The sequence below is a fragment of the Furipterus horrens genome, unplaced genomic scaffold (assembly GCF_987537825.1).
Source record: "Furipterus horrens unplaced genomic scaffold, mFurHor1.1.pri manual_scaffold_3, whole genome shotgun sequence".
NCBI lineage: Eukaryota > Metazoa > Chordata > Mammalia > Chiroptera > Furipteridae > Furipterus > Furipterus horrens.
Window position 1 is genome coordinate 15,396,961 of NW_028327173.1, and position 132,584 is coordinate 15,529,544.

At 42.8% G+C, this 132,584-nt stretch overlaps 1 protein-coding gene across 2 annotated transcripts; it reads left to right on the plus strand.

The window, feature by feature from the left end:
* Positions 1–32,575: 32,575 nt before the first annotated feature.
* On the plus strand, positions 32,576–93,183 carry CLIC4 (CLIC family member 4). 2 transcript variants are annotated; one of them, XM_090268807.1, is made up of 6 exons: positions 32,576–32,833; positions 59,464–59,573; positions 73,045–73,170; positions 80,761–80,867; positions 89,810–89,991; positions 90,765–93,183. In XM_090268807.1, the coding sequence occupies exons 1-6, from the start codon at positions 32,762–32,764 to the stop codon at positions 90,927–90,929; spliced, it is 762 nt and encodes a 253-aa protein (XP_090124933.1). In that variant the 5' UTR covers positions 32,576–32,761; the 3' UTR covers positions 90,930–93,183. The 2 variants fall into 2 exon arrangements, with proteins under 2 accessions (XP_090124933.1, XP_090124934.1); XM_090268808.1 differs by lacking the exon at positions 32,576–32,833 and adding an exon at positions 33,341–33,359.
* Positions 93,184–132,584: the final 39,401 nt, after the last annotated feature.

Below are 132,584 nucleotides of genomic sequence, written 5' to 3' on the forward strand. Positions count from 1 at the left end.
GAAGCGGCAGGCTGACCGGGGTGGGCCAAGTGTCCCCAAGTGGCTGTTTCCACCCTTGGCGTACATGAAGTCCTCTGGAAAGGAGGGAAAAGGTCAAAAGGAAAGAACAAGGCCCTGGGTCCTTATCTAGACATTCCTTCGACTCCAAGGCCCTCCAGGGGAAAAGAAACTTGTGGACTGTCACCACTGAGTTCCAAGCATTCCAGAGGGCTCAGTGAAGAGGAAATCTGTCATCACCTGACCCAGCATCAGCCAGGGAGGTCAGGATAGCTTCGCTGTCCTCCCCTTTCAGCCTCTGTCCTTGCCCTGCCCTGATCTTATTGTTTGGACCCAGCCTGAGGCCCAGCCCCCACAGCTGGTCCTCCCAAGAGGAACGCAGATGTTAGCAGTGAAGACCAGCCGTCCAACCCTACTGAGCGACAGCTGGGGAGGGTCACTAGAATTTGGAGTTGGGATGACTGGGCTCTGGTTCTGGTTTCGTCCCTTCCCTCCTCTGGGCCTCCATGTCTCCACTGTGAAATAAGGAACATTAGCCAAAGGGGGTGGGCATCCTGCTTAAGACTTGTCCTTGATTTAAACCATAGCCACCTGCTATAGTTGTCACCAAGTGCTGCCCTCATTCCTTCTTCCTCCTCTGCTGGAGGAACAGTTCCCTCTACTCACACTGCCCTCTTGGTTGGTAGTGTACACTACTCGGGCCCGGGGATTTCACACTCACGCCATCTTTAAAAGTTTGTGTCTGATTCTCTGAATTCTAGGTCTTGCTTGCTCCCAGTTAGGCTGAGAGCTCCCTGCTCCCCCGAGAAGCTTGTCTGAGGAAAATGCAGCACAGGGTAGAACCTCAGACCCGTTTACTGGTTGGGCTGCTGGGCCATCCTTGAGGTCCTTGAACACCCACTTGCCCCCAGCGCCTGTAGGGCAGAGCTCTGGCCACACAGAAAGGAAACCTCATTTCTCTCCCGGCCTCCACTCCACTCAGTCTGTGTGCCGTTAGGCAAAGCCCTTCCCTTTTCTCAGAAACACCTGTGGTTTCTCAAAATGCGCTCAGTGAGGACCAGTCATGCAGTGGCTGTTCCTCAGTGGTGGGAGAGGCCAAAGGCAGGACCCGGTAGTCTGCCACCCAGCGCTGCTCCGTTCTTCCCTTTGACCTTTCACACACTGGGCTTTCACGTGAGATTTTTGCTTGTTTTGTTTTTACAGTTTAACTGAGGGAAAACTGATACACACACACACACACACACACAAACTGATATATTTAAAGTATACAGGTTGATAAGTTTTGATAAAAACTCAAGAAATCGTCAACACAATCAAGACAGTGAACATACGCATCACCCTCAAAGGCTTCCTCATAGCCCTTTTTAATTCTTCCCACTACCCAGGAACCACTGGTCTGCTTTCTTTCGTTATACATGTGTGCATTTGTTAGACTTCTACTTCAATGGAATCATACAGTATGTACTCATTTATTGTCTGGCTTCTTTCACTCAGCACGATTACTTTGATATTCACCTATGTTGACACATGTATCAGTGGTTCATTCCTTTTTAATGCTGAGTCGTGTTACTGCCCCTGTTTGTCCGTTGGTTTGTCAACAGTGTTTAAGTTGTTCCCAGTTTTCAGCTATTACCAATGGAGCTGCCATGAATTTTCCTTTACAGAAGATTTTATCTGAAGAAGTTGCATTCCAAAAGAAAAAGAAAAAGAATAAGTGAACCAAATGATCCCTGAAGTCACAGGTTTTTAAGACCCTAGAGAAGCTGGGGAGTTGAGGGCAAAGGGAACTTCCATTTTCGAGCTCCTCCTGGTGCCAAGCACCTGACAGCATTTGCTCATTTAATCACAGCACGTCTGTGAAGCAGCTGCCATTGTTAGTCCCAGATTACAGACAAAACAGCTGAAATGTAGAGACATCACTGTAGTTGTTTGTGACACATATCTAGGCTGCGGCAGAGCGTGACTCAGACCTGAGGCCTGGCTGCCTCCGAGCCCAGGCTCACAGCCACCACAGCCTGTGGAGAGAAACAGCTCTGGTTCCTGGGCTCCCTGTGTGGCCGGGTTAATATTTGCATCACCTCTCATCATGCTGGGCCCACTGGGGACACCCAGGCAAGCCTGGGATGCATGCTGGGACACTGGAGCCACAGCAGTGGCAGAAAGTGAGTCAGCCACGTGACTGAGAGGCACCTGGTCCTGGGCAGGGCAGAGGAAGACGAGGGGGAGCCCCGTGTGATGCAGAGGCCGCTGGACTTTTCACACATGTTCTCTCCTGTAAGGTCCATAGTTACTGTGAAGTGGGAATGATCTCCATCTTACAGATGAGAAAACTGAGGCTCAGGAGTCTATCGGCATTCTGTCTGCTTCAAGGAACAGAAAAGCCAACTGGTAAAGACATTTATCTGATGAAAATAAAAAATAAAAAACAAGTTCTAGGTTTGGCAAGTTCCAGTTTCTTAATCCAGGGACTCCAGAGGCCTTCAGGGATCCAGGCTCTTCCTCTCTCTGGGTCTCCCTTCTTTGTGCCTTTGTGCCCTCTCACAGTCCTAAAATGGCTGCAATAATTTCGGGGGCCAACCACAGCATCCAGAGGCAAACAGGGAATTCTTTCTTCCCTTGTCACCTCTTTTAAGAGGGAGGAGACTTCCCTCACTTCTCATTGCCAGAATCACCTAACCCACTCATTGGGTGAGACCCCACTGGCCGAGACCTAGCAGGAGCCCATTCCTGGGGCAGGGCTCTCCTGTAGGCATGGGGTGCAGAGGAGAGGGCAAACCACATCGGGGTTTTGCTCCAGAGGAAGAAAGGGTCTGTCTCGGAGAAGAGACTTGCTCAAGGTCATCCAGCTTGTCAGAGGTGGAGCTGAGCCCTAAAACACCCAGAGGTGTTTTGCCTTGCCTGTTAATCTTCCATCTTTATTTTCCTCATTCCATAGAGGCACAAATTGAGGTTCCAATTGTAAATCCCAGGCCGGCTCCATTGTTTCATTAGGAGCCTGTGTGTAATAGAGTAATCCTTTATGTGCCTGCCATATATTGTCCCATCACCTATGAGGTAAGATGCTATTATTATCCCCCATTGTACAAGGAAAACACAAAGAGATACAGAGAGAATAAGAAGTTTGTCTGAAGTCACACAGCCAGAATGTGGTGCTGCTGGTATTTGAACCCTTGCTGGTATTCTTGGATCCTATCACACCAAAAGGTCAAGGGTGGTCAGTAGGGCAGCGCCCAGACCAAATAGGGATGCTGGCTGCTTGAGATGCCCAGTAGCTGGGAATGGAGCTAGGGCCAGGCCAGCTGGCAGACCCAGCCAAGCCTGCAACACGAGTCCAGGAGCCATCACCGCCCACTCACCATGCCTCCCTGGTTCCAGGTCTCCTGCCCAGCCTCCCCCCTGCCCCAGAAGGCTGAGGTACTGGTTCAAGTTTTATGGACAAGAAGCACTCACAGGACAGCTCAATGAAACACAGGCGCTTGCAGCCCAGAGGAACTTCAAGGATTTTTTTGTCCAATGCCCCCTCTCCCCCCATTTTTCCAGATAGGGAAACTGGGTTCAATCTTGCACAAGCAGTTTTATGTGTTTGTTTTTGTCTGTTTTATATACTGCCTCTCCCCCCTTGCCTAGAACACTTGTTAGGCATTCAATAAACATTTATAGAATGAATGACTGACCCATTGAATGAGTTGCTTTCCTGAGGCACTTAGCATTGCAACAGAAAGCTGGCCTTCAAAACCAAGCCCTTCCTTCTGCAAACCCTCAGGTCACAGGTGGGAAGATCCAGTCACAGGAAAGTGGTTTGTCCACAGTCAAGGATGTGGACAAGCCACACAGGCTCTCACGGGCACAACTGAATGCATTTCCCCAACACCCAGACACACAAACACATGCATGCCTCACTTTATTTTTATTATTTTTCAAAGATTTTTCTTTATTTTTAGCTACAAAGACAGAACCCACTCAGCTCGCTTAGAAATAAATGTGTGGGGTGAGGCAGGGCGGGGAGGAGGAGCAGGCACGCAGGATCCTTGTGCAGGAAACTGCAGCCAGAGCTTCCAAGGGGCCAGAGACAAAACCAGAAAATAAAAAGCGAGATTACCCACCACCACGCCTGCCCATCTGATCTCCACGCCCATTTTTTCCTTCCTTCCCTTGCTTTCATTAGCCTTCACAGGGCTTCTGGCCCAGCTACATGAGTCTTCTCAGTTCAGAAACCCACCAGAGACCAGTGTCTAGGTCTCAATCTCTTAAATTCCAGGTCCAGGAACCACTGCCCAAAACCCAGGACCGTGGGACCCGACCCTGAGAATGGGGGTGTGGGTGGCTTCTCTAAGATGAATGTTGGGGAAAGAGGAAGTAATGCCTTCCAGTCCAGTCAGCTGGTCTGGGATCCCTTCCCAGCCCCCACCTTCCCAGACAAGAAGTCTTGACTCTCTCCTGTGATGGAGCCTCATACTACCCACACAGCACAATATCACCCATTGTCCCTGATTACTCATTATTGGTTGAGGACTCTGAAGTCATCCCTTCTTTTGAACTAGCCACTATTCATTTGCTCATGTCTGTGGTTGCAGCATTTGCGCAAGTTCAAGTCAAGGCAACCCAACTGTTCCCTCATTCTGTGGGGCTGGGTTGCTATAAACAATTTTACACCTTGTGAATCCAAACACCATATTCGAGAGGATCTGATTGGTTCTCCCACTTGCCAACTTATTAGGGCTGCCCAGGTTGGCCAGAGCATTCACACCAGTCCCACCCCTCGCCCCACCATTGGTTGCCAGCCAGCCTATAGAATGGCTGTCTGAGGACCAGAGGCCCGCCCATCCCTGGACAGTGAGAGTTGAAGTCATTTTTAGCCTTTGGTTTTCACAAACGTTTTCCCTGCTTCTGATTTTTCTCTGGGCCTGGGCCAGTTCCCTGTGCTCCTATCCCCACCCCAATTATTTGTTTTAATTGTTTATAGAGGCTTATTCTTCTCTTTCCTGGTGTTTCCCCACCTTTTTCCTGCCGATTGCACATTTCTGACACAGCTCTGCTAATTTCAAACATGGCTCGTATATGGCTTTCAGCAAGTCTCTTCCTCTCTTTGAGACTCAGTTTCCCCATGTGTATATCGGGGCAACTACTCATTGGGTTATTGAGAGGAAGATAGGAGTTCACGTATGTGCCAGCTCCTGCTGCAGAGCTGAATACTAAACAAACTCAGTGTCTGTCCTTCCTTTGGCTTCAGTCCCTACTCAAAGCTGACAGAAGACCCGGGGGCAGAGCTGGACTAAGTGGAGAGAAGTGGCCTGAGCTCACGCCTCGGCATCGAGCTTGCTGTGTGACCTGGGGAAAGTTCCTTTCCCTCCCTGGGATCAATCTCCCTATCTGTCAAATGAGAATTGGCACAGAGGAGCATTTCCCAAACTGCACAACAAGGGTTAATTAGCACAACATGAAAAGAGACAGAGATCAAAACTTTGGCCAAACTTGTTGGGAAAAGCCCAACATGTTTAGAAAATTAAAAGATTCTTGGGCTATACTGTCCAATATGGTAGCCACTAGTCTCATGATTATTTAAATTAAAATTAATTATAATCAGTTAAAGCATAAAATTCAGTCTTGCCAGCCACATTTCAAGGGCTCGATAGCTACACGTGGCTAGTGATGCCACACAGCACAGAAATGACTAGAGCATTCCCTGGATTGCAGAAAGTGCTAGTCGGTGTTGCTGTCAGAGGAGGCTTGCTCCACCTGAACCCAGAATTTCCCATACACATTTGATCATGCTACCTCTACAGAACATTTTTGAGCGATGTAGGAAATAATCCTGCTTCCAGGAACATGGTCTGGAAGATGTTGAGCTAGAGGATCTCTCAGGGCCCTTCCAACTTCAGGAGTGGATAAGGGGAACATTCTGGCTACTAAATTCCTCTTAGCAGAGGTACTGCCTGTATTTAGCAGTCCTCTTGGCCAAAAGACATTGTAATTGTGGGAAGAGAGCCTCGTTGATGCAGCTGGGACGCACTTGGAGGGGGAGGAGGCAGAGAACTTCATTGTTGAGGGCAGTAAAGGCAGCGGAATTGGAAAGGGTGATGAAAGAGGAGATGAGTGAACTGAAGGCTGAAGAGGGTCCGGCAATCTGGGGGGATGATGCTGCCGAAGCAAGAGGGAGACCAGGGGCCAGGATGGCCGAAGGACTCTTGAGAGCAGAGACTCTGATGCTCAGTTTTAAGTCATCCGTACACAGCTGTGTACAGTGCAACTCCCCTCACCCACCACCCACAAGTTAGTTAAAATCTACCACACTTTGCCCTGGTCAGCTAGCTCAGTTGGTTAGCGTGTCATCATGATACGCCAACATTGCGGGTTCCATCTCCTGTCAGGGCACACACAAGAATCAACCAGTGAATGCATCAGTAAGTGGAACAACAAACGATGTTTTTATCTCTTTCTCCGCCCCCCTCACCTTTCTCTTTCTCTAACATCAATAAATAAAATTTAAAAACAAACAAACAAAAAAAATAACTACTACATTTTGACACATAATCTTGGGAAAAATCAAGAAAAAGGGGCCATGTTCACCTTCAGGCTGCCAGTGGAATGGAAATTACCTCTAAGGGAATTGAGAGCTGAAGGAGATTGAGAATTCAGCAAAAGCAGGTTCTGTGGAAAAAGGAATTGAAATTGACTTGGAGAAATGGAGTTCCCCAAGAGATCAGGAGGTGTGATGGCTCTAAAACATGTCCACCACATGCTTTGACACTCCTCCCATTGTAATGTGAGGTTTTGCATGTCCTTGCCTTGACCATGGGTCTGTGACTGCTGGAGCAATAGAATATGGTGGAAGTGACCCAACTCTTGAGAGACTGGTAGGTTTCACTTCCTATTTCTATAGACACTTATTCCTGGAATCCAGCTACCATGCTGTACCCAGGGTACATTAAGAGACCATGTGGGCCCTGGCTGGTGTAGCTCAATGGATTGAGCACCAGCCTGCGCACCAAAGGGTTGCAGGTTCGATTCCCAGATGGGGCACATGCCTGGGTTGTGGGCCAGGTCCCTCAGTTGGGGGTGTGTGAGAGGCAACCACACATTGATGTTTCTTTCCTTCTCTTTCTCCCTCCCTTCCCCTCTGTCTAAAAATAAATAAATAAATAAATAAATCTTTAAAAAAAAAAAAAGAAAGGGAGGCCACGTGGAGGGGTTCTGGCCAATGGTCCCAGCTGACATCCTGGCTGACAACCAGTGTCAACTGCCAGACATGTGAATGAGGAAGCCTCCAGACCACTCCAGTTCCATTCACCATGACTGCAACTACACAAAACACCAAGAGAGAATGTACTACCTGAGTCCAGTTAACACATAGAACTGTGAGAAATGATAATGAAATGATCTTGCTTTAAGCTACAAAGTTTTGACTGATTCATTCTGTAGCACTGGTTTAAGTGGAAGGCCAGATAAGCCATGAAGCCCATCACAGTGGGATGGGATAGGAGAGCCAATTTTTCATGAAATCTGAAAGCATATGGCGGGGGCGGGGGGGAGGCAGGTCTCAGCCAGCTGTCACACTTGGAGGATGACAGGAGTGACATCTGGATAAACTTGGGATGAGGTAATGTTTCTGCTGTGACCTTGAGGTGCTGGCCCAGACGCTGTCTAGGTGAGAGAGAGGAAGGTGTGAGCAATGACTCGGAAGTTTCAATTGTCCTCAGTGACAGCTTGAGCTGAAATTCAGCGGAGAGGAAGAGGAGGAACAGGTTTGCAGGAAGATGATGAGCCCAGTTTTGGACACACTGTTACACTAGCAAGGAGATATTCTTGCTGGAAGTTTCAGCTTATGTTTCCAAAGCAAAGATTTGAGAAATCTGAACCCCGAACCTTATTTATATGTACCCACATTCATTTTTCACTCATTTAGTCAACCAATCAGGCAGGTATAGTCATGCTTACGAGCACCTACCCCAGACCCTGGCTGCCTGGGTTCAAAGCTCAGCTCTGCCTCTGGATAGCTGTATGCCCTTGCAGATGACCTCATCGCTCTGTGCCTCAGTTTCTTTTTTTAAAAAAAGATTTTATTTATTTATTTTTAGAGAGAGGGGAAAAGAGGGAGAAAGAGAGGGACAGAAACATCAATGTGTGAGAGAAACGTCAACTGGTTGCCTCTCACATGCGCCCCAACCTGGGACCAGGCCCACAACCCAGGCATTTGCCCCAACCAGGAATTGAACCGATGACCTCTTTCACTTTGCAGAACAATGCTCAACCAATTGAGCCATGCCAGTCAGGGCTGTGCCTCGGTTTCTTTATCTTTAGATGGGGATGGTAATAACAGTACCTGCATTCTCGTAAAGATTGAAAGAGTACATACACAGAAAACTCTTAAAGCAGTGATTGAAACATAAGTCCATATTACATGTTAGCTAGTAATATTCAACAATTTTTGAGCACCTACTATGTGCTGGACACCATGCTGCACTGAAAATACAGTCATGACAAGCCCGACACAGGCCCCACCTCATGAAGCTGACATTCTAGTCCTTGAGCTTTTCTTTCATATGTACTGTCCCATTTGATCCTCAGAAGGGCTTCATAGTGTTGGCACAACCGTGACCTTACCCCTGTTTGACAGAGGTAGAAACTGAGGTCCAGAGAGAACTATTGATGTCTTCCTTGCACAGTACGTCAGTCTGCTGTCACAGATCTCTGTGTCCCTTCAACAAAGTCACTGTGACTTGAGTGGCCCAGAGGCTCCATGTCTCCTGTTGGCTGGCTGTGCTTCCTCAGCCTGAAACCCCTCTAGCAAATGAAATCACAAAGGCAAACATGACCAACCTCCTGCCACTGAGCGCTCTCATGACAGAGGTTCTGGAGGCATGAGGTCAGCACTCCGTGTATGTGCCACCCCTCTCCCTCCTGGTCTCTTAGGTAAGATGCATGTGATCCCACTTGTGACCAATAAAACCCCACCCAGTCTCATCTTCATGGATGCCTGAAATTCTGCTATTTATAATTCATTCTTGCAGGGTGAGCAGTTGCCCCAGGGACTTCTTTTCATCTCTAAAATTCCTCCGGGATGGCTTACTAACACCTTAGTGAGCTAAGAATTGGCTTTAATGATGATCACTTTTCTTCTCTAGATAAAGATGATTGTTCTCAAGGAAAAGCAACTTTCCCGAGGACATGTACCCAGTCAGCTGCAAAAAGCCAGGACAAGCTGGCCCATTCACACTGCTTCCTGCCCTGGATAGGAGGGGCAGAGGGACACGCAATGTGCCCATGTATCTTGTGCAGCCTGCAAGGAGCTTCCCCACCAGACCTCACTTGACTCACACCTTTCCTACAAGCAGGCAGCCTGACGTGGACACGGTTGACTTGGGCTGCCTCAACCGTTCCCTCGCCTCATGACAGAGCCAGCTTTATTATTTACTATAAGTAGCCTAAGCGTACTGTTCACTGCTCTGCAGCTGGATCCTTGGGGTGGCCCCAATTTCAGGCCTTTTCAAGGCCCAGGTTAGCTCCCCTCCTCCCCATATCTGGTGAGCCCCAGAGCCTTTGCTCTTTCAGTAAGCCGAAGATGGTTTCTGTTGCTTGCTTCTAATGAACTCTAACTGACAGACCCACTTTACAGATGAGGAGAGGGAGGTATGTAGGGGAAATGTAAATAAGAAGAGAGGGAGCCGGGGCCGCAACCCAGGTGCCCCGTCTCCTAGCCCGGGCGCTGGCCTCACACCACACTGCTGACTCTGAGCAGCTGGGTCTGGAGGAAAGAAGGCAGAGAGGGATGTGAGCGGACAGGCCTGAACACAGAGAGCAAAGCGGTCCACTGAGTGGTGCTGGAGTCAGACAGACCTGGGTATAAATCCCAGACCTGTCCCTTACTAGTCCTGGGGCCTTGGAGAAGTCATATCATCTCCTCAGGGCTTCCTTTCATCAGCCAGAACACAGGAGAAGAGGACCTTTGTACAGACACAGATCTGCAGGAACACAGCTGGTGAGCAGGACACAGGGTGGATTTTAGCCTCACATACCTTCTCCGGCCACATCTCCTCGGACAGTGAACAACCTGGACAACTGTACATGACAGCTGTGCAGAAACATTACACTGGCCCTAGTGGTTAAGTGAGATACTGTATGGTAAGGTTTCGGCACCATGCCCAGCATTTAGAAAGTATTCAATAAATAGTAGCTAAGTATTGTTGGCACCATCACCATAGACTTAGTCTGGCAGGTCTCCGGCCGTCTGTGGTTACACTGCAGATCCTAAGCTCCTCCTACCCCCAAACCTCATAACCTTTCCCTGGATGGCCTCAGTGGCTTCACCCTCCAGGGCTCTGCAGCTTTGGCTGGGCTGCCGGGAAACAGGGTTCTGGCCTTGTCTCATGCACCACAGCTTTCAGTTTGGCAAGGGCTCCGGATAAGTCAGAGCCCAGCTAACAAGTCCTTCTTGCTCCAAGATTCCGAAGGTTCTGGTAGCCAGCTCTGCCCTCCAGCCTCCTCCCTCAGACCTGACGCCCATGGGAATCAGAAAGTAGCCTGTCCTCGGGGCCCAGCTGCTACAGGCCCAGAAGCCCCCTCTCCCCCGGCCATAGCAGCCCCAGCCCTCGAACGCCTCCGCCTTCCTCTCTGGGCAGGCCCAAGCAGCCAGAAACAGGAATGGCTGGACCCTCTGGGAGAGCCACGTGTGCTAGCCCAGTGCCTGCCAGCTCTCAGCGGATCTCACAATGGCCCCTTTCACCAGGGAGAGAGGAGCTGGCCCATCTGGAGCCCACGGGGTGATGTCCCAGGCCCCCGGGGCAAGGAGTGAGAGGGAGACTAAGGAAGAGGTTGCTAAGGCTGGGAGAGTCAAAGGTGCTCAGCACTCCCTCCCCCTGCCCCCTCACCACCTGATGTCAAGGAGACTACCCCACGGGAGGGACCATGGGAGATCAGATTCCCTGGGGCCCAGGGGGTGGGGCGTGTTGGAGTGGAGGGGAGTAGTTGGATGTAAGTGTGGGAGCAGATAAAGGGAAAGAGTTAATCATGGGGTTCCGGGGGGGAAGGAGCCTGGGCCCTCAGCCCACGTTCTCGCTGACATCTGCAGGCCCATAGCAAGAGGGTGACGTGGTCTCGGTCCTTGAAACGGCCCTTTAAGTAACAGCTGGGGCATCCCAGCCAAGCATCTTTTGCCTCTCCCCCTCCTCTCCATTCCTTTTGCCCCAGACCTCCAGAATCTCTCTCTCTCTCTCTCTCTTTTTAAAAATAATTTGTTTGTTTGTTTGTTTGTTTTTAGAGAGAGGGGAAAGGAGAAAGAGAGGGAGAGAAACATCACTGTGTGGTTGCCTCTTACTCACGTCCCCAACTGGGGACCTGATGTGCAACCTAGTCGTGTGCCCTGACTGGGAATCGAACCAGCGACACTTGGTTCGCAGGCCGACACTCAATCCACTGGGCCACAGCAGCCAGGGTCCAGGATCTCTTAAAGGGACTTGCATATTCCTACAAATATCTCTGCCCCCATCCACTCCCCTTTCTCCCCTCCCAAAGCCCCACGTAATCTAAACAGATCAGTTTCTGAATTAAAGCCCTTACAGCCTCCCTGCTGCCAAGGGACCATGACCTCAAGGCCCAGACTGTCATTTTTGTCCACTCAGCACACATTCCTTTTCCTTCTGAACTCTAAATCCCTTTACTCCTGGGAAGCTATACTTCCCCCATTCTCAGTCCATGTGGTTTGGGGTAGGCATGTTACCAAAATGTGTCCAATCAGAGAATTCCCGCAGCCCACATACACAGGGATTGGTTCAAGCATAGTCATGCTCCTCAAACCAGTTGAGGGAATTCAATTCCAGAACTTGTGTTTAAACATTTGGAGAAATGAATCTTTCCTTCCACTGAACTTGGAACTCGGAGGCTATTAGCCTGGAGCTGCCTCCATTTGGAAAGGGTTTGTTTCAGAGTAAAGCCAATACCAGGGAGAAGCAGAGAGATGGGAGACCAGGTCCCGGTGGCATAACTGAACCCCTAGATCCAGCCTTACCTGAAGCAGATAAGCTGAATTTTTCTGTTTTTGAGTCCATAGATTTCCTTTTCACTTAAGCCTCGTGGGATTGTATTGTTTTGTTTCTTGTAAACCAGGAGTTCTGACCAATACAGAGGTCCTGCTGCTCTGGCCTCAAACCACCTCTGCAGTCCTATCTGCCTTGCTCTGGACATATAGGACTTGCCACTCCCCCACACACCCCATGTACCCTGTGACTCCTGCCAGGCTCTATGTCAGGGAGGGAGTCACTTTTCCCCTTTTGCACTTACTCAACTCTTGAGGGTCAGTTCAAATGGCAGTTCCTCCATAGAGCCTTCCCCAGCACCTCCAAGGGAGAATTTGCGCTTTGCTCCTTTCCACTATAGAACCTTCATTCATCTGGATCACAGTGATCTGTTTGTACATCCGTCTCCTCCATTAGATTATTGAGCTTCTTTAGGGCAGAACTGTGATCTCTCTTTCTTTTCTCGGTGCTCAGTACCTGGTCTGGCACATCGGAAGCACTCAGGAAATGCTTGTGGGGTGATCTGAATTGGCATCAGCTGGGAGGTCCTGAGCTGGGTGTTGGTGCTGTGGGGAAGGGGGTCTGACTCTGGCACTACCACGAGGCAGCTCTGTGGCCCACCTCCGAGCAGGTGCTGTTTGCTCAGCCTAAAATGTCTGTCTCCCTTCAATGTAGGAATGCTGCTCATTCATCAAGAGCTCAATGCCCTCAGTGTGTGATGAGAGGGCTGCTTTGGAGCCGAACAGACTTGAGTTCAAGTCCTGACTCTTCCATGTGGCACTTGTGTGATGTGGGCCAAGTCATAGAACTTGAGCTTCGACTCCCTTATAAATGGCAAACACATAGTGCCTCTTATGTGCTGGGTGTTGTTCTAAAGCTTTTTATATGTCCTAGCACCTCTAGTTCTTTAATCCATCCTCTGAAGTGGAAGCACTATTACAATCCTTATTCTAGGAATTAGAAACTCCAAGCCCAGGAAGGTGAAGTGTTTCTTGAGGCCACCACTAGTAAGTGGCAGCGCTGGGGTTGGAACTCAGGCAGGCTGGCTCGAGGCCCAATACTCTTAATACTCCACTATCCTGCCCCTGGTAAAATGAGGACAATACTAGGACCTTCTTCATCAGGTTGTTGTAAAGTTCAGCCTTCACACAAGTGTGTGGACTGAGTCTGGTAGAGTCTAGTCTTCCCAGACAATCCTGGATCCTGGGGTCAGGCGGAGGGGGTCGGGCCATGGCTGGTCCAGCACGGCGTCCGCTTGGCTCTGGCTGCACTATAGGGCTCTCTCCGCTTGGCAGAAGGACTCTGCTCATAATGCTCATTTGTCCAGACTGAGCATGAACTAACATCTTGTGCATTCTCTATGCGCACTTCCCTGGGCCCGGAAGGGATGGAGAGGGCTGGCCCAGGCTGCAGCCAGGCCAGGGAAAGCTGCTGGGAATGAAGAGGTCTAGGGTGGCCTAGTTTCTAGAAACCGCAGCTCTGCCACTGCCTAGTCATGAAAACTTGGGCAAATCGCATAATCTTCTGGGACCTCAGTTCCTTCATCTGTAAAATAGGGACAGTAATGGTGCCTACCTTATCTGTGTGAGGATGAAAGAAGAGGATGTATTTTCTAATATGTGTTGTGGGTACTCAATAAACAACAGGTAAGTATTAGTCTCATTCTGTGTGCTCAGCCAGGCTGCCTGGGCTTCAGTCCCAGCTCTACCATCTCCTCGCAGTGCGGCTTTGAGCAAGTTACTTAATATCTCTGTGCTCAGTTCCTCACTTGGGAACAATGACATAACAATAACAAAACAATTATGTGTCTGGCACATTAAAAGGGCTCCAGGCCCTGGCCGGGTAGCTCAGTGGGTTAGAGCATCATCCCAATACCCCAAAGGTTACAGGTTGGATCCCGGGTCAGGGTACATACAAGAAGCAACCAATGAACGCATCAATAAGTGGAGCAACAAATCGGTGTTTCTCTCTCTCTGTTTCTCTCTCTCTCTTCCTCTCTCTCTCTCAAATCACTAAATAAAAGTAAAAAGAAAATGTTTTTAAGTGCTCCATAAGCGTTAGTGCTTGTTGTTATTATTCTCCAGCTCTAAGACTTTGAGCAACATCCTACCTCTCCCAAGGCCTCAGTTTCCCTATTTGTTTAGTGAAGTTTAGACTTGACTGCACCATTTGCTGACAGATTCTGGGGCTCCACTCCACCGTAATGATTCAGTCCCTGTAGGGAAGAGGCCAGGTGCCGTTTCTATTTTGTCCCCAGCACGTGGCCTGGACCTGGCATATGGCAAGCCCCCACTAAATGTTTCTTGAACTGATGTTTTTCATGAAACAAACACTGACTTGGTGCTTTTTATGTGCCAGGCACTCTTCTGAGTGCTTTACAGATATAAATGCACTTACTCTTTATAATCTTGGGGGGAGGGACAATTATTACGCTCACTTTTTTTTTACATATGAGACAATTGAGGCAGACAGTTAGTGTCACGTGCTCAGGGATTCAAACCCAAGCCCCCCAGCTCCAGAGTTAATCCTCTGACATTCTCTGCTCCTGTGCCCTCTGTTCAGGAGTTGGGGGGCACTGTGTACCTGCCCACCCACCAGCAATTACTCATCTCCTGGGCTGGGAGTCAGTCTCCTTTCCTTAGGGTGAGAGGTGGGGGTGGCCGTGGGATGTGGGGAACTGAGCAACGGGCCCAGCCTCTGGGGGACAGCCTGCCAACATCTGGCACTAAGCCAGGTCCAGAAACAGCCTGGGCGAATCTCACAACCTGTTGTTCATCCGGAGCCCAGGAAGAGAACCGGAAAGGCCAAGAGGCCTGGCTTCACGGTTGACTCATGGAGAGTCGGGGCGAACAGCCAGGATGGGGAGGCAAGGAGTGCGTTAAATTCATCCTTTCTTCTCTGGACACTCACTGGAATAAGGCTGAGCCCCGGAGTGAGGGGCCTGAATCCACCCAACCCAGAACCTCAAGTGCTCAGACTGAGGGGCTAGCGGGGAGAAAAAGCCTGGTCACAGAATCCCTCTAGGGAGACGATGGTCTCTGATTGCCTAAATATGTTGGTGATGGCTGTACCTGTGAAAGGCACATCACCGCCACCCCACCCCTGCCCTTGGCAGAAGCTGGAAGGCTGCAAGGCTTTGGGGAGGCCTCTGGTAAGGAAGGAAGTGGAGACCTGAGACCTGAACGCAGGTGCAGGGGGTGAGAGCAGAGATATGGAGCCTGAAGAAAGAGCAAGCTCTCTGAAGTCCAGAAGTTCCTGGGGTGGAACTGCTCACTGGACTTTTAAGAACAAGGATATTTAATATTCAAATTTCAGTTGTTTAGTGGTGGCTCCCTCCACTGTCACCGCCAACCTCCCAGACTCCCTGCCATACCCAGCCTTGCAGCCGTGGTATATTGGAAAGTGGGAGGGATGTCCTGGAAGGGGCAGTGTGCATAACACACTCTAGAGCTAGAATATGCTAGAATGTGCAGGTTTGACCAGCTTACTATGTGTGCAATCTTAGGTTCCATCAGAGACCTTGGGAGCCTTGGTTCCATCTGTAAAATGGGAATCATAATATAAAGACTAATTTTTTTCAGCATCTACTATGTGCTAGGCACTGATAAAGGTACCTCATGTGGATTATCCTATTTAATACTTACTAAAACCCTATGAAGTAGGTGCTATTTTCAGATGAGGAGACTGAAGCAAAACAGCTAAGTCTACAGAATAAGTAGAAGGAGGTCTCATTCCAGAAAATGTGCCATTAACTATGACACAGATCACATCTGTTTATTAAGGTAGTTGTGAGTGTTAAATGAATTTATGCATGTAAAGCTCTCAGACTGGTGCCTGGCACATAGTAAGTGCTCAATAAATTGAATAGGATCTCTTGTGCTATGATCAGTGGAGATGTGAACATCCAACTCAAATGGCTTAAGCATTAAGGGAACTTATCATTTCACCACCAAATAGTCTCAAGGCATTCCTGGACTCATGATCAATTGATTCAATGATGACAAAAGGACTTGGGAGCTTTTTGCCTCCTACTCAGCACATTGGCTTCAGTCCAAGGGTAGCTAGACTACTGGTGGCAAGACAGCTTCCACCAACTCCTGGAGTACCACACATCTTTATTCTTCCCCAGCAACAGAAAGAGGCTGTGCCCCTAACCAGACATGTAAGGCCTTCCCTTCAGTCCAACCAGGCAAGGTATAGGGTACTGGAGAACTAGTGACCCTTGCCGGCTGGAGGACCTGGGGGACCCCTGGGTTACACAAATAACTTCAATACAATGTGCTCATCTAGTGTCCGGTGGTGCCGGACTCAGAGGAGGAAGAGGTTTATTTGGACTGAGGGTGGAGGTGTGTTTGTGGGAGGATCCCTGGAGGCTTTGCCTCTGAATCCTGAAATATGAGCAAGATTTCCTCAGCCAGGAAAGGAAGAAGGTCAGCAAAGATCTGCAGGCCTCCAGGGAAGCTGGGGCATGAGCGCAGGGGAGGCAGAGCGGGTGGGGGAGGGTGGAGACAAAGCCCTCAGAACACAGAACTGATCCTCCACACATCATCCCGGGTCTGGGAGGACCAGGATAACAGCACCTAGCCACACTGAGTGCTTACTACCTTCAGGCAGTCCAAGGGCGTTTAATCCTCATGACAACTCTATGAGGAAGTGTTGGACTCTCATTTTACAGCTAGAGAAAGTGAGATGTGCAGAGATTAAGTAATTTGCCAAAAGTCACACCGCTGGCAAGGGCAGAGCTGGGCTGTGAATCCAGGCAGCCTGACCTCAAAGCCAGTGCTTTAAACATGCCCTGAACCTCCCTGGCCAATCCCTCATCCTAGCAGGGAGAGGGCAGCAGGGAGGAGTGAGTGAAGACCCGTCAGGCCCTGAGTCACTGCCATGGGTGGGTGGAGGCCTCGGGTGGGTGGTGGCCATAGCAGGGGTGTCTGCAGACCGAATCTGGCAGACCAAGGTGGGAAGCCAGGGCTTTTGTCTGACGGCCAGGAAAGTGGCTCCCTCCTCAGGCCTGAGAAACAGGGAGGAGGTGGAGGGACTGCTGTGTAAAAGGCTCTAGAGCTAAGAGATCTTGCTTCGTAGGACTTGAATTCTCTAAGTCTCCATTTCCCCACTGGAAGTAATAATAATGTTCATTATTTCAAATATCATGCCATTAGGAGGGGGCAGCTGGAACACAGTGAAGAATGCAAAGCTGCTTTTTACCATGTCACTCAAAGGTTAATTGTTTTTCTTATTAAAACAGAAACCAGGGGTTGAAAATGGTATGGGTGATTGCCTTTGCAGCTTAGCTTTTTGTTCTGTTTTTCTATTTTCTGGAATTCCCCCCACCCCCAGCCCAGTATTCTCTACAATAAACATATTTTGCTTTTTAATGGGCTTCTCCACAAAAGAAGAACATTAAAATTCACTCTTAAAATTCCTCCCTGGGATATATCTACATAAACCAATGCATATATGCATAAAATGTGTTTGGAAGGCAACCCAGGAAAATGATCAAGGTCCTGTAGAGGGCAAATGAGAGACTGGAGCTGTGGGAAGGGGGTGCCTTTAGCTCCACAGGATTACTTCAATTATTATTTATTTATCTTACCTTATGCTTGTGTAACCTCTGAAACAAGTGTGTGTGTGTGTGTGTGTGTGTGTGTGTGTGTGTGAAGTCAAGAGGAACAATCAGCCCTGGCTGCTGTGGCTCAGTAGATTGAGTGTCAGCCTGTGAGCCAAGTGTTGCTAGTTCGATTCCCAGTCAGGGCACACGACTAGGTTGCACATCAGGTCCCCAGTTGGGGCCATGAGTGAGAGGCAACCACACAGTGATGTTTCTCTCTCCCTCTCTTTCTCCTTTCCCCTCTCTCTAAAAATAAATAAATAAACAAATTATTAAAAAAAAAAAAAAAAGAGGAACAACCAGGCACCCTGGCCAGGTGTCCCCGATACGCCGGGGTTGTGGGTTCTATCCCCAGTCAGAGACATACAAGAGTCAACAATGAACACATAAATAAGTGGAACAACAAATTAATGACCCTCTAAAATTAATAAATAAAATTTTTTTTTTAAAGAGGAACAACCAGATCCAAGCCCCAAGCCCCCCTGGGTTCCACCATTGTCATCCTTGGGATCCCTCTCTGGGCTCCCCTCTCCCATTCTCTGTTCTGGCTCATCAAGAGCCACTCCTTTGGGAGAGACCCTGGGTCTCACTGGAAGGTTGACTTGCCCGGGGGAGTCTCACAGAAGTGGGCGCCTGGCAGCTAAGAAAGCAAAACTGCAAAGATGCCCCTCTGCCTGCCCCACTTTGCACTCCCTTCCCCCAAAGCATTCATATTAATAAAGTTTCTTCCCTCTGCCAAACTGGAGGACTGATCAGCAGGCAGGCAGCTCCTTCTCACTGGCTCCTTGGGGCACCTCAGCACAAGGAGAGAGGCCACATAGGGTAATACAGGACCCTTCCTGACCTGCCCCACTGGACCGTTACGAGCTTCCTGAACACTGTGGCTGGATCATGTCATCCTGACATTCACTCAGGGTTTGGTACATATTAAATCATTCTCAAAAACCTCTTAATGAATAAGTGAAATAACCCATTCAAATAAGTAAACAGTTCTGAGCATTTGCAAACCATGTGAAGTATTTAACACTCCTTGTCAGACACTAGACTACTAAGTACTTTCTACGCATTATTTCTTTCCTATTTCGGTTTTATTTGTTTATTTTAATAGTTGATTTTAAATGTTTTTCCATTACCATTTATTCCCCTAGTCCCTCTTCCACCTCCACCCAGCCATCCCCACATTATTTCATTCAATCGTTGTGACGAGGGCTTGAGTTAGCTACACGTAGTATGCCCATTTCACAGATGGGTAAATGTTCTACCCCCTTAACCTGTTTTATTTTCTCATAGCCCATCACCTCCTGCCATTTTATGCATTTGTTTGTCTGTGGTAGAGCTGGCTTCCGCACTAGACTGGAAGTTCTCTGAGAAGCAGAAACTATTTTGAGGTGTTGACAGGGACTTGAACAGTGTCCAGCACGTAGCTGGTGCTCAGTTTACATCTGTGCTGAACACCCGTGACTCCAGAAAACCTTCCTTGACTTTCCTGATCTGCAGACGACGGTAGCTGCCGCCACTCTGTGCTTTCATCACGTGTGGAAGTTGTGTGTACTTCCCCTAACCCAGCAGTCCAGCAGTTACCAGGCTCCATTATATTGCTTCTAAAATTGGTGGTTTTCTTGGCCAGCCGGCCAACTCTGGGAGCGCAGGGCCTGTGGTTAATCATAATAGTAACAACGAACATCTGTGGGTTTATTCATTGTGCCAGCTCTGTACGTGAAGCATTTCTTTCGGTGGTTTCAAGGAGCCTGTGAGGTAGGGTGTTGTCCCACTTTCCAGAGGAGGAAACCGAGGCTTGTGGGAGTGAAGAGGCTTGCTGCAGGTGAAGGGGCTAGCAAATCGCTTGCTAGCAGTGCCCGACCCAGGTGGTTTGAATATAACTGTGAGGTCCCTAACTGCCTACATTGCCTCTTTGGAAAAGACATTTATACACAAACTGAGCAGGGAGCACTTGAGGAGTGCCTTCAGACCGCCCCCTGACAAGCAGGAAACAGAAAAGGTGGTTTCCGATTCCACTGATTCCTTGCTCCACTCAAGACAATGGGAGGTGGGGTGCTGGGCCGAAGTCTCTGCAGGGGCATAACAGCACTTCTTTCTCCTCATTTCCTCTCAAGTGGGTCCCAGAAACTCAGAAGCCCTTGCCTTTTCACTTTGGAAAGACCAGTGGGTGAGCTGGTACTTTGAGTTTCCGAGCTGGCCTGCCTGGAAGGTTCCACCCTGACTACCAGACTCAGCGGCCCCAGGGAGGATGATCTAAGAGGGCGGGAGTGTTTTCCTGACTATTAGTAAAGGGAAACCAACCAAACCACAGAAAAGTCCTTCAAAAGACAGAAGTCCTAGAATAAGTCTGCCACTACTGTTCACTCAAAGAGTAGGAGGAAAATTCCCAGCTGGGGATCCAGCTTGGGTTCCCTCTGGGCCCCTGTGATGTTTATTTTAATTTAAATAATTCCAAACTAACAGAAAAGTTGTAAAAATAGTACAAAGAGCTCTTAAAGACCCTTTACCTAAATTCACCAGTTTTTGCACTTCGCCGTGATCATTTTCTCTCTCTGTCTCTCTAGATATAGTTGGATAGATGGACAGATAGATAGGTAAATAGGTAGATACAGTTACACATATAATTATGTTATCATTTTTGAACTATTTGAGAATAGATTGCAGACATCACACCCCTCAACACTTCAGTATGTATTTCTGAAGGGTAAAGTTACCTTCATACATAACCCCCGTACAGCTATGAAATTCAGGAAATTTAACATTGATATGATACTTCAATCTACTACCCATATTCCCATTCTGTCAATTGACCCAGTAACTTTTTAAAAAAATTATTATTATTGTCATTTTTTATTTATTTGTTTTTAGAGAGAAGGGAAAGGTGAAAGAGAGGGAAACATCAATGTGTGGTTGCCTCTCATGCGCCCCCAACTGGGGACCTGGCCCCGCAATCAAGGCATGTTCCCTGACTGGGAATTGAACCGGCAACACTTGGTTCGCAGGCCGACACTCAATCCACTGAGCCACAGCAGCCAGGGCTTGACCCAGTAACTTTTTAAAAAACTGATTTGAGAGAGAATGAGAGAGACATCCATTTGTTGTTTCACTTATTTATACATTCATTGATTGCTTCTTGTATGTGTCCTGACTAGAGATCGAACTTGAAGCCTTGGTGTTTGGGACTTTCCCAAACCAACGGAGCTGCCTGACCAGGACAACCCAGGAAAATTTATCATAGAATTTTGTTCCCTGTAGTACAAGATCCAGTCCAAGAGTGAGTACTGCATTTAGTTATCATGTCTTTTTTTTCTTTTTTGGTTTTTGTTTTGTGTTGGCAAATCTTCTTATTTTCCTCTGATCTGGAACAGCAATCTTCCTTTCTTTTCTTTGCCTTTCACGACATTGAATTTTTGAGGAATACAGAGCAGTTATATCAGAGAATGTTGCTCAGTTTGGGTGTGTCTGATGTCTCCTTGTGATTAGGTTCAGGTTATCCATCCTCAGCTGGAATATTACAACACTGATATTGTGTGCTTCTCAAGACGACACGCCTGATGTCTGTCTGCCGGGATAGGGTGAGATTCATTTTGATCATCTTGGTTAAATGATGGTCTCGCTTCTCTACCGTATAAGTTACGATTTCCCCCCTTGCAAGTAACAAGCAATCTGTGGGGACACTTTAAGGTCATGTAAATATCCTGTTCCTGCTGAATCTTGTAGTGTTTATTTCTGACCAGCAGGAAGAGGTGCCCAGCCTCTCTGTTCAGCTTCATTGTCCTTGTTCTCCAGCTCCTCCCTCCCCTGTCCCCTCCCCCCCAACCTGTGGTGCTGGGATGAGGCCACTCTTAGCATACTATATCAGCACTGTGTGGGCCCTGGACATGCTCACCCACCTTGGGAGCTGTGCTAGGTGACTCCAGGGACTCTGGTCTCTGCCTTGTCAGAGTGGATTTAGCAGCTGGAGGGCCTGGGAGGGTTCAGGAGAAAGAAGGACTCCTTCCAGAGCCTCATCTGAAAACAAAGAGGCACACCAGACAGGGTGGGTGGGGAAGAAGGGTTGGGCTCAACCCTCAGGACCTGGCCCTTGTTTGTGATCAGCTCAGGCAAGGCTGTTGTCCTCCTGTCAGGGACTATCCCCCCATGTGCACAGTGTCCACACAAAGACGTGTGGTCCTGGTCCAAATAGGACATCGCAATAAGAAGCGTAGCTCTGTGCAAGGAGATTAACAACTGTTTCATGTGCAAAACAAACAAACAAGCCTCCAAGTATCACCAACCCACCACCAAGTGACAGAGGTGGATGGCCAGGACAGGGGTGCAGCTGGGAAAACATCTCTGCTGAGTCTCCCTTTCTCCGCTTGCAGGTCTCAGGCTGCTGAGACTCGGCACGGTTCAGAGCTGGTGAGCTCATTATTCTTCCGAAGCATGAAGGACACTGCTCAGCTTTGAAAAAGTACAGTTGCCTGCTTGAATTTCAAATAGTTTAATGCCTCCTCTGCTACCTAGGTGCAATCTAAAGGGCCGATTGTTCAGGCCTCAAAGTATCAAATAAATGAACTGTGAACACCCAAGGATGAAGAAGAAATGTCCTTACACAAATCAAACCTTATGGCTGGAGAGGAGCATCCAGTACGCTAAGATGCTAGAGGATTTTTGTTCTGATGTTGCAGGGAAACACCTGGGAAGTGGACCGCCACCCAGGGTTCTCCTAGGGCAACAGCTGGCTGCCCGTGCATCTTTAGGAAGTAGGGAATAGGCACTTTAATCAAGGTCACTGGCTCTGATGGGGATGCTCTGGGATGAAAGCTATTTCTCTAGGTTGAAGGTCAAATCTATAGTCTTAGGTCAAGGGGCAAAGAGCAGAGAAGGCATCTGAAGGAATACTACTGAAGTCAGGGCACTACCCATGGAGTGGCTACAGGTGATGGGAGGGGCAGGACAGTGTAGTACATCGCACCATTGGGAGTCAGAATAGACTTGGGTTCAAATCCCAGCTCTGCCCACTTACTTACCAGGTTTTTCACTTGGGTATGTGATTTAATCTCTCTAAGCCTCAGTTTTCTCCTCTGTAAAGTGGGGAGCAATAATAATACTCAACTTGAGTTGTTCATACATACTAAATGAGATTGTAGAGGCAATGTACTTAATCAGGTACATATTAAGTACTCATATACCTCTAATAATAGTGTAAACTCTAGTAATAATAATAATAATAATAATAATAATAATAATAATAATAATAATAATACTGCTGCTGGGGGAATCCTTATTGTTATTTCTGAGCCTCCAGGCTGCTATGTAAGGTTTGGCTAGGAAGCTGGAGCTGGGGTACCGGTGGGAGTCGGGATGTGGGCCAAGGGAGCAGTGAGTGGCACTGAGCAGAGGCCACCAGGACAGTGCTATCATCCTGACTGTTCGTTCCACTAGTTCCTACATGCATCAGGAGCTCCATTCTCAGCAGAATTCAAACATCTTTTTTGATGAGTGTGTATTATTGCACCATACAGAGGAACTGTTTGACGTAAGCAACCATTTTTAATAGAATATTTAAATGATTGGGTGGATCATGTTTTGCTAGTATCAGAATCAGAACAGGCTTTGAAGATAGAGATCCTCAATCAGTTAGTCAATATTTTTTGAGCATCAGCTTTGAGTCAAGCCCTGTGCTACATGTCGGTCATACAAAGGTAGAGAAGACAGACATGCACCTGCCCTCACAATGCTTATGGTCTAGAGGGGAGACAGACGTATAACTGGACCTGAATTCAAACCCCTGGCTGTGTGATCTTAAACAAGCCACGCCTCTTCCCCAAGCCATAGTGTCCTCATATATGGAATCTCAACGTAGAGGGTTACAAGCACAGCATTCGGCAAACAAACATTAGTTCTCTCTTCTAATGATTAGTGCTTTTAAAGAGTTTTTAAAATTCTTTTGCCTTTATGGATAATGTAGTCATGAATATCCTCTGATATGTCATCTTTTTCTTTTGGGAATGGATTATTTATCATCATGGAACAATTTCTGTTATCCAGCTAAAGAAGTTTTCCTAAATCTTCTGCAACTCTTTAGGGTTCATCAGGCAGAGAAGAGCATAAGAGTCACTGAATTGGTGGTAGGAGGTCTCAGCAAGCAACTTACCAAACTGTCTGGACCTTTGATTTTTCACCTGCCTCTGTATTGTTTCTCCAATATGCCGAGGAAATTGCTACCTCAGTGCCTTTGTACTTGCTGTTCTCTCTGCCTAGACATTATTTGCCCAGGAATTGTCTTCCTTTTATTCAGGTCTTTACTCAAGTGTCATCTTACCAGAGAGGCTCTTCCTACTCTGTGCTCTCAACATCCCTCTCCATTCCCTTATTCTGCTTCCTTTTTCAAAAAATATTTTTTTTATTTATTTTTAGAGAAAGGGGAAGAGAGGGAGAAAGAGAGGGAGAGAAACATCAGTGCGTGGTTGCCTCATGCTTGCCCCCAACTGGGGACCTGGCCTGAAACCCAGGCATGTGCCTTGACTGGGAATCAAACCGGCGACCCTGTGGTTCACAGTCCAGCACTCAATCCACTGAGCCACACCAGCCAGGGCTTTTTTTCTTTGTAGCTCTAATTATCTCCTGACATAGGCATATGGGCCTGGGTGTTGGCTTATTACATGACTTCTCAAATAAATGTATTCTTTGTGAAAGTCAAGATGCTGTCTGACTTGGGTTTGGAACAGTGTCTGGCACATAGTAGGCACCCTATGAAAGTCTGTGGCATGAATGAATAAAGAGATCAAATGAGACCACTCACAATACTCATAGTATTTCCTACTGTCTGGAAACAGTAAAAAGCTGTTCAAATGGAAGGAAGAATAGTAATAATTGGAAACTCAATACAGTACCTTATTTGGGTAGTAGGCCATTGAAGATCTTGGCTGGGGTGTGTGTGAGTGGGGACTAGGGTAGGGGAGCAAGTATTTCCTCTCTGCCAAGCTGCAGCAAGAGGCTAATGGCCTCTGCAGGGATCCAATCTAATTAAGGCCTTGGCTCCGAGTCAACTCGGGTTCCCTTCCCGGCCGCAGCAGCTTCCAAGTGACAAAATGAAACCTGTAACTTTCCCAAGATGAGACAGTCTCCAGGCAAGCAGGGCAGAAAGGGGCTGAGGGTAGGGTTTCTGCCCCCAGGGGAACAGATGTGCATTGCGCCCAAATGGTTTTAATAGTGCCTGTGAGTGTGTGTGAGAAGGGGGGGTGGAGAACGGTGGGGGGGCGGGGGGGATAGGAAAGAAAGAGAGAACAGTCACAGAGCAGAGGCTGGATCACCATCCTCAAGACCTCTCTTCGCAGGGAAGCAGCTGGCTGCAGTGGAAAGGAGTGAGACGCAAAGCAAGAGGACATGAGTTCCTCTGTTCCAATTGGGTAACAGGGGCGGGAAGCCAGGGTGGCATGGAGGATGAGCCTTGCCCGAGGTCACATAGCTCCCTACTGCAGAACTGGAAAGGTGACTGCCTACAAGTTTAGACTTCATTGTACTCAGAATGCTTTCAAGTGCTTTTTTTTTCTTTTTAAAATCAATTTTTGGGGTCAGTAATACATACACATGGAACAAAACTGTAGAGTTATGGAACAAAACAGTATACCAAACAAATGTATACCTCTGTTCCCAGAGACAAGTTCCCTCTTTTGAGGGTAAATATTGTTACCAATTGCTTGTGTATCCTTCCAGAGAGAAATGCATATGTGATATACCGTTACAGAAAGATGATATACAGGCATGCAAAGATGATATAAGAATATCACAATAAATTTTAGATTAATATAGAAACACCAAATATCATGATGATTTTGAGTCTCCTTATCCTAAGAATAGATTATGCTTCTTGATTTATCAAAGCACTTTCTCTTTCTTCCTTCCTTTTTTTCTCTCTTTCTTTCTCTCTTTCTTTCTTTCTTTCTTTCTTTCTTTCTTTCTTTCTTTCTTTCTTTCTTTCTTTCTTTCTTTCTTTCTTTCTTTCTTTCTTTCTTTCTTTCTTTCTTCCTTCCTTCCTCTCTCTCTCTCTCTCTCTCTCTCTCTCTCTCTCTTTCTTTATTTCTTCTAGTCCCATGTTGCACACTTCTTTTTTTCTTCCTCCAATCTGTTTTATTTAGGTTTAAAATTTTTTACTTAATTGTTTTACTTTAAAATTTTGCATTACCTTTATTTATTCATTTATTCTAAATTAAATTGATTGGGGTGCACTGGTTAAAACATATACATTTTAGGTGTACAACTAAACAGTAAAACAACTGTTATAATACAACATCTGTATGCTCCATTGTATTCTCACCACCTGAAGTCTAGTCTCCTTCCATCACCTTGTATTTGACCTTCTTTACTCTCTTCATCCTTCCCCCACCCCCTATTCCTCCTGGTAACCACCATTCTGTTGTCTATGCGTTTATTTCTTTTGCTCGTTGCTTTTTGCTTTATATTCAAAAATGAGTAAAATCATATGGTTCTTGTCCTTTTCTGACTAGTTTTTCAACATCCATTCATGTTTTTCAAATGGCAAGATTTCATTTTCTTATGGCTGAGTAGTATTCTATTGTACAGGGGTGGGCAAGGGTAGGTTTATAGTTGTAATACAAATAATACAATAGTACATAATAATAAAAGAATAAACTCTGTGTTTCACAGACTCACAACTCTAAACCTACTTTGCCCACTTCTGTATATGTGCATCACATCTTTTTTATCCAATTATCCACCAAAGGCCACTCAGGTGGTTTCCGTGTCTTGGTCACTGTGAATAATGCTGCAATGAACACAGGGTACATATATCTTTACAAATAAGTGGAAAGGTACAAATACCCAGAAGAGGGATTGCTGGATCATATGGTAGCTCTATTCTTAAAATTTGGGGGAGACCTCTTTCCTATAGTGGCTGCACCAGTTTACATTCCCGTCCACAGTGTGCAAGGGTTCCTTTTCTCCACAACCTCTCCAACACTTGTTATTTCTGGTCTCACTGATAATAGCCATTCTGACAGCTGTGAGGTGTTATTTCATTGTGGTTTTGATTTGCATTTCCCTTCTAACTAGTGATGTTGAGTATCTTTCCATTTTTCTGTTGACCTTCTTTGTGTCTTCCTTGGAAAAGTGTCTATGTAGGCCCTCTGCCCATTTTTTGAATTGAATTGTTTGTTTCTTTGTTTTTAAGTTCTATAAGGTTCTTTATATATTTTTGATATTAGCCCTTATTGGAGGTATCTTTTGCAAATATCTTCTTCTATTCCATAGATTATCTTTTTGTTTTGTTGATGTTTTTTGTTTGTTGGTTTATTTTTGCTGTGTAGAAGCTTTTTAGTTTGATGCAGTCCCATTCATTTACTTTTTAGAAAAGACTGTATTTTTTTAGTTTTAGAGAGAGGGGAAGGGAGGGAGAGAGAGAGGAAGAGAAACTTCAATGTATGAGAGATAGAGAGATACATCAATCAGTTGCCTCTCACATGCCCCTAAAGAGGGACCTGGCCCACAACCCAGGCATATGCCCAGATTGGGAATCAGACCAGCGACCTTCAGTTCACAAGCCAGCATGAATCCACTGAGTCAAACCTGCCAGGGCTATTTATTTATTTATGTACTTACTTTGCCTTTATCAAAGTTATCTTCAACATTTTTTTGTGAATACATACTTATATACATATATTTCTCAAAAGCATTAAATTTTTTTAAGTGAAAATTGCTATCTTATTAAGATGCTTTCCTATTTCTCAGATATTTTTATGTTTTTGGTTGCTTTTAATAAATGAGATCTTTTCTTTTATTACAATTTCTAACTAATGGGGCTTTTATATAGGAAGGCACTTATTTCTAATAAACATTAACTTTAGCCACTTTCATGAGGTTTCTGATAATTGGTCATAGATTTCCAGTTGTTTTTCTTTGGAACTATTGTTGAAGATAGCCAACCCAGTAGTTCTGTGTCAATGGACACTCTGTTAATAAATTTTAAAAATATGAATAATAATCTCTCATATCTATATAAACTTTCTCTTCTTTCCCTGACTCAACAGAAGCCACTAATATAGACATTATTTCTCCACTTGACAGAAAAAGCTGAGGCTCGGTAAGGTGAAATTATCTGCCTAAAATAGCAAGTGGCAGAGTTGGAATTTTAACCGAGGTCTGTTATGCAAAGATCTTTTGACTTTGGGATGTGAGGCATAGGAGGAAAAGAGCTGGGAAGGAGTTTGTACAGAAACAGAAGGTGACTTTTTTTTGAATGCTTACAGTGTGCCAAAAGCTTTATGTACTATCTTTTTAAACACTCAAAAGGACTCTCCGAGGCAGCATTATGAGCAGATGGCTGGCAGGACATGAGCAACAAGTACAAAGTTATTTGGGTTTGATTATTGGCTCTGTCACTTTTTAGCTGTGTGACCCTACACAAACTGCTTAACATCTCTGAGCCTCAATTTTCTCCACTGTGTCCTTGTTGCAAATGGTATAGCTGGACGGTCCTCCTCTCAATGTAGGTCCATCTACTGGGGCTTGTGGCCAAGAAGAACGACTCAATCCTTGGAGCCATGGCCTGGAGCTCTGTTCCAAGAGCCTAGAAAGGCTGAACCGGAATGTGTTTCCAGCTCCTGTGTTTGTTGAGTGACTTTGCTTCCCCTAGGGGAGCCCGGATCTACAGGGAGGCAGGAAAGGTCGGTGCTTCTGTGAACACAACATTCAGGTTAGACTTTAGCCAAAATTATGAGTAAGTCACAATTAGCAAGGTTTCATATTCACATCATGGGAGCACAGTTGAAGTTCAAAGCTGCATTAGGATTTTCCACACTTAGGTTGACCAACGTCACCAAAGATTAATTGAGCACCTATTATAAAAACGCAGTAATAAAAACAACAATATATAATTTAGAAGGTAGGAGGTTAAAAGGCAATATTTGAAATTAAAAAAATTTGTTCATTCACTTAATCTGACTGTTATTATCTTATTATGCTACGAACACTTATTTAGGCATAGGGGAACATAAACAATAACTAATGCTTATTGAGCACTCAGTATATGCCAGGCAATGTGCTAAGTGCTTTACATTTATTAACCTGCTCAATCTCCATAACAACCCTATGAGGTAGGTAATTACCATAGTTTTATATGCGGAAACTGAGGTATAGAGAAGGCGACTTGCTAAAAAATCACACAGCTGAAAAGTTAAATATTTTGCTCAAGTAAAGGTGGATATAACAAGGTTCATTGCACTCCAAGAATCTCATAGTATACCATGGAAGAAGATGTTGAATAGTAATAATAGTAACAATAGCTAATATTTATTGAATGCTTTACATGGACGACCTCATTTAACCTTTATGAGTTAGGGTCTGTTATATTCTATCACAGCGGTGAGGAAACTTGCTTGAGGTAGAAACCTGCCCAAATGGAATTCGAAATGAGGCAGATTGCTAGGGAGGGCTACATTGGCAACGGCAACACCACTCTGAGTGCTTTGGTGGGTGATGTAGAATCCAGACTAATGCACTGGCACAAGGAAACTCCTTGGAGCAGGGGGATATTCAACTTAGACCTTGAAAATGGGCAGAAAATTACCTTTTCCCACACCCCATTTAGTATACAGTGTAGTGAAGAGACAGTCGTGGGTTTGAATTTCAGCTCCACCATCTTCCCAGCTGAATAACTTGTGTGTATCTTCTCTTACTCTCAATATCCTTAATTGTTTTTTCTTTAAAGGAACTTCTTTAATCCATAAAGGGTATCTTTAAAAAAAAAAAGATTTTATTTATTTTTAGAGAGAGGGGAAGGGAAGGAGAGAGGAAGAGAAACATTGATATGAGAGAGAAACATTGATCAGTTGCCTCCATAGGGTGTAGGGGGTGGGGCAGTGAGAAGGAACTGAACCCACAACCCAGGCGTGTGCCCTGACAGGGAATCAAACCCGCAACCTTTCACTTTGCGGAATAACGCTCAACCAGCTGAGCCACACTGGCCAGGGCCTCCTTAATGGTTAAATGGGAACAATGAAAACTTTTTCTGAAACACCATGAGGAATGAATGTGATTGGTTATAAAAACACCCAGCTAGGTGTCTGACAGGCAGCATGGGAGCTCAGTGGTTGATTGTGGACAGATGGATAAAATAGCAATAGCTAGTCCCTACAGAGCACTTACCACATGCCAGGCACCATTCCAAGCACTTAACATAGATTTACTTATCAAGGATCCTCTTAAACAGGTACTATTTTTAGACCCATTTTACAGAGGAGAAACTAAAGCACAGAGTGGTTAAACAAGTTATCTGAGCTAGCAAATGACAGACGCAGGTTAGGAACCCAGGCAGTCTGACCCCAGAGTCCTCTGTACATAGCACTTGACTCTACTGCTTTAATTGCAGAAGGTGGGGTTGAGACAGTCATCCAGCAGCACTATAGAATCAGGAGTGGGAGGAGGGAAATGTGTCATCAGGAGAGGCTTTCTGGAGGGTCCATGAAGGTGACATTTGAGCAAAGACATGAAGGAGGCAAAGGAGTGGGAATTGCAGGAATTCTGGGAAAAGAATGTTCTGTGGAGGGAAAAGAGCAAATTCAAAGGCCCCGAGGCAAATGTGTGTTTGGCATGTTCAAGGAATAGCAAGGAGGCTATTTGCTTGGGGTGGAGAGCAAAAGGGAGAGTAGTAAGAGATAAGGTCAGAGGGTGTGTGGGGTGCAGAGGGAGGACACATCTCCACCCATCTTCAAGATTAGTGTGTGCGTTATAAAATAAAAAACGAGACTCTAGAATGCAAAATATACATGCTTTTCAAAGTTCGAAGATGAGACTTGAGGCAGTGCGCTTATGGACCCTCCTCTGCATAAACATTCTCTCCTTCTGTCACCTTTCCCAGGCCAGCTTTGCGCATCCATGTGAATGAGCCATACAGGGGTGGACACTGGGAAATGTTGGTGTGAGTGGCTGTGACCACGATTCTAAGCAGAGCCTCTGGGTCTGAGCCTAGGAGAGCATCAGTGTCTCAGGGCTCTGTGAACAATGCCACTGGCTTCCTCCCAGCTAAGATCTGAGTTTAGTCAAGGAGACGCGAAATCCCTGGTCTGCTCAGCCTTCCAGGCCCTGGTCATCTTCATATCCTGGTCATCATCACAGCAAATGTTTATGGATTCAAAGTGAATTTGACAAACCCTCTGACACATCTCTGAAACCAGCCTTGAAAATAGTCCTTTGCCTGGGGGACAGCCTGGGGCCTTCTCTGAGGTTCCATTTGATCTTCTACATCTGGATCTTCTTGGATCTGCCTAGAACTAATTCACCATTTTGGTTCCTTTTCAGGCAGGGGGGAGGAGGAAGACTGGAAGGAACTTTGGTATAGCTCATGGTTCCGTGAGAAACTAACACTGGATTCAGTTCAGAGCCAGGCGCTCAGTTTGTTTTTGGATCATATTCCCATTTAGGGGGCAGCCTCCTGGTGCTTTTTTTTTTTCAACAAATAAGCTAGTCATAGAGGGAGTTGAATATGATGCTGGCTTGTAGGTATGAACAGGGACAATAGAAGGCTCAAATGCAATGATAACAGCCATCACTCACTGAACAGGACATAAGGACTAGTAATTGTCCTTGCTTTAGGAGTAATCAAACTGAGGCTTAGGGGTGGGTTTAGGGACCTTTAAGTTTCAGGACAGTCTGACTCCAGAGCATGTTGTGCTTCTAACCTCTGGAGTCCACTGCCTCTTAATCAGAGTCCCTACAAGAATATGTGAGCAACTTGCTTTGGTCTGGAAGAGGAAGAAGTTGCAGGTTTCACTGTATTTTTATGCATACACCTAGTTTGTTCAAACATTAAATCATCTGTGAAACTTACTGCTATGCACTAAGGATGTGGAGACAAACCTGTTTGGCCTTTCCGGGACTCATCATTCAACCCAGCCAGGGAAGTGGGGAGGAGTAGCTGTGAGTCAAATATTACAGAGAATCAGAAGAGGGAACAAGTAACTGTTTCCAGAGGGAGTGACATTTGCCCAGCAGCAAACCTGGGCTGGGTGCTACGGACAGGCTCAAAGGATCCCAGCCCCTGTCCTCAGTGCAATTTTTCTGGTTTGAGGACACTTCCATCAAAATTGTCCAGGTGCTTGTTAAGATGTGGATTTCTCCCTTCTCTGGAGAATCAGAGAATTGGATAATGCAGGTCTGGGAGCAGCACCTAGGTGGAGTGGATGCACGCTCAAGTTTGCCAGAGGGAAGAAATCAGTCCAGGCAGGAGGAAAAAGCATGGACAATAGTTTGGGGGTCCTTTGTGGCTTGCAGACACTGGGGCTGCAGTTGAAGACTAAGTTCTGGGAGCAGAGGGATGCTTTCCCTATATTTATCACCGGGACCTGGAACATAGTTGAGCCTCCTAAATATTTCGGATATATTCACCTGGCAAACTTGAGTGTTCATCAGATTCACCTGGGTGTTAGGCTGGCTCCCAACAGAGAAGTAACAAGAGAGTCAAAGGGAAAAACCGAGACGTCGGAGGAGGAAAGGAAATGTGTTTCTAAGGGGATGAAAACTTTCCAAGAAGTTGACCTGGAAAAGGCAGCTCCATTTCTAACAAGGAGTTGGGAAAGTGGCCACTTTGGGAAAGGGCAATGCATCCTGATGCGGGCCGAAGGTGTGAGGTCACAGGGCGCAGCGCCAGCAGCAGCTGTGTGGCCGCGCCCGCGCTGCGGCGGGAGGCGGTGTCAGGCGCCGGCCCGCGGGGGATCTTCCTGCCCGCCCCCTCGGGAGAAGTGGCTCGGAGTCCAGCTTTCTGCCAACGTATAGTCCACGCCCCCGAGCCTGGGTCACTCCCCCTCAGCAGTCTCCGGGCGCCGGGGCGGTGGTCTGTCTCCTTCCCAGCTCGAGGCCACGCCCCCAAGGTCCGGCCGTCCCACTTCCTCTGGCGAGTTGAGCTCCGGGCCTTGGCCCCGCCCCCCCGAGGCCCCGCCCCCGGGTCCCGCCCGGTGGTTTGAAGCAGCTCCGGCTGGGGCAGCCCCTGAGTCGCGCTCGAGGCGTGGGCTGGTGCTGAGGTCCCAGAGTGAGGCGAGCTGTACGCCGGCACTGTCCTGGAAGGCGCAGCGCGGCGGGAGGCCACTCCAGAGCAACCCGGGACCAGAAGCAGCCGCCGCTACCAGTGTCCGCGGAGACCACCGAGCCGGCCATGGCGTTGTCGATGCCGCTGAACGGGCTGAAGGAGGAAGACAAAGAGCCCACCATTGAGCTCTTCGTCAAGGTGAGCGCTCGCACGCTGTCCGGCTCCGCTGAGTCCCTGGCGCCAACCCGGCTGCGGGGGGCGGCGTCCCTGGGCGAGGGACGCTCATCAGCCCCCGCGCCCCCGCAGCGCCCCCGCGCGGCGCCGGGCATTAAGGGCTGAGGAAAGCGCTGCTCCAGCGCCCCCGGCCCATTGTCTCGGGCCCACCCGCGTCTTCCCGCCTCCAGGTTGGTCCAGGGAGCCGGGGTGGGACCACGACTCCCGAAAGCTAGCACTCCGGGGCTGTCCTCACCACCCTCAGCCGCGCGGGCTCCGGCTGGCACCAGATGGTAGTCCCGCGTCCATGTGGGACTGGTTGCTCCCCCTAGGGTCCCGGAGTTCCTGTCACCCCTCCACCCCGGGCGCTGGGCTCCCGAGCCCCCCACCCCCCCCATCCCACTTCTCAGCCCTTCAATTCCACCCCCAGCCGGGGAGACGAAACCTCGAACCAGTGGTGAGATGAACTGAACTTTGGACGCTTTCTGAAAGAACATTTTTCTCCCCGCTGGTATGACACCGTAACTTTTATTTTCCATGCAATCTTAATTTTTTCTGTTTTTAAAAAGAGCAGACATTCCTGGGCTTCCGGAAAAGCCCGAGATCCCCAACTTGGGTTTTCCTGTTTTAGGTATTTTACCACCATCTGGTTTTCTTGTTTCTCAGACGCGGAATGTTTTGTATGATGCAACATTTTGGCTGCTCCCCTCGGTGTGGCTGCCTCGGGAAAGATTGTGTGTGCTCTTTTGTTGTGAAAGAAAAGCTGATGCGGGAGGGAAAGAATTCATAACTAGCTTGGGCTTTAAAGGGTAGATTTACCCCTCTGGTCTCTTCAACCTTTATGTCCTGGCACTACCTTATTTGCTTAAAAATTCTATCCCTGCCCTTTTCTCTTTTCCTTCCTTCCTTCCTCCCTTCCTCCCTTCCTTCCTTCCTTCCTTCCTTCCTCCCTTCTTTCCTTCCTTCCTTCCTTCCTTCCTTCCTTCCTTCCTTCCTTCCTTTCTTTCTTTTTTCTTTTTCCTTCCTTCCTTCCTTCCTTCCTTCCTTCCTTCCTTCCTTCCTTTCTCTGTCTTTCTCTCTTTCTTTCTTTCATATTTTTCATTGGAGCAAAGGAGAGAGTAGAAGTTAAGAACATCTGGATCCAACTGCCTCCCTCAAAACTTCTTTAAAATCTTCTAGATTCGTTTAGTTCCTTACTTCGGCCGACTCATTCAGAGCCAGGCTCTGAGGGAAAGTCAACAAACACAGAACAATTTTGTTCGTTTTCGTAAGTTTTTATTTTAACGAAGGAAAGACATTGAAGTTTGCTTTTGAGGCATGGAGAGAAGAACTGATGTGCAAGTGATCAAAACAGTGATGATTTTAGGATTTTCTTGAAGTTATCAGTTTTAGAAACATTTGGGTCTGGGAAACTGAAACAGGAGATAGGTATAGAAACCCCAGAATATCTTAAAAGAGTCTCAGTTACCTTGGGTGGCAGGTAGAAGGAAGCTGAAATAAGAGAAAGAGGAGTGGAAGGCAGCATGGAGAATGGCGAAGGGTGCGCCAGAAATTAGTGTTAAAGTTTTTTCGCTGACCTAGGAATAGGAAGGAATTTCCATAAACTCAAAAACAGTGTAACTACTAAAAATGAACAAAAGGCATGATACTCAATAGTGCAACTTCAAAAGTAGCATTGCATTTAGAATCTGATAAGGATACTTTCAGTAATGATTTCAGTACTGTACTGGAGGTCCTAGCCAATACAATAGGACAAGAAAAAAAAAAATGAAGATGAATTAGAGAGGAAGAGATAAATGCTTAATGCCCTGCTTACTATTAATTTAACCCTTAAATTAGAAGAAGGACATGGTGCATTTGTTTCCCAAAATTGAGTCACGTGTGTTCCCCTTCCCACTTTTCCATCTTTGTGTTAGATCAATAGTATTATTTACTTAGGTCAGTAATAGTATTTACTAAGTACAATTTGCTTTTCAAAAACCGTAGCATGGCCTTAAGTAACAATACCTGTGAAACTGGATTAGGTGTGGGTTTTTTTTAAGAATAATGATAAAAAAATATTTGTGAACCAGCTAAATGCATCCTGTTTACCACTGGCTGTAAGCCTTTCTCACGGGCCTTGGTGTCGGAGAACCAGGGTCCAAGTCACAGTTATTGACTCGCTGGCTTGGTTACCTCGGGCGAGAGTGGCTTTTCCTCTCTTGAGACTTATTTTCCTTGTTTGTGAAGTAAGAGGTGTACTGTTTTTGGTTGCCCTGTGATTCAGCATAGGCCAGGGTAGTTGTTTCAAAGGGAGACAGAGAGGGGGGCAGATAAATTGTGGTAGAGTACTTTTCATTTCTTCTCAACACTTATATGCAGGAAATGCAAATGGGGGGAAATACCCTTGTAAATGTAGTTATTTTGAAAGCAGTGAGAGGGCAGAGGCCGTGGTTGTCCAGTGTTGTATTTTTAAAGTGTTAATTATTCTGCCAAAAGGTTTCTGTAGCAGAAAACTATTATCTACACTTAAAGCACATGAGTGAAAAACATTGAGTCTACCTGCTTAGGTAGCTTTAAATTTAAGAGAAATAGGCTAGGACCCTCCCAACTAGTGTGACTGGACTCAAAGTTACATTTCCCTTTTCTTTGAGTATCATTTTTGAAATTATTTGCACATGAGCCAGGGACTCCCCATTACCTGTGTAACAGCAGTTGTCCATTTTAGGAAAGGAACCTTCACAGTAGCGCAGAGGCTGAGGAAAACAGTCATCCTCCACAGTGAGAATACTCACTTCCGCCACCCGGAGGGACCTGGTAGGTGTGTATTTTGATAACACCAGCCCCAGTTGGGAACCACCAACCAATCGGGTGAAGTTCAAACCTTTTAGCAAGGGCCTAAGGTCTTATCTGACTACTCCTTGAGTTTCTAACCCAATTTGTTCACTTACTAATTGTATTTCCAGACATGTTGCTTAAACCTTTCTGTGCCTCATCTGCACAATTGGGATATTAATAGACCAACCTCATGGGATTAAATTGGTTAATTTATGTGGCATAGAACAGTGACTAGTACACAGTAAGCAAGTAAATACTGTGTGTCATTTTGTATGTACATATTTAGATGCAGACCCCCTTACTAGTCAGTAAGAAATTGGGGTGGTGGTTGTAAAAAAAAAATTCTTGTGCAGAGTGGCTTAACACATAAGAATAGCTGTTTCTTTTGAGATATTTGGCAGGGTTTCTAATATGCTTGGACCCCGGAACAAGAGTGCTTGGCTTAGATCTGGCTTCCAGTAGTGTCAGGCAGATTTTGTAAGTTCTCAGTACCTTAATTTCCTGACCTCTAATATCAGGATGATGATAATAACAATTTTATAGGTTTGCTGAGGGGATTAACTGGTAATCTGTGTGTATTAATTAGCGTTGTCTAAGATGCCATAATAAATAATCCATGCCAAACAATGGATCAAATAAGATAGAAGTTTATTTTTTTTCTCGCCTATCAGTTCAGTTAGGATGTCTTAGATGTTGAAGTGGCTTTCCTACTTACAGCTGTATAGGGATTAAGGCTCTTCCCAGTTTGTTTTTCCACCAATCCCCAGAGCATTGTCCTCTGAGTAGTCAAAGCTGGTGGCTTAGAAGTCCTGGCTGCAGCCAGTAGGAGGTGGAGAATATGGAGGAGGCACGTTTCTCTTAAGGGCCCCAACCCAGAAGTTCTACCTGTCACTTCCTTTCATATTCCATTGGGGAGAACTTAATTGCATGGTTTCATCTAACTGCAAGGAATGCTGGAAAATGTGATCTAGTCATATACCAAGCTTTAGAAATAGTGCTTGGCACACAATAAACACCTATTTTTGTTTTGATAGTCTATTATTCCTTTTTTTTTTTTTTTTTTTTTTTTTAAAGAGAGAAGGGAAGGGAGGGAGAAAGAGAGGGAGAGAAACATCAATGTGCTGTTGCCTCTTGCACACCCCCAATGGTGGAACCTGGTTCTCAACCCAGGCATGTGCCCTGACTGGGAATCTAACCAGAGACCTTTGGTTCACACACTGGCACTCAATCTGCTGAGCCACACCAGCCAGGGTGGTAGTATGTATATTATTGTTAAATGTGGACTTCATTAAAGGATTCAGGGATTCTGTAAATCCTTGAAATTACATGAAAGATTCTATGTGAGTTTTTCCCCTGTAGATTCCTAACCCAAGGGTTAAGAACCATTTTTCTAAAAAAGTAAATGGTGACTTTCTTTTTGATTTAATCTTTATTGTATTTTTTTTTCTATTAACCATTTAGTCCCTTATACTCCCCCATCCCCCAACCCTCTGCCAGTGACATTCTGATTGTCAAGCATAATTTTTATAAACAAGGTATTGAAAAAGGATTTAGGCTAGATGATTATCTGTGACTTACTGGCTTGAACTAAGTGCCTAATACTGAGTTAAGTACTGTGGGAGATATAAGAAATGATTGAATATTTCCCATCTTTAAGTATATAAGTTTTATTGGAAAGAAAACAGTACAAAATGGTACATGCTTAACGAGTCAAGTGTGGTTCACATTAAGTTGGACTAGGAGCTGGGGAAAGATGAAAGTAGGTTTGAACTTGACCTTGAAAAAACAAGTGAAGTAGGTGGACAAAGAATAGCAAAGAATGGGAATGTTAGTTCATTCCTTATGCAGGAACCAATAGGTAGATTGATAATTTTGAAAGGAGAAGGAACCAGGAATGATTTAAATCCATAGTGCCAGGGAGACAAGTCATTTAAAAGTCAAGGGTGAGATTTTTAAAACCTAACTTAAGTTTTTGCTAATACATACAATTTTCCTAGTCTTGCTGGTTCTCACAACACTTCCCTGTGTTTTGGATTGCTGTGTATTCAGCAACTTCCCAGTGGGCTTGGGAAGGTGCGAATGGATCATACAGGTGGGCCAACTCTTAGCTGTTCTGCCAGTATAAAATAGGAGTTCTCAATGTTTTGTTTCAAGGGCAGGCTTCAACCTCCTCTTTTTAAAAAACACACAAGTGAAATAAATTTTCTATAGGAAATGGTGCTGAGAACTTTGTTCTCATAATTGAACAAAGACTATTCAGCATCAATATAGTGTTTCCTTGGATGTAATTGGTTTGCTGTTCATTTGAGGTTTTCAGAGGGGAAAATTCAGGAGATAGAAATGAATGTAAAAATGTGAAGTTAATGGGAACTCTGCTTTCGCTGAGCTTTGCCTGAGCTGTTATTGAAGATCTAACAATGCTACTGTTAACACAGATCGTTTTGGTTAAATGTAAAGATCTGAGAGAAAGGGATGCAAACTGGAAAAAATAACAGGAGACCTCTGAGCCAAGGGGACTGAACACATGAGAATCCTAATACAGTATGATAATAATAGAAAAGAGGCAATGTGGAGGACCTGGTTGTCATGAAAGGTCACTTTTGGTTTGGAAGGGTGCTTACAGAGAAGCCTGGAAGGCAGTTAAAGGATGATGAGCAAGACTTTCCCTCTTCCTGTTTCATTAGAGCTGTGGAGACTCCTGGTGTCTCCTGAATAGGGGATTAGTGAGTCCATAAAAGGGAAACGTGTGAGGCAGGATGGCAAGTGTGATTAAGACAGGAATTCAGATTTCGTTGGGTTTGCCTATTTTTAAGGCTGTTGTAGAGAATGGAAAGGGAGTTTCTGAAGGAAAAAGAACATTTAGGTCATGATTACAAACCATTCAAGTATGATTTAACAGGAATCTAAATTTAATTCGGGACATCAGTTTGTGAATTTTCTTGGGACTTAATCCTGTTGTCTTTTTTTGAGGCTTGGCTTTTATCCCGTAGTGCTCAGTAGCAAGTATTGGTACAAGGGATGTCAAGTAGCCTTATTTGGTTTGTTATTTTCCTTTATTTAAAATATAAAACTAGAAAACTTTATTAGTCTAAATTTATGAAAATAGCAATTTAATGTAGATAAATAAGACTATATCTGATGCTTATGCCAAAGATGGATTAAGAGCATCTTAAATTTTAACAGTAATATTTTGAAGAAGTAACGGTATTAGAGCCAGGGCCAAGTTCTTCATGCATATATTTAGTTTCATGGATTTATTTGTTTTTTATTTTCTTGAAGCTGAATACAGTGTGATTATAAGCAAGGAGTATAACAGCCCCACCCCCTTGGTAATAAAATGATTACTTCTAATTATACATGTAAAATAATTCCTTCTTATGACAAGGATCTAGTTTTTGTAATAGAATTGTAAAAATGTCAGTCAACTGTAATAATTTAAGTATTGAAATTTACCACCATGCTGCATAGCTGTTTATTGGTTTTTGTGAGAGAAGACAAAAAGAATCTGAACAAAGGTCAATAAAAACTAAGAAAAAAAAAGAATCTGAACAAATGTTAGAGAATACAATATCAAACCATTTGTTGAAAGCTGAGGTAATTACTTATAAAGCTACGTGAATGCTATGCTTGTTTTCCTCCTTTAACAAGTTATTTTGGACATGAAAACCAGTTGGTTGATTACTAGGGTAAAGGTTCATTAAAAACTAAAGACAACCAAATTAGTCTGTTGTGCTACTCGGGAAAATGGAAGAGTGGTAGCTATGAGACCAGACTGAATAGACTAATCAAGAGAAAAAGGTGGTTAATTAAGTGAAATTTTGGCTTTGAATATACATATGCCCAAGACTGACTTGAAACATTTTCAAAGACATGAACTTATGAAGAGTGTAAAGTTTTATATTACTTGATGTTCTAGGTTACAGCATATTTTAGTGGACACAGGAATTTAAAAATTTTTTACAAGATCTTATTTATTTATTTTTAGAAAGGGGAAGGGAGGGAGAGAAACATCCATGTGAGAGAGAAACAATTGATTGCCTCTCGCATGCCCCCAGCTGGGGATCTGGCCCATAACCCAGGTATGTGCCCTGGTCAGGAATTGAACCAGTGACCTTTTGGTATACAGGCTGCCACTCAATCCACTGAGCCACACCAACCAGGGCTGAACAGAGGAATTTAAATTTTTGGTTTAAAAATTAGGGCTCGTTGAATCTTTAAATCATGTAAAAACTGTTGATAATCCTTAATAACATTGACTTCATTTACATTTTGTAATTGTCAGCAAGAGCCGCGGTTGCAAATATACTTTAAAATAAAATTGCTTAGCCCTGGCTGGTGTGGTTCAAGTGGATTGAGCTCTGGCCTGGGAACCAAAGGGTCGCCAGTTCAATTCCTGGATTGCAGGCCAGGTCCCTAATTGGGGGCACGCGAGAGGCAACCGATCGTTTCTCTCTCTCACGGATGTTTCTCTTCCTCCCTTGCCCTCTCTCTAAAAATAAATAAATAAAATCTTTTTAAAAAGATGACTTAGTTGCCCTGCCTGGTGTTCTTGCTCTCCTTCCTGCCCCCCCCTCCAAAGCAATGAAAAAAATGTCCTCAGGTGAGGATAAAAAAAAATGGCTTAGCATAAGTAGTAGCTAATCTTTGTATGTTTTAGTTTAATGTTGGTTCTAAATTTGAAAAATAATTTAATTTTCTTTGTGCTTCCTAGGATATTCTTTGGTATGCATTATGTTTAAAAAAATTTTTTTAAATTATAAACACTACATGTTTACTGTAGACATCTTAGAAAACACAAAAATGCACAAATGAAAAATCACAAACCTTCTAGAAGTGGCTGCTGTTACTATTTTGTTATATGTCCTCATCTTTTTTATAACCTTGCTTGAATTATTGAAGAGAGTTTATATATAATGTTTTGACGTTCCTCATAACAGCAGAATGCTTGGATGAATGAAATATGAAGCCCAAGTGCAATCTAACATGTAACATGTTTTGAGTGGAGTTGGTTTAAAGAGAATTTACTTTATTTAGGTTTTATCAAGTAAACTCAGATTGTATCTGTATTTATCTTCCTAAATAGCATTAAAGGAACACTTATCCTGTTTGATTTTTGCTGGAAGAAAGCAAGTTTTTTAATGTTGTCTTATCTGTTAGCACTTAGAATTGCTCATATTATAGATATTGATTAAATGGTTTGAAGATACACCCTCCCTTTGTGCTCTGTTTTGAAAATCCAAATTATTTTTTAGTATTAATTTTCCCCTTCAATATCTATGTAGTAGGTAAGAAATGCTCATTTTATAGTTGGAGGATATAAGAACAGTTGATTGCAGTATAGGGATCATAATAGAAGCAAACATTAATTGAATAATTAATTGACACAGAAATGAGTAAAATGTTTACATTGTGTGCTAACAGATGAATGGTAGTTTGTATTACTGAATCTACTAAGGATGATGTATTATCAGTTATTTAAAGAAACTTTTATCTTTTTCCTCAATAATTAGTTTTATGCCATATTCTGTAATTTTAATCTATCTAAAATAAAATACTTCTTGCCTCAAATCTTAAATGGATCCTACTGTCTCTAGTTGTTTATTGATTTAGATACAAACTTGTTTATCTGGCATTCAGTCTTTCAGATTATGATCCCAATTTGCACAACAGCTACAGATTTACCTCATATTCTAGCTAGTTGAATCCCGAACATGCTATGCACTTGTCTGCCTTCATGGAAGATCTTTGCTGATGTTCCCTTTATTTGAAATATTTTTGGCTTCATCAAGCTCTCCCCCCCAATTCCCATTTCTGGCTGCAGAATAATGTGTTCTTTTTTCATGCAATCATTTAACAGAAATTGAGGCACTGTTCTAGTGGCTTGGGCATATCAATGAACATTATGGCGTTCATATTCAATTGTGGGATGCAAACAATAAATCTATGTCTACAAGTGATAAGGGCTGTGAAGAAAAATGAAGTACGATAAAGAGTATAAAGAATGATAGGGGATGCAGTTTTCTATTTAACAGGACATTCTGGTAGCCTTGCTGAGAACAGCACATAGGGCAAGAGCAGAAGAGAGACTAATTAGAAGGTCATTAACTCAGGTGGGAAGGCTGGGGAGAACTACTGTAGTTCTGACGGGGCGATCAGAAATTTAGTTTTTGACTTGTTAGAACATATATGTATATATTTTAAATTTTTATTCTTTTTTTTTTTTTTTAGAAAGAGGGGAAGGGAGGAAGAAAGAGAGGAAGAGAAATATCTATCAGTTGCCTCTCACATGCCCCCCAATAGGGGATCTGTCCTGCAACCCAGGCATGCACCCTAACTGGAATTGAACCAACGACCTTTCGCTTTGCTGGACAATGCTCAACCAACTGACCTGCACCAGTCAGGGCAAAATTAAAATAAATTAAGAACTCATGGAACCTATTGTTTATTAGTAGAAGAAGCTTATGTCAAGGAAATACACAAATACAGTATATAATTATATTAAAGACAAAAACAGGGCATCTTGAGCAAAAAAATGACAGGAAATTCAATTTAGATGGAAGCTTAATGGGGGCTTCTCTGAGAAACTACACGAAGAATGAATAGTATTAGAAGAAAGAGGGGTTGAGCATTCTAGGCTGGAGGAATGGGCATACATAAAGGCTGGTGATAAATTCAACAAATTGAGAGTGTGCCTGGAATAGAGAGGACAAAAGCAAGGTGTAGAGTGTGAGTGACAGACGTGCTTCATCATGGGGGTTCTTGTATGTCATGTGAATTTTATTCTTAGTGTCAAGAGCATTTCTTAACAGGATTTAAGCAAGGGAGTGTCATGGTCTGATGTGCATTTTAAGACGAGTAGTCTGGTCACTGTGGAAAATGAATTGAAGAGAGGCAAGAGTGGAAGCAAGGAAACTAGTTGGAGGCCATTGCAATCAAGCAAGATGATTGTGGCTTGGATTAGGGTGATGATGGGGAGAAGAGAATGGACTTGAGATAAATTTTGAAGGTGCAGCCACTGGGAAGATAATTAAAGGAGTTGTGTGTGATAGAGAGGTGTGAGAAATGACTTAGGTTTCTAATTGGTGTCACTGGTTGATAACTGTGCCTTTTATTGATATCCTCAGATGACAATTTTAAAAAATGACTTTTTATTTTAGATTGAAATGAACAGATTTACTTTTTTTTCCCCCTTGCAAAATAAAAAAGATCCAAGGGAGAGTTCACAGCTGTGTTCTGGCCCTGAGTATGTGTCTTGACAGCCACTCTGGTGAAGAGTTGCGGTCTTTGTCCTGAAGACTCAGCAGGGTCCCCTGTGTTAATTATAGTGTTGCCTTGCTATTGCTTGTAAAGGTTTTTTTCTGTCCGTTGTAATATTTGAGATCCAAGATTCCAAAGTCAGAACCAGGGGATGATTTTTGGCTTGAAGGATCATTTCTGTTTCCCATGTAAGGCACTGAATAGCCTATTTCAGACTTGATGATGGTTAGATACACTACTTCAAGTAGGCCGTTGAGTTGTCATTTGGAGCTTGTCATGTTGTCCTAGCGTAGTAGTTAAGAGCATGGTCTCTGGAGCCATGTAGACAGTGTTTCAATTCTGGTTCTACGTTTCACGGGCTGCCTTAGGGTCTCCGCTGGGGTAATAAATAGTATCTACCTCTTAGGCTTTTGTAAAGATTAAAAGAGTTAATATAAGAGAAGTACTTAGCGTTTGACACATAGTAAGCATTGTTTTCTTCTTCTTATTCCATGGGCCTTTTGGAATGCTGAGTTAAGACTGTATTGGCTCATTGTTACTTTATGTATTCAATATATGTGGTTTTAATCTCCAGGATGTTACTAAGAGAAGCATCTACCAGGCTGTCCCTAAGTGAGAAACTTTCCATTATTTATCAGAAGAGCAGGTTTAGTACAAAAAAAGCCCAAGATGAGACTTGAATTTATCCCTGAACTAACTTCAGTGAACCGTGATCCAGTTGACACTAAGTAACTAAAGAACATTCAGATTGGACTCTGCCATCTTAGACCATCTGCCTCAGCAGCTCTTTTTGGACTTGTAGCTACAGCTGAGAGTCTGTTATTAGTAGGGATGTTTTTCTTGTTTCTCTTTTCTTACCAACTCCTCTCCCTCCCTCTCCTGCCTTTTTTTGTGAGAGCACCAAAGAAGTAAAGAAGAATCTATGGCATATAGAATCTAGTAGTTCCGCAGAAGTTCTTTTGAATTATGGATTTTACATAAATATTTCACTTAGCTGACTGTGCTAATACCTTTCACTATTCCTTGGTTTTTGTGGTGTTCACTTATAAAGTTGAACTGGTCACATTCTCTGGCATTTATCTAAGGATTTCTTTAGGGAAAATGCAGGAGAGAGTAGGTTCTTTCTATTTGATTTGTAGCAGAAGAAATAGAACTAGTATAGGTTTATAGGTTTTATCTTAGTAATTTTTGAGGGATAAGGGTAGAAAGAGTTGAAGTCGCCTAATTCCTAATTTATTTGTAGACCCTAAGATTTAAAAAATATATATATTTTTTCACCCATCCCACAATGGAATGATGATAAAACTTTAGAAATTTAGCATGGCTATAATTGATAGATAATGTAAGGGTCAGAAAGTGACTTTAATATCCTTTCTTGTATAATGTTAAAAGCTTCTTGAAACAATTTATTTCTGTATAAGATAGAGTACACTGACACATGAAAATGAACAGTAGGTTTTTGCTTTTCTCTTACAGCCAGAATAATAGTCATAAGAAAATAGGTAGTATTGAGTGTTCCTTATGGTCCAGGCACCAAAACAGATGTGCCAAGCCTTTTACATGTAAGCTAATTTAATCCTCGTATGAACTCTGAAATAGGTGCTATCGATACTATTTCACACGTGAAGCTTGGTGAGGTCATTGCTTGTGTGTGGCCGCAGGGCTGGTAAGGAGCAGTATTGAGATTTGTTCAGAGCCTAACTCTTAACCACTAAGAGTTTTAAAATTTGCTTGTATTTTTCTCTATTTGAAACTTGACTTTTTACCTACCAGAGTTTTGTTTTTAGTATTTGTTGTTTTCAGTCACCCTGAAAAATTAAAAGATAAAAAATTCTGAGACTGTTTAAATATATATCTAAAATATACTAACAACCAGCGAGCCTGGATGCTTTGTTAGATGAGTTTGGTTGCTTTCAGTTCTTTTGGTTAAATTTGAAAGGAAACTAAAATTTCCATTACCTCACCTCTGTGCATTTTTGGAGCCTGGTTAATTAGTATTTTATAAAGTAAAGGGGTTATTTATGAACTTGTTAAGGAACTTGACCGTCACATATTTGATTTTAGAATTATTTTTCAATTTATGTGTTAAAGCAGTCCAAATTTTTTAAAAAATATAGTAAGTTAATATTTGTGTGTGTGTGTGTTTGTGTGTGTTAAACCTCTCCTTTCAGAGGAGCGTACACCAGTCCTTGCATTGTTGATAGGAAAAAAGCAAGGAAGTTTCTTTCTGTGGATAGAGGAAATGGCTGTTAGCTCGGGACTTTATCCATATTAGGTATAAACTAAATATAGACATGTAATCCAAGAGTGAAGTCACATCTATAAAGTTTCTTAAGCAGAGTTAATGAGATCAGCCAGTGCTTTGGGATCTGGGATTTTTTTGTTTATTTCTCTCTTCTTCTTCTTTTTTTTTTTTTTTTTTTACTTTTGGCTCATTTAAACAGTTACCTAACTCTTCAGTCCAATGGTCTGCCTTCCTTTGTCCCTTAAAAAAAACTCAAGCCGTTTACAAGAATTCTTTCTTTAAAACACAATTAAAAATAAGAAGATTCTGCTTTGTGTATAAAGAATAGTTGCTTATGCCTCTTTTTCTTTCTTTTTTCACTGTCAGTCTGCTCCTTGTTTCCATGCCTCTGGTTCTATTTTGCTCATTTGTTTGTTTGGTTCATTAGGTTCCTGTGTTAGGTGAGATCATATAGTATTTGTCTTTCTCTGCCTGGCTTATTTCACTCAGCATAATATTTATGCCTCTTTTTGAGTCAGGTTGTCAGTATGTTCGCTTCTTTAGTTTTCTGACTGTGTTATTTTCCTATCGCCAGTTCTTTCGCTTTCCCTCTTTAGTTGTTTTTATCTGTTAAGTCTTTTTCACATATATTTTTACTGTGAGGCTAGATTCTGTTGCCTAGTGTAAGACCCATGTTTTACTTAGTATTTTCTTATTCAGGTTTTAAGTCAAATTTCACTCTGTGGTAACAGGATTCTTCTTCTTTTTTTTTTTTTTTACGATTTTATTTATTTTTAGAGAGAGGGGAAGGGAGGTAGAAAGGGAGAAAAACATAAGTGTGTGGTTGCCTTTCGCGCACCCCCAACTGAGGACCTGGCCCACAACCCAGGCGTGTGCCCTGACTGGGAACCGAACCAGCAGCCTTCCAGTTCTCAGGCCGACACTCAATCCACTGAGCCACACCAGCCAGGGCTTTTTAGCATTTTAATTATAATAAACCTACATGTGACTTTCTTTATACTCCTATTTGATGTTCTTGAAACCTCTTGAATCTGTACATTTGTCTTTATTTGGGAAAAGTTTGGCCGTTATTTCTTGAAAATTTTTTTTGCCTTATTCTCTCTCCTTTCCTGAGACTCTAATTAAAAATAAAAAACTTCTGACATTTTCCCATTTGTCTTTGAGGCTCTGTTGATTTTTTTCACTTGTTTTTTTTTTCCTATTCTTCAGATTTGAGTAATTTATTTGGATCTATCTTCACATTTATAGATCCTTTTTCTCTTCTCTATTCTACTGTTAAAACCATTTAGTTATTTTTAAAAGTTTCAGATAGTGTATTTTTTTTAGTTTTAGGATTTGCTGCTGCTTTTTGTGAACTCTTTCTCTCTACTGAAATTTCCTGTCTTTATCTTGAACATATTTTCTCACTTTATATTATTAAGCATGGTTTATAATAACTACCTTAAACCTTGTCTGCAAGTTGCGGCGTCTGGATCAGTTTGGGGTGTGTTTGATTATATTTTCTCTTAAGAATGGGTGATGTTTTTCTGTTTCTTCCTATGGGGAATAATTTGATTGTATTCTGGATATTGCAAATGTTATGTTCTGCTCACCTTTGAGCAATATTGGTTTTGTTTCTTTTCTTTTCCTTTTTTTTAAAGAGAGAGGGCAAGGGAGGGAGGGAGGAAGAGAGGGAGAGAAACATCAATACCCGGGCTGAACCTGCAACCTAAGCATGTGCTCTGACTGGGAATCAAGCCGGTGAATCTTTTGCTTTGTGAGATGATGCCCAACCAACTGAGCCACACTGGTTAGTGCGTCTTTTATTTATTTATTTATTTATTTTTAAAGCAGATAGTTAACACAGCTGAATGCAAAATGCATTCTCTTAGTCTCTTTTTTTATGGTGGTCTACCTTATTTTCCAGTGGTGATGGTGGCTCTGAGCTCTGTCCTTTGGTTCTTCAAGCCAGCAGCGCTGAATTTTCCATTGGAGTTTTAGCTGCCCTGCATGGCACGAAGTTAAAAGATAAAAATTGGGGAAACCTGTCCACTCTTGTTTCCCTCTTCCAAGTGTCCACGCCCCTCCCACATCCACCTGCTCTTGTTCATTCTCCAGTGCTGTCAAATGGCTCTTTGGTCCGGAAGTTGTCGTTATAATGGGGCAGAGGGTTGATCCTATGGTATCTACTTGGTCTTACTAGAAGCCTCAAATTGATTTTTAAAAATTAACTCTAACTTTAGAATTGTTTTAGATTTATAGAAAAGTTGTAAAAATAGTACAGAGTTCTCAAATTGATTTTAAAAGAAAATATTTCAAAAAACTTTTCTAAAATATATGAATGTTTCCTTGACTTCTTAAAATGCTGATTTAACTGCCAATTAATGTCAGCATTCTGAATACAAATTCAGTAATGTAGTGGTGGCCTCAGGAATTGGTGAGCTGTGTAAGACTATTTTTGCCTCTCTGCTAAATGGCCTCAGCTGTTCTGCTTTTTGAACCTAGATCTCCTTTGGGTGTGCCCATGCATGGGTGCGTGTATGTTTATGTGTGTGTGTTTTCTGTTTTTTCCTTTGCCAACTTAGCTCTATTGATGCAGCCCATTTCCTTTAATTTTCTATTGTGATCTGTTGTGGTTTGCTAAGCCAGATAAGCAAACTTGTTAAAATTGTTTAAATAAGAATAAATAATTTCTGAGAGCTTGAATGTTGAGTTGATTAGTTGGGTACATGACCTTTTTGGCATGTGGTCTTGGTGACACTGGTGTTGGTTGTTCAGAGGCTTTTTCCTGTGTTTCGTATGGTAGCCACCACCACTAGGCATATGCGGCTGTTGAGTGCTTGAAATGTGTCTAGTTTGAATCGGGATATACTATAAGTATAAAATATACACCAGATTTCACAGATCTGGTGCAAGAAAAAGAATGTAATAACTTTTTGTTTATTGCATGTTGAGATGATATTTTAGATATATTGAATTAAATAAAGTATTATTAAAATTTATTTCACCTGTTTCTTTTAAAAAAATATAGCTACTAGAAAATTTAAAATATCATTTGTGGATTACACTATAATGATTGTGGTTCAGGTAATTTCTTTTACTTGGTAGGTGATGTCCATATGAGTGAGATGGTGGTTGTACCATATAAATCATGAGACTAATCCAGCATCTCCTTACCTTGGAGTAAGAAACTGTAAAATAGTGTGGACCTCAGAATGCAGACTTCACTTTTTTTTTTTTTAAGTGATTTATTTGTTTATTTGTTTGTTTATTTTTAGAGGGGAAAGGAGAAAGAGAGGGAGAGAAACATCACTGTGGTTGCCTCTCGCGCCCCTAACTGGGGACCTGACGTGCAACCTAGTCATGTGCTCTGACTGGGAATCGAACCAGCGACACTTGGCTCGCAGGCCGATGCTCAATCCACTGAGCCACAGCAGCCAGGGCTTAGACTTCACTTCTGCCGCTCCTCAGCTGTATGACCTGTGGCAAGTTACTTAGTTTCTCTAAATCTGTTTCCTTATCTGAACTATGAGGAAAACAATAACCGAACTTCATATGGTTATTGTGAGGATTAATATATATTAATAACTTTCATATAGTACATATCAAGTGAGAAATAAACTGCTAAGTTACACAGTAGCTATTAACTTGTTTTCGGGCAATTTTGGTGACTTTTCATTTACTGTAGTTGATTCTTACAGGGAGTAGATTCAAGGTTGATCCAGACAGGAAAAAGGTCATATACCTCTGGCCATCTTTTTTTTTTCCCCTTGTCATTCAGTGTTTTTAATTATATGGCTTATAATGTGCTCTGAAGAGTCTTGGCTCCTATTATTTTAAGGCTTTTGAGGAGTGAATGTAAACATTCCAGCAGAACATGTTTTTATTATGGTTCTGTTGTACTTAGATGGAAAGTCTGGTGGTTGTATATCTGACGCTTTGTTTTAACAAAGTGTTCTGGCTGAGATCGGATTTGATTTTAGTACAGATTAGAGCCATTGTTTTCATTTTCAGTATATGCTTCGGTGTGTACCAGAACAGAAGTGTTCAGTAGAATCTTTCTCATCTGTCAGTGTTATTTCAGTTAGTAGTTTTTGAACTACTTTGCATTTAGCATTTTTAAAAGCAATCTGAAGGAAAAAGCAGTTTTGTAGTATTTAGGAAGTTTAATATTTTGGCAGTGGTTTGGGACAAGAGGGTTATCATGTGTAAACATTTGGAATATTTTCTTTTAAAATTTTATTTCTGAAAAAGAAGACAAGACAAACAGCACAGAGGTGTGTAAGGTTAATATCCCTGTCCCTTCCTCTCCCCAAATATGTCCTGCAGTGTTAACAACGTTAATTTTTGTTTGTAGCCTTCCACACCTGAGAAATATTTTCAAGCCAAGGCTACATGTTATTACCGCTTGAAGGGATTTTCCTTTTTATCCCAGGCAGGCGCTCAATCCACTTGGCCATGCTCACCTGCTGGGATTTTCCTTTTTATCTTCTAACAAAGGGTAGGTACACTCACCCCCATCTTGAGGTTTTCCTCTACCCAGTTGCTCAAATCAGAAATCTAAGAGTTATTTGATTTCTTTCTTTCCTTCATTTCCCACACCCAAACTATCCACAAATCTTTAGGATTGTACCTTCCCCATTCAGTTGAATCCATGCATTTTTCATCTCCATTGCCTCTACCTAATCCAGGCCACATTCCACTGGAACTGCTGCAGTAAATGTCCCAGCTTCCTTCCAGTCTTCACCAGCTCCGTGCCCCCAGCCTGGTTTCCGTGTGGTAGCAAGTATGATTTATTGTCTGCAAGTAGAAACTGGATTTTGTGCTCTTATGTCCCCATACACCAAAACCCTCAGTGGTATCCCATTACCTCATTCTCTGGCACCCCCTTCCCCCAAAGTTCCATGAAGTCAGGAATATGTTCTGTACTTGGCATTTAATACTTTATTACTGAGCACTTTCCACATGCTGGGCAATATTTTAAGATATTTTCATAATAACTCCTTTAATGTAATAATAATATTATTACTTCCCATTTTACATGTAAGGAAACTGAGTCCCAGAGAGGTTAAGTATTGTAACATGCCCAATATCATACAAGTGGTTAAGTAGAAGAACCCATGTATTAAACCAGGCACTCTGCTTCCAGAGTCCTTGCCATTAATCATTGTGTTAAATTATTTCTTTCTACATAGTAAGTACTTGGTAAGCATTTGTTAAATAAATGAATAAATTGTTCCCTCTGTAAGCATCAAATTCAAACTCCTTAATTTGGTCTAGAAAATCTTCGTGATCTGGCCCCTGCCAATCCCACTTCTCTCTCATACTGATTAGCCACGTTAGCTCTTGGCACGGCTCCTTCTCATTCTTTAGGTCTAAGAGAGCTTCTCTGACCATCTATCTAATCTAAAGTAGGTACACCTTCTCCTCTCTCTCTGTACTTCGTGTCCCTTTAGGCACTTGCTACAGTTTATAATTTTTAACTAGATATATTTATTATCTGTTTCTTCCACAGAAATCTTTTATGAGGTCAGGTCGGTCTGTCTCATTCATAGCTGTTTCCACAGTGCCAACTCCCAGTGCTCGGGAGATAGTAAATATGTGTTGCATGTTAAATAGATATCTCTGGGTCCTAGGCAAGGAGGTGTTCTGTAAGATGTTCTGTGAATGAGGAGAGAGCCCATAGCTTGAACTTCAGTGGCCTGTGCTATTCAGATCACTAAAATCCTAGATCAAAGTCTAAATGACAGCCTATGGAAAGTAGAATTAGTTGTAACAAACCAGAGCCCTGGAATGGCTATATCTCCTTTAACTTATATTGAGAGTTTTCTTTTTTTATTCCTTAGCACACTCAAGTATTTTCATTCTTCCATCTAGTCTTTTTTTTTAATACTCACCAGAGAATATGTTTATATATATATATATATGTATATATATATGTATTTTTTTTTTTTTTTGGCGAGAGGACATCAGTGAGAGAGAGAGAGAAAGAGAGAGAAAGAAAGAAAGAAACAAGCATCGATCAGTTGCCTACCTACCGTATGCTCCCCAACTGGAGATTCAGCTGGCAACCTCTGTGTGCGTTGACCGGGGACCAAACCTGCAGCGTTTGGTGTACAGGACGATGCTCCAACCAGCTGCACCACCTGGTCATCTTAATTAGAAATAAATGGTGATACTGGTTTGGATGCTTATGGTTATGAGTTACAGAAAACAACCTCAAATTGTCTAACCATTAAGGAAATGTATCCAGTGAAAGAAGTGTAGTAGGAGAACTGCTCTATGAGTAGTATGCCGGGGTCAGGCTCCCTTTGCTGGGATTCTCTTGGCCTTGTCCTCTTGTTGTATTGGTTGCAGCCTCAGGCTACTGTCAGGTTGGCCGCAGCAGCCATAGCTTTCACATCCAAGGGTTTTCTCTTCAGGTGTTTTTGTCTTACAGCAAGAAACTTTTCTTCAGGAGACTCTGCCTCGTCAATGAATTGGGTCCCATGATTATGCCTAAGTCACTGGCAAGAGGAATGGAATTATCACGACTGGCCTAGAATCAATCAGGATTTACCCCTAAAATTGGGAATTGGGCAGCATCTCCTGTGTCCTTTGGGGGAAGGAGGAATGGATGCCTGATCAAAAATAGGAGTTATATCAGAAAGAAATAAGTGAGAAAATGGATGTTGGGCAGACAGTGATCAGAGTTTGCTATAGTGGCTTCAAGGGATTCAGAGACCTAATTTAAGTTTTTGAGAAAAAATTATTAATTAGGAAGATTTGTCGTAAGTTTTTTTCTGTACTGTTAACCTGGAACACATTCTTTGTAACTCAAAGGCTTTAATTGCTAACAATCAGTAGAAAGCTAATGAATAGTAAAGCAACTACAACAGAGGTTATCCTATGAAAAGATTTTTTGAAAGTATGACATCACAATGAATTTACAGTCTAGCTCAGGAGATTACAGTGCAGAGGTAAGACTAGTAAAGTAATAACACACAGTAACAGTTTAAGAAATCACAAGGCAAGTCATGATTGTTAAATAAGCGGCATAGGCTTGCTATTCCCTGGGAATTGGTAAGAAATGCAGAATCTTGGGCCCCACTCCAGGTCTACTAAATCAGAAGCAGCCTTCTAACAAGGTCCTCTCATGGTTTTTGTTGACATAGAGTTTGAGTAGCTGGAATCGAAGTAGACAGGTCATTGACTTGGGCTACAGTGATCTAGAAAGGTTTCTTGAAGGTGAGACTGGAGCTTAATTTGAAGGACAGGTATAGCCATGTCGTTGTCCAGATTTATGTTGCCTTATTGTGCAGAATGAATGGAGGGCGTAATGGAATAGTGGTGTGGCTCCTGAAGAATGCTGCGGAGGGAGTCATCCTAGGAAAGGAGGAGAGAGGACTTTTGTATAACCTCATTTGTGAAGGCTGTTGTACATGAGGACAGGCTTTCTTGAAAAAAATTAAACTGTTGGTTACATTAAACAGAAACAGATAACCTTTGAAACTACTGGAAGGTGAATTATCTCTTCCATTCAACAGATTTAACTATGGATAGTTCTGGGTAGAAGAATGTGCTTAAAAAGGTTATTATTCACCCTGGCTGGTGTGGCTCAGTGGATTGAGCCTCAGCCTGCGAATTGAAAAATCACAGGTTCAATTCCCAGTCAGGGCACATGCCTAGGTTGCAGGGCAGGTTCCCCACATTGGGGGCATCTGAGAGGCAACTGATTGATGTTTCTCTTGTACATGGATGTTTCTCTCCCTCTCTTTCTCCCTCCCTTCCTCTCTCTCTCAAAAAAATAAAATCTTTAAAAAAATTATTACTAAACCATTATATTTGGCTAAAAAAGAATTGGTTAAATTGTGCATTTTAGCTGTTTCCTTCAACAGCATCCTAGTAACTGAATCTTGATGACTTTAGCAATGACTAGATTTTAGTAGGTTATTTCAGATAGATAAGTACTTGAGTTCCATGCATGAATATCTTTAAAGCTAGGTAACGTTTACTAAACTCTTACCATGTACCAGAAGCAGTGTGTGTACCCTAACTGATTTGATGCCCGTAATAAAAAGTGTGTAAAGCCAAGTTTCACAGATATTAAGTAACTTACTGAAGATTACACAGCTAATGAGTAGTTAAGTCAGGATTCAAAACCAGGTTTGTCTGATTCTAAGCCTTGTTATTTCCCACATACTCTGCAGACGCTGTAGAAGGATAACAGCTTATTAAACAAACCTTTAGACTCTAGACTTTGGTTCTAGCATGTGTGTAGCAAAAACCAAAGAAGTAGGTAATAGAAGCCAAGTGACTGCCCATTTATCATGTTGTTTTGTTTTGTGACTTTTAGGTTAATGTAGAACAAAGCAAGCTATTTTGTGTATTTAGACAGCTAATTTAGATAGATGCCACACTAAAGGTTAAATGAGATCTTAAAGTTTTTGCATTCGTTCTTTTGGCAGCACATTGCCTTCTTCATTCTCTAGAAAATGTGTTAAGGGACATGATTCACTGGTCAGAAGCCCATTCTTCCCTTAAGAGGAAGCCTCTCTCTTTCCCCCAGTCATCATCACCCCTCACCCCTCGTCCCATAAACACATGGAAATAGAATGCCACGAAGCTGAAGCCCGTCCTTGGGATTTTAAGACCTAACTTTCTATAACCTGATTAAGCTAGGTTTTCTAAGTGAGCAGTTCCTTAACCTCTACCTAGTAAAACATTAAAATATTTATGGCATCTACCACTGACCCTTTTTCTGCAATGTAGGAGTTAATCCAGCCATTTCTGATTAAATACTGGTATTAGGCAATTCAAGAATTACAACAGAGGTCCTGAGGGAGGAGGGTGAGGGATGTTTAGTGTGTGAGTGGAGCCCCAGAGAGCAATTTAAACAAAACTACCCCCGTTATAAGAACAAAACCCAAATGAATGCTACCTTGTCCTTTATCTGGAAATTGGTGGTTATTTCTGCGTCAGTGGGACTATTCAAGTTTTTGCTTTGATTATTTGGGTTTTCTCATTTTTAAGAAAACATTATAGACTTGTCTTTTTTGCAATATGAAATCATAATTTTCAAACTATGTATTCTAAATTAAAATCCTGTCCAGTATGTGGATATTTGTAATCTGTCTATATATTTTTGAATCAGTTTTATTAAGATATAATTCATATACCATACAATGAACTCACTTAAAATGTACAATTCAGTGGTTTTTAGTCTGTTCACAGAGTTGCTCAACCACCTCCACAGTCTAATTTTAGAACATTTTTACCATTCCAAAAAGAAACCTTGTGTCTGTTAGCAGTTACTCTTTAATAGTTGTCCCCCGCAACCAAGCCCTAGGCAACCACTGATTTGCTTTTTGTCTCTATGGATTTGCTTATTTTGGACTTTTCATATAAGTGGAGTTGTGTACTGTGTCATCTCTTGTAACTGGTTCCTTTTATTTGGCATAATTTTTCAAAGTTCATCCAAGTTATAGCATGTATCAATACTTCATTGATTTTTATTGTCAAATAATAATCCATTGTATGGATATACCACATATTATACATTTTTAATTTTGCTTTTTAAATTCAATACTTATGCTTTTGCCAAGGTGGTGAGTTTCCTTGTCTGTTTGTTTTTGCCTCATACATCAGAGATCTGGAGCTATAGACACTGGCAACCTAGAGACACCAACAAGCTCAAACCTGGACAAAAGTCTGTTCTCCAGCCAGAGAACCAGGAAAGGGGCAGCCTAAGCAAGGCAGTAAACTTACAGACAATAGCTGCTCTACTCCAGACACCAGAGGAAAAAAAACTGGCCCTACCCCAAGCCATGCCAGCAAAGGCTAAATGGCTGGTCCAGACCTCCACTCTCAGGAGGTGGTCTCTGACTTAGACCCTTACTGAGAGGCACTGGGTGGTCTCCAGTGTTTGATGTTAACAGGGCTTCAGTGTTCCTCCCTCTTACTTATCTTTGGGCGTCTGTGTTAGGGTTTCTACAGAATAAGTTCTAGATGTGAAAATGTTGGGTTAGTAGCATACAATGAAGCCTTCAAAAATGATTGTTAGATGGATGGCATCGAAATGTGGAAATACATAGGAAGCTTTACATTTTCATGGACTTTTTCTCTATTTTTCAGATTGGGTAATTTCAATAGTTCAGTCTTCTAGTTCCATGATTGTTTCCTCTGTCACCTCCATTTGGCCGTTGGGCCAATCCTCTGAACTTTTACTTTCATTTATTGTATTTTTCAGTTCTAAAATTTCCATTTGATTCTTGTTTACATCTTCTATTTCTTTCCTGAGGCTTTCCATTTTTTCATTTATCTCAAGCTCTTCATATTTGCTAATGGAAGCACTTTTTTTTTTTTTTAAATCATGGCTGCTTTAAAATCTTTTTCCAATAATTCTAACGTCTTAGTCATCTTTTTTTTCCCCTTCCTCACTGGAGGACATTTTTAATTGCTTTTAGAGAAAGAGGAAGGGGGAATGGGGCAGGAAGGGATCGGAGAGAAGAGACAGAGAGATAAAGAGAGAAACACTGATGTGAGAGAGAAACATTAATCGATTACCCTCTCATATGCGCCCTGGCTGGGAATTGAACCCATGACCTTTTGGTCTATGGGACAATGCTCCAACCAACTGAACCACACCGGCCAGGGTTAACATCTTTGTCATCTTGATGCTAACATCTGTTGATTACCTTTTTTCATTGTAATACAAGTGGTTTTCAGTTGAAACCTGGATGTTTTTATATGATAAGACTCTGGGTCTTTTATTTATTTAATAAAAAAATTCTTTTTTCAGGATTCAGCCATATATATTTTTAAAGGTTTTATTTACTTCTAGAGAAAGGAGAAGGGGGGAAGAAAGAGAGGGAGAGAAACACCAGTGTGAGAGAGATGCAATCAGTTGCCTCTTGCACACCCCCAACTGGGGACCTTGCCCACAACCCAGGCATGTGCCCTGATGGGGAACCAAACCAGTGACCTTTTGTTTCGCAGGCAGGCGCTCAATCCACTGAGCCACACCAGCCAGAGAAGACCCTGGGTCTGTTTAAACCTTCTGTTCAAACTTCTGACACTCACATAAAACTTCTCTGACACTGCTCTTGATGGGCTTGGAGGGCAGAAGTATAGTGGCACTGCTTTGTCACAGCGAGGCGGAGATTACAACCCTGGCGTCCCTGCTGGCCTCCACTGATACCCAGGGTGTGAGGGCTCCTTGTTACGGCTGGGTGGGGCTGCTTTTTTTGTTTTTAAAGTAATGACTGTTTAATGCTGTTAGAGGTAGTAAAAAACAGAAAAATTTTAAGGGGAAACTTTTCTTGGATGCTGTTGTTAGATATACCTATATGTTAATTTTATTGTTGTTGATGAAAAACTGGGTATAGAATAAAAGCATCCCGATTTCTTGAGTAATGCTTTACACTATACCATAATATCCTCCTAAGTTTATTGTAACAATAGGTTTTATTCAGTGTAGAGCATACTGAAGAGAGCAATTTTTATCTTTTAACTTGAAAAAGATTTTATTGAAATGTTGAAATGGAATTTTATTGGTACAACATGAACTAAAGGAGGAAGTTTTTGACTTGTGACACCCAGAAGTCCAGAGTTTCCCAGCTTCACTGTACTTTACAAAAACATCATCTGTCTGGTAGCTCTCAATTTTCTAATTCTGTTAAAACTTTGGAAAGGCTTGTATGTCCAAATTTATTTGAATTTTTGTGAGTTTTTGGAGTAGTTGATAAAAAGGCACTTTTTCAGTTCGGTCTTGAAGATTATGCATGCTTTTATTTTTGAGTGCATAAAGGAAAGTAGTTTATAAGGATAATGAGGTGTAATGGCTTATGATTGATACACCTGTAACAGAATTGGTAAAATTTTTTAGACAATTATAGACAGAAGGGAGGTGAAAGCAAAGAAGCATTTGTCTCCTGACCAGGTCTTCAGGAGGAGGGGACGTACTCAGATCCTTCTGTCCTACTCTATAGTTCACGCTGTAGACCACCGCAGGACATTATGATATAGTTTTTTTCTGGCCTGTTGCTTTTCATAATGTGTTTTTCAGTGCCTACATGTAACATCTTTATTACATCTTCTTTACCAATGTAATTATTTTAACAGTTCTATGACAGGCAGTTTGGGGATAGTTAATTTTACAGATTAAGTAAATGGAAAAGGATGAACACTTTGAGTCAGACTTGTTCTTTGTCTACTAAACTTACTTGTTTTTCAGTAAGTCTCAAATTTGGTATCCTTGTTGTATTTATACTTCTGCTGCTAAGCATGTTAAAACTGGGAGGGGAATAATGCAAAACAATGATAATAAAATCTGGGTATCTAAAGCCGCCACAACCTTGTGTGAAAATATTAATCGTCAAGCTACATAGAAAAGTAACATGTTAACTTTTTCTTATCTGTAATACACTCACTTGTATATTATCAGTTCCATGTGTGTGGATGGCGGACATCTTCAAAAAAGCAACTTGGAGTATCAGTTTGTTAATAGCAGGATGACTTAGTCCTAGGAACTGACTTATGCTCTGAAGAAGTATCGTCTGAGCCTTCTCACACCAGGGCTTCTCAGTGTGTCCAGCAGAGGCCTAACTTTGCAGTCTCCTTAGGTGCCTCTAACCAAATGTGATTCCTGGGCCTCACCCAGGAATTCTTCTGAATTAGAATCTCTGGATGTAAGTTCCATAAATCTTCATTTTAAAGTGGTTTCTTTAGGTATTCTTACACTAAAGTTCAAGAACTAGGACTTCTTTAGGAAATAAATTTTGTTTAAGTTGCAGTATTAGAAATTAATAAAATTCATCCGGCTATAATTCTGTGTATGTTTTGTTTCTGATAAAGAAAGATCATTTTTTTCCCCCCTCAAGCTCAGTTGTAACTATCCCATGCTGTCTGATTAGGGTAGGGTTCTGGGATCCTTTATGCCCATGTGTTTTGCTGGTTATATTATGTGTAACCAGGTAACTTTGTTTTTTGCCCATCCCCCATTTCACATTAGTTAGGAATTAATGACTTAACTGGATATGGCATTTTACTGAAATGGCTTCTGAGCTTTTTCGGAGTTCCTTTAGGATAATAAACAGTTCTTTTACCAGCATCTTTGAATGACTTGTTGAAAGTTATTTCTGGCTTTCTTCACAGACTTCATGGTGAGGCCCAGAGGGCTGTGTTGGGCCTTAGCAAGTGTCAGTATGTTCTCTTCCAGCTGCTGGCTCCCCCAGCCCCCATATCCCTTCCCCTCCTCCCTCCTTTTTAAACTCGGGGCATACATGATGAAATTAAAGATTTGTTCCACTGTGACTTTTGGGAAAATTTTACCTCATTGTTGAACTCGGGGAAGTCAACTGCTGTATTCATTAAGTGGATTACAAATAGCTTATTATTAAGCTATGTTATTTTCTTTCTCCCTGAAGGAATGTGTAAAATAGGATATGTAATTTTTTTTAATGACTGTTTTTTAGAGTTGGGGGAGGCTGGCAATTATTTTAACTTCGTGGACAACCACACCTACAAGTTTCCCTTTTTATGTTGTCCTATAAAGAATATTATCTCATAGAACAAGAAATGATTTACATTTTATGAAACCCATGATAGCCTTTGTCTTTGCCCTGGGGGGAGGGTATATGTATCCCCTAAGACTTGATTAGACCTCTGCTATCTTATATGATAGCCATTAGCCAAATGTAACTATTTAACATTGAATTCATTAAAAGTGAATAAAATTTTAAAAATTTATTTAAGTTGAACTAGCCACACTTCAAATACTACCTAGCCATATGCCACAAATGATTACCATATTGGACATTGGTAATATAGATAATTTGTATCATTGCAGAAACTTCTCTTGGACATTGCTATACAAGACTGGCCATTTTTATTATTATTATTATTATTTTTTAAATCCTCACCTGAGGATATGTTTATTGATTTGAGAGAAAGGGGAAGGGAAAAGAGAGAGGGAGAGAAATTTCTTAACTATGTCAGAGAGAAATATTGATCAGTTGCCTCCTGTATGTGCTCTGACTGAGGATTGAACTTGCAACCTAGGTATGTGCCCTGACCAGGAACCAAACCTACAATCTTTTGGTCTGTGGGACAATGCTCCAACCAACTGAGCAACTCAACTAGGGCTATATTGGCCATTTTTAAAAAGAAAATGAGGCAAATGAAAGAACAAAATAATAAAGACATGAATTTTCACTCTTTCTTCTACAGTGCAACTTTTCCTGTCTTCCTGTACCCTTGATTAAAATTCAGAAAAAAGTCTATTATTTTGAATATCATCACTTTGACCTTGTTTTTTAATGTTTATTTCTTTTCCCAGGCTGGCAGTGATGGTGAAAGCATAGGAAACTGCCCCTTTTCCCAGAGGCTCTTCATGATTCTTTGGCTCAAAGGAGTTGTATTTAGTGTCACAACTGTTGACCTGAAAAGGTAAGACTTGGTTGCAGTTAGGGGTCAACTTAAGTTGAGTATTTACCTTATTGTTTTCAGTTCGATCCTCTCGCCATCCTTCACTTTGTTTGCATATGTTCTCAAAAGAAAATATATTGTAAAGTTCAACTGAGTATGGACAGATTTAACTTGTATTAAGTATAATGGTAACTCACAATGTCAGTTAATTGCATGTGGCCACTCAGTCTTTTAGGAACTTCCTGTATGTTTACCTTAAATTTCAAGAGCAGCACCGGGAGCTAAGTTTTAGTGTGGATGCAGAGAAATTTTTGACTTTCTAGTATAAACATGGCCCTATGAAGGTCTTTCTAAGGTATCTTGGTCTCAAGTCTCCTAAACACGTGACCTATATAATCTGGATCCTTAAAGACATGAATGGGGTTTTAGGAAGACAGATATTGCTTGGTCTATTTTATGTCATCTGTTTTTCAGGAAAGAGGAATTTTTTAATAATACACTTTTAATCATGTTTGGTTAAATATAATTGTAACATAAGGGCGATTATCCATGGCTGTGATTGATCTCGCTAGTTGAAGAGCTGTTTTTGCCTTCCTTGCCATGGACCACAGTGGAGAGTGTTGAGAGGAGCCCTGATAAGTAGCAAGCTCTTCTTATTCAGGAGCTTCTATGTCCCCTAAGGTGAAGAACAGTCATACTTGAAAAAAGAAAAGGTTTACATCAAGAGTGAAAAGCAGTTATACCAACGGAAAATCTAAGATTCAGTAGCGGAAATGTATTTCTCTTGACAAAAATGCCACAATGTAATTTGCTGCTGCTTTTCTTAAGCATAGCAGGCATGAACTATATTTAAGAAAAAAAAACATTGGCTTGATGGATGGCAGAATTTCTGTATGTTAGCCCTCTGGGCAGCACAGAGTGAGAGTCCTGTGAGAGTTGTAATCTTATTTTCAGTTTTAGGTTAGTGTTCCCTGGGACCTTACAATTTGTTTCTTACTTACTGCTGCTGCACTTATTTGAAATTTTGCAGACTTAGAATTTATTTATTAAAAATAAGCCATGAAGTCTTCCAGGAACCCCATTAGTTATGTGTATGAATGTGGAGATAAGCCTTTGGGGACAGTAAGCATTAAAACTACAGGCTCTTTCAAAGACGTACGTCCCTCATATCAGACAGAGCTGTTACAAGAATGAAATAATTCATGTAGTACCCATTGATTACTGTTTTTTCTTACATGCATTCACAAAGGAAGTTTCCCAATATAACTCCTAAAAATAAACCATGCCGCCAGGCACACGCCCTTGCTGTGTCTTAAAATACATGGTCTCTCCTAGTCCATTTTTGGGTTGGAGCGAGTGAGTTGACTGCCATGCTTCCAAAAATTCTTTGAACAGCTCAATACAGTGCTTGATTTTGGAACATACCAGTTTTAGTCCCATAAACGATGATCATCTAGTTCAGAAAAAGAAGTTAACACATAATCGGTTTCACTTTTGCAAACTTTTTAAAGCATTATTCCTGTAAATTGATTGATATTTGAGCATTTGTATATGTTGAAGCGTAATGTACCCTACATTTCAAAAGTGACACAGGGGAAGTATTGTACAAAGAAAGATCCAGAGCCTCCTATTAGAAAATAAATACTACTACTCAAAGAAAATGTATGTTTATTTCCTAGGGCTTTGTGTAAAATCAACAGAGAACACTAATATGGGAGCCTATAGTTTTTAGTTTTCTCTGGAAATCTTAGGTCTACAGTATATTTAAAAATGATTCTTGCCCTGGCTGGTGAGGCTCAGTGGATTGAGTGCCAGCCTGTGAACCAAAGGGTCGCTAGTTGGATTCCCAGTCAGGACACATGCCTGGGTTGTGGGCCAGGTCCCTGGTTGGGGTGTGCGACAGGTAATCGGTCATGTATCTCTCACACATCGATGTTTCTCTCCCTTTCTTCTTCCCTTCCCATCTGTCTAAAAATAAATAAATAAAATTGTTTTAAAAATTATTTTTAAGGACAGTTAAAAGCACACAAGCAGTACATGATCATGAGTCCCATCCACCCCTAGTCATCAACTTCCTTTTCACAGATATCATTGTATTTAGGTTTGGTCTTTATCTTTCCAATCTTTTTCAATGATTTTACTCACTTTCAGTCTTTAGTTAGATTTCAAAGAGACGGTCCCCGGAGAAAGTGAACAGTAGCTCAAAAAGTGTAAAATAAAGTCGTCACAGATGAACAAAATGTCCTGTAGTGAAGAGTACCTTTCATCATAGGAGAAAATGCCTATCATGCTTATTTTCCTGCTTTTCCAGATAACTGCTTAATTCCTCAGTGAAAAGTACTGATCATGTTAGAAACCGGTGGTGAGCAATAGAACTCTCCTGAGAGCTGTTTAGGAGCTTACTCTATGCTCTGAAAAAATTATCGTTACATGACATTTCATCCGTAAAACACAAGCCATTCCTGGCACCGAGTGACACATTCTCTTTGAATTGCAGTGGTGTTAATGACTGTGCTGGTGGTATTCATGTGCCCCTGTGAAACTTGGAACAATCTCCCATTGCTTGCCTGCCAGTGTTGCCTTACGCTTTAGTGGGACTCATTTCTAAACCTAATTTTCTGTTCATGCTACAACTGCATTATAGAACTCTTAGATTTAAAAAACTGCCTAGGCTTCAAAAGAATTAGGGTTTGATATCAACAATCACCATTTTAACAAAAGCTTCAGATAAATATAAGGAAAATATTAAAATTTGGGGTGCATATTTAAACACGTTATCACATGTCATCCAAGGGGAGCAACCATGCATAGTAGAAAGTATTAGCGGTAGAGACCTTGTTCTGTTTGGAGAGAGCCCTGGGACCATGGGCAAGCTGCCTCATCTGGAGGTCAGGGATCTCATTTTTAAATTCAGAAAAAAGGAAGGGAAAAACATTTTTTAAAGTATATTTTATTGACTATGCTATTACAGTTGCCCCAGTTTTTTCCCCTTTGCCCCTCTGGCCGGTACCTCCCTTCCTCCAGCAATCCCTCCCTCCCTTAGTTCATGTCCATGAGTTGTGCATGTAAGTTCTTTGGCTTCTCCATTTCCTGTACTATTCTTAACGTCCTCATTTATTTTGTACCTACTAGTTATGCTTCTTGATCCCTGCACCTTCTCCCCACTTCTCCCCCACCCCTTTCCCCGCTGACAACCCTTCAGATGATCTCCATACTTGTGGTTCTGTTCCTTTTCTAGTTGTTTGCTTAGGTTTTTTTTTTTAGGATTCATTTGTTGATAGTTATGAGTTGTCATTTTACTGATCATAGTTTTGATCTTCTTTTTCTTAAGTGTGCCCCTTTAACATTTCATATAATAAGGGGCCTGATGATGAACTCCTTTACCTTGTCTGAGAATCACTTTCTCTGCCCTTCCACTCTAAATGATAGCTTTGCTGGATAGAATAATCTTGGTTGTAGGTCCTTGCTTTTCATCACTTTGAATACTTCTTGGGAACTCCTTTGTAGGTAACTCTTCTTTTCTCTTCATGCTTTTAAGATTCTCTCTTTAACCTTTGGCATTTTAATTATGATGTGTCTTGGTGTGGTCCTCTTTGGGTCCAGCTTGTTTGGGACTCTGTGTGCTTCCTGGACTTGAATGTCTATTTCCTTTGCCAAATTAGGGAAGTTTTTCTAATTTTTTTCACATAAGTTTTCAGTTTCTTGCTCTTCCTCTTCTCCTTCTGGTGCCCCTATGATTCAGATGTTCGTACGTTCAAAGTTGTCTTGGAGGTTCCTAAGCCTCTCATTTTTTTCAATTCTTGTTTCTTCGTTCTGTACTGGTTGACTCTTTATTTCTTCCTTATGTTCCAAATTGTTGATTTGAACCCCAGCTTTCTTCCCTTCAACATTGGTTTCATGTGGATTTTTCTTCATTTCACTTAATATAGCGTCCATTCCGCCCCTCCTACCTGTCTGGATGAGTGTTACTTCTTTATATCTTTGTTGGACTTCCATGCAGTTTGATCTTTTGGTAGTTCTGGTTGTTTTTGTTTTGATGTAGATGTAATCCTTATGGTTTTGGAAGGAGGCAAAGCATGTCTGCCTTTACCTCCATCTTGGCCAGAAGAGGAAGGGAAAAATTAACTAACATTTTCAGTGTCTGTTATGTGCTGAACACTGTTCAGGGTACTTTTTACTATTCTTATCAAATCACTTCAGACCTGGTACTGAATAGAATCTTTTTCTTTCTTTTTTTTTTTTTAATCATACTGGTATTATAGGGCTTTTCTGGCTGATAGGTTCCTGGCAGTGATGAAGATCTTTATTTGAAGATTTCTACTGTCTTCATTATGCCCAGAAGTTCCTAAATCAGAGACCAGCAGTTTTAGAACAGAGATAAGCCTGCGAGTAGGCAAGGAAGAGAAAGAAGAAAAGTACGAGAACAAGGAGAGAAAGAGAGAGAAAGAGGAACTGAAATACTGACTTGGATGTAGCTGAGTATAGCCATATTTTGTCACATACTCGCTGGGATAAACCTCTGGTTTTGAGAAATGAGAGTAGAAACGATAACTGTAAAAAATTAATTTTTTTTGTAAAAACCGTGCTATCTGCTGTATTACCAGTGAATAAAATCCACCCTTCCTCCCCCTGCTCCATGGTATTCTTAGAAAAAAAGTAAATTGGAGACCACTTTTTTTAAAGTCTGGGAAAGGTATGTTTCCGTTTTCTCATTCCCACCTTAAACACTGAAACTATCTCCTTCTTTGCACTATGACAACTGATTGTTTTTTGTTTCAAATGTCAGCATACCAATGGTAACATATTGGGTGAGTCAGACCCACAGGTAAGTTTCATAATAATGGCATAAAGTTTTAGAAGATTACAGTAGTTTTACCCTTTAACAATTTTGTTATAGTTTAAGATGTTACAATGAAATGATAAAATTGATATTTCTGCCTATCTTAAAAGGCAGTTAGAAACTCAGAACAAAATCTGATTCCCAAATAGATTTTTCAGATAGTTTGCTTTCATTGTCATGACTCCGTGTTTCCACTCTTCTGAAAATAGCCTTCACGAGTTGAGAGGTCGGTTTGATTTGCAGGTAGATCTCAGAAACAACCGTGTGAATGAGACATACGAGAAACTAAACGGAATGGAACAGGCCAGCCTTTTAGAGAGGTCATCCATTTCCTGCTGCTGGCCAGTCAGGAAAAGTACAATAGAAACGCCATTCTTCCCTCTTGGAAATTTAACTTGAGTCACTTGAAGCCCTGTTAGAACAGTTCTAACAATTCAAGATATATGTCTTGTGAATGCATTCTGAATCATATGTATACTCCACGCATGCATGTGTGTTTGTGTGAAAGAAATACAGAGAGACAGACACATATAGCCAGAGGGGGACAACTTTGCTGCCACATGTCTTTGTGTTCTTTTTCAAGATAATTTCAAAGATAAATTTTTGTGAATATTTTAAAAACCTATTATTAGTATAGACCGTATTTATAAACTTTTAAAAAATATATTTTATTTATTTATTTTTAGAGAAAGGGGAAGAGAGGGAGAAAGAGAGGAAGAGAAACATCAATGTGTGGTTGCCTCACGCTCACCCCCAACTGGGGACCTGGTCTGCAACCCAGGCCTGTGCCCTGACTGGGAATTGAACCAATGACCCTTTGGTTCACAGGCTGGCACCCATCCACTGAGCCACACCAGCCAGGGCTATAAACTGTTTTTAATAAAATCTGTTAAGAATTATAAAAACTGTATTTAAAACAAAACTATTTTGTTTAAAACAATTACTCCACAAATTGACATTAAAGTAAACAAAGATTAGTAATATACCACATTGAATCAAAATAAATAAAATCCTTTAACTGGTTGAACTGGTACAAATAGACAAATACTTAGTAACTAGGATCTGGTATATGTTTTGGTGACTCCACAATTCACTGATTCAGTTGGTGACTTTAGTATTAGAATATAGCAAATCTAGTGAAGAATAATTAATAGGAATAAATCGAAACAAAGGATTTGTGGTGTTACTTTTTTTAAACTTATCTGCTCTACTGTATAGTGTCCAATATTCTCTTGATTTGTGTGAATTGATGTTATGCCTTAAAAGTCAAGGCCTTCAAAAAGGAAGTGGAAATTCTACATAGTATTTTTTTTTTTCCCATTTAATGAGCCAGCTAGTTACAGACAGGTCTTTTTTTCTAATATTTTATTTATTTATTTTCAGAGAAAGGGGAAGGGAGGGAGAAAGAGAGGGAGAGAGACATTGATCATTTGCCTCCCACACACCCTCAAAGGGGGATCCTGCCCTAAACCCAGGCACATGCTGTGACCAGGGAATGGAACCAGTGACCTGTAGGTTCACAGGCTGGCACTCAATCCGCTGAGCCACACTGGCCAGGGCCAGACAGGTCGTCTTTAAGAATTGGCTTCAGTGTGCCATGGATATGCTGTACTCCTTTTATACTAAGCAGCTGGAACTGAGCCACCAGCTTGATGCCAGCCAATTGCTGCAAGTGTATCGAATTAAATTTTAATTGAAGTTAAGCCACTTATGTTGCTTAAAGTATTAGCTCCTATAAGGTTCCTCTTTTTCATTTCTTTCTTTCCTTCTCTGTTTGTTGTTAGTTTGTTTCTCTTTATTTCCTTTTCTTCTGCTGGAAACAAAGTGGGAGAGAACAGAATATATTTTTCATCTAAAAAGCTACTATTAAAAAAAAGGACTACTTTGATAAGTAATGTTAAAAATAAAAAACTCCAAAACATTTAAGTATGCTCATGCTCTTATATCAAGGCATGGATTCTGTGTACGTACTTTGCTTTTTCTAGATACCTATTGCTCAGGGAAACATTTGAATGAGTTTGATTGAATTGTTGAATATTGAAGGCATTGCTTGATATAATACAAAGATGTCTTAAATTTTTTAACCATTGCTGATCAGTTTATTTTCATTTATTTCACACTGAGTTCCTGAAATGTTAAGTTTGTGTAAACCATCCGTAAAATGAGCCTTTGTGGGTCAAACAAAACACTTGAGACCTCAGAGTGCCAGGTGAGAGCTAGAAGTTGAAGAATCTTGGATTCTGTTGGCTTGATGACTTGATATACCTTCTGAGTCACCTCAGTGCTTACAACTTGTCCATTTATTTGAAGTCTACTAATCCATTTAGAGTCATTAAAATTTCTTCTCAACCCTATTTTTGCTTGGAGTAAGGGCCTACCATGATTGTCCTTCATCTTAACAGTTAATTCTGGAAAAATGTTTCATCACTTTTGTTTCTTAAAAATCTATGTAGCCTTTTAGCAGAAACAAGATGGACTGTTCACTAGTCACTAACATTAATGGAAAATTAGTCATCATATGCTTGATTTCACTTCACTTACATGCCTCTATATTAATCAGGTCTCTTATGACCAATCAGTTAATGCTAAATAATCAGTTTTGAACCATCAGACTCAGTTTAAAACTATCAACCTCATCTGCAAAATGCTTTGTTAATGTGATACTGAAAGCTATAATGACTTTCATTTGCATACTTCTGTTTAGTTCGCTTTCACATGCAGTATTTGATCTTTACAGGCAAAGCAGGTCTTAGTTCCATAGTACAGATGAGGAAATCCAGACCCAGAGAGGTTGTGATTGACTTAGTCATTTAGCTGGTGAATGGCAGAACTATCAAATTTGACATTTTAATCAGATTTTTAAAATTTAATCTTTGTTTTTTTTCTTCTCTACCATGCTAATTTTATTTGTCCACTAATAAATATTTTTGTTTGGAGAGCTTAAAAGCTGTCATAATTTATTATAGAAGTAATAGATGCCCTGTTTGGTGTGGCTTAGTGGATTGTGTGCCAGGTTGTGAACTGAAAGGTCACCAGTTCGATTCCCAACCAGGGCACATGCCTAGGTTGCAGGCCAGGTCTTCGGTTGGGGATGTGTGAGAGACAACCGATCAATGTTCCTCCCTCTCTTTGTCTCTTTTATTTCCCCTCTCTCTAAAAAGAAAGAAATAAAATTAAAAAAAAAAAAAAAGAATGCATGTGCTGAGTTTAATGTTCAAAAGACTATATGATGTCACTTAAGTAATAATCAGTATTATGTACATATATCGCAATAAACCCCAACACAAAAGAATGCTTAATATTAAAAAAAGTAATAGTTTAGTTATTTTGCTACCATCACCCCATAACTCTTTCTTCCTCTTTATCCTATACCCCCATTCATGAAAAAAATAATTGTAAAAAACACAGACATATGCCATTACTTTACCCTTAGACATTTAATAATGGACCATATGTTGGGCATAAAATGTTGATGGATATGTTTTATGACTTTGGAATACGAAACATCTTTTCTAGATGATCACAATTTGTATATGACAAGATTAAAGAACATGCAGAATTATCCCTGGCATCATTCGTGGGAGATGTGTATGTTCTCTTTGTCTTGTGTATTTTATACAAATTTTATTACACCTCATTGCTTTGATGAGATACTGTTCTTTTTCTTATCCTTGTGGTACCTTTTTTTTTTTTTTTTTACCTTTAAAATGTTAAGATTTGAAAATAGAGATACAAACCCCTAAATGGTCAGGGTTTCTGGACTCTTCCTGAGTTGAGGAGGCAGTAAATTATAAGTGGGATAAAATGCGAATATAAGTGGGTAACTTGAAGAATAAACATGACTGTGGTCTTGGATATCCTAGACCCTGTAATGATCAAAGAACAGGTGGTCAGGATGATGACAGAAAAGGAAGACCTAAAATAAACTGATGAAATTAATAATAGAAAAGGATTAGTTCTTGTTTGGAGTTGAGTACTTAAAAAGGTTATTGGAATCTGTAGGTGGACCTATTTAAATAGATATGCATCTGGAAGACTTACTTAGGTTTCATGTATCCAGATCATTTTGTGCTGACTTTTTTTTACCTTGTCAGACTAAAGAATGCTCAGTAAAAGAATCAGAGTTGAAAATCAAATCAGATTTTGACTTTTAAAACTCCTTTCTGGACCTTAAGTTCTTACAGAAGTTCATAGAAAACGTCTTATTTTTTTTTGCCTTGGGAAGGAGAAAGACTGTAGGTAAAGGGAGGCTCTGAGTTAGAAAATATGGAATAAGAGAATAATTAAATCTTTGTATCTTTGATAATAATGTCATGGAAAGATGAGACACTTTTTAAACCTAAATTGAGGGACAGGGATGGGATGGACAGGGAAATGAGGAGGAAAAGAAAGTGAAATGGAGAGAATGAAATGAATAAGACTGAGGGAAATTGATAAGCTGGACTGAGCATAGATTTTAGGGTACCGTCTATTTAAAAAATTCTCTTTAATGACAAAGTATTTCACCTTCATGGTACACTTACAGATGTCCTTTATTCTATCCAAATTCTGTGCAGTTGTGGTAAGGAAGGAAGAAAGGAGGGCTTAATAGGAGGGGGAAAAGTTCTCAAAATATGATCATAATGCTTTTTTAAAGTTAATCTTTATAATTGTGAAAGTTTTTAAACATACACAAGAATAGAATAAACTTCCCCATAACCTCAATTCAGTTATCAAGATTTTTGCCCATTTGGTTTTTTCCTTTTCTTCTCCTCCACCGTGACTTCTTCCTTTTCCTGAAATTTATTGATTTTAAAGCAAATCCTGGAAATTATGTCATTTCTCCCCTACTTACTTTAGTGTATGTCTCCAAACAATACAGACATTTTCTTACATAACCACAATACTGTTATGTCTAAGTTTTAGTGTATAATTTGATTTCCTTGGTTATCTCCAAAATATCTTTATTGTTCGCTGGTTTGTTCAAGTAAGGATCCATACAAATTCTCATATGTTTGGTTATGTCTCTTAAACTTTTCTTAATCTACGATATTGCCTTCCAAACTCCCATTTGTGGCTCCACTCCCCTATACCATCAACTGGTAGAAATCCATCAGATGAACTGTAGTCCCAAATTCTGGATTTATCTGATTGTTTCCTTGTGGTATCATTTAACTTTGTCCTCTAATCCCTCATGTTTCCTGTAAATGAACTTTTTGGTCCCAGGACCCCTTTATTCTCTTAAATTATTGAGGCTGTCAAAGAGCTTTCAGTTACATAGGATATATCTGTTGAATTTACTATATTAGAAATTAAAGCTGAAACTTCGAGTCAAGATTGAGATGTAGATAAACACTTCACTTCATGGAACCACAGAAAAAATTACAACTAGACCTCAAAACAGATAATACCCAGAACTGTCAGAAAATCGATGTGTATGGAAGTCCGACAACCAAGGATTTAAAGAAGCCACAGTCATTGACGTGTGTAGGAGGGGTAGAGAAACAGAGTCAGGCAGATAGGCGGTGGCAGAGGAATGGGCGGTCCCATGTTCATGTGTGATGGATAAAAATTGGGAGGGAAACCTTGAGAGTGAAGGATCCCAGGCCCAGGCCAGACCACACAGCCCAGGGTTCCAGCGCCAGGAAGATAAATCCCCATAACTTCTAGTTTTAAAAAGCAGTGGGGGTTGGGTGGCAGAAGAAACTGCTGGATTTTCAGGAGACTTCATTCAGAGGGCCCACATGGACTTAAAATGTATGCAGAATCCCCCCCCCTCGCCCCCCGGGATTCAGCCCCAGGGCGACAGCTGGAAGGGCGCCAGTCTCATAGGGCAAGTTCCAGGCAAACCTCCAGCAGCCAGGCAGTGGCATTGTCCGCTCTCCAAGCCCTCTCCTCGCATAGCCTCAAAGCAGTGAGGCGAGTGGCCCTGGCCTGGTGATTACCTAAGGCTCCGCTCTGCATGATTTACAGGTGCCTTTTCTGCAATAGGCTGCACTACTAAGGGAGTCAAAGCAGCTCTACCTAATACGTGTACACAGAAACAAACACAGGGAGGCTGCCAAATTGTGGAGGCACAGAAATATGGCTCAAATGAAAGAACAGAACAAAACCCCAGAAACAGAACTAAATGAAACAGAAATAACAAAACTATGAGATGCAGAGTTCAAAACACTGTTGATTAGGATGCTCAAAGAACTCAGCAAGTATGGCAACAAAATAAAAAAGACCCAGGAAGAAGCGAAGTTACACTAACTGAAATAAAGAAAAATCTACAGGGAACCAACAGTGGAGGGGATGAAGCTGAGATTCAAATCAACGAATTGGAACATAAGGAATAAACATTCAACTAGAACAAAAAGAAGAAACATTGGAACCTCTGGGACAACTTTAAACATACCGACATCCAAACTTATGTGAAAAAATAATGAAGGAAAACTTCCCTAATTTGGCAAAGGGACTAGACATTCAAGCCCAGGAAGCCCAGAAAGTGCCTACCTAACACGTTGGACCCAGAGAGGACCACACCAAGACACATCATAATTAAAATGCCAAAGGTTATAGATAAAGAGAGAATCTTAAAAGCATCAAGAAGAAAGCAGAGAGTTACCTACGAAGGAGTTCCCGTAAGACTCAGATGACTTCTAAAAAGAAACTTTGCAGGCAAGAAGGGACTGGCAAGAAGTATCCAAAGTGATGAAAAGCAAGGAACTACAACCAAGATTACTCTATCCAGCAAAGCTATCATTTGGAATGGAAGGGCAGATAAAGTGCTTCCCAGACAAGGTAAAACTAAAGGAGTTCATCATCACCAAGCTCTCATTATATGAAATATTAAAGGGGCTTACTTAAGAAAAAGAAGATAAAAAATGAACAATAAATGAACAAAAAGTGGCAACAAATTCACAACTTTAACAACTGAATCTAAAAAAAATAATCCAAGCAAATAGCCAGAACAGAAACAGAATCATAGGTATGGGGATCATTTGGAGGCTTATCAGCGGGAAGAGGGGAAGGAAGAGAATGGGGGAAAAGGTGCAGGGATTAAAGAGCATAATTAGTTGGTACAAAATAGACAGGGGGGAGTTAAGAATAGTATAGGAAAGGGGGAAGCCGAAGAACTTATATGCACAACCTATGGGCATGAACTGAGGGTGGGGATTACTGGAGGGAATGGGGATACCAGGTGGAGGGGGTCAAAGAGGGAAAATTGGGACAGCTGTAATAGCATAATCATTAAAATATATTTAAAAAAATTAAAGCTGAGAAATTAAAAACTTGCCTACCAGTTCATTTAAGTAGAACATGAATTATTGCAAAACATAATAATAATAAAATTTAAGTCAATAATAAAAATTACTATATTTTCTAAAAATTAGTGAGAAGAGTGGCATTGTTTTACACTTTGCATGTCCATCTGCCTTAATAGAAGATATTTATTTTCATATCTTCTCTCTATACTCTACCTTGTGATATCACACACCAAGTAGGCTATAGAAAACTCCACTATAGAAAACTCCTAGTACAGTATTATGAGGATGTTTCTGACCTCATTGGTCCTCCCAGTGAAAGAGTACCCTAGCCTAGATCACACTTTGAGAGACAGCTGCCCTAAGAGGTTTGATTCTAGATTCAGGTCTGCTTTTTAGATAATAATACTTAGTAGGTGGTGATGTGTACTTCATATTCTGTATCATTAAGGTGCGCACCATATCTGGTCATCTATCCTCCAGGATTCATTGGTGAGCTTAGGTGAGCCATTTTGCTTTTTAATAGGGTAGTACCAATGTTCCTTGCTATATTAGTAGTTGTATGCATACCATCTTCACCATCTTTATCAGTGTTCTGTGTATTTTCAATTTTTCCTAAATTAATAGGAAGAAAATGTATACATTATTTAGTTTTGAATTTGATAATTGAGTCTTTTGACATTTTCCGTATATTCATTTATTTTCTGTTACTTACCAGTTTGTTTGTTGTTGTTTTTTTTACCTGTATCTATTTGATTTCTTGATCACTTTTTAAATGGATTTGGACGAAATCTTTATTTAATATATATTTTAAGCCTTTTTTATTCACTGTAGAATTTTTTCCAGTCTGTGTTGCCTCTTAGCTTTGGTTATGCTGTCTTATATATATTGAAGTGATTTTGATTTCAGGTAGTTAAATCTGGTGATCTTTTTCCTTGTTAAGTCTAGACTTTGGAATTTGGACTCTTATAGTTGAAAAGGACTGTAAGAATCAGCTGCTCTTGTCCCTTATTTCCCCCCCCCCCCCCCCCAGGGATGGCCTAGATAAACCATGGTTTACCCATCTTTATACAATGAGTTGGTACCCAAGTTGAGACTAGAGGCTAACATTCCCAAGTTTCCCACCCCCACTTCATTCTACCACTATTTCTAATAAGCACCTCAGTTAAACTTGGAATGACAATGAAGGTCTTTGTTTTTTGGTTAAAATCAAAGACTTCTAATTTTCTTAGAAATTATATGCTTTGTGGAGGTTTGCCTCTTATCAGAGTACTATTGCAGCTGTTATACTTAATGGAAAAAATACTATTACTCATTTTTACATACTTTAACATGCAGAACCACTCTGAGAATTTTAGTTATTGTTGCCTTCTCGGTTAGAGTAAAAAAATGATCCAATTTTGACCACTATTTTGCCTAACAGGAAGCCTGTCGACCTGCAGAACTTGGCTCCCGGGACACACCCACCATTTATAACTTTCAACAATGAAGTCAAAACGGATGTAAATAAGATTGAAGAATTTCTTGAAGAAGCCTTATGCCCTCCCAAGTGAGTATCAGATAAAATATGCATGGAAATATTGCTATCTCTTTAAAGCTTTGTCTTATCTGCCCTTTCTCCTGACGGTAATTGAGTTAAATTCTCACAGTATTAAGTTGGAATGACCAGGACTTCTCTTCATTCATTATAATTAAGGCTACACAGATGTCAGAATTGTTTTATGCCTAGGCCAGTAGCCGTACTAAGGAAGGTAGGAATATGATTAAGCGGAAGAATACATGGTGAAAGTAGGTTTGGGGCATGTGGGATAGATCAGGAAAGACTGGTTATTTGAGGGAAAGAGGATCCTAATCGAGAGAGAAGTGTAAGGAGGAGAAGAAATAGTAAAAGACTAGTTCAAACCGAACCTAGCCAGAATGTCTTAAATAGCTGTAGGTTTCAGGTTGCTGGGGGATTTTCTATCAGGCCACTTTATTTATTTATTTTTAATTATATTTTATTGATTATGCTCTTACAGTTGTCCCAGTTTTCCCCCTTTGCCCCTCTCCACCCAGCACCCCCAACTCCCTCAAGCAGTTCTCACACCATTGTTCATGTCTGTGGGTCATGTATGTAAGTTCTTTGGCTCCTCCATTTCCTATACTGTACATCTCCATGGCTATTCTATAACTACCTGTTGGTGCTTCTTAATCCTATCAGGTCATTCATTTTAAAGGTAACGTTCTGAGGCTGCCACCCAAGGGAATTAACTTTTTAGACTGTGTCCCTGGGATTCATTTTCTATTTATATTTTCTTTGAGGTGTTCTAGATCCCTAGTTCTTACATGGTTAACAATTTTTTAAAAAGATTTTATTCGTTTATTTTTAGAGGGGAAGAGAGGGAGGGAAGCATCGGTGTGTGATTGCCTCTCACACACCCCCAACTGGAAACCTGGTCTGCGACCCAGGCACGTGCTCTGACTGGGAATTAAATCAGCGCCCCTTTGGTTTGCAGGTTGGCGCTCAATCCACTGATCCACACCAGCCAGGGCTGGTTAAGAATTTTAAAGTACTCTAGCCTGTAATGTAAGGTACAGTTGCATCATACTGTAATCTTGGCATAGGTTTAAAGCATTATTGATTTCTTTTAGAATTTTCCAGTTTCATTATCCTGAAAAATGAAATGCTTTTTTCCCCAAGCCTTTCTTGCTACTTAACGTCACTTATCTTCCACATACAGGTAAATTTCCCAGGATTGGGATTATTGGGTCAGAGTGTTCTAAAATAATTACTCACTCAGTATTCATTCATTCATTCATTCTTTGGGCAAACAGTTATTGGGCAACAAAGCCTTGTGGACACAATAGTGAATAAGACACACAGTCAGGTGGTGAAAGACAAATACCATATGATCTCACCTAACACAGGAACCTAATGAACAAAACAAACAGAAGAGCAAAAATAGAACCAGAGGCATGGAAACAAGGAGCAGACTGACAGTGACCAGAGGGGAGGGGGCAAGGAGAGAAGGGGGGCAGAAGGGGAAGAGTCTAGTCAAGGAACTAGTATAAATGACACATGGACATGGATAACTGGGTGGGGATTGACTCTGGGAGAGGGGGGAGGTGGGTGGGGCAGGGGAGAGCAATGGGGGAAAAAATGGGACAACTGTAATAGAACAATAAAAAAAATGAAACAAAACAAAACAAAACACATCTCCTGCAGCGCAGTCAAATATGGATGGCGGTGGTGGTATGGCCAAGTGAGTAGAATTGGGAAAGGCTTTAGAGCAGAGATGATACTTGAATTAAACTTGAATTTTAAAAAAGTAGCATTTGGCAGATGAGCGAAGGAGTGACAATCATTCTGGACAGAACAATCACTTTGAATCACTAGTGTTTCTTTGGGGGACCTGAAGGTATGCCTGGGGGTACACCTCTGTCTGCAAGCCGCCCATCTTCTTTATTTTTATTTTTAAAGATTTTTCTTATTTATGGAGAGATGGGAAGGGAGGTAGAGGGGGAGAGAAACATCAATGTGCAAGAGATATGTTGACTTGCTGCCTCCTGCATGCCCACCCCCAACCAGGGACCTGGCCCGCAACCCAGGCATGTACCCTGGCTGGGAATTGAACCGTTGACCCTTTGGTTCATAGGCAGGTACTCAGTCCACTGAGCCACACCAGCCAGGGCAACCCATCTTTTATTGTGAACAGAATTGCCCTCTGTTTAGCAATCTTGTACTAAGCTTAAAATTTCATTTTCTTAATCTTGTATTATAAAAGCTTATCCTCTGTCTTTTCTGTCTTTCTAGGAGCTTTAAACTTCTTTTATCTCTACTTACGAGGAGTCCAAACCTTCCTTCTATCCCCAGTAAAGTTTCTTCAGACCAACATTAACAAAGCTATATCTTGACCTTTCCTCCAAGCCTTTTATATAAGTAGAATAACAAAAAAATCAAAACTGGGATCTTTGTAAATAGAAATGGAAGGTTTATATGCATCAGTAAGGAACTATTATGAATATGTATTCAACTTAGTAGCAAGAACTTTTGAAAGATGATTGCATCATAGAACCTACTAGATCCCTTTTTATTCTTAAAAGTCTGTCAGCTCTAAGGAAAGTTCCACATTTGCCAACTTGTCCTCAGACAGTAATGAAAGCGATATTCCTCTCATGTAACTAGATCATTGTATCAACATTAAATTATAAACAGAGAAACAGTTTGAATGACTTGCCAGTCTTTATGAAGAAAACTGTATTTTGTTTTAAAGCATTGTCTGAAGTGTTTAATGTGTAAATTCTTTCAAGATATTTAAGTTTTTGAAATCAGTGTGCTAATAACATTATATACTATTTCAATCAAATGGACATTTTCTCATATTCTCTTCTAGCCTTCTTCAACAACAACAAAAATAATTTTTATTATTCCTTCTTATTTTTCTCAGAGGGAATAGACATTAAGATAAATAGAGCTAATGTCAACATACTCTGCAAGACATGATAGCTTTTGAATTGGGCTTTGAAAATAGGCATTTTCACTTTGCTTTTTATATATAGAAATTTCAGTCCCATTTTGTTTGGGCATATTCATAGAGATACTTTAACCAGGGATGGTCTTTCAGTTTAAATAATTTAAAACTTGGAGGGGTTCACAGTGTGCCAAAGTCTCTCTTAAGGGTAATTTTTTATTTTTATGTTGTAAATTATAATCTAAGGAGAGCTTCTAAATAGTTTTATAATTCATTAATTTAGAAGACAGTATTTTTGATGTTGTTAATGCCTCTGCTGTTATTAACATTTAAGTGCTAATTATGTGCTATGTTCTGTGCATTGTGGATTTGTGGATTATCTCCATCCTCTCAGAGACTTTTATGAAGAAACTGAAGATGAGTAATCCAAATAATTTGTCCGAGGTTAATGGTGGCAGAGCCGACATACTTACTTTCAAAGCCAAGTCTATATGACTTCAAAAACCTATGTTTCTCCTACTGCCTTCTTTCTATGTCTCTTTTCATTGAGTTTGACTTTTATAAAAGGCGTAAAATGTGTCTTTAATTGGGATTGTGCTTTAGAGAGTACCAAATTGAAGGCTAGCTCAAGCTTAGGGGAAAGGTAGAAGAAAAAGCCAAAGGAATTTATTTCACTTGATGAGTAAGTTGGACTGAAGGTTGTTGTCAAACTGAATTTTAACAAAATCCTTTTTAAAAAGTAGGTGAGGTTTAACCAGGTTGAGTTTTTGTTCATGTGCATTGCAACAGCACGTTTGGATTGGGAGTGGCTTTTCCACTCAGTGGGCTCTGCAACTCAATGTGAAGTGCTCGTCCAACAGTGTCCTCTCTGTCATGCAGAATTGTGTCTAGAGGGGCAGTGGGAGGGAGAAGTGTTCCTGGGACTATCACATGCAGTCCTTCCCCTTTCCTTTATTGTTCTGTGTTATTCAGGGACCATCCTGGCTCACCGTCTTTTCTCTCTGGGACAGTAGGACTTCAGGTCCTTAACTAGTGTTGATCCTCCTCACACTGTAAGCCTTATTTGTTTCCAGATAGGATGAGGAGAAAATGCAGAATTGTTGTACAAGAATCTAGCATTTCTAATAACATGTTTTTGGCATTTGGTGATACTGAGAACAGAATGTTTTTATGTGAGCACTTCTGATTTAATCATGACAAATATAAATATAGGCAACTGTTCTAGAGTTGTTTTGAATTTAGAGACTAGTGAAAAGCTTAAATCAAGCAAATTTTGCTGGTTAAAGTAACTAGGTTTTAAGAAGTAACTTTCTCTTTCTTTTTCTATGGGGAAAGTATTTATGGGTTTTTTTTTTTTAAGTTCCCCTTGCTTGAATAAAGGAACTACTTTGCCTCCTCTACCCCACCACCATCAAAAACAAAAAAACTTTCAAAAAAGCTGAGACTTGGATTTTTAACTGAAGCAGGCCTATATACTTGGCTAACTTCCTGATAAAAGGATAGAAGAATAGAGAAAGCTAGATAATGTTGGAGAAGAGCCCTCTAAAGTGTTATTAAGCCTTTTTTTAAATGAGAAGTACTGGCAATAAAAATTGAATTTACAAGGATAATTTAATATGCTATATAACCAGACTTAGTTTTATATTAGTACAAGGAAGAAAAAAATGTCTGAGATCTTTCCTAAAAGGATGGAAATATTATTAGCTAGTCAACCATTTAATAGTCTGTGATGTAATACAGAGTACAGGACTAATCTGAAAGTCTCAGTACCCGGGATGCTCATGACCTGTTGTTGACACATAGCCTTTTAGTAATTATTTACCCTTCTTTTCTTAAATGTTAAAATGAATGTCATAATTATTGAAAAGTATTGCTTTATCAAGTTATCTGTTAACAGTGATAATAATGGATAAATTATTAAAATCCAGTGTTGGGGGGGATGCAAAAACAGTTGGCAACTTATTTAGGACCTTCTGGTTTAGAATTGGATTTATATTTAGAGAGAACCTGATTTGTAAAAGAAACAAACAAAAAACACTGCACCTGGGGACAGGAAATCTGGGTTTTAGTTTGGCAATACTTTTAACTAATCCAGTGATTTGGAGCCAATATGTAAATTTTCTGGAATATAATTTCCTTTTAGGCAAAATGAGAGATTGAGGTGAGTGATTTCTTGTAGTATTGTATGTGTTAAATTAATAATACAAATTTAATTGTTTGTCTTAGAAGGGAGGGACAGGGCATGTTTAACCTGCTCTTGAGAACAATGTTTTAAAAAAATTTTAATGGCATCCATTTTTGTATAAATAAGGGTATGCTGATTGACAGTCCTCCTTCATTCTTACCTGTTCATTAAAATAGGTCTCTATTAAGTATGCTTCTATATGCTCATCATTATATCCCCAGCATTTAGTACAGTGCCTGACACATAATAGATACTTAATAATTAGAATAAAAGATACATGTATGAATAATGAACATATAAATGACCTATAATTCAAGCCTGCCTTCCTTTAAGTATTTTGAGGCTTATAAAGTTTACCTCATTAGAAAAAGTTGGTACAACTAAATATTGGTTGGGGAAAAGAAGACTAATTTTGGAAACTTGGCTAGAGAAAGACATAGATGTATTGAAGAGGCACTTATGTTCCCTGCACTATTTTTTGTTGGAATGAATCAATGAAGGTACTGTATTACCAGTGGTGAAAACATTTAAATTGGAGGTTGGTTGTTTTTATAGTCAAGGGAAACCCAGGGATGTTGAAACAGGGATTGGCTGTTACAGCTCAGGCAGAGGGAGAAAAAAAAAGTGTGTGGGGGTAAAGTTTTCTACAGATAGGAGGAAAAATATACGTATATAATTTATATAAACTTATGTGAAATTCGTTTAGTATAGTTGTTCACCGAAAAACTCACTTAAATAATTTTGTTTATAGAGAAATTTTTAAGCTTAAAAATTGAGGTATTAAAAAGAAAGATAACTTGAACATAGAGATGTTCAATAGATATTTTATATTCTTACCCATAAATACTATGTCTAACTTTTAGGAGATATAGCTCTTCTTGAATTCAAAATAATAAAATGTAAACTAAAAAAATGATGATAAAAACTAACCTGAAATTGCACCTTACAACTGAACTAAATTTCTATCTAAAAATAGCTCATCTCATTAAAAAAAAAAATTTATTTTTTAGAGAGAAGGAAAAGGAGGGAGAAAGAGAGGGAGAGAAACATCGATGTGTTGTTGCCTCTCATGCACCGCTCAACTGGGTACCTGGCCCACAACCCAGGCATGTGTCCTGACTGGGAATCAAACTGGCGACCCCTGGTTCTCGGGCCAGCACTCAATCCACTGAGCCACACCAGCCAGGGCAGCTCATCTCTTTTTTAATTGAAAGAAAAGTAGTAAGACAGCACCTTAAAACATATAAATAAATCTAAATTACTAGTTCAATGTAAGATATTTTTCTAGCCCATTTTCCAGTGAAACTTTGGAGGGCCTTTGAGCTGATGAGTCTTTCCTAAAGTGGTTCTATGAGTCCGAATTCCTTTAGCCGTGAGTCCCTGGAGCTGGTTGGTGCAAAGAGGAAGGAGTGAAGTGTTAACCTTTTTTACATGTATTTTCCAATTTGAGGAAGAAATATATGGGTATGTGTGTTTGAAATTGAAATATGTAAAACATGCATTTGTGTGTGTGTTTTTAAACCTGTTGTGTCACTAATGACTTCTCCAAGTAGGAAAAGTTGTAACAACAAAACAGAGCACTTGTTAGCGCAAAATTCTTGACATCTTATTTTTCTGTTGCTAGTGCCACCCTCACAACATTTAGTCTGTGGGACGCTTGGGGAAATCCTGAATGTAGGGTGACCTGCCTCTCGCTGTTTTTGTCCTTCACCTACTGTGGGTGAACAAGATGCCTGGCCAGCTTAGACCTCCCCTGCTGTCGGGGTCTCTGGCACCGCGGCGCAGGCTGGCCCCGTGCGTGGGCACCACGCATCCGCTGAGCATTCCTGCTTCAGAAAGCTCTACAGTTGAAATGTGGCTAGTGCCACTGAGAAAGTGAATTTTTAACCTTATTTAATTTAAATTAATTGTCATTAATTTAAATTCATATTCAAATAGCCATAGGTCACCAGTGGGCTACTGTGTTGGACAATTCGCATATAGAATATTTCTATCATCACAGAAGGTTCTCGTAGTGCCTCTGTAGGGTACTCAGATGCCCACTGGCTCAGCAGAAGTCTCCAAACAAGTAGATGGTTTCCCCAGCATTTTAGTTTATGAAATGGAGGTGGAGTGTGGATGCCTTTGGTTGCCAAGAGTATTATGTGAACAAAAACTGCAGAGCTTTCTTTTCTAAGGAGAAAGCACATCTTTAAAAATATAGGAACCAGTCAGGGCACATGACTAGGTTGCACATCAGTTCCTCAGTTAGGGGCGCGAGTGAGAAACAACCACAGTGATGTTTCTCTCCCTCCCTTTCTCCTTTCCCCTCTCTCTAAATAAATAAACAAATAAGTAAATAAATTTTGGGAAAAAAATATAGGAAACAGATGATGCCATTTTCTAGATTAATAACTGTTAAAAGTTGCCTAGTAACTGCTAGCGCATTGGTTTGTTGATTGAGGGAATTTATACTAATGTATCTTTGGAGGATCTATAATCCATTTTTACTTTTTCCATCTAGGTACTTAAAGCTTTCACCAAAACACCCAGAATCAAATACTGCTGGAATGGACATCTTTGCCAAATTCTCTGCATATATTAAGAATTCAAGGCCAGAGGCTAATGAAGGTAAAAAAAGAGAGAAAAAAAAAGAAATGATTGCCTTACCACTTGGGGAGTGAGGGGGGGCCTACAAAAAAACTCATGACAGTGATTATAAATGAATACTTTGGAATCCAGACATTCCCGTAAGTGTTAAAAACTGGTATTCAGAGTTGATCAGAGATTCGATGATAAGCCAGGATACATCCTTAAATTGCTGTTTTTTCTGTGTTTATAGCTCATGAGACAATACTTAGTGATATAGTAGGCATGTAATAGATAGTGTTTATTGAAAGAATTTGGTCTCATATCCTTCTGAGAAGTTACTGTGAAGTGAGCTACGCAAAGAGTTAGTGATGCATCAAAATCAATGGATTGATATAGTTTAATTTATGTTTATTGTGGGTGCCAGCATTCTAAAATCAATGGATTTTTATACTAATTATGCTTAAAGAGCAATTTTTGGAGTTGCTCTAAGAGAGCCTTTAAACTCACCAGCCTTCCAAATTTTTCTGCATCCAAAATTAGGATTTTAATTTCAAGTCATTTTCATGGTGAGAATTGTTTAGGGAATATGGGTGTGATTTCATTCTTTTATTTATTAAAGGATGCTCTTATAATTTCATTTGCCAAACTTAAATTAGGTATATTAGAGGGCAGCCTCTTTGAAAGAGGTCCCATTTAATGAACACTGTCTTAACCACACCACTCAGTAATTTTCCCTTTTCCTTTTCTTTGGGAAGGTAAGCATTATTCTCTCTGGAGAAAGCTATATAGAGAGAGCATAAATATTTAATTAAGAGTGACAACAATAATAAAAAAATCAGCTCCTAAAGACACTTCAGTCCCTCATCATTTTAGACAGTTGAGTTTTTTTCACATATATTTCCCGTTTGAGGAGAAACAATGACCATGTAATATTTAAATATGTAGACTATGTATTTTGTGTTTCCTTTTTTTTTTACTGTTGACACTGTTATAGACGTCTCCCATTTTCTTCCTCTTTGCTCTGCTTTACCCAGACCCCGCCTCCCCATACATTTGTGTAGATATTTTTTTAAAAGAAGCACATATGTCACATTGTCTCTTCTCAAAGTAGAAACACTGTAACAACACAACAGAGCGCTTGCTAGCAAAATTCCTGACATCTTATTTTTCTGTTGCTCAGTGCCACTCTCACAAAATTTAGTGTGTGGGAGAAAATTCTGAGTATAGGGTGGTCTGAAGTGAGTGGTTGGCCTCTTGCTGTTTTTTGTCCCTAACCCTACTGTGGATGGTCAAGGTGCTTGACCAGCCTAGTGGGGTTCTTTTGGATGGAAGTTTTATGGCAGCAAATGACCAAGAATATGAAGAGGGGGAAATCAGTGCTGGTTAAGCAAGAATAAACAATTTTTAAAAAATTGAAACAGTTGCTGATTTCCTTGTATCATTTCAATAGATAGATTTCTAAGCTGTTCAGGCTATTATTCTTTGATTATTAAAATTTAAAATTGCAGTATTTTATAATTTAATACTGAATTTCAGTGGTTCCTGGAATAATATTCATTGCATGAAATGTTTTTCTGCAGTGAAGGGAGAAAAGGGAAGAATGTTAGTGCTCAGGCCTGGCTTACGTTAATTGATTAAATGTGTTCTAGAAGCTGCCCTGGTTTGGGAGCAACTTTCCTTAGTAATTGGCTTTTTTTCCTGACTAATATTTCTGTCTAAGCCCTTTATACACTAAGTAATCAGTTATTTACACTGGGGCCTCTCCTAGCCACAGACAGTTTCCATTCTGTTCTACCTTTCCTTTGCATGAAACTGTCTTTTATACCCAGATGCTCTTGCTGCTGAGTTCTTTGGACTCTTTTAGTTAAAGTCATAATAATGTTTTTATTTCTCTTTGTGGCTTTTGGGAGCTGGAGGGTGGTTGAATTTCTTTTGACACTTGGTGGGGGGGAGAGAAAAATGAAATTTGCTCTAAAAAATTGCTTTGGTGGATGGGGTTGCTGGGAGAGAATAGGGGAGAAAATGGGTCATTTAAGTATATCTTTGTATTCTATTTTTTCCTATTAATGTGTTACTGTTTAAGTAGCCTCCTACCCTTACTGTCCTTAGAATTCTGTAATCAATAAGAACAAACAACATAGTGGATTACACAGTGCATAACTTAGAAAGCCTTGTATTAAATTACCTATTGGTAAATAAGAATTCCAGTTGCCAAGCAACTTCTCCCCACAGGGACCTGCCACTGCCATGACACTTTAGAAAACAAATGTTCTAAATAATTTTGGACCTTAATGGGTCTCCCTTATGTATATTTGTTGCAAGTCTCTTATCTGGCTTTTCATGCAATTAAATGCCTTAAATAAGCCTAGGAAATGAATGATCCACCTCTTTGATTCCTCCAAAGGAATCAAAATAGGTGGGTCTTCGATTATAAAATATCGACAAAATCCAAGATATTATAAAGGTTTGGGCAATTTTAAGACCTCATACTGAGCAAAGGGATTAGAGTGAAAGTGAAACAGAAGTGCCAGTGCTTAGATTGGGTACAAAGTAAACAAATAAGATTTAAAGAATGAAATAAAGGGAAACACTGATGATAGGTTGATAGATAAATTGATTGATTGATTGATTGATGGACAGATTAAAATACATAATTCTTTTGGAACATGTTCAAGTTAGTTGGGAGTAAGAGTTTTTGTAACCTTTTGAAGCACTGAAAGAGATTAATGAGCCCTGACCAGGTGGCTCAGTTGGTTGGAGTGTCATCCAGTACTGTACACCAAAGGTTGCAGGTTCGATCCCCAATCAGGGCACATACCTGTTGTGGGGTTAATCTCTGATTGGGGTGTATACGGGATGCAACTGATCTAAGTTTCTCACATCAATGTCTCTCTCTTTCTCTCTCTCAAGTCAATAAACATATCCTCAGGTGAAAGATTAAAAATAAATTAAGAGATTAATAAGTAATTCCTTTTACAGAGATTGGTTAGGTATGACCTGTCCCAGATCTCCTAAGTTTTTTTTCAGTTCTGTGATTTCACTAATTCATATAATTTATTAAGCTCCCAAATGTAGCTAATAGGTAATTTATTAGTCTGTTTGGTATTTATAATATTCTTCAGAGATCCATGAATTTGGCAGTGATGAAAATCTGCTATTATATGCTCTGAGGCATATTCTATAATGTCCAAATTCCTATTTTTAAATGGAGGAATAGAATCTATAGGTTCTGATTAGTAGCTTTTTACTCAAGATTTATCCCCCCCCCCCCCAAAGTGTTTAGGATCAGAGGATGATTGTTCATCATTGTAGCTGTGAAACCACATTAAATATTTAATCATCTTTAAACACTCAACACCTCTCCCATTTTTCCTCTAATGTGTGACCTAGCCTTTAGAAATTGATTATGTAAGATTACCCTTTATTTTAAGAAAAACTTTAAAATATAGTTTTATCCATGTTAAATGTTCATAATTTTTGTTTTCTTCTTTGTGAATTGTATTGTTTTCTTTTTAAGATAGATTTATTTATTTATTTAGGCAAAGGGGAAGGGAGCGAGAAAGAGAGGAAGAGAAACATCAATGTGAGAGAGAAACTTCGGCTGCCTCTTGCCCGCCCCCAGCCGCGGACCCGGCCCGCAGCCCAGGCATGCCCCCTGTCTGGGAACTGAACCAGCGACCTTTTGGTTCGCAGGCCACCGCTCAACCCCACTGAGCCACACCAGCCAGGGTCTTTTTTACAATAGATATGGACTTGTTACATTTAATAGTTTCTGCCTTGTATTTATTCATTTGGTAATAGAGTAATACCTGCTTATTTAAAAAGTTACATTAGTATAAATATAAATTTAATAAAAATTCAGTGCTCCTTAAATTACGTTATGTAACCTCTTCCCCAACAGCATGCATCCTTTTTTTCTGTGTAGTTTTGCAGTGTACATGAATGTCTATTTTTATATATACATTATGCTGTTGTCTTTTTCACATATTATGTGGTGGAAATTCTTCAAAATATAGATCTACCTCATTTATTTTTTTTAGAAATGCTGCTTAATATTCATGGATTTTTATTTAATCATATCTCTTGGTAGACTTTTAAATTGTCTCAAGTTTTTTTATTATGACAAATAATACCGTCAGTGAATGTCCTCGTGCTAGATGCCAAGTAGGTTAAAGGTTTCTTTCTCCAAAAGTCTCTACCAGTTAATATCCCCACTAACATGAAAGAAGTCATTTTCCCACACTTCTGACCCTGGTGAAGTGTATGTGTGTTAATCTTTTCAATTTTGCTGAGTTCTCATAGGCAAAAAAGGGTGTTTTGATTTTCATAATTAATTTAAAACTGACTGTATGGCTTCTCTTGCACTTACTAATTTTTTTGAGAGCTTTTGAAAGACCTTAGAGATACGTAGTATTACTGCACCAGGGGCACTGGAGAATAATAGTGCTACATGTTACAAAGGACAGGGAGCTACTTTCTGGTGGCTTGCTACTGCCTTCTAGTGGTTAATCTGTGCATTTTTTAAAAAATCTTAACCAACTTCAAATTGCTGTGTGATGTTTTGTCTTCAAAACTTATGCTTATTGCATGGTACTCTTTCGTACCTTTTGGTACTTCTGTTTTTCTTTGTTTTGTTGGCCATTCCTTACATTGATACATAAAAATTGTATCAAACTAATTCAGCATTGCTTGTGTTCGCTAATATACCCTTTATTCTGACATTGTTAACTATGAAAAATTGTCTAACATTCTAGTCAGGTATAGCAATTCACCTTCATTGCAGGGGCTGTTCTAAGTCCAAAATTACAGAAAAAACAATAATTGTAATGTTTTGCGAGCTAAATTTTAGTTCGTGCCTACCTACATCTGGGTTTATAGGCGTTGTATGATTTAAACCTTGTAAATTTAGGATGTTATTTTTCTCTTGGAAACATTTGAGAATTAATTCAGAAAAAGGGTTGATTTAGGATAGGTTGAAGATTACTAACTTGCTCAAACCTGCAGTACCACTCAGGTCCATTTCAGACATTTATTTCAGTGTTTGAAATCAGGCAATATTATCTTCCTTACTGGCCATGTTTCTGTTCATTGTAATCATAACCAAGGAATAAGTTCTTATATCTAATATGTATTTGTTCTGTATTCACAGCTTTTGATAATAAGCATATTGGATCTTTCTTTGTTCCTCTATAGTCCTGAGATTCTGCTTTTTTTTTCTTCTTTCTTTTCCTTTTAAGTACAACCTTGAAAGGTTTTCCATCATGCCCTGATCTCCTTACTAACCTAGCTGTTTCTCACATTGCGTTTTCCTGTTAATTTGTAAACTTCACATCGCAGCTTACTGTATGCATTATCGATAGCTTGCACATAATTGATGAAGGGATATATTTATTACCTTTGTATTTTTCATCTTTTATTTTTAAATGATTCCCTGTCACTCCTTTAGTTTCAGTTGAACTTTCCTACCTCCTCAACTTTATTTTACTAGGCTCCAGTGCCCTGCTGCGTAACTGTTTTGTCTCAGAAATAAATTACCTTGGTCCTGGCTATGGCGAGAATGACCTTTTATTAATAGAAGAGGTAGTTCTTTGATCTTGTCAGGTCAAGTTATAGACAATATCATGTTCTGATTTGTTTGATGTTCACCTAAGTAAAAACTATTACCAGTTCTTTACATTTTTTAAATGGCTATTATGTTCCATAGCAATATGCAGTACCTGCCTCATTCTCAGCTTTTCACAGAGATGTAACAGTTGGGTGCAAATATTGTCACTCCTCTGACTTTAAAAGTGTCTGTCCTACATTTTCACCTAATTTCCTTTAGAACCTTATCCATGCATTTAAGAAATCAAAACTTTTCTACTTAATCATCGTCTTATCTCACAGATGTTGAGCAAGTGTCCAGTCTGTGCTTAGACAGAGGGCCGGGAATTTAGGGAATGTACAGAAGAAGCACAAAAGTAAGAATAATACGTGACTTTAATAACAAGAATTAGAAGAACTTCATGATTTCGTAGACTATTAGTTAACCTGAGTTTAAAAATATAAAGCTTTTAAAATCAAATAGTAATAGAAAGCACCATATCAATGACTGAACATAACTAATAAATTTTTTAAAGCGTATTAAAAACTACAAGGTGTTCAATTAACAGATATTGGCTTTAAAAATATTTATGCATCTTTATTTTTAGCTATCATGGCAATTTAGACCATTATAATCATTATCCTGATTTTTTAATTGTGGTAAAATTGTTATGTAACATTACATTAGTTTCAGGTGTACATAATAATTTGATCTTTGTATGCTATAATCACCACAATAATTGTAGTTACCATATGTCACTCCTTTTGCCCACTTTCCAACGTCCCTTCCCTCTGACAACCACTCATCTATGTATCTGGGAGTTTAGTTTTTTAGATTGTACATGTAAGTTAAATAATATGCATACTTTGGAGATATTGTAGGTTCTGTTCCAGATCTCTGCAATAATAAAGTGAATATCTCAGTAAAGCGAGTCACATGAGTTTTTTGGTTTCCTAGTACGTATAAAAGTTATGTTTATACTGTAGTCTATAAAGTGTGCACGTCTATCATGAGTCATTCTTTTTGCTGGAGGAGGGTCTTGACTCCATGTTGATGGCTGCTGGCTGATCAGGGTGGTGGTTGCTGAAAACTGGGGGCGCTGTGGCAGTTTCTTAAAATAAGACAACAATGAAGTTTGCCACATGGGGAGATTCTTCCTTTCATGAACAATTTCTCTGTAGCATGCGGTGCTGTTTGATAGCGTTTTACCCACACTAGAACCTCTTTCAAAACTAGAGCCAATGCTCTCAAACCCTGCTGCTGCTTTATCAGCTAAGTTCATGTACTGTTCTAAATCCTTTGTTGTCATTTCAGCAATCTTCACAGTGCCTTCCCCAGGTGTAGATTTCATCTCAAGAAACCACGTTCTTTGCTCATCTGTTATTAGAAGCAACTCCTCATCCGATTACATTTTTTCATGAGATTGCAGTGATTCAGTCACATCTCAGGCTCTCTCTACTTCTAATTTTAGCTCTCTTGCTGTACCCACCACACTGCAGTTAGTTCTTCCCCTGAGTCTCAGACCCTTCAAGCCATGCATGAGGGCTGGGCTGACCTCCTCCAGACACCTGTTGATGCTATTTTTGACCTCTTCCCATGACTCATGAATGTTCTTAATGACATCCAGAATGGTGAATCCTTTTCAGAGGTTTTCAATTTACTTTGCCCAGATCCATCAGAGGAATGATCATTTATGGCAGCTATAGCCTTACAAAATGTATTTCTTAAATAAGACTTGAAAGTTGAAATTATTCCTTGATCCATGGGCTCCAGAACTTCAAGAAATTTTCCTTTGCATGTAGTCACAACTTGGCTAATTGTTTGGGGCAGGAGGCCTAGCTTGTGGCCTACCGTGGCTTTCAACATGTCTTCTTCACTGAGCTTAATCATTTCTAGCTTCTGGTTGAAAGTGAGAGATAATGTGATTCTTTCACTTGAACACTTAGAGGCCATTGTAGGGTTATTAATTAGCCTCATTTCCGTATTGTAGTGTCTCAGGGACGAGGGAGGCCCGAGAAGAGGGAGAGAAGTGTGTGTGCGCGTGTGCGCACTGTCAGCAGAGCAGTCAGGAAGCACACAGCCTGGATTGACTAAATTCACTGATATGAGTACCGTTTGTGTGCTCCTAAATAATTACAGCAGTAACAATAACAGCAGAGAGGACTGATCAAATATCACCACAATGAATATAATAATTATGAAAAAGTTTTAAATAGTCCAAGAATTACCAAAATGTGACACAAAGCGAGCAAATGCTGTTGGAAAAATGGCGCTGATAAACTTGTGTGACGCAAGTTGCCACAAACCTTCAGTTTGTAAAGAACACAGTGTCTGTGAAGCACAGCCAAATGCGTTGTCTCTGTATTGGTCTCTGTCTGACTGACTTTATGCTAAAATCCATTCATTCCTCTTTATTTCTACAGCCCTGTAGCTAGCTAAGAGCAATGTCCATTGTCTGGACTCCTTGAAAGGATCAAGGGATGAGTGGGTGGGACAGTTTGGAAGAGGGTATTGGGTTAGGATACATCTGTGTTGCTGGTGAAATATCTAATAGGAAGCATGTGAACCTTTGCCCTTTTCCATAATGGATCCAATTTTATTCAAATGTATAACTATATAGATTGTCACCTCATAATATTTAACTTTCTTTTACAGCCAAGTACTGTAATCATTTGTGTGAGTTCATTTTTTCTGGGAGTGGGCGGTGAAGGTGGATTGGGAAGGTCAAGGTTAAGAAAGGAGAATAGAAGATATATCTATTGTTATTCTGTATTTCTTTCTCCTCTCCGCTAAGGGTCACTAACTTGACTTTCCAGGCATACAGGGGTGGCGTGTCCCACTTCTCTCTAAATCATAACAATTATAGCATCTTAATCTATTTGTCTAGAGAGACCCTCAATTCAGCTCTCTAATCTGACCTCTGTTTTTCATGTTATTATGTGCTATGCTATTCTTGGTGTCTTGTGTAATATAAGACAATGCAAAAACTCCAGGTTTTCTGTTTGCATTGGCGTTTCTTAACACATTTTGTGATGAAAAATCCAAATATTATGAGGGTAGGACTTAAATTTAAGAGTGAAAAATCTGTTTCAGCGGGATTTTCTTCCCTAGATTTAAAATAAATCTGTGCTGGGCTATAATGTGTTTGTATTTTGTTATTAACAAGATTTTACAGATAACCACTATCTGAAACTATCATACTTGTTTTCTATATTTATCTGAACAAATTCGTCTTACCCCCCTGCCCCACGTAAATAAGCCATAGGAGAGCAGAAACCGAGTCTTGTTTTGTTCTCAGTGTCGGAGGAAGCATTTGACAAACAGTTATTGATTGAGAGATTAATGCTTTGGGGCTCGGGTGGTGTTCCTTCTTATAGTATTCCCATATTTCTTTCAGCGTTGGAGAGAGGTCTCTTGAAAACACTGCAGAAACTGGATGACTATCTGAATTCTCCCCTCCCCGATGAAATCGATGAGAACAGTATGGAGGACATTAAGTTTTCCTCACGTAGATTTCTGGATGGCAATGAAATGACATTGGCTGATTGCAACCTGTTGCCCAAATTGCACATTGTCAAGGTAGGTCTGTAGGATGTGTTGTCACAGTGCCACTAAATCTAGTCGACTATGTACTGAGATAGCACATCCGTTGTGTGTAAACTTTTCTGATCTTCTGACGTGACTGGTAATTTAATGCCATTTAGGCTATAGTTGAAACACCATAGAGTTAATTAAATGGGAAGTTATGTCTTAAAACTGAAGCATATGAGAAAGAGGAATATGTATTATATTTTTCTGTGACTGCATAAAAATTCAAAGATGTAATAGGTAACTTTGAATTAAGAGTTTGCTGCATTGACATCATTAAGTTCTCTGTGATCACCTGGCTTTTTCTGTTCAAGGCAAAAATATTCATTGAGCATTTATTGTGTGAGACACTGCTAAATATTGAATAGTAACAAACACTAGTTGTGCAGTAAAGATTAAAGATCAAGAAAAACAGATCTAAAATAGTGTGTGTGTGTTTTAAAGTATTGATGTGTATTCATTGATTACCCTTGGCCTTCTCTCTAGATGATCAAGGCAAACGTTTGTAGTCAGTATCACACTTCGGAATCTGGTGTAGTTTGCAATCCTTATCATTATTTAAAATTCTAGTTAGAATGAAAGCAACTTCTAACTTCATTCTTCCCTTCTCTGGTGAAATTAATGAGAATGGTATAGAGGATGTTAAGCTTCCTTTCAAATAGAAGCAGTGCTCAGAGATTCACAGAATCAGTTTTTCTTAAAATCAGAGATATTCTGGTTAACATGAAAAATAAATGTTAACTTTTGATCTCTTTGTATTTCAGGTGGTGGCCAAAAAATACCGCAACTTTGATATTCCAAAAAGGATGAGTGGCATCTGGAGATACTTAACTAATGCTTACAGTAGGGACGAGTTCACTAATACCTGTCCCAGCGATAAGGAGGTTGAAATAGCATATAGTGACGTAGCCAAAAGACTTACCAAGTAAAATAGTATCTATGAGAGAGATGTCTTCACATCTTTTCCTGATTAAGAATATGCTTTTCCTAACAGACTGATTCTCTTCCTATAAAGTAGAAATTTTATTTTGCATGAACATGGCAGTTACTCAAGACTAGGATAAAGGGTAGATAAGGTATAGTAGCTCTCTTTAAATATACACTCCTAAGCAGTATTATTTAAATTTTTTTTACCCTGCCTACCTCCCCTACCCCATATCCCCTTCTCTTCTAATTCAGAGACACTTCACCACAAACTTTTTACTTGAGAGGCAGTTTGCCATTCTCTCGAGCCCTCACCATTCACTGCGTATAGACGGCGGGACTTCTGAGGTGCGATGGTTACCTGTTAAAATAGTAACCATGGCCTCATCAGTCAGCCCCAAACTGGTGCATAATGCATGGTACAAGGAATATTTATGTATTTTTGGAATTTTATAATATTTAGTAAGAGTATATGAAAAGATTGCTACTGTATCAAAATACTGTACCCTGTTTCAGTTTAGTCTATCCTGGATATGTAGTAAAGGGTGTTACCGCCAGAGAAGAGAGCCTTCTACCGATGTCACTACAGATTTTGCTATTTTACTTTGTACATGGGTTTTTACTTTTCCTCAAAGCATCTGTCCATTATACCGCTTATAACATCTGACACTATGCAGAAGCTAAAAGTTTAGTGGGAGGTATAATAATCCCAATCTTTCTCAAGAATTGTATCCATACAAGATAAATCAACGGGCACCTGATACTCTGTCTGAATGTGGTGTTTGCTATTTGCATTTTGCCCAGTGCCATTCATTTGGAACATTATTGCTTTCTTCCTTTATTTTAAAAGGCTCCTTTTTAGGTAAACATAGACTTTGCTGTTTGTAGATCTTTCGAGCAACACTACAAATACTGATATTTAGTTGATTTAGCTGTAGCAGTACAATGATTAGTAAGGTAAAAATTAACACAGAAATTAACCTAAGGAACATAGGGTGGGTTTGTCAAAATATCAAGAAGAATTTTGTTTCTAAAGTATATTTAATGTGGGTAATGTAAAGACTGCATTATCCACCCTGTATTAAAAATAAGATAACACACAAAATAGCAGCTTTTCCATTCCACCCCCATTCACTGTTAGATTTTGAGTAGAGGATGGCTCACTCCTTTTGGACTAAATTGTAGTTGTTATGGCGAGTATATACTTACTGCAGTTTTGCCTAATGTCAGTCATTTTGTTTCCTTCAATTAAATTTTTCTGCAGCCCCACTGAGGAATAGCACTCTGCATGTTTGTTTGTTTGTTTTTAAATTGAAGCCCTGACCCAGAAATTATTTGTGCTCCAACAAGGGAGGATGAACTTGGTGAAAATGAAACAAAAGCTTGCTGTGTATTTGTTCATTTTTTAAAATCAAATTAGACTTTCTAAGTACTGCTCTAAAGATGGGGTGGTGACTGTAATATACTTTTGGTAATTTTTTATACCTAACTTGTTTAAGAAGTGCTATTTCTCATAGGTGGTTTTTGGAAATTTTAAGTATATTGCTTTAAAATGGCAATGGTTTCCTCCCTTTGATATGCTAACAGCAAGCACTGGCTTTATGGAAGCAGCCTGATTTTTATAAGCATACTGCATTCTTTAACCTATGAGTAATTAGCTTAGTTCAGAAAGATAAGAAAAGCTCCATATTGTATCCATTTGGCTCAGGGAGATTTGCTTTACCTTTCCTAAAACTCCTTATTGCTAATCAAAAGTTTGAGCACACACCTTCTTACAGTTAAATATTGGATCTGATTTATCTGTTCCCAGGAAGAAGCTCTATCAGGTTGTCTATTGCGAAACACTGTAGCAGTAGCTTCAGTGGGTGAAAAATGTCACATCTGCACCAATATACAGATAACCATCGTCACTTCTCCTCTGTTTTTAAATAGTGGTAACTTGGCATTCAGATGATGCTGAACCTTGCCTCATAGCTTAAAGCGTGACCAGGATTCAGAAGAAGGTTGTCTGTTCTCTCCAGTGAATGGTGGGCTAAGCGGTGCGGAGCAGAGGGCTAGTGAGGAACGAGCAACATTTCCTTAAAGGAGAGCGATGAAAAACACGTTCTGAAACTCAGTTGTGAAGCATTTTGGATATTTAGTTTCTATCTTTAAAAAAAATTTATCCCTTGATTTCCTTGCCTGTCCTTCTTAATGTCCAAGGAAGGTAGATCAGTTAGGATTTTGATGAAGGCAAGCAAAATCATTTGTGTGTGTGTGTGTGTGTGTAGAAGGACCATATTACTTTATCAGGGAAGTTAGATGAAATTGAGATTGGCACATGGACAAAAGCCAGAAAATAGGATGGTCCCAGCAAGTGGTTTTCTAACCCATCTTATAGTTATAGAAAGTTCATAACTTAATATCTTAGGAGATTTGGAAATAAAAGTAATCCTGTAGTGTGTGGGTTGACATAATGGAAATCACCTGATATTATTTCTGCAAGTACTGGAGCATTTGCTCCTTCATTTAAGCCAACGCGGAGGTTAGAGTCTGAATGGAAGCTCTTCCTGTTTTCCAAGGGATTCTGAGAAGTTTCATGTTCAAGAGTTGGAAAGCTCTCTGCTGTTTCAGTTAATGACTTCTTTATAAAAAATGTAAACGCAGATTTTTGTATACAGTTATGTTACCTTTTACTAGAATCAATGATTTATGATAAAATTCACCTTAAGATTTTACTTCTTGGTAACTTCGGCTTAACACAACTTATCTTGAAACCCTTGAGCAATGATATACGATTAAGAGATTTCTGACATTTATTCTTACCCTAAGTTGGTCAACTCTAATTTAGGCAGATTTACTTCTGATGAGTTTTGAATCTCTCCAGAGTTGCATGTAGTTAGCTTTTTATTTCTGTGCATTTAAAATATCCATTTAGAAAATATCTGTAAGGTAAAAAATAAGTAAAAATGTATTTTTTTGGTGAACATTTTGATACACATTTCATCAAATTTATTGATTAACCAATTTCTTACACTGCGTATAATTGTATTTGATTCAAAGAGGGAAACATTCATTATTGACATACTGTATGGGCTTTTTTATTCCATTCTTTACTTATCAAGGATGGAGGCTGTCAAAGTTATATTTTTATCATAAAAAATATTTCAACTCCCTAAGTCGTAATGTTGAACATAATTGGAGTATTTTCTTTATAATTACTTGAAAAGACAAATAAAAGCTTATTATAGAATGCTTGTATTTTCTTTTGTCTCTGGAACCAGTATATTGCTGGCAGCTATTGTATTAAAATAAAGTATATTTTCACTATCATAAAAAGTTTTTTTTTTCTCCCCCCTCATGAAAATAAATAACAACTTGGGGTAAAAGTGTTTTATTTGAGACTACTTTTTTCATGTTGGGTGATTTAGCACAACTAATACATTAAAGGAGAAAAACTATATCAACTCAGTAGGTGCATAAAATAATTGGAGATTTTAACAGTTCTCTCAGTAACTGCTCCTCCAACAGGCATGATTCCCCCCCCATACCCCCCCCCACCGCCTTCCACACACACACCCAGTAAGGAACAGCAGATTTGAATAACAATTAACCAGTTGGACTTAATTGACATTGGAACACCATATCCAACAACTGCAGAATGTGTGTACTTTTTTTCAAGTGCTATGGAAGTTTTAGCAAGCAAACCATATGCTGGCCCATAAAGCAAGCATCAACAGAGTTCAAAGGAATGGAATCCTACAAAGTATTGGGCTGGCCAAAACATCCATTTAGTTTTTTTCATAAAATAGACACATTTTTCATTTTCACCAGTAACTGTTGATTTGGATATTTTGAGTATGTTGACTATCTCCAGCTATTGGCCTCTAGTGGGTAGAGGCCAGGGGTGCTGCTAAACATCTTTCAATGCATAAGGCAGCCCCACAGCAAGAAATATTTGGCCAAAATGTCAGTAGTACCAAGAAACTTCGCAAACCAATCAGTCACAGCACCTTCACACGCTGCACAAAATTTTTTTTGCGTTCTAGTTGTGTTTTTACCTTTCTTGAAATAAAGCATAATACTCTGAAAATGTTGCATATCTTCAATATTAAAATGGCTGCACAAAAATTAACCAATTTTGCTAAGTTCTTTTTTTAAACATGCTGATATGACAGCTGTCACAATACAATTAAAATTGTTTCAAATGAAGTTAAAGACAACTAAGCACTACTAAAGCTTTCATTTGGAAAAAAACTTTGGCCAGCCCAGTATGTTCTCATCACAGTGGAATTAAAATAGAAATACATGATTGAAAGACAGTGAGAAAAGCCCCAGAATAAGGAACCAGTTACAGCCATTGCAACAAGCCCACAACCTAAGCTGAAATGAAAAAAAATTTAACATTTGCAAAACCCAGAAAGTATTCTAAGCACTTCACATATAACTCAGTCTCTAATGAGCCTGCGATAGAGACTAGGATTCCCATATGAATGAGGAAACCCAGGGATAAGGAATTTGCTCAAGCTCACACTGCTAGTGACAATCAAAGTTAGAGTCCTGTAGCAGCAATAGCCACACAGAGCGTGCTCTGCAAGCTTTAGAAGTGCTGTTGTTTTTCTCATTAGGGCGGACTTGGCTCCCCTGACCCCTAACAGCCGAGGTGTGAGTTGTCAGGTAAGCAGAGCCCCAGCTGAAGCAAATATATGTGTTTGGTCTCTGGCGCAGGTTCCCTCGCACGGAGCAGAGGCAGAGGGCCCAGGCCGCTTTACCACCTTCTGCCGCAGGAGGCGTTAGCGCGCCCTGGTCCCTACACCCTGTGCTCGCTTTCGTTTCACCCGATGGGTGCGGTTCTGCAATGACCAGCAGGGGGGCAAGCGCCCCTCCTTTCGGCCCTGCGGCTGCAAACTTGTCGGTGACAGCTGCAGGGCCTCGTCAGTTTGGAGAGCTGTCAGCTCGGTTCCGCCACGCCGCGGGTTTCCTTCCTCTTTATCAGATCGGTCAGGGTTGCTGCGCGATGCGGAGGCACCTCCGGCCTCCTTCCCTCCTTCCGGTGTGGAACCGACGCTCTCCCGCGCAGCCACTGATCGGCACCTTCGTTCCCGCCGTCCGCCAGTGGCAGCACCACCCTGCTCTCCTCCTCTTTCGAGGGCAGGACCCTGCTTAGGCTTTCATCAGCCCAGAGCCGGGGCGCACCCGATTCGTGCGGGCCATTCGTACTTCTGCACGCCCTTAGTTCCGCCGGCCCACAAGGCAGCCGGGGGAAGCAAAACTGCCAGGTCTGGGGGGCAGCTGGGTCGAAGGAGAGTAAGGGGTGTGCTGCGGTTAGTCCCGGGGCTCCTCCCGCTCCTCCCAGGCCCGGCGAGCGCAGAGGCCCCTTAATGCCCCTGCGACCGAAGGCTGGTGCCCAGGGCCGGCTGCGTGCCGACACCGCCCAGGAGTTGGGTCGCGGAGCTCCGGCAGGTAGACTGCGCGGACGCCCAGCGGGTCAACGCAGAGCGAGATCAAGAGCCACCTGGAAAGCAGACAGGCAGGGAAAGCCGCTCGGAAGAGAGGCTCTGCGCGGAGAGCCTACTGGTGACACTGTCTCCAGGAAAAAGGTCCCTTCTGCAGCCTTCCCCGGAGGGAGGAGTGGCGTCAAGTAAGCCGAGCTGGCGTTGGGGGTCCTTTGGTGAAAAAAAAGGGAAAGCCGGTGACGCATTTCTGATCCCATTTCTTATAAGAAGTGGATATACTTCAGTGACTTCAAATGTCCCCTCTCTCTGATTTCCTCAGTCAAATAAGAATAACTAATTTTCATGAAACACTATGTGCCAGTTAATGTACTGAGCTTATATGCATATATTATAAATACATTTTAAAAATATATACGTTTCAAGTTTTTTCATCTTGTCAACAATCTATTGAGGTAGGGACGACTATTACCCTCCCTCTTTTTTTTTTTTTTTAGATAAATTTAAGCGTATTGAGAGGTTCAGTAATTTGGCTCCAGAGTTAACCACCAGGACACTAGGTTCGCTGCTGATGCTGTCACCTCCCCTGTGTGGGGAGGGGCTCAGGTGGGGATTCAGGGAGGCTGATCTCTTGGCCCAGCAGTGCATGCAGCAGCTTGGAGGTCCCCAAGAAGACTTCCAGCGGGGAGCTCAGGAGGTCCGCGGCTGCGCCGTGCGCAGCTCCAGCCTCCGAAGCACACGGAGTGGGGGACAAGGCAAGCAGGGCTAGCCGGTTTCAGTGTGCTAAGTGCACTGGTGCTCCAGTTTCTGTGTAAAAGGGGTGTCGGGGGGGCGGGGATCCTGTTCGGCGAGAGGGCATTCTGGCAGGCGGGGAGAGCAGAAGGGGCCTCTCCTCAGCCTTGGCTCAGAGGTAGCCGCGCAACTCCCCGCTGTCTGCAGAGGTCACTGTAAGCCAGCACTGGCTGAACCGGAGGTTTCCTGGTCAAGGAAGGAGCAGGAGGAGCAAAGCCCAGCTCCCTCTTGGTTTCCTTCCTTCACTGGAAACGGTTATTTCAACGATGTCATTTCATTCTCTTCTCTTAAACAGTTTACTGCAGAGGAATTGTTCCTAATCTCTACCGATGCTCCAAGAATTCTGTGGTGCTTGCCAGAACCTCAAGATTGCCTATTTTTATTACTTTTTAAATTGGGGATAGAGACAAAAATGTAAATAAAGTGAATTGGAGCCCAATTCCCTGGTGCACAGTATTGATTTGATTATCGGCGGACTTGTTTTGTTTTGTTTTTTAATATTCTGTAGTGTTCTAAAGATACCTTTCAATTTGATCTTCTAAACCAACTTTCTGTCTCAGATGCTTTTTAGGAATTCTGGTGACAGCTAGATAGAAATACTCCAGGATCTTTGCTCATCAATGAGGGAGCTAAGGGTGAGTGAGCTGCTCAAGGCCCCGTAGGTAGGTAGTTGCAGAATTGGGACTCCTAGGACAGTGTTGTCAGAATTAGACAGCAGATTTGGCATAAACACGTGAAGACCACCAGGTCGGGGCAGAGTCGCTACTGGAACTGCATGCATGCTGATCCTCTCTCCTTGGCTTTCAGGGAGTCCCCTGACCTCATAAAGAATGGGTCTAACAATCCTTGGCATCCAGAACCTTCATCTCATGTTTAACATATGTCATGTTAAAACGCACTTAACCAAATGAGGTGCTCAATTCATTAAAAAATAACACTGTTGAGCAACCTCCTGGGTGCAAGGCACTGGCTGGGTGTGAATAAACAGATACATGTGATTTCTGCCTTCTAGGAGCTTCCAGGATCACAAGGGAGAAAAGACATAAACACTAATAACCAGGCAATGAAAACAGAAGGTCAGAAACAATCCACAAAAGGCTTAAAAGTGCTATTCAGTCATTCACTCACGGGTATGATTGAGCCTATCTGTGCCAGTTCATAAAGGGAACAGTTGCTTTTGCTTGTCACTAGGAATATCAACAGTGTATCCAGGAGGATGATTTTTTACAGTTAAAAAAAAAACCTGTTTATCAGCCCTGGCTGGTGTGGCTCAGTGGATTGAGTGCCAGCCTGCAAACCAAAAGGTTGCTGGTTCAATTCTTGGGCACATGCCTGGGTTGCAGGCCAGGTCCTCTGTTGGGGGCATGGGAGAGACAACCACAAACTGATGTTTCTCTCTCTTTCTCCCTCCCTTCCCCTCGCTCTAAAAATAAATAAATAAGATATATAAAAAACTGTTTATCAAAGAAATTCTGCTCATTGTAGAATTTTGGAAAGTACAGAAAAGGGTAAAGAAGCACACACACAAATTCCCCCAAATTCACCACCCAGAGGAAACCCATTTGTGTTTTTCAGCCTATTGGTTAGGATTTTTTAAAAATTTATTTTAGAGCTGACTTTCCATCACAAATTTATTATATCATAAACATTTTTCCTCATCATCTGGAATTCTTGATTATTATTGGCTGTTTACCCAATGCTGTCGATCACATGGCCGCATCGTAACTGACTCACCCGTTCCCTGACTCCAGGACGCTTAGGTTGTTTCCAATTTTTCATTATTACTCATTTACACTGCAGCAGACATCTCTGTACATACGTCCTCAGCCATAGTTCAGCTTCTGGGTTTCAGAGGAAACCATCAGACTTGTGAGCAGAAAGTATGGACATCTTAAGCAGATTGATAAATATCATCAAATTATTTGCTGGACAGTTTTTAAGGAAATGGTTTAGAAAAAAATAGGTGGACAAAAAGCAGGAACATTTTTCAGGCTTTCAGTAAATGCCATGAAGTGGCTTGTCAGGCATCTTTTCACCAGTTGACACCCCCAGTGTCGGAGTAGATGCCCTTTCTTGGTGCTTCAGCTAGTAAGGAGGAGGGTCTTTGCTGACTTAATGTCATCCCGGTGCTGTCTGCATTTCTTTGGCCCTTAGAGAGACTGAACACTCTCTTCTTTCCCCCAGATGTTTATTAGCCACTTATATTTGCTTTTTATTATGTCCTTTGCCCTTTTATCCATCCTCTCTTTGTGTGTGTGTGTGTGTGTGTGTGTGTGTGTGTGTATTTTAATTGATTTATGTGGGTTCTCTATAAACTACAGGTTCTAGCCCTGGCTGGTGTGGCTCAGTGCATTGAGCACCAGCCTGTGGACTGAACGGTTGCTGGTTCGATTCCCAGTCAGGGCACATGCCTGGGTTGCAGGCCAGGTCCCCAGTTGGGGGCATGCGAGAGGCAACTAATTGATGTTTTTCTCCTCTTTCCCCGTCCTTTCCCCTCTCTTTAAAAATAAGTAAATAGGATGTGAGGGCTATCTGGCTGCGACATCTGTCACCCCATTGATCGCCAGGGTTGATTCGGCTGATCTGGCTGGCTAGGCGGGTGTCCCCTTCCTCCCTCACTGATCCATGTGCGTCCCTCCCAAAGCTGCACGCTCGGTCGAAGAGGATGACCTTCCCAACTAGAGGAGAGGACCGGTCTTCGGTCAACGGTATACGAGTAGCTGCGCTCCCCTGCTAGAACCTCCAAACAAGCTCTCAAGGTCCATTTGTAGGAGAACGTAGGGTAGTCAAGCTTCCAAGACTCCAGACACATCCAAATGAGGCGCTGCACGTGGCAGTCTGCCTTCCTTTAAAAAAAAAAAAAGTAAATAAAATCTTTTAAAACATAAATTAAGGGTTCTAACCATCTGTCTGTGGCATTAGCTGCAAATAACTTTTACAGTTGTTTGTCTTTTAATTTTGCTTGCATTTTTTAATCACACTGGAATTGTTTGTTTTTATGTAGCACGGATCTGGTCCAACATTTGCTTTGTGGTTTCTCTTCCTCAGCTGGGAGGCTTAGAAAGCTCTTCACTGTGTGAAGATCAGTTGCTGAATGGAGTTCCCAGGTGAGGGATACATTGGGACCTTGGTCTGGAAGCCAGAGGTGACCCAGTCGCAGGTGCCTGGATTGGACTTGCAGTTTGGGGCCAGATCAGGGACACCTTTTAAGACTGTGCTGAGGGGTGACAGGTTGGGGAGCCACCAATAGATTCTGAGCTGAGCCATGGCATATGGGAGGGGCTGCCAACAGATTCTGTGTCTTCAGGACAATACCTGAATGTTGGAATGTTTAAGTTCTACTGAGAACAATGGGGAATCTGTTCTGGTCAGCTGTTGAGGGAAATCCGACGTTCAGAGTTCAGGGACGCTTGAAGATTCTCTGCACGTCCTTCTGAGTCTGCAGCCATTTTGGGATTTGAGGGTGATGTTTCTGCTCTGATTCTGTTACTATCAGCGATTCTGTTACTCTCAGGACCGGGAAGGATCCTCCTGCCGCAGTTTTCCTTCCCCTTTCACAGCAAATTGATACTTAACCGCTCTTTGCCCACCATGTCACTGACACCTTCTCTCCCTGCTCGGCATGGCTTCGCTCCAGCCCAGCCGGACCGTGAACCTTGGGAGCAGGCCTCCACTTTTCTGCCTTAATGAAAACAGTAGTTTTAATAAGCGATTCTGTGAGATAAACCACACTTGAACAATTCGGAAAATCTCTGGGAAGAAGTTATTCTGGGTGGCCAAATTTTTAGTGAATAAAAAGCTTACTCGTAGAGGACTGTAGCCCTGGCTGGTTTGGCTCAGTGGATTGAGCGTCGGCCTGCGAGCTAAGTGTCGCTGGTTCGATCTTCCAGTCAGGGCACATCAGAGACGGAAAACTCTGACTCCAAAAAACCTCCGCTGCCTTGCGGCATACCTCTTCAGGGGAAAGGCTAAGGGAGTAAACCCCGACAGAAAATCCGGAGCCAGAGTCCCTAAGGCGGTTTGACGCTGTAGTCAACACTGGCAACTCCTGCGGCGCACCTGAAGCCAAGCTGTATTGACTCCGTCTTTCCCTTGGACCCTTCAGCTGCGAAGAGAGGGGGGGTCTGCTGCATGGGCAACAGCAGACCCTCCATATCACCCTGCCCAGGCTCTGTAGCTTCAGCTTCACTGGAGAGGACACTCCAGTGTCATCGCAAGATGTCGATTTAACACGGGAGGAGACAGATACCGTGTCACTCCCGAGTCGGACTGCACAACCATTCTCGGCGGTGCAGATAGACTCTTAAGAAGCTACACCATCGTCTCTCGAGACGGACGGCTGCCGACAAGAGGACTGCATTTTCGTTGCTGGTTGACACCCTGTGGAAATGTGTGATATCTCTTGGCCTTTTTTTTTTCCATTCTCCTTGACAAGACAGTCTAATACATCCTTAAACGAGCCCTGCTTCACAATACAAACATTTCCATTTTTTCCATCTTGCCTCCCCTGTGTGTGTGCATTTTACAGGCCTGCAAATCATCGTACAGGCTCCCCTGAGGTTCAGCCGTTTTCATGGACCAGAGTCAGATCATAGTGTCTAGATTCTCTACTGTGCATATAAAATGGCCATTTTTAAACATTTTTGTATTGAAATATAGTGTACATACAGACTAACACACAAATCATTAATGTTCAGCTTGATGAACTCTTGCAAACTAAACACACACATGGTCTACACTAAATAGTGCACAGATCAAGCTGTAGAGCATCATGAGCAGCCAGAGGCCCCTGCTCATGGCTCTGGGTCCCCAACCTTCCCTCCCCAAGGGTCCCTGACAGCATAGATTCATTCTGAGTGTTTTTTAACCTTTGTATCAATAAAGTCACAAAAAATGTCCCTTTGCTTAACGTTATCATGGTGAAGTTCACCCACATTGTTGTAACAGTAGTTTATTTACTTTCATTACTGTGTGGTATCCATTCATTGTATGGGGTGCTGGTTCTTGGCTATGGAACAGATTATCCCAAAACCTAGTGACTTAACGCTGTAACATTTATTATCTCCCAGAGTTCCTATGGGTTAAGAGTTTCAGAAGGAGCTTAGCTGGGTTCCTCACGAGACGGCACTTGACATGTCAGGCAGGGCTGCTGTCATCTGACAGCCTGACTGAGGCTTGGGAGTATCTGTCCCCAAGATGACACACTCACATGGCCGTTGGCAGCAGGCTTTAGTGCCTCCCTATGTGGGTCTCTGTAGTGTGGCTTCAGGTTTTTCATGACATGGTGGCTGCCTTACCCCAGAATGAGTGATCAAGAGACCAAGGTGGAAAAATTTTATGACCTCTCCTTGTAAGTCACACGCGGTCGCTTTGACAATATCCTGTTGCTCTCCGAGTCAGCCCTATTCAGAGCTGAGACGGGATGTCATAAGAGTGTGACTGTCAGGAGGCAAAGATTATGGGGGCGTCTCGGAGACTGACTGCCACATAGGGACAAATTATTGATCCATTGTTACAAGATCACTTTTAATAGCATCTCCCATCACACTGTTGTACTATAAATTATTTGCTATTGTAGTCAATGCTGACACAAACAGCTTTACACATGTAGCTTTCTGTTTTTGCTGAAGTAGTTCTTAGAAATATATCCCTGGGAAGGGAATTCCTAATTCGAAAAATCTCACCCTGTTTACAGCTCTTGCTCCAATGTCACCTATCGCCATCAAAAGATTGTACCAAGTGTCAGTGCTACTGGCAACCAAATGGCAGATGAAACCATTTCACCTTTACCTACATTAGGCATTGATGCTACCAGATAAAACTTTGTATCTAAGGAACAGAAAACAATCCTCTGTCATTAAAAAGCAACGGCAAACAGTAGTCATCAGTCACTGTTCTGGGCCACAGTACGGCAGTGACTGGAGGGGCAGCTGTATCGTGAAGAAGCAGTGACCCCTCCCTAAGAGATCCTGGGTAATAGGTCTGAATGTTTTTAAACCAAATTAGTTTTGAAATTGCACTTTCTGCCGCCTCATGGAAAGGCACATGGTGAGTGGGAAAAGCAAGTCGCTTTCCCTCTCCCTGCCTTGGTATTGAGGTCTGTAAAATGGGGATTGTAGCACCGAACCCTCAGAAAGTCATCAGGATGGACGAGATCATGGATGTAGCGTCCCTAACACCAGGCTCGCCGCAGAAGTGGACACCCTACCAATGCCGGTTTCCGTCTCTCTCCTTCTCCCATTTCCTCTTCTTGGTGTAACAAGGGCCACATAGTTTACACTCACTGATTGAAATACTTCCTGTGATATGTCCTTGTTTTCTCCAAGAGAAAAAAAAAAGTACAGTATTTTTCTTCTAATTGTAACAGTGACGCATGTTCACTGAATGAAAATTTGGAAACTGGGGAAAAATACGAAGGTGGAAATAAAAATTACCCGCAATTTCACGCCCCTGATCTGCCACTTCTAACATTTGGGTGGGTCTACTTAGGGTGTTGTACTACTTCTTATTCTTAGAATTCTAAAGTGTGGCTCTGGGACAGTGGGACAGCTCTGTCCAGGGCCCCAAAGATGCTGGGGATGGGGCGAGCCCTGGAGCCATTGAGTCCCATCTGGGACCGGGGTTTGGGCTGGACCTGCCTTTCACTGCATGTGTGAAGCAGTTAGGATTTCAGGGCTCAGTTCTCACCGCCTGCAAACAGCAGGACCAGGAGTGCTGCCAACGACAGGGCTGGCCTTTATTCTTCCCCCTTCCCCAGCAAATCCCTGGCCAAATTCATCCACACTTTGGACACTTCTTGTCTCTGGGCCTCAGTGTGATATAATAGAGTTGTTACAGCACCATTGGTAGAGAGGGACTGCCCAGGTTCTAACCCCAGCTCTGCTACTTACTGGCTCTGTGACCTGGGGCAAGTTACTTAACTGCTCTGTGTCTCACGCATCTTTAACTGGGAAAGGTGTTAATAATGTGTGAATTAAGTTATGTTGCTCAAATGAGTTAATTTGCATGAAGCCTTTAGAACAATTCTTGGCACATAGGAGGTACTATGTGAGTATGAGGTAGTGTATTAGGTAGCATTATTATACTGTCTGAAATATAGCAAGATCTCCGAGGTATGTGCCATTTAGAATTGTAAACAGATTCCAACAATGCAGACATGTTTGACATGAAAAGTGAAAGTTTCTCTTCCTCTTCACTCTCCAGAAGTAACCTCTGGGAACAGTTTGGTGGACCACCTTGCAGATGCTTCTCTAGAAATATACAATGATCTTATAGATCTAGTCTTTTCTTCTAAAACCATCACATTATACATATTTTTCTGCAGCTTACTTGTTCACTCAGAATAGCATGGACATACTTTTATGTCAGAATGTGCAGATAGACAGCTGCTAAATTTATGTCTCCAATCCCCTGTTGATAGGCAGTTAGGCTATTCCATTTTCTATTATGCAAAATACAATAGGAAACATCTTTCTCTAGAGTTTCTCACCCCAAAAGGAGTAACCTGAGAGTGAGGGGATGATGGGGACATGAGCTCCTTGTCACTGGCTTCTGAGCGGCTCTAATGTGTCGCCCTGGGAGGAACCCCCACACTCCCAAAGGAGGCAGGGGGTCTTCCCAGGAGGGTCTCTCTTGGAGGTAGAGACAGCAGTGCAGGCTGGGAGAGGACAAAGATTGCACATGACCCTGGAGCCCCTTTTTCACCATTTCCTTTTTTAAAATTATTATTTTAAAAGATTTTATTTATTTATTTTTAGAGAGAGGGGAAGAGAGGGAGAAAGAGAGGGAGAGAAACATCAATGTGTGATTGCCTCTTGCGTTCCCCCAACTGGGGACCTGGCTTGCAACCCAGGCATGTGCCCTGATTGGAAATCAAACTGGCGACCCTTTGGGTCGAAGGCCAGCGCTCAATTCACTGAGCCACACCAGTCAGGGCTAAAAATTATTATTATTATTTAAATGTTTTTATTAGAAAAGGATGTAAGAATAGTCCAACATATATCTACACACCACCCATATCAATGTAATAGTTGTTGACACTGGGGCATATTCATTTTACTTTTCTATATTGTATCTCTATCTCATCAATCTCTATATCTACCTCTATATTTCAGCTGAAACATTTCAAAGTAAGTTGTAAACATCATGATACATCTCCCTTAAATAATCCATCGTCTAAGAATACGAATTCTCCTACATAATCCAATCCCTAAGGAAATTAACAATCATTTTCTAATATCACCTAATGATAAATTGGTTTTCGAATTTCCCAAGTTGTCCTCCAAATATATATATATATTGCATATATATAGTTTTATAAACCTAGTGGATCCCTATTCTCTTCTCTTCTTACCCGAACCTGCACCCGCAACCCCCATCAATGACCGTGCCCATGTCAGGCTGACACAGCAAAGTTCCCGCAGCCTGCCCGCACTATGGAGGTAGAGGTGTGGGGTGAGGCTGGGGAACAAGCATCTTCCTGTTAGGGAGGGACCGAGAGCCGGACATTGGCCGCCACCTTCTCAGGTTGGCTGAGCTGGGGCTGGAGTACGTGGTAAACAGTACTGGGCAAACCTGGATCCAGGTCCCTGGATTGGCAGCAGCTGGGGCAAGCTGGGCCAGGGCTCCCGAACACCGGTTGGTCGTTTCCTGTGTGCTGCTTTTGGGCAGCTAGAAAACATGCTCCTCGTGGGCACAGTCGGATGCCAGCAGTGGCGTCCGGTTGGATTTCCGCCCCAGCTGCAGCGACGGCGCTTTGTGTGGTGCACGGGTCCTGCAACCACATGTGGCAACTCTGGCTGGGACGGGTAACTTGGCCAGGAAGGCAGGCAGACAGAGAGTCCAGCAGGCAAGGCAGTGGTTAACAGCCAGCCCTCGGCCACATGGCAACAGCAGCGATGATCCTGGAGTTTGCACCCAGCCCTGCCCCAAATCCTCTCACAGTTTCTTAAAGCCACCTGTCAGCTAAGTGCCAGTATTACCCCCACTTTAGGGATGAGAACAGAGGCTCGGAGAGGTTCGATTATTTGTTCAAGGCTGCACAGCTCATAAGGGGCAGAATTAGGGCTCCATCCTGGGACTTGTCGCTCTCAGGACCGTGCTTGAAGAACTGTGCCCCACATGGCAGTCGTCAGGGGCCCAGGAGTCCAACTCAGGGCCAGGGCACTGGGGATCCCATTGGATAGGTCTTGGATGGGAGCTGAAGCCGATTTCCGACAGGTGCCTCCCACCACTGGGTGATCCTGGCATGCCCCCCATCCTGGTTAGGAACCAGTGGGTGGCAAGAGCACAAGGGAATCCAGGGCCCCTGACCTTTCTCAACCACTGTCACTGTCAGGGGCTGTGTGCAGATCTTTAGGTCCCCAAGCAGAAGTGTGTCACCTGGAGGAGGAGGGGGGTCAGCATCCGATGAAGGGCAGGGTTCACAGGAAGGCTGTGAGATCGGGTGTGCCCCATGCAACACACAGCCACCCAGGCTACCCTGGCAAGGGGAGCAGTCCTGATGTCTGGGGAACAAGACTTGCCCTGGGGTCCCCCAGAAAATGGGGTGATATCGCCGGCTCCGGCTACCCTGGCTGTGACTCTCAGCCTGGGCCACTGCGGCCGTGGCGGTTGGTGGCTGACATTGTCGAGGATTCCTGAAGCCTCCAGCTCACACTCCCTAAGAGAGCAGGGAGTGTGGGCCAGGGGCAGCTTCTGAGGCCACTAGCCCTGGTGACCCCCCAGAGTCCGTCCTTCAGTCAACAGACCATTACTGCACCCCTGCCCCGGCGCTGGCTCTCGGGCTGCAGGCTCAGACCCGGGCTTCCTTCCAGAGGAACCCATTGTTCACTTTGGCAGACTCACTACAGGGGCCCCGCAGTTTGAACAGGGCTGGGGCGTACCCTGAATAATTTTGAATCTGCACTCACCAGTCTGGGACCTGCTTGATCACCTGTGGTCCCGAGCAAAGGTCTCGGGACGGCCACATCAGAGCTTGGTGCTGTTCCTCCACTGTCAGGCACTGGGCCTAGAAGGGATCAGGCGGGGCTTCAGGGAGATAAGGCAGCAGACCCCAAAGACACGTTGACTGTGACTCCTGGCTTGCTTGCTTTGAAAGGAGGGGGCCGTTAGTAGAAATTGCTGGCTGTTGCCCCAGTGATGGAGGACCCGTGGTGAAGAGGCGGCAGCCGCGGGTGAAGCTAGGTACAGTGGGTGACATCAGATTGAGCCATAGACCTGTGGGGAGGTGGGTCCCCAGACTTCCAGAGAGGAACCTGAGGTTCAAAGGGGTTCGTGGTGAGCCCACAGTCACATAGTCTGAGGCAAGGCCTCCATGTGCCACTGCGTGGACACCGGGCATCCTTCCAAGCCGCCTCTACCCTGCCTCTGGGGACAGAACCTGCATTTTCCTTCTCCCTTGCTCCGCCGTGAATGCGCTGTCCCCATCGTCCTTGCTCTGGCCCACATGCAGCTTCCCTTTCCGACTGCCAGCGTGGGTGAGCCCAGTGACTTCAGGCCCCGCGCAGGCCCTGACACAGGCTCTCCCAAGGTCCTCGATGATGATAGTGTCACGACATGAAAAATAATGCGGCCCATTTACCAAGACTGTAGCAGGCACAGCGCTTAGCACCTTTCAGCATCGCCGGGCCCCCTACAGCCCAGGTGTGGGGAAGAAGCGTCTCCTACCGCAGCCCGGGTTCGGGACTGGCGAGTTTGGAAAACACAGAGGACGTTCTGATGGTTTTGACAGTTTTGATGGTTTTGATGATTGGTCAAGATGCCCTCCACCCAGAGGAAAAGAAATTAAAGTCGTGTGAGTTTGTGTGTGTGTGTGTGTGTGTGTGTGTAGGCGTGTGGGGGACAAGGTCTTGCGCCAGGTTCAGCTCCCAGGGCCTGGGGGAGGCGGCAGTGGAGGACAAGGACGTGAGACCCTGGTACTCCCCACAGGGGACCAGGACCCTGGGGTGCTTTCTGGAGCTGAGTGGAACCTGTGACAATGTGGCTTCTCCCTCGCTGCCCATGGCTCCTGACCATGGACAGTTCTAAACAAAGGGACTCTTCTTGGGATGGTTCCTTGCAGAGTATGTTTTCTCCCTGGACTCCTTTTGTTTGTCAGAGCAGTTCTGTGTGTGCATGTGTGTGTAAATGTGTGTGCGATGAATGTGTGTGGTATGTATGTGTGTGCATATGTGTATGAGAATATGTGAGTGTATGAATGTGTGAGGTGTGCAAGAGTGTGTGTATGTGAATATACGTACATCCAAATGTGAGAATGTGTGTATGTGAATATGCGTACATGCGAGTGTGAGAATGTGTGTATGTGAATATGTGTGAGTATTGTGAGTGTGCGGGTGTGTGAGGTGTGCGAGTGTGCGAGAGTGTATGTATGTGAATGTGTGTGAGAATGTGTGTATGAGGCTATGTGTGAGAGTGTGTGTGTGCAAACGTATGAATGAGTGTCTGTGTGTGCAGGCACACATGCATTTTTGTCCCCCGTTATCCGATTTCCTGCAGCCGCCCTGACTCAGTTCCCGAGACTTGTGGGAGTCTTCCTCGTTAACGGGCCGTGGGGATCATTGTGTGAGGGGATTTTAGTGCCGCTCGTAAAACACCACTTCTCCCTGTTTTCTTTTTTCCCCTTCTTCTCTCGGCCCCTCCGCTCCAGCCTGGGTTTATCCCCTCTGTTTGGCCAGATACATAAAATAAATACATTCACTGTGCAGGAGGAAATGACCTCTGGGTTTCGGGGGCCTTTTTAATGGGGCCTGAGCTGCTGACAGTTCCATGCTTCCCCTTTTACCATTTCACAGCCTGAGACTTTGCCTGGGAGCCAGAGTCTTAGGTCCCAGGGGGTCTGGGGGCCCCTCGCAAAGCCCTGACTCACCCAGTTCTCATTGGCTTTACCTTACCGGCTGTGCCTCTGTCTATGGGCTTTCGCTGGCTTTGTGTGTTGATCCCTTTTAAGTAACAAAAGAAATGTATGTTTGTCTCTAAAACTATAAACAGTGTAGACATGAAGATCCTCTCTTCTTGTTGGAGTCTCCCTCCCTCCAGGAAGAATGTGACTTGCACTGTCTTGGGAGCAGCTATATTTTTCTGATCCCTCTCCTGGAATGTTAGTTGCTTCAGGCCGCTGTTTTAAACACAGGGGGCCTGGCTTATGGCAGGTCCTCAGCAAAGGCTGAATGGATGAATGGATGAATGAATGCGTGAGTGAAGCTGTGCTGAGCAGTCTGTCGCTGTGGGAGCAGTTCATCCCAGAAGACACGTCTTCGGCCATACCAGAGTCAAAGATCCTGCTTTGGGATGTGACCCTATCCCTTCCTCTGTGTGACCTTGGGCAGATATCTTTTACTTTCTGGAACTTCAGTGTTTCCATCTGCGAAATGGGGATATTGCCTGCCAGCTCCCATCACAGCCCGGCGAAGTAGAAGGCAGAGTAGAAGGCAGGAGGAGAACACAGGAACGTCTCTGAGACAGGACAGAGTGGGAAAATCATTAAGACCACACGTCCTGGGATGGAGCTGCTTATTCTAATCCTCTCCTTATCTCTCCAGGTGAGGAGAAAAAAATATGGAAATTATCAAACTATTATCTGTGGTTGCCAGGAGCTCTTTAGCTTTATTTGCAATGTTTTAATTTTTTATAACAAGAATGTACTGAGGTTCTACTTTTGTGTTGGAAATATTTTAAAATATATGTAAATAAGTAAAATAACATTAATAATAGTCACTGTTCATTGAACTCCGACTCAGTAGGAGGCTGTGAGGATTATTATAATCCCCATCTTACAGATGAAAAAAACGAAGCCCAGAGAGGCGAGGAAAGGCTGACATAGACTCTGAATGTCTTGTGGGGAATCATCAGCCCCTAAATGACGTTGGTGACAGCAGCCACTGGGCAAAAAGACAGGGATTCACACAAGGAGGGGGGAACAGCCCAAGGAATGTGTTAACAGGGACAGAATTTATGACATTGAAGAACAAGAGGGTTGGCGTCAGAAAGACATGGGACCATGTCCAGTTCTGCCACTTCCTGGCTTTGTGATGTCCCTTCACCTCTCTGGGGTTTAGTTTGCTCATCTTCAAAAGGGTCGGGGGAGAAACCACTGTGCTTACAGGCCTGTGTGGATTGAGTGTGTGGTAGACAGGACGACAGCCTGTGAACTACAAAGTGCTGCTTACTCATTCCTGAAATGAGCATTTGCCAAGCGCTTCTCTCGGATGCAGGGGTACAGCGCAAACATGAAGGACCAGGTCCAGGTCCTTGGAGGTGACTTTCCTGTGGTCAGAGCCAGGCAATCAGTTGGGAAGCCAGTGAGACAGTTTGGGGGTGGGGACGAGGCTGAGGCAATGGCGGAGGTGGGGGGCCAGGGGGATGGGGCCTTGAGGAAAGGGGGAGCTGGTGTGGGCGAGGGACAGAGAGCACCAGGGTGTTTCCTGCTGGCAAGGGAGCCTGAGAAACGCAGCCTGTAGACCAAAGTCCTCAGCAATGCAAAGAGGGAATGTGTTTGAGGCAAGAGGCCTGGGACTGGCCCTGTGGAAGTCCTTGAATGCTTCTGGCACTGGGGAGCTCACTCTCTAATTCTAGAGGGAGGACCAACAGCCTATTACACCGCCAGCTGAGTATGAGCTTGGAGCAGAATAAGGAAGAACATTCGTCTCCCTGGGACTCCCTACCTAGGGGTTTGTCCCTGGAGCACGAGGCCTCTGTGTAGGATGGTTGATTACTTCACACTTCCTGGCTTTGCTCCTGCGGTTGTATCTGCCAGGAATGCCCTTCCCACCCTCCACTGTTCAGCTAACTTTTACCCATCTGATGTGGTTCACCTCTTCCAGGAAAGCTCCTGGCATCCCCACGTGGGTGACAGTACCTTGGGCCCTTTCACAGCACCTCATACTTCCATCTCTATTTACACAAACTACGTCACATAAAACATGAATTTCCATGTTGGTTCCACATGATTTTTCAGGCGCGTGGAGGGTGGTGGACTTGACTTTGTCTTCCAAGTGCTGGCACCATGTTAAAGGGGTGTTCTCTGAGACCCCTACAATGTGCCTTACAGACACTATCTAATTTAATTCTCCCAACCCTGAAAGTAGGTTATTATTATCCCCGTTTCTCAGCAGGAGAATCTGAGGTTCAAAGAGGAGAGTAGCCAAGGTCACTGGGCCAGTGAGGGGCAGAGCTGGGATTGGAATGCAGCTGCTTCTGGCTGTGAAAGCCATGTCCTTAACCCTGGGGCCACATGGTCTTGCCACAGCGCAGCTGGACATCGGGTGGGGCTGCAGGAGGTGCCTGTCTGGGAACATTTTCAGTTCAGCTTCGGGCGCCTCTCCCCGACCAAGCCTCTACGTCAGCCCTTTACAGACGAGGAGGCTGTTCCCATGGCCACTTCTCCATTCTGAAATGACCAAGAGGCCAGGCTGGGACGGCAGGTCCAACCACAGATTGACAGATGTTTCCACATGTGGAAGTGGGGTTCAAGCCTTGATGCATGTTTTCGCGGTTCCCTTTTCACTTTTTCCCTTGGGTGATGGGCCCAGTCATGGTCTTGTTGCCCTGATGTGTTTCATGTCTCTTGCCCACAATCTTTAGACAGTTCTTAACAATGCTTTTCATTAGCAGAGCACTTTCCAGTTTGCATAACACTTTTATTAGCTCAGTAGATTTTCCCAGCAAACCTGGGACTTGGGGCCATTTGATAGATGGAGACTTGGAGAGTCTAATGAGGACAACGACAACATTTAGCTGCTTTTATTGAGTTCTTAATGTGCTTTGCTTCTATTATAACAGCACTAAACCACACTACACACTGTATCTCCTGCAGGCTTCCCAACAGCTATGAGGTCAATAGTATTATTATCTCTGTTGTAGACGCAGAGGAAGTGAAGCTCAGAGAGTGTAACTGACTTGCCCAGGGTCACATAGCAGCAAGTCCAGACCTAGAACTCATCTCTCAATTCTTAGTTTGGTGTTCTAACCAACTCTCGAGAATAGTCATAAAACTAAAAAAAAAAAAAAAACAAACACAAAAAACTGTATTTCAAGAAATCTACAACACCATTAAATATATACATGCCACTATTTTATATACTACAGGAAATAAAAGCACTGTCAAATAAACTAAGATAATACTTTCTTATCACTTAAAATTTTTTATTAATAAAAGAGCTTTTTTATTAGACTAAGATGCCTATCATATATATATATATATATATATATATATATATATATATATATATATATATGCCCCATGTGCATACATAAAAGGAATGTTTATATGATGAAATGAAATTTATATGAAAATAAACTGTACATTTAAAATCCTGCTTTGACTCAAAGTGCTTGTGCTTGTCACACAGTCTTGTCTTCTGTGCCAGCAAGTGTTGATGACGCAGATTTCTCTCTCTTTGTTGTCAAACATATTGAGCTAAAGCTGACATGAAATAAAGTACACAGGAGACTTCCAGCCAAGATGGAGGCCTAGACAGACACGCTGCATCTCCCTCCACAGCTAAGAAGGAATACGACTACTTCAAAACTAGAAACAACCAGAAGTTCCAGAAAACCAAAGTGCATGGAAGCCCAGCAAACAAAGATATAAAGAAGAAATACTCATCCAGACAGGTAGGAGGGGTGGAGCCGGGGCAGAGAGGACACGGTGTGGTGGTGGCAGCAGCAGTGGCAGCAGTGGCAACAGCAGCAGGCCGGCAAAAAGCGCAGTTACACGTTTTAAAAAGTCAGGAGGGACACCTGGGGAGTGTTCCCAGCTCCTCACCAGACCGTGCAGCTCATGGTCCCAGCTCCGGGGAAAACCAAGCCACATTGCTTCTGACTGTGCAGACCAGTGGGGGTTGGGATGGAGACAGAGACTGCTGGTCTCTCAATGGAGTCCGCTTGTTTGGAAGGCCCCCAAGGACATAGAATGTCCGCAGACCCACACACTCTGGGAATGACGGCCAGGGCAGCAGCTAGAGGGCTGCCAGTCCCATATGGAAGTGGGAGAGGTGCCTGGAAAAGGGGCAAGTGCTGGGCAGGCAGCATTGTTCCTTCTTAATTCCTGTACCATCTCCCTCCCTTTCCACCTTCCTGCTGACCTCCCCCCATAATGCTGACCCTTCCCCAACATCGAGCACTACAATGTGGTGAAATAGTTCTCCCATTACTGACGAATACCTAAGGCTCTGCCCCTTACAACACAGTAGGAGTGACAACTCTCCCTGGGACATGGAAGCAAACAAACACAGGAGACTTCTGGCCCAGATGGAGGCCTAGACTGATATGTTCCATCTCCCTCCACAACTAGGAAGGAATACAACTACCACAAAACCAGAAATAACCAGAAGTTTCAGAAAATAAATGGAAGTCCTATGTATGAAGTTATAAAGAAGTGGTGCTCGTCCGGACAGGTAGGAGGGGCAAAGCCGGGGAGGAGAGGTCAAGCTATGCTCTCCATGGTAGCAGCAGCGATGGAGGCAGGACAGCGGTAAGCACAGACACCCATATTTAGGGGGAGGCGAGAAACACCTGAGGAGCACCCCAGGCTGCAGACCAGACTGTCAGCTTGCGATTCCAAATCCAGGGAAGGCAGAGGCCTGGAGTGTTGGGGACAGAGGAGGAGGCTCCTGGTCTCTCAGCAGAGACTGAATGGCAGGAATCCATCTTGGACCCACACCCCCTACAGAAAATGCCACAGCGTGGTGAGACAGGTCGCCCAGTTGTGATGAGTGCACTGGGCTCTGCCCCCTATAGTGTACGAGGTTTGACAGCCCTGCCCAGGAAGCAAAGGTAAACACAAAACGGTCAGGATGGCACAGATCATGATAGAGATCCTGGTGATGCAGCTGACCAGACAGCAAATATCTAATCTAACGAAGCAGCAGATAGGAAATCTTTCTGAGGCTTAGTTCAGAGCTTTGGTTATACAAATGCTTACAGACCTAACAGCAGATCTTAAATAAGACAGGGAAGGAATGAAGGCTAGTCCTGCTGAAATGAACGAAAACACATACAAAACTAGTGGTGAGGGCAAGAAAAACAGGGATCAAATCAACAAATCGGAACATAGGGAAGGAACAAACAGTCAACCAGTGCAGAAAGAGGAAACTAGAAGTGAGGAAAATGAGGAGAGGCTCAGAAACTTATCGGACAGCCATAAGCAGGCCAACATCTGAATCATAGGGCTGCCAGAAGGTGAAGAAGAAGAACTAGAAATTGAAAAATTATGTGAAAAAATAATGAAGCAGAACTTCCCTAACTTGGGGAAGGAAATAGACTTACAGGTCCAGGAAGCACAGAGAGTTCCAGAAAAACTGGACCCGGGGAGAACCACACCAAGACACATCATAATCAAAATGTCAAAAATTAAGGATAAAGAGAGAATCTTAAAAGCAGCAAGAGAGAAGAAGAGAATTACATACAAAGGGGTCCCAATGAGACTATCAGCTGATTTCTCAAAAGAAACTCTGCAGGCAAGAAGGGACTGGCAAGAAACATTCAAAGTAATGAAAAGCAAAAACCTACAACCACGATTACTCTATCCAGCGAAGCTGTCATTCAGAATAGAAGGGCAGAGAAAGTGCTTCCAGGACAAAGTAAAACTGAAGGAGTTCATCAGATGCAAACCACTATTATATGAAATGTTAAATGGACTTGTTTAGGAGAAAGAGGATCAAAACTATGAACATTAAAATGAAAATTATCACAACAACCAACAACAGAAGCTAGGGAATTGAAACAAAGGCAGACTAAGTAGGCAACGAGAGTGGGAAAAGAATTATAGGTATGGGGAACATATTGGGGGGAGGTCAACAGGGAGGGGGAAGGGGGAAAGGGAGGGAGATGATACAGGAATAAAGAAGCATAGTAGGAGGGAGTGAACCCTGGCTGGTTTGGCTCAGTGGATTGAGCGTCAGCCTGCGAGCTAAGTGTCGCTGGTTCGATCTTCCAGTCAGGGCACATCAGAGAAGGAAAACTCTGACTCCAAAAAACCTCCGCTGCCTTGCGGCATACCTCTTCAGGGGAAAGGCTAAGGGAGTAAACCCCGACAGAAAATCCGGAGCCGGAGTCCCTAAGGCGGTTTGACGTTGTAGTCAACACCGGCAACTCCTGCGGCGCACCTGAAGCCAAGCTGTATTGACTCCGTCTTTCCCTTGGATCCTTCAGCTGCGAAGAGAGGGGGGGTCTGCTGCATGGGCAACAGCAGACCCTCCATATCACCCTGCCCAGGCTCTGTAGCTTCAGCGTCATCGCAAGATGTCGATTCAACACGGGAGGAGACAGATACCGTGTCACTCCCGAGTCGGACTGCACAGCCATTCTCGGCGGTGCAGATAGACTCTTAAGAAGCTACACCATCGTCTCTCGAGACGGACGGCTGCCGACGACGAGTAGGAGGGAGTGGAGTAGACAGGAAGATGTTGAGAAGAACTATATGCACAACCAATGGGCATGGACTAAGGGGGAGGCACAACTGGAGGGAGGTCACTGGGTGGAGGGGAACAAAGGGAAAAGAAATTGGGACAACTGTAATAGCATAAACAATAAAGCATATTAAAATAAATAAAATAAAGTGCACAGATCTTAAGTATATCTGATGAGTTTTTATCCACGTGCATGTACATCTGTGATCCATGGTGGGCTGATGGTTAAATATTCAGGAATTTTGCAAACTGGCTTTAAACTGTTAGTCACCTAAAATCAGCCACGGTGGGAATATTTACACCATGGAAATTGGCAAATGCTACAATACAGAGCTTTTTATCCCCTTCAATGGCACACCACTGAGCCTAACCATGGCTGGAACTGACACCCCTAGAAGGCTCCACTGTGTCCCCCTGCATCCCTCTGCACCAAGGGGCCACTCTGAGGTGCATTTCTTAAAAGGATGCAGAACTGGTCAGGGAGCCACGGGTTGGGCCCTTACCTGGCCTTGTCACTGTGCAGCGCTCCCCGCTGTGACACCCACGTGAGGAATGCTGCTGAACACGTCCACTTCGCCAACTCCCTACCCTGTACCCACAGCCATGGTTCCTAGAGGTTAAAAGAATACTCCTCTATTGTCTCCGGGGTTTCCTTCTGAGCCACAGAAACGCATACCGCAGTGATGTCTGGCCTGAGCCGGTACTGACAGTTCCATCCAGAGGCCTCTGGCCAGCAGTCATTGTAAGACACACCCCGATTTCAGAAATATTACAGCGATAAATGGTGCCCCTGGAGCCACTGAAATACAGTGCATTGCTAACCCCGTGAACATCTTCCCTTATAAGCCCCGTAAAGCAGATGTGGCCAGATGTGGCCTGGTTTCCTCACAGCCTGCAGTCAGCTTGTTCCCAGACGCGTGGTGGGTGCCCTGCTCACTTTTTCTGGGGTCAGCCTGGACAGAAAGGTCCGGGACACTGATCCTCAGGCTGCTTCGGACAGTCTTTCTGGGTGCAGACAAAGCCTGGGCTTGTGCCCTCTGGGGTTTCACGATTCTAGGCATTCTTATGGGGTCGCACCTCAGACTGTTTCAGGGTCAGTGTCATTTTCCCAAACTGGCTGTGACGTTATGCAATTGGGTTTTAGTCACTCTCATGTTCCCTTAAAGCGCAGCACACCCCTGGCGCGGAGCAAGTGCCCAGCAGGTACTAGAATGAATGGATCCAGGGCAGACCTGGAGTGCAGAGACTTCATCCTGAGGTCCGCCAGACTCACGGCCCTGAAAAAGCCACTTCTCTTAACACCGATGAGGGCAATGAGGGAACCATGCAAAATGGCTTCCCGGGAGCTCTGAGGGCTTCACTGAGAGTATGCTACACGAACCCCTTTGGAAGCCTGGGGACCACCCCCCCCTTCCTTCTGTGACTTTGTTTAGGTTGCCTCACCTCAATCCTGCCTGGTAGGGCCAAGTCCTGGGTCCCAGGGAGGGACAGGGAGTGGCAGGGAGGACCAGGCGGAGACCTGCTCTGGGGCTGGGAAAGACATGGCAGGAAGCAGCATCTCCGGTGAAATGGATCCAGAGCAGCAGGTTCGGATAAAACCTCAGAATGCGCAGGGGGATGGCAATGAGTTTGCTGAGGAGGGAGGGAGCGGGTTGGAGCGCTGGTGTCTGGAATGGGCCTGCCCTGTGCTTCAGGGCGTGTGGGAATTCAGAGGACATGTGCTCGCTCCCAGCCAGGGAACAGTCTTCAGCCTGGACCAGGATACTCGGCGCAAGTCCACCCCTGTCACCTCCAGTCCTCAGGACTCCATGACTGCTTTCTCTGGGCCTCAGTTTCCCCAACTGAAAAACCAGGATAGTAACGCTGGCCCTGCAAACTTTCCAGTTATGGTTGTGGGAATAATTAAAATGTGCTTACGTGATACTGAGTCCTTGACGTGGGCCCAGACACAAAGCACTTTATATGAATTAATTCAGCGGTTCTCAAAGTGGGGTCCAGAGACCAGCAGAGTCTTTATCACTTGGGAATTTGTTGGAAATGAACATTCTTGGGCTCCTGCTAAATTTGAAACCCTGGGCATGTGGCCAACAGCTTGTATTTTAACAAGCTCTCCAGGAGATTCTGCTGAAACCTGAAATTTGAAGATCATGACATTAGCTCATTTGTCTGCCCATCCATCCTCTGAGGTGGGTCCTGTTAACATAAAGGGTAAACACTTCAGTCATACCTCCATTTCCCCACACTTGAAGGCAGTTTTTAAAAAAAAGATATGATTCGGATACCATGCAATAAACCCTTTTACAAAGTATACAACTCAGTGGTTTTAGTATTTTCACAAGGTTATGCAATCATTACAAGTAATTCCAGAATATTTTCATTGCCCTCGTCCCAGTCATTCCACTTTCCCCTTTCCCTAGCCCTTGATAATCACTAATCTACTTTCTGTCGGATTTATCTATTCTGGACATTTTATATATATATCGTCGTCGGCAGCCGTCCATCTCGAGAGACGATGGTGTAGCTTCTTAAGAGTCTATCTGCACCGCCGAGAATGGCTGTGCAGTCCGACTCGGGAGTGACACGGTATGTCTCCTCCCGTGTTGAATCGACATCTTGCGATGACGCTGGAGTGTCCTCTCCAGTGAAGCTGAAGCTACAGAGCCTGGGCAGGGTGATATGGAGGGTCTGCTGTTGCCCATGCAGCAGACCCCCCCTCTCTTCGCAGCTGAAGGATCCAAGGGAAAGACGGAGTCAATACAGCTTGGCTTCAGGTGCGCCGCAGGAGTTGCCGGTGTTGACTACAACGTCAAACCGCCTTAGGGACTCCGGCTCCGGATTTTCTGTCGGGGTTTACTCCCTTAGCCTTTCCCCTGAAGAGGTATGCCGCAAGGCAGCGGAGGTTTTTTGGAATCAGAGTTTTCCTTCTCTGATGTGCCCTGACTGGAAGATCGAACCAGCGACACTTAGCTCGCAGGCCGACGCTCAATCCACTGAGCCAAACCAGCCAGGGGAATATATATATAATTGGTTTCATATTGTAGTCTGTTTCATTTAGCATAATGCTTTCAAGGTTCATCCGTGTTGTAGCACATATCAGTACTTCATTTTTTTAAAATATTTTATTTATTTATTTTTAGAGAGAGAGGAGGGAGGGAGAAAGAGAGGGAGAGAAACATCAATGTGTGGGAGAAACATTGACTGGCTGCCTCCCACACGCCCCTCCCTGACTGGGGACCTGGCCCGCGACCCAGGCCTGTGCCCTGACCAGGAATCAAACTGGCGACCTTTCAGTTCATAGGCTGACATTCAATCCACTGAGCCACAGTAACCAGGCCAGTGCTTCATCTTTTATTGCTGAATAATAATCTATTGTATGGGTAGATCACATATTGTGTACCTATTCATCCTCTGATGGATATCTGGTTGTTTCCACCTTTTGGGTATTGTAAATAGTGCTGCTATAAATATTTGTGAACAAGTACTTGTTTGAATATCTATTTTCAATTCTCCTGGGCATATATGTAGGAGCAGAATTGCTGGGTCATATGGTAACCTTGTGTATAATAACTTTTTGAAGAACGGCCAGACTGTTTTCCAAAGGGGCTGCACCCTTTTACAGCTTCGCAAGCAATGTATGAGGGTTCTAATTTCTTCACGTTTGTCAACACTTGCTATTTTCTTTAATTGTAGCCATTCTACCGGATGTGAAATGGTTTCTCATTATAGTTTTGAGTTGCATTTCCCTAGTGATTAGTAATGTTGAGCATCTTTTCATGTGCAGCTGTCTCAGGAGGCATCCCCTTTCACTTCTGGGGCTGCGTTGCTCACACGCACAGGCACGCACGGACACATGGCCACTTTCATAACTTCTTTGGTGAAATGTTGATTTAAGTCCTTTGCCCATTTTTGAATCAGGTTGTTTATCTAGCTGTTGTTGAGTTTTAGGAATTCTCTATACATTCCAGGTATTAATCCCTTATCAGATATGACATTTGTCAAATATTTTCTCCTAGTCTGTGGATAGTCTTTTTACTTGGTCGATAATGTCTTTTGATGCCCAATTTGTTTTTTATTTTGATGAAGTCCAATTATCTTTTTTTTCTTTTGTTGATTATGCTTTGGTGTCATATTTAAGATTTTTTTTTTTTTTTGCCAGACTTAAGGTCATGAAGATTTAACTTCTATGTTATCTTCTGAGAGTTTTATAGCTTTAGGCCCTTGACTTACTTTGAGCTGATTTTTCTATATAATGTGAGGTAAGGTTCCAACCTCATTGTTTTTTCATGTGGATATATCAAGTTGTTGAAGAGACTAGAAAGAGGCAACATTTTAAAGAAAAATGCTGAGTAAAACACCTGTCAGGTGATGTGGACCAGATGTGGCAAGAAGTGAGAAGATGGTACTTGCTTGAGTGAGGTTTGAGAGACATCTTTTCCAGTGGATTCTTGCTCTTAGAGAATTTCCTCTGGCCTGGGAAAGGTTCTGTTCAATAAAAGGGAACAGAACCGAGGCTATATGGTTGCTGGTGTCCCACCCAGAGGGACAACTTGGTGAGACCCTTCACTGCTCTTCCTAGATCTGCATTCATGAATAAGGGGTCTCCAGAGGCAAAGAGCAGAGACCCCTTCCTCGTTTGTTCCCCTGGTGCCCAGCCACTTCCTCCTCCTCCCCTAACTGGGCTTTGGTCCAGTTGCCAAGCCCAACACCTCTACCATCTGGCCAAATGTGGTTCCAAAAACAACCTCAGGAGCATTTGGGCATGTTTTCCAGCCTTAACTAATGGTACTGCCTGATCCCAGGTTCCTGTTGGGTGGGGAGGCAGCTCCTCACCTCCTGGAACATAGTGGAAGGTAGTGTGGTTTTTCCTTTTCTCATTTTGGAACGTAAGTATCTTCCTGGGTCTCTTTGGCCAAAAGATGACATGTAGGCCTGTTACCTCCCTGTCAGAGCTCAGTGGCTTCGTATGCTGTCTCCCTTACCTGCCACCTAGATGGTTCAGGCATATTCATTTCCTGGGGCTGCCATAAAAATGCGCCACAAACTGGGTGGCTTAAAACAACAGAAATGTATTCTTTCACAGTTTTGAGACTGGACATTCAAAATCAAAGTGTTGGCAGGGCCAGTTCTTTTGGGGGCTGTGAGGGAGCCTCTGTCCCATGCTTCCCTTCTAGCTTCTGGCAGCCACTGGGAATCCTTGGTATCCCCTGACTTGTAGGTACATCATCCCAATCTCTGACTTTTTCCTCACACAACCTTCTTCCTGTGTCTTTATTAACTGTGTCTCTTCCTCTTTTATAAGGACACCAGTCATATTGGATTAAAAGCCCACCTTACTCCAGCATGACCTCATCTTTTTTTATTTCAATAAATTTTTTTAAAAAAAAAGATTTTACTTATTTTCAGAGAAAGGGGAAGGGAGCGAGAAAGAGAGGGAGAGAAACATCAATGTGTGAGAGAAACACCAGTTGGCTGCCTCTCGCAGGCCCCCAACTAGAGACCTGGCCCACAACCCAGACGTGTGCCCTGACCAGGAATCGAACAGGTGACCATTTGGTTCACAGGCTGGTGCTCAATCCACTGAGCCACACCTGCCAGGGCCAGCATGGCCTCATCTTAACCTAACTAATTACATCTGCAGTAATCCTATCTCTAAATAAGGTGACATTAAGAAGGACAGAAATTTCAGAGGGGATACTATGCAACCCAGTGCACCAGGAAAGGGGAGGGCATACCTGGGAAGGAGGCTGTAGCTGACATCCATTTCTGTGACCCCTTCTGTTTCTATCAACCTGGACCTGCGACTCTCTTTGGAGGCCACACCTCAAGCTACCAGAGCTGTTTCACATTCACGCGCGCATGCACGAGTGCGCAGTGCACACATACTCTCTCTCTCTCTCTCTCTCTCTCTCTCTCTCACACACACACACACAGCGCAACCAGAAGTTCCTGGGCATTTGTGTCCCCTGGGGCAGCCTTAGCATGATAATGACTGACTGGCATGCACGCAGGAGTATGAAAGCCCAGCTCACTTGACTGTAGTTGGGAACAAAGTTCATGAGCATTAAGGGGTCTTCCACACATCAGGCAGGCCTCCCCCCACCACGTCTCCGAAGATCTTCTAATCTCGTTTCTGCACGCTGTGACCGATCAGCCCAGGAGTTAATGCTGACATGTAGCCCTCCTTCCACCATATGAAGAGATGACCAAATCTATTGCTCATTGTCCTGTGTGCCAGTCCATGAGCCAGACCCCTGTCCTTTACTCCTCTGACAGTTGGCCATTAGGAACTGTGACCATGAGGCTACACGTATGTTGTTGAGGGATAGTTATAGATGCAACAGAAGTAGGGGACATGGGGACCTGGCACCTCTTCGTGGAACCTCCTTGAATTTTTGAGGCTTGCTAAGTCCCAATTCCAAATACATCACTTCTATTCTGCAACAGATTGTTGCTGTACACCCCACCCCACCCCCAATATGATGACTTGCTGGATCTGATAATACCCAGCTCACTTGGAAGCTCAGGTAGTATAGCTTCTTGGTGTCGCATGGGCAGGTGCTCACTCTCTATCATGATTCAGTTCCATGCTGAGATTGTTTATCAAAGGGAGAATAGTTCTTTGCTTCAGAAAATCCTAGGAGTCTTGACTTCTGGCCAAGATGGAGGCCTAGACAGACACACTGCATTTCCCTCTACTACTAAGAAGAAATAAAACTACCTCAAAACTAGAGACAACCAGTTCTATAAAATCGAGCTGCATGGAAGTCCAACAAACAAAGATATATAGAAGAAATACTCATCCAGACAGGTTGGAGGGGTGGAGCCAGGGCAGAGAGGGTGCGGTGTGGTGGTGGCAGCAGCAGCAGAGGCGACAGTGGCAGGCCAGCAGAAAGTGCAGTCACACGTTTTAAAAAGTAGGGAAGGACACCTGGGGAGGGCTCCCAGCAGCAGACCAGACCACACGGCTCACGGTCCCAGCACTGGGGAAAATCAAGCCTCATTGCTTCTGACTGTGCAAACCAGTGGGGGTTGGGGCAGAGGAAGAAACTGCCAGTCTCTCAGCAGAGTCCACTTGTTTAAAGGGCCCCACAGTCCTAGAATGTCCACAGACTCACCCACTTTGGGAACCATGGCCAGGGCAACAGCTAGAGAGGTGCCAGTTCCATACAGAAGCGGGAGAAGTGCCTGGAAAAGGGGTGAGTGCTGAGCAAGTTCCCTCTCAGACCGCTCCCCCACACAGCGCTACAATGCAGTGAAATGAGTTGCCCTATACTGACAAATACCTAAGGCTCCACCCCTCACAATGTAACAGGTGCAACAGCTCTACCTAAGACACAGAGGCAAACAAACACAGGAGCGTGTTAAGATGAGGAGACAGAGAAGTATGGCTCAAAAGAGAGATCAGATCAAGGTTTCAGTGGGAGAATTAAGCAATGAGGAGATAGCCAACCTAACAGACATAGAGTTCAAAACATTGGTGATAAAGGTGCTCACAGGCTTGACAGGTATGCTCAAGTACAGTAAGCACATAAGGGAAGAAGTGAAGGCTGTGCTAAATAAAACAAAGTAAAATCCACACAAAACCAATGATGAAGGGAAGGAAACTGGGGTTCGAATCAATAATTTGGAACATAAGGAAGAAAAAAGTCAACCAGTACAGAATGGGAAACAAGAATTGAAAAAAAGGAGGAGAGGCTTAGGAATCTCTGGGATAACTTTAAATGTGCCAACATCCAATCATAGGGGTGCCGGAAGGAGAAGAGGAAGAGCAAGAAATTGAAAGCTTATGTGAAAAAATAATGAAGAAAAACCTCTCTAATTTGATGAAGGAAATAGACATACAAGTCCAGGAAGTACAGAGAGTCCAAAAGAAGCTAGACCCAAAGAGGGCCACACCAAGACACATCATAATTAAAATGCCAATGGTTCAAGATAGAGAATCTTAAAAGCAGCAAAAGAAAAGCAGAGAGTTACCTACGAAGGGGTGCCTATAAGACTATCAGCTGATTTCTCAAAAGAAACTTTGCAGGCAAGAAGGGACTGGCAAGAAGTATTCAAGGTGATGAAAAGCAAGAACCTACAACCAAGACTACTCTTTCCAGCAAAGCTATAATTTAGAATGGAAGGGCAGATCGAGTGCTTCCCAGATAAGGTAAAGCTAGAGGAGTTCATCATCACCAAGCCATTATGATATGAAATGTTAAAGGGGCTTCCTTAAGAAAAAGAAGATCAAAACTATAAACATTAAAATGACAATGAACTCACAACTATCAATAACAGAGTTTAAAAAATAAAAACAAAGTCCAACTAAGCATAACCAGAACAGGAACAGAATCATAGATATGGGGATCATTTGGAGGGTTATCAGCTGAGAGGGGGAAGAGGGAGAAATGGGAAAATGGTGTAGGGATTAAGAAGCATAATCGGTTGGTACAAAATAGACAGGGGGAGGTTAAGAATAATATAGGAAAGGGTGAAGCCAAAGAACTTATATGCATGACCATGGACATGAACTAAGGGGGGTGGGATTGCTGGAGGGAAGGGGTTACTGGGTGGAGGGGAGCAAAGGGAAAAAAATCGGGACTACTGTAACAACATAATCAATAAAATATATTTTTTAAAAATCTTAAAAATTAGGACATTAAAATTAAATACATCTCCTTAAAAAAGAAAAGAAAGAGAATCCTAGGAGTCTTCACTAGCACTTTTCTACTGAGGTTTGCCAAAGATTCCGCCCAATATCTTGTCTATCAGTGTGGAATCTTCTCAGCCATGTGGCTGGAAGAGCAAGCAAACTTGCCCTGAAGCTTGGACCCCCTGCAGGGTTATCTCTTTGTCTCAAAACTGCTAGCATTCTGTAACAAATGTTGGGGAAGGGGCGGAGAAACTGGAATCCTTGTGCCCTGATGGTGGGACTGTCAAATGGTACAGCCACTATAGAAAACAGTATGGCAGCTCCTCAAAAAATTAAAAACAGAATTAGCATACAACTCAGCATTTCTGCTTCTGGGTATCTACCCCAAAGGAATGGAAAGTGAGGTTTTGAAGAGATACTTTTACACCCAACTTTGTAGCAATGTTATCTAAAATAGATGGATGAATGAATAAGCAAAATGTTGTATATCTATATAATGATAACTTATTCAGCCTTAGAATAAGAGGAGATCCTGCCACATGCTACAACACGGATGAACCTTGAGGGCATTATGTTACATGAAATTGACTAGTCACAAAAAGACAACACTGTCTGGTTCCACTATAGGAGACACTTAGAGTAATTAACATCACAGAGACAGAAAGTAGAGTGATGGTTGCCAGGGACAAGGCATAGGGGCAAATGGGGGTTATTGTTTAATGAACTTAGAGCTTCAGTTTTATAAAACGAAAAGACTTACAGACATGAATGGTGGTGGTGTCTCCATAACCACTGAACTGTACACTTGGATGGTTAAGATGGTAAATTTCAAGTTATGTGTATTTTAACACAATAAAAAACCGATCACTTTATGATCTCCTAATAAATAGGTCAGGATAGTATTCCCAAGTGTGGTATATGCTGCTTCAAAATTCCAAGAGGCCAAAGAGAGTGGCTTAAACAATGTAAATTTATTCTCTCAAAGTTCTGGAGGTCAGAAGTCTGAAATGGAGGCATTGGCACAGCTCTGCTCTCTGAAGGCTCTAGGGCACAGTCCATTCTTTGCCTCCACCAGCCTCCGGCGGCTCCAGCCATTCCTTAACCTGTGGTTTCGTTCCTTCAGATTCTGCCTCTGTGGTGGGCCACATTGTATCTTCTTTCTGTGTGTTTCTTAGAAGGACATTTGTCATTAAATTTAGAACCTCATCTTGAGATCTCTAAATTAATTACACTTGTAAAGACCCATTTTCCAAAGGATATGATATTCACAGATTTCAGGGATTAGAACAGGGACATATCTTTTGGGAGGCTTTTTTTTTTTGGTCTATTGCATGGTAGAAGATGCAAGGTGCACCTTGTGGAAACTTGTCTTTCATCTTAGAGGCAATGGCCTGGCATGCCTCAGCTCAGCTCCTTGGTCCCCTAATACCTTCATCAACATGGTGGACCCCTGAATCTTCATGCGGTTTATCAGGCACAGATGCCCTCGTCCCTTCTAGCTCCCCAAGTTCATAGCATCAAGAGAATGGGGCACTGGCTCATGAAAAGTGTGTGGGTAATTTTCCAGCAGCATCTACTACACTGTCCTTGATCAACTTGACATTCCACAGACATCACTCAGGCCCACCAGGTGGACATCACATGAGTGCTGGCTGCTAACAGCTCATATCTACCCCCTTCTCTGGAGAATGGCTCTCTGCCTAACAGTAGGGATCTTACCAGGGAGGTCACACAAGCCCACACTATCTGGCTGACTGACCTGGGGCGTCAACTTGTGGGGGAATTCATGCTCCAGAGGCCCCTGTGAGACCAGAATGAGGCCAGTCTGCAGCCTCAAGACATCATGGACTGGCTTTCTTCCCTGCTCTGTCCCAATTTCTGAAAGCCCATCCCCCCCAAACCCCCAACTCTGGAGCTGCCTCTGGGCAGCCTGACCTGAGACAGTCCCTGGCAATGATCCCACGATGGGAAACAGAGCGAACAGAGGCCCATGGGTAGGGCCGTGAAGGTGCTCTGCTGCCCCTACCATGGAAAGGCACACTGCTCGGTCTCCTCTCAGCCGTTGGACATCGCAAAGAAAGTCTTTGCCAAATCAATAGCTGCATCCCAAAGTCCAGACACTCCGCTGACCTGCCCCAGTAAGGAGACCACGTCTAGCACGGTAGCTGAGGTTGGGCTGTACCTGGCTAAGCCCCTGGGAGTCTGCAGTCACCTCCTCCAGGGACCTTCTCTGACCAACTTCCCTAAGGTCACCGTGTACTCCCAGGCTTCCTCCATCATATTCTCCTATTTTATTTTTTATTGCCCTCATTCTATCTGAAATCATGTCACATACTGTATTTATTTGTTTGTCTATGGCCTCTGTCCAATGGGGGGTGTTGACGTATTCACAGCTGCATCCCAAGCACCCAGCATGATACATCAACATGTGTTGAATGAATAAAAGAGCAGGCCCGTGTTCTTTCACCTGAAGTAGGCAGAGAGGAATAAAGAGGGTTTTCTGTGGAGACTCTAAAGTGGAGGCCATTTCTGAGGGTCACTGGGTGGGAGAAGGCAGGTCAAGGTGGGCTGTCTTCCAGGTGGCGAAAAATCCCCTTGGCCCGTACCAGCCCCTCACTGGCCGGTCTTTTTGTTGGGTCTGGCTCAGACCTCAAGGAAACATAACATTTTTAATAAAACCTCAGAGTCAATAAAGCCGAATGGTCTCGAGTGACCCTCCTGCCGGCCCCAACTGTTGACTTTAGAAGTCAAGAGGTTGGGGTGTTGCCCAATTCCCGTGTAGTTCAGGGAGATATAAGCTAGAAGGGCCTGGCCCATTTTATATGAAAACAAAACAAAACAAAACAAAACTCACTGGGTTCTGGAAAGATTCCACCGCCAGCCAGAATCAAAGGTCCATTCAGAGCGACAGAACTCTTCACATTCACTGCTAATGAAAACCAAATTTCTCGTCCCTCTGAGCATTTCCCGGGGGCGCAAGTGGAAGGGGCTGCTGTGCAGCTCTTGGCCACCCCTCCTGCCACCGCGAGGGCCCCACAGTGTTAAAATAGTTTTATGATAATATGGGCCTCGTATTTTTCTAATTTCAGTCGTTGGTGATTTAGGACTGACTTGTTTTCATGGAAAAAGAAATGGAACTTGTGCGAGACGGGGAAAGGCTGCCACCTCTGCAGATATTCCCACTGTATGCGTATCCAGGCTGAGGGAGCCCTGCCGCAAAGGCCGGGCCTCATTCCCAGGGCGTCCCCTTGAGTGGGGCAGGATGGGCGGAGGTCACTGGGGGGTCCAGAGACAGTGAGGTCTGTATTTTGACTTCAAAATTTATGAAATCTGAGAATTGCAATGCAGAAAGGCAGACACAATCGCTCACAGAAGCAGGAAAAGGGCTGTAAAGACTGTGTGTCCTCTCTGCTTCTGTTTTTTTTTTTTTTAAGGCATTTTTCTCATTTCTCTTTCCCTTCTTTTCCCCTTGATGATCAGTCTTTATAGAAAGTATACATCATGAGGCACAAACTCAGGTGTGCAAGAAATATCACCTTTCTCCTAATATTATCTTAATTCTTACTTTGAGCCTCCAATAACTTTAACTGATGAGAAACTTAAATTTAACCTTTTCAGGTATTGCTCTACCCTTGCTAGGACCGAGAGGGGAGTCTGTCCTTATTCCTCAGTTTTCTTGTCTGTAAAATGGGGATAATAATAGTACATACCTTTATGGGCTGAGTTAAAAATGGTAAAATATTCTTACAGTGTCTGGCATGCAGTATTAGTTGTTGCTATTGTTGTTATTATTGTTCCAAAGATAAACACACAGGGAAGGCACCAAACCTAGCATGGGATAATCAGGGAAGGCTACCTAGAAGAGGTGACAGGTCAGCTAATGTCAAATGAGTTGGTCCAAGCATGCTCTTGAACTCCTCTGCTTGGATATTTACCAAGGTCTAGAAATTAAATATATTATACATTTAACAAATGTCCTCAATTTAGAAAACTTGGAAAACACCAAAAAATAGAAAGGACAGAACAACTGTAATCCTATCTTTCCAGTGATTTTATTCTAGATTACTTTTATTTCTATTTTTAAATTACCTTAATTGAGATACGGTATAGGCAATGGGCCCCTGGCAAGACAAATGTTTATTCCTATGAAAGTATTTATATATTTATAGAAACTAAAGATCTGGATGCGGAAAAAAAAATACCCTCTGAAAATATTAACAATGGTTACCCTAGAAGGGGTGGGATTATGAGTAATTTTTCTTGTGTTCTTATTGATAACCTGTATTATCCACGTTTCTTCCCATAAGTATGTATCATTTAGTGTAATTTTAAAATGTTATCTTAAATTTTGATACATAAAACTTGGGAACCTCAGACTCTGGGACTTACAATCATTGTTATGTCTTTGAGTCACTGATGGAGGAGAGTTGGGCAACTGGACCAGAGTCTGAGCCCTGGACCTTTTAGTAAAGAGGCTGCATGTGGCCCCAGGTGTGGTCAGGGGGTTGTCATGAAGCGGGACACAAAGCTTTACTAAAAACCTGTGGGGTGGGGGTGTCAGGGAGAGGGCAGGGCTGATGTTACTGCACAGTTGACAATAACAAAAATTATTATTATAAGACCTTGTCCACAGTGGTTCCATCAAATGCCACGGACCCCGAGAAACCAAGCAACACTTAAACCTGAGTTTGGGGGCAAGGGTCCTTCCTGTAACTTCAGTGCTGAAGATGCCTTAGGAACGCTTAGCTCTTCTTCATACCATTTTGGACAAGCTTCATCCTCCTTTGCCCAGGCGATTGCAGTAGCCTGGGAACAGGTCTCGGCAGCCCCAGGCAGCCCCAGCCCTCTCCCCTCACACACACCCATCAGAACATGCCACGGGACATCAGCTGGGCTCCCCAGTGCCCCCAGGGCCAAACCCAAGTCCCTCAGCTTGGTCTCAGCCTCCATGACCTGTACCTGCTCGCCTCCCCATGCCATGGCCATTATCCCACTTCCCCACCATCCTCTCTAGCTCAGCCACGCTCCTGCCTCCAGTTGGTCCCCTCTGCTTAGTAGAAGGCCTTCCTGCTGCCTCTGGGATGCCCACTCATCTCCCCACCTTGTCTTACCCACTCAAGAATCCCATGGGCGAGCACTCTTTTCCTGTCTGTCAGCCCTATGATTTCCTCAGGGGCACGGCTGTGACTTCTGAGCCCTTTCTTCTGGCTGTCTGGCACCTGGGGTGGGGCGCGGCTTGGGCCTATGTTTGGTGAATGAGTGAATGAACTCTGGCCAAGGCCTCACAGACACCAGGCCCACAGAGCGGAGTGGGGTGGGGTGGCCCAAACAGCTGCCACCCATTAGGACACCCACGAGGCCACACTGTTTTCAGCAGTCGGCGTGGGCACAAAGGAAGGGTGGCCCCAGAAAGCTGGCTCGAGGGCTGCTCCCCGCCCCTCCGCCAGAGGGCTTCCTCCAAGCCGGCCCAGGGCAGGCTCTCTCTGCGGGCGAGTATAAATATATAAAACAAACAGCATGCGTTTCGCTGCAAAACTAAAAATAGGAAGCCTGGAATCCGGCTCTCGGGCTCCTGTAGCTGCTGGACCACACAGTGTGGGTGCGAATGTTGGGGGCTATGGCCCCTCACCCTCTTCCACCTCCCCAGCCCTCCTGGGGGGGGACTGGGGGCACTCTGGGTTTCCACAAGGAACAGTTCATTCTTTCACTCCGGCTCCCTCCACCCCCGTCCGTTTGACAGCTCATTTCATTAATGACCCCAAAATGAGCTGACCCGCTGAGGCGCATTCCCTGCTCACACAGAGCAGGGGTGTCTGGTGGGGCGGGGAGCTGGCCCCTGGGCCATGCTGGGGGGACCTGGGTGGCTGTGTTTATGGGGTGCAGTCTGGAGCAGGGGAGGAGTGAGGCCGGCCAGGGTCTGCGTCCAGCTCGGCCTTCTCCATGACAGCGGTGCTGGCCCAGCACTGGGACACCCTCACAGCTGGCTCCTCAGACCCTGGACATTTTCTCCTCGGGCCTGCAGAACCCTGCCTGGGCCTCCATTTTCCAAAATAAAAGCCAAAGCCATCCCCGTGGCGACAAGGCTAGCACTGTAGGGCTGTTTGCCACTTCACCCCTCAGGAGGTGCCAAGCAGAGGTGCCAAGCAGAGCCCCGGGCGCAGCAGGAGCCTCTGGGAGCCCTGGGGCCCCGTATCTACTCTCCCAGCCTAGTGCCAGTCAGTCATGGGCTGTGGGGGCTGTGGGGCAGTGGGGAGGGAGGCTGGAGAACCCTCTAGCATGGCCCAAATCGGAGGGCCTCCTAGAGCCTCTGAAATGGAGTTGTGGGGTCCAAGGGCTCCTAGACTCTGGAATGAGGTGGCCTCCTCACCCTGGACTGGCTGCTTCATGTCCTAAGCTCCTGCCGGTGGCTCAGGGGAGGCGGGAAGGCAGAGCCCAGGCTAGGGCTCCAGGAGGCTGGGGTTGCTGGACTAGAGATGTTAACCTTCCTTTCAAGTGGGAAAACCCCTGTCTCAAAGAAGGGCCTTCAGGGATCATGGGACCTGGGATTCTGCTGCACACCCGAACACAATAGGTGCCCATGTAAGATTTGAAGGAAAAAGAGGCTCAGAGAGGGCCAAGGCCCTCCCACAGCCACATATTGTAGCTAAATAGGGGCGAAAGCCCTTCTTTCACATCAGGACATTTCCCCTACCCTTTCGGGCTGGGAGGTGGACCTCCTGAAGTTAGGAAGTTCTTCCTAATACCTAACCTAAATTCTGGCTGCAATTGAGGGAGGAGGGGAAATGTCCATCCTCCCGTCCTGCTGCCACCTGCAGGCCACTGTGGTTACTGCAGTGCTTCCCCCAACAGCCTTTAAACTGTGTGACCCTGGGGCAAGTCCCCAACTTCTCTGGGCTTCAGTTTTCCCCTGAGGAAGCTGTGTGTGCTGGTTTGTGCCTGATGGGGTGAAGGTGATGGAGCTTTGAGTCAGGGGCTCTGGAGCACACAGTTCTCCCATCAGCTGTGGCATCAAAGTGTGGCTGGTGGGGAGGGGCTTGAACTGTGGTCCCCTCATAATCTCCATCATCCCTACAAAGTGACCCCAGATAAACATGTGGAAGCAAAGTGTCAGCCTGTAGATCCTGCTTCAGGACCAGCCCTGCTTACCCGGCAGATGCTACTCAGAACACATCCCGGAGATAAATTTCGCAGTTATGGCTGGGACCTTGCTCAGAGAGGGACCTTGTTCAGAGAGGGACCGTGCTGGGAGAGGGACCTGCTGCCCCTCAGGCAGCGGGGCCACTGACGTGGGGGTGGGGTCGGCTTCGGCTGGGGAAATGGAACTTCCTGTTGGGTGTTGGGTTTCAGGCAGACCAACCTAACTGAACAGGAATAAATCTTGGGATTAGCTTTTGAAGTGGGTACTTTCACTCGAAAGTAAGGTCTGTTTTATGATAATTCCCCTCCACAAGTCCCAACTAGACAGGCATGGTGGGCCAGGCCTCCTTGCTGGGAGGGGGGCTCTCAAGGCAGGCCCCCCACCTCAGCACACCCACAGCCCCCACCGCCAGGCTGCGGTCCTCTCTCAGCCACGAACAGCTCCGGGGAGATGTGAAGCCAGATGACACCCCCTCTTTGCACCTCAGTTGTTTCATCTGCAAAGTGGGGGAGCTGGCACAGCTGCTACTTTGCAGTTCTGAGGCCATTAACTTGCCACTGTCCCAGCAAGTGCAGGTCCTGGAGGGGCTCTCTCTCAGCAGGGCTGCTAATGCTGCGCCTGCCTCTGTCCCTCCCCAGCTCCGAGCCTGGGAACAAGCTGGAAGAGATGCACTGTTCCTTCTACTTGTGAAAAATCACAGGCCACTTGTGAGGGGAGACAGGGTGGTGGCACCCTGAAGATCTGACATCCCTCTGGTGTCCCAGCCACACCAGGAGGAGGCCTCACCAGCTGCACTTGCCTGGGGTGGGTTCTGTGGCCATTCCTGATGGAGCTGATGCAGGGAAGCCAAGGCACCAGGGTGGGGTGGGGGTTCCCCACAGCAGTGGGTATTCTTGCCCGGAGGCCCTGCCCCATTACTCCTTGGCCGGTGGTGGGTGGGGTGGGGTCTCCATCCTCCCCAACTTCCCATGCACACAGCCCTAGAAGCCTGGTATTAGAACCCTTCAACACATCTCAGTTATATTATTATAACAAATCAGTCAAAATTCCATTTTACAGTTAAATATTACAAAGGTATAGACAGTTTACTGTACGAGCAAGTTGTGCATTAAAAACAAACACACCAAGCAAATTATAGTGCAAAGCAGTTTCCACCCTTCCCCACCCTCTTCCCAGCTCTGGGACGGTTTATGGAAGATGTGAGTGTAGCAGGTATTAACACCTCAGCATGACAATATGTCACAATGGATCTGTAC

Bases quoted from the DNA above. Each gene is read 5' to 3' on its own strand.
- CLIC4 (XM_090268807.1), top strand. From the start codon at position 32,762: ATGGCGTTGTCGATGCCGCTGAACGGGCTGAAGGAGGAAGACAAAGAG. The intron at 59,574-73,044 runs GTAAGACTTGGT...TTTGCCTAACAG, and splicing joins ACAACTGTTGACCTGAAAAG to GAAGCCTGTCGACCTGCAGA. The intron at 89,992-90,764 runs GTAGGTCTGTAG...TTTGTATTTCAG, and splicing joins CCAAATTGCACATTGTCAAG to GTGGTGGCCAAAAAATACCG.